The sequence below is a fragment of the Dermacentor variabilis genome, unplaced genomic scaffold (genome assembly GCF_050947875.1).
Source record: "Dermacentor variabilis isolate Ectoservices unplaced genomic scaffold, ASM5094787v1 scaffold_14, whole genome shotgun sequence".
NCBI classification, from domain to species: domain Eukaryota; kingdom Metazoa; phylum Arthropoda; class Arachnida; order Ixodida; family Ixodidae; genus Dermacentor; species Dermacentor variabilis.
In genome coordinates, this window is record NW_027460302.1 from 20,962,054 (window position 1) to 21,106,232 (window position 144,179).

The following is a 144,179-nucleotide window of genomic DNA, read 5'->3' on the forward strand; positions in this document are numbered from 1 at the left end:
CTGGTAATAAGGCAGCTTCATCACGAGCCAGCAGAGAAAGGGCATGACATCTCTTTTCAGTGGCTTTCAGGCCGCTGCGGTATCGTGGGCAACAAAACGCTGATGAAGCTGCCGGGAGGACGCACGAAAATGTTCTGAAGAAACCCATGCCGCTGCCAAGAACTGATGAAGCAATAACGCTGCGCATACTAGCGGGTGGTGAGACACGATCCATGTGGAACACGCCAGGTTTCCGTCATACTCGACTGCACCGACTGGACATATCTTTCCGCCTACGCATTATATTTGTACCATTCTAAATCGAGACAACTCTCCTTGGTCGTCTGTGGCTTCGAGTGTCTTTCAAGAGTGCATTTGCTTGCCGTGTCGGACGGCTGACAATGCTTTCTGTGATAGTTGTAATGGCGAGGAAATAACGAAACATATCCTCTGTTACTGTCCTCGCTACAGCTACCAGAGACAGTCGCTCGTGACGGCGTTGACACGCCTCGATGACCGGCCGCTTTCTGAGCAGACGATCTTGTAGTGCCGGCTGATGCGATCTTCACACCAGAAGGCGATGAAGGCGCTATTGAGGTTCCTCTGGTCAAGCGCCCTTCTTGAACGACTGTGGCATACTTATGGGGGCAGGGGTACTGTGTGAGTGTCAAACTAGTGGACATGTCCATTTCGCCTGCGGCTGAACTGCTGATTGGCTGGGCGTGATTGTCCACTTCGGACGCGCACCCAGCCCAGCCAATCAGAACTTCAGCCGTGGGCGAAATGGACATGTCCACTATACTAGCGGACAATTTTCTCTGGCAATGAAGGGAAAGCTACGGCGCGTGGCTACTGCACATGTGTTTCGGCGCCAGGGAGCCCACCAGTGTTTGACAGTGCTTTTGGTTGCTCGGAACAGACGCTGAGTAGACGCAGCTTCACGCGCGACGGTTTCGCGTTTGCCCAGACGTGGAAGCGAAAAGCCGCAATATAAGTGAAATTTTACATTCAGTCACGTGTTTTATATTGTTGAACTGTTGCTAATAAGGTGCTTATGTTTCCTCTTCCCCATCTGAACCTAACGTGGCTTAAAACACTGGACTCTTTTCAAAAGCATTCTCACTTGTGCGCGCTTTGCCTTGTTAGATACGGAGCAGTTTCCTGAGCCTACTTCGAGTTCCCCAGACCACATCGAATCGCACCACAGCTAACTAAGGAGCGCAGAAGCACGGATACCACATTCCTGAGGCGTGGCACGTGCAAACAAGTTAGCGGCCCCCACTTCGTGTGCCGCCGGTGGAGCTATTCACGGCTTGACTCTTCCCGAAAGTGAAGCGAGAGCCTGGAACTGTTGCGGATAATGTAGGTCCCAAGGTAAGACGGCTGTAATGCACCGTGAAGCCACGACCGCGTCGCCCCCATCCGGCTATTGTGACAGCGCATTGCAAGTCAGCAAGGCCGCAGGGAGATGTAAGCCCTCGGACAATTGGGGACCCAGCGGCGACTCTCTTCGCCGGGTATGACACCATCGTACGGGCGCCTACCATAGGCCGAAAATGACGGCACTTGAGCGGGCTCGCCGATTGGCCGAAAATGGCGTCATCTGAGCGGGCTCGCCCATTGGCCGAACGTGACGTGTCTTCGAGACACCGAAGGGCTTAAAAGACGCAGACCGGGAGCAGCAGGGAGCATTCCCTGATTCTTCTCTTTCGAGCTTCTTGCCACGGGCCGCAGCGTCCGAGTTGCTGCTGGCCCGTAATGACTCTACGACTGTTAATTGACTCTCACTGTAAATAATGTAAATAAACCTCCCAAGTTTTCATCCCGACGTCCTCCTCAACTCCTACAAGTGGTTGCTAGCGGTGGGATCGCCTCCAAATGCAATAACTGGTGGCAGCGCTGCGGATCAACCTTCGTCGAGTGAAATGCCGAGGAACTCGGAACAGCGAAAAAGAGCCTTCGTCTAAAGGAGTTGCGAGGAACCGGGAAGAGCGAAGAAGAGAGAGCCTTCGTCGAAAGAGGTCCTAAAAAACTGGGAGTAGCGAAGAAGAGCGAGCCTTCAACCGAGGGAGTCCTGAAGAACCGGGAACAGCGGACCAATGAACCAGATGACAGGTTGCTGCAACCGTAAGTGAGCGCTAGGTTTTTTCCCTTTCGATAGTTCTGGGAATTGGGAATTTGTTGCATTGTGTGTTTGCACAAATTAATTAAGGAAAACAGTTCTAACCACCAGTCTGGGCAGCTGCCATGGATCTTAGAAGGTTGACGAAGTTAGACTTGTTGTTGGTGTGCGACGATTTGGGAGTTGAGGCGGACGAACAGATGAAAACGCCAGCTATCAGGAAGGCGATTAAAGATAGTGGCAATGACGATAAAAGCATTGAGCTTGCTTGGGAGGTGATAAAAGAACCACGGGAGTGTGAGCGTCGTGAACGTGAGCGTGAGCGTCATGAACGTAAGAGTTAGCGTAAGCGTCAAGAATGCGAGAATGAACGTGAACATGAGAGTCACGAACGTAAGCAAAAGCACGAGAAAGAGATAGCAGCATTGGAAAAACACATACAATATTTTCAGCAATTAAAGGAGCAAAGACAACGGCTGTCTGAAAATTCTGTAGGCAGTACAGAGCACAAGAATGATAAAGTGTCTAGAGGATTTTCGCCAAAATCCGACGAGAAGAGTAGTGCCTGTGAGATTGGCTTCACATTTATAAGTGAAGGGAAAAGGCTAGCTGGTAACGATGCCTTAGTGGCAACAGAGGCTGTTAAAGGCCGCAGGGAGAGCGACGAGGTTCTGTGCCAACAGATGACTGTAGAGACAGCTAGGCCAGCTGCGAACAAATTGGCACAGTTACCGCGCGTGTGCGTCGCTTGTAACGTTGGCGAGGTTGCTAGCGAAGAAAAGGGTACTGCTGACCCGATAGACACGAGCACCCATGTCAAGTCAGATCTGCGTGTCGAAGTAAAGTGCGAGCTGGACGATGCAGTTGAGAGTAGTTCTCAGGATGGCGAGCTCCGCAGCTTAAGGGAAGACAACTGCATTGTTGAGGGATCGGTGCGGCTCTCCGCCAGTCTAGATAGCCTAGATAGGGATGATTCCGTTATTAATCATTTGGACTGTGCGCGTGAGACAGCGATCGATACCGACGGGCTGTGTGCCGATGCACAGCGTGAGCTGGGCCATGCAGTAGAGGGCAGTTCGCAAGAGTGCGAGTTGCATAACTCGAGTAAAGCCTGCTGCATTGTTCAAGAGTCGGTTGAGCTGTCCGCCAGTCGAAGCAGAGAGAGAGTTGATTTAAGTGAAAATCAATCAGACTGTGCGGGTAAGAGACCGATCGGGCCGATGAGATGTGTAACGGCCAGCACGAGGCGCCAGAGGGCGGCATAAAAAGTAATTTTAAGAGAAAGCGCCGCAACAAGAAGCGCCCTAAAGATCGGAATGCGGTGGCTAAAGTAGCGAAGCCAAAGCCGGCGACAGGCGCGAAAAGGCAGGGCGCCGAGAAAAGAAAGGTGCGGTCGTCACGGACGATGATGACGCATCAAACACGTTCGAGCCACCGGTCTAAAGGGGACCGAGAAGCATGTTCTGCACGGACGCGGACAAAGGGCACGGGGCAGTTAAATTCGTCGTCGTTCCGTCGTTCTTTTCGAAGCTCAGCGTGCAGTACGAGGAAGCGCAAGGTGGCAAGACGAGACCAGGTGGGGAGTAGCGACGCGGTCAATCGAGGTCATGAAGAAAGCGGGGCGCCAGGACGCAAAGTGGCATTAAACTGTAACGTCTTGGGGGAGCTGACAGTGAGTCAGCCCTTTTGTTCTTCCCCGGTAGCCAGAGTAGCTTTCGGACCGCGACCACCTCGAGTACGGCTCAAAGTATGAGTCAGACGTAAACGTTTGGCACGGGAGGCCAAGAGAGCTTCCGTAGAAGTGAAATGTGTTGTGTTTTCTTTAGCATTTGAAAATTTCGCGATTTGAGACAGTTTCTTTCAATAAGTAAGGTATGAGCTTTGTTTTGTTTGAGAAGCTCGGAGGTTTGAAAGATGCGTTTTATGTAAACCTGCAGTCTCGCGAGTTAGTTAATGAGTAGATTGGCTTTCTTTTTGTGCGTGTGCGTGAGTAACCTGAAGGACAAGGTTATCGTTGAGAGGCCTATCGTAGCGCGCGTGTGTTTTAGTTAACCTTCTTTTTTATGCGTTTTTTTATTTTCTAAGGTTAACCGCGTAGTTTTCAGTGAGTGCGTGATTTGCACTAAGAGTTCGTAGTTCCTTTAGCGCGTGTCCTGTGTGGACGGAAGGAAGCAGATTTATGACGGGGTTGCTCGTGTGTGTTGAGGGCAGCCGTATTCTGACTTCTTTAGTGAGCGTGCGTAGAACTAGTTATTAGCCGACGCATTTTTTAAAGGGTTCTACGGAGTGCGTAAGTTACGCAAGTGTAGTTGTTCGTTTAAGGTACGTGTCGTGTATGGACTAGAGAAAGACACGTGAGTAGGCGTAATGAAAAGTTTGCCTACGACGCAAGTACGCGTTCTGAATAGCGACCACAAAGCTAGAGCGCTTGTGATTACGTACTTGTGAAGTTGACCAGACTATTCAGTGGCGCCAATACGTGCGATAAGTACGCCACTGCGATAGGTTGGAAACATGCTGTTCGTGCAGTTAGGCCACTTAAGTTATGTTCGGCTGTTTTCATTGTTTGTTTGCAACGGCAACGATCGATTGTTTTGCTACAACAATGACACTCTCGTCTTGTCGGCATTCGGGGAGATATGGATAGCGGTTTGGAAGGGTGGTTGGAACTGCTTTGTCAAAATTGGGAAAATAAAAGAACAAGGTTCATCTTGACTCAGTAATAGCCTGGCGAGTCAGGGGTGAAGAGCCTGCGCTTACACGTGGTGCAGCGCTGTGTTGCTTTGTTTGTTTGACGTATGTTCTCCATGGCCCAGGATCCCAAACTTCGTCAAACGAGGCTCGACACCAGTACACTGCAGGTTCTTTCAGCGTTCCTCATGACCAGCGAATTGATTTCACCGGCCATTTCGAACTTCCGGGGCGAGGACGAGCTGTTAGATACGGGGCCGTTTCCTGAGCCTACTTCGAGTTCCCCAGACCACATCGAATCGCACCACAGCTAATTAAGGAGCGCAGAAGCACGGATACCACATTCCTGAGGTGTGGCACGTGCAAACAAGTAGCGGCCCCCACTTCGTGTGCCGCCGGTGGAGCTATTCACGGCTTGACCCTTCCCGAAAGTGAAGCGAGAGCCTGGAACTGTTGCGGGCAACGTGGGTCCCAAGGCAAGACGGCTGTAATGCACAGTGAAGCCACGACCGCGTCACCCCCATCCGGCTATTGTGACGGCGCATTGCATGTAGGCAAGGCAAGAACGCAGGGAGAAGTAAGCCCTCGGACAATTGGGGAACCAGCGGCGACTCTCTTCGCCGGGTATGACACCATTGTACGGGCGCCTACCATAGGCCGAAAATGACGACACTTGAGCGGGCTCGCCGATTGGCCGAAAATGGCGTCATCTGAGTGGGCTCGCCCATTGGCCGAACGTGACGTGTCTTCGAGACACCGAAGGGCTTAAAAGACGCAGACCGGGGGCAGCAGGGAGCATTCCTGGAGCATTCCCTGATTCTTCTCTTTTGAGCTTCTTGCCACGGGCCGCAGCGTCCGAGTTGCTGCTGGCCCGTAATGACTCTACGACTGTTAATTGACTCTCACTGTAAATAATGTAAATAAACCTCCCAAGCGTTTCATTCCGACGTCCTCCTCAACTCCTGCAGCCTCCATGACTTTTCCTTCATTGCCACAGAAGTTGTGCGCGAGTATAGGTGGACACTGACAGAATACTCCCTCTGCATTTCTTCGTCTGTTTGTATGTGTGTGTTGCTCTGCGCGTTCCGTCAATGCTTCGCTGGTCATGTCTTTAGCGGCGTGCTTCGCTGCGCGCCAACAGCGTTCGCTCCCGCGAGCACGCATGTGAGGCTCCTCGCGATGTGTTGTAAATAAAGAACCCGAAAAGAACAAGAAAGCTGGAAAAATATCTAAAACAGCGCATTAGCAGCCGTATACCACAGTGTGATTATTGGATTAAAAGTTGTTTCGTTCTATGCTGAGCCTATATAAAAGACAGTTGCGCACAATTACGGTAAAAAGACATCGAACTATATCCGAGCCTCCACGGCGTTTACTGCTATGTGCGGAGCGGAGTAAAGGGTTTTGCTCACAGCTCTAATATAGGGTAGAGCAGCGCGCTTATATATATACCGTATGTACACTTCGTCATTTTCACTCGGCCACTTCGAAAGCGGCCATTCAACGTGGAAGGACGACCTGCCTTTCACTTTCCGCACTATCGAGCGCGGCAGGCGACAGGTATGACAATTTGCACCCATGGGCTCAGCCACGCTATAATAAAAAGAACCGGTCAAGGTGCCACCGAGTACGCTTAAGCATAAGGAAGTGTCACCGGTTGCCGTCATATTGTAAGCAGCTTTCTTTCTCGTGCCTTTCTCTCGCTTACTTTGCTTTTATACCACGCGCCTACATAATAAAAGCCAGAAAGAGCACAATGTGGTAATATACGAACGCGGAAGAAAACGCGCACGTGAAGCCTGAGGAATGAAATAAACGAACGAAAAAAAAAAAGAGCGAGAGCCACCGCCGCCAACTATAGCACAGGCCTTGGCCTTCTCCCCGAGAAGTGGGCATCTGCTCAGACATCTGTTCCTTCGTGTGCTTTGTGGAGTGGACAAGGTTGCGCGACATGTGCTTCCTTCGCGGACTGCGCCACTGTTTCCTCCTTTTGCTTTCTATTTTTATGGGCACCTCCGTCTAGTGCCACGCGTTCGCCGCCTCCGTCTGCTCGCGCTCCGTTGTCGTCTGTAGCGGGTCAGTTTCGGGTTTCACTTTCACTTGGCTGGCGCACGCTCTGCGACGACCATACCTCGCCTCCTGTCAGCTTATCGTGGAGGCGGGTGCTGAGGGATGGCAGAGGGGTTGCAGCTATAGGCATTTAGAGATTCGTTGAGCCATTCAAGTGCGTGCACAACGCTTAACCGACCGCACAAGATAAGCGGTGTTGGGGAACACATGCGCGCTACTGAATAGCAAGCATTGATTGTGAAACCAATATAAAAGACCAGGTCTTAGTAGTTCTTCAAAGCAGTGTCATATGAGCATGAATGCTTATATATGCTCTGGACAGGCCGCCATTGGAATATGAACCTGTCAACGTTTAACGCTAGAATGTTATCTAGTGAGGCGGGTCTAGCAGTGCTATTGGAGGAATTAGAGGGCAGTAAATGGGATATAATAGGGATCAGTGAAGTTAGGAGGCCGAAAGAGCATATATAGTGCTAAAAAGCGGGCACGTCCTGTGCTACCGGGGCTTAGCGGAGAGACGAGAACTAGGAGTTCTATATTCTATAGACCTCTATAGCATTAACGAGAGGGTGGCAGGTCTTGTTGTGAAACTTAATAAAAGGTACGAAATGAAGGTTGTACAGGCATACGCCCCTACATCCACTCATGATGACCAGGAAGTCGAAAGCTTCTATGAAGACTTGGAATAGGCGATGGGTAGAGTGAAAACAAAATACACTATACTGATGGGAGACTTCAGTGCCAAGGTAGGCAAGAAGCAGGCTAGAGACAAGGCAGTGGGGGAATATGGCATAGGCACTAGGAATAGCAGGGGAGAGTTATAGGTAGAGTTTGCGAAACAGAATATAATATGCGGATAATGAATACCTTCTTCCGCAAGCGGGATAGCCGACAGTGGGCGTGGAGGAGCCCGAACGGCGAGACTAGAAATGAAATAGACTTCATACTCTGCGCTAACACTGGCATCATACAAGATGTGGACGTGCTCAGCAAGGTGCGCTGCAGTTACCATAGGATGGTAAGAACTCGAATTAGCCTAGACTTGAGGAGGGAACGGAAGAAACTGGTACATAAGAAGCCGATCAATGAGCTAGCGGTAAGAGGGAAAATAGAGGAATTCTAGATCAAGCTACAGAACAGGTATTCGGCGTTAACTCAGGAAGAGGACCTTAGTTTTGAAGCAATGAACGACAATTTTGTGGACATCATTAAGGAGTGGGAAATAGAAGTCGGTGGTAACTCCGTTAGACAGGATACCCGTAAGCTATCGCAGGAGACGAAAGATCTGATCGAGAAACGCCAATGTATGAAAACCTCTAACTCTACAGCTGGAATGGAACTGGCAGAACTTTCGAAGTTAATCAACACGCGTAAGACAGCTGGTGTAAGGAAGTATAATATGGATAAAATTGAACAGGCTCTCAGGAACGAGGGTAGCCTAAAAGCAGTGAAGAAGAAACTAGGAATTGGCAAGAATCTGATGTATGCGTTAAGAGACAAAGCCGGCAATATCATTACTAATATGGATGAGATAGTTAAAGTGGCTGAGGAGCTCTATAGAGACTCATACAGTACCGGTGGCACCTACGACGATAAGAAAAGAGAGAATAGTCTAGAGAAATTCGAAATCCCACAGGTAACGCCGGAAGATGTAAAGAAAGCCTTGGGAGCTATGCAAAGGGGGAAGGCAGCTGGGAGGATCAGGTAACAGCCGATTTGTTGAAGGATGGTGGGCAGATTGTTCTAGAGAAACTGGCCATCCTGTATACGCAATGCCTCATGACCTCGAGCGTACCGGAATCTTGGAAGAACGCTAACATATTCCTAATCCATAAGAAACAGGACGCCAAAGACTTGAAAAATTATATACCGATCAGCTTACTGTCAGTTGCCTACAAACTATTTACTAAGGTAATCACAAATAGAATCAGGAACACCTTAGACTTCTGTCAAGCAAAGGACCAGGCAGGATTCCGTAAAGGCTACTGAACAATAGACCATATTCACACTATCAATCAGGTGATACAGAAATGCGCGGAATATAACTAACCCTTATACATAGCTTTCATTGATTACAAGAAAGCATTTGATTCTGTCGAAACCTCAGCATTCATTGAGGCATTATGGAATCAGGGTGTAGACGAGCCGTATGTAAAAATACTGAAACATATTTATAGCGGCTCCACAGCCACCGTAGTCCTCCATAAAGAAAGCAACAAAATCCCAATAAAGAAAGGCGTCGGGCAGGGAGATACGATCTCTCCAATGCTATTCCCAGCGTTTTTACAGGAGGTATTCAGAGACCTGGTTTGGGAGGAATTGGGGATAAAAGTTAATGAAGAATACCTTAGTAACTTGCGATTCGCTGATGATATTGCCTTCCTTAGTAACTCAAGGGACCAATTGCAATCCATGCTCACTGACCTGGAGATGCAAAGCAGAAGATTGGGCCTAAAAATTAATCTCCAGAAAAATAAAGTAATGTTTAACACTCTCGGAAGAGAACAGCAATTTACAATAGGTAGCGAGGCATTGGAAGTGGTAAGGGAACACATCTACTTAGGGCAGGTAGTGACGGCGGATCCGGACCATGAGACGGAAATAATCAGAAGAATAAGAATGGGCTGGGGTGCGTTTGGCAGGGATTCTCAGATCATGAACAGCAGGTTGCTATGGAAAGAAGAATGATGGGTGTAACTTTAAGGGATAAGAGAAGAGCAGATTGGGTTAGAGAAGAAACGCGAGTTAATGACAACTTAGTTCAAATAAAGAAAAAGAAATAGGCATGGGCAGGACATGTAATGAGGAGGGAAGATAACCGATGATCATTAAGGGTTACGGACTGGATTCCAAGGGAAGGGAAGCGTAGCAGGGGGTGGCAGAAAGTTAGGTGGGCGGATGAGATTAAGAAGTTTGCAGGACGACATGGCCACAATTAGTATATGACCGGGGTTGTTGGAGAAGTATGGGAGAGGCGTTTGCTCTGCAGTGGGCGTAACCAGGCTGATGATGATGATGATGCTGTTAAATACTTGCCCCGAGTGGTCTAACGGTTTATTGTACGAACTGCGCGAACATTCGCAGCAGTTTCCTTGCGTTATCTGCGAAATAAAAGATCTGTTACTTGCACAGCGCGTCGACAGATCCCAACGCATGACCTGCATGATTGTATTGCAGTGTCGACGTGTACTTTCTTTCACGAAACATGGCGATCAAATAGGCTGATTGACGATTCCACGCAAGAGTGAATCATTCTCACTGGAAGTCTTACGAGTACCCGGCAGTGGAAAATAAGCGCACCCATATATCCTTTCGAGGAACCCGTATGGGTTTCCTTTGTAGCAATCGCTACTATTGGGAGGATGTCTCATTTCCCCTAATTAATTATTTCTCTCAACTTTGCGCGTTCCCGCAGAATTGTTACGTGCACCCATGTCTTCTTAGTGCCGGACAAAGTGCGCGCTTCGGATATGCCGTGACTCCATGTCAGAGAGTACGCCCCATAGGTTAACATGTGATGATGGAATGACAGAACTAAAGCTTTATTCAAATAAAGCACTTGAGGTGCCCGTCCAAAGGGCATCGTTATGTTTTATAGAAATTTACCACGAAAATGGTGAGCCTTTACTTGTGCTATGGTAACCTATGGTAAACCTAGGTGATGTGCAAAACGTCTGTGACGTGTTTCCGGGTCCTGTATTCGCTTCCACCGCATGCAGCCAGCAAAACCTTCATCTGCATCTGTTATCCAAAGGGCGGAGGAAATGTCGCGACATTGCTTCACTGCTAATCGCATCGCGAGCCACAGGTCATCCTGAGATGGTTTCGGCGGGATTTTTTTCCTACTGTGAACGACACACCGCACATTGAAGTTTTTTACTCAGTAACACTAATATTTCACTTATCGCTACTACAATGCTCCAATTTTAGCAAATTCTGCGTGTTAGCTCTGCATCGTTGCTATATTGCAGTAATTTTATTTATTTATTATTTATTTATTTATGAAATAAATAAATAACATATCTCGGTGTGTGCGTACGCGGGTACTTTTGATGTATCTAATTTTTTTGCTGTCATCGCTATGAAAGGGATAGCGCATTGGCGTTGCCATAAAGCATCACTTCTTTCCCTACGTAATACGACCGGGCGATGCGAGCATTCGGTACATTAAAACAAAAATGTACGTGATGTTGTTCCACATGTATCTGCCCCGGTTGTGCATGAATGCATCAGTGCACAGTGCATCAGCGCTCAGAATATATTTTTCACGCTCGCTTTCTTCCAAGGCCATGCACAACCGTGGTACATGAATGTTCTTTTTTTTTCCACTATATTAAACAGTCACGTTGCACATTTACTCGGGTTTGCTGCCACTTGTTCTTCTTCAACGCAGCTTCTGCGAGAAACACGGGCCGACAATTCCTGTGCGCACTGCTTTAATTTTTTCGTAACCATTTCTTTCTGCGCTGCATGAAACGTGAAGTATGAAAATGACGCTATCTTTCCGTGCATCTTCCACATTGGTGCACAGTGTTCCTGTGTAAACACTGCATATAATATGTACCGTGGTTGGTTTGGTGGCGACCACGAAAAGCTAGGGCAGCGCATGCAACAGCAGTGTGATGATCGTGATTTGCTTTATTCTGCGTTTTCTTAAAATGAATTTCTACATTGTACGTAGAGCAGGACTCTATTGTTGTATCTGCTCGTGCTTCTAATATTTTCAAATTTTGTGGCATAAATGTTTGCTGCTTTTATTTGACAACAGCGCATGAATTAGTTTCATTACGGTCACATAAATACGGATAGATTGCGCTTTTCTATTTAATTATGGGGTTTTACTTGACAGAACCACGATCTCATTATGAGGCACGCTGTCGTGGGCGACTCCGCAAATTTGAACCATTTGGGTTCTTCAATGTGCACCTAAATCTACACGGGCGTATTCGCCCAAATCGAAATGCGGCAGCCGGGATTCGATCCCTCCACCTCGCTTTCAGCAACACAACACCGCAGGCACCCCCAACGGATTTTACAGACTGCGCTGTGACCATGCATACAACACAGCAGCTTCTGCCCCAGTTTTATGTTTTATTCGTCTACTATTTTTCACTTCTGCCTTTGTTTCTTTGTCGGTACGTTCTTTTCACATAGTGCAATCGCTGTAGGTTATTTTTTATCATCGGAGCCGCGGGACATTCAGCTCACCAGCCACGACCTTGACGATCATCGCCAGCTGGTAAACAGAGCAGGGCAGGCGGCCAGGTCACGTGACTGCCTGGACTGAGGAGGCCGCCCGCATGGAAGGCGACCAGGGAACTCCGTCTGTTCGTAACGAAGTTGAGTCGTCATACTTGAGGTAGCCGGCCATTCGGTGGCCTGTTTTCCCAGCATTTAGCTGTTTATTAAGCAGCGGCCACCACGTAGCGCCCACCGACGCCGCAGTGCGCGGTCGCCAAGGCCGGCGCTCCGAGCCTCGGTGCGACAACCACCGTCGAGCACGTCCTCCTTCGTTGAGGGCGCCGAGTTCAGCACTGCGGCCAGGTGGGCGCTACGACGTGCGACGGCAGGCGGAATGGCTAGCCAGAACAAAATAATGAGGAAGGGTGCTGCGCCCTCGTCACAACAGTTGAGCTCCGCTTTCTGGCCCACCTTGTACGAAACACCATGCACCCCCCCCCCCCAACCCGTCCAACAAGCCAATCTAATCAACTAATACAGCCGCGTTTTGTTTTCTTCCCGCACGGCCTCACTGGAATTAGTTTACTTAGTTAGCGCCGTGCGAGGACTTACCTTCACTCGAACCGCCAGTGTGAACAGATGTGCACAACGAGGCTTCGAGTGCTCCTCTCTGCTAGCACGGCGACTCTCGAGTGGCCCGTCACTCGTGTTGGGCCCACTGTATATACACTGTGGACGATAGCTTGCCACTTCTTGCGGAATACCAGTTGCGCACGTGTTCAATAATTGGGGCCCTGCCGACGACCGCAGCCTGGAAAAACGCCATGAATGACATGTAACAGATTTTCTTTAGAAGGAAGGTTTATATCGACGCGAACTTTTTTTATTCTTGTTGAAATGCGCGTGAAACGTTGCGATGATCTCATTAGGCAAAGGGGGAATGATTGTGAATGAAATCTGGAGCATATAACTATCAACTGCAATTTATACCCACTGCCGTCGATGTGCAATTTTCACTGATTGCCTAAAAGTGCGCAGTGAGATTGATGAGCATTGTTTCGTAAGCAGAAATTTTTAAGGATTACTTTAACAGGACTGTCTAATTCTCCCAATTCTTCATTTTTATTGTTTACATATTTTGCAACGTCGTCCAAACTGTGCTTTCCATATTTGCTTCCTACCTTGGTTAACTTAAAGTTTCGTAGAAGTTTGGTTTGGAATTATTTGAAGGTAGGCTATTTTACAATATGACATTGCTTTAAAATTATTTATCGATGTATATTTTCAGCTTACGAGCAAGGAACACCACCTTGGTGTGTACAAAATTGTCAGTATGCATAAACAGACATGTTTGTGGGCGAATAGCTGATTTTATCAAGTTTTACATTTTAAATTTCGGAACCATAATTTATTCCCAAAATAATTTATTCTGCAAGTCCTCGGTGTGTGAACAATTATTGAACTGACAGCGATAGTTACTCCAGCCTTACGCACCACTAAGGTGGGTCACTCCGGCCTCCCCCCCCCCCCCTCCTCTCTGTTTTCTCTTCAAATTATATATTTACACCTAGCGGATTGCTGGAGGCCACCAAGAGCTGGTATTACTCGTTTTCTCCTGAGGTTTTTCCATTGTACCCCGAAGCTAAGATGGTCGTCAGTTTTATTTACGGTAAATTTCATGTTCAATGCCAGCTTTTTGTTGCTCAGACAGGCTGATGCTCCAAAAATTCATCGGCGTAGGATAGCTCATCTATTTTCTCGGCTTCCTTCTCCCGTTCTCGTCCTCCCAAGGACTGTCCTGTCCCAGATTCCTTCCCATGTGTAGATGGTTCTGTAAGATATCTGCTTCGTTTAAAAAAAATGTGCTGCGTATTCTTTTATCGATAAACAAATCACTGAGCTAGAGTACATGTCAAAATTTACCATCACTTAGAGAGCCAGTGTTGGAAATTCTAGGAGGGCCCAGCACTCGTATTTTGTTCTTGCATATTTTATGCACTATGAAGCCGGTCCTAGGCGATCTCGACGTCAGTAAGGGTTATACAGCCTAGCATGCCACTGGTGTTCTGTGTTTTTAAGCTTATGAGTGTTCATATAAAATACTATCCAAGAGCCTTCGAGTTCAGTGGGCACGGCGGACCGAGTATAGGCGTGTGGCCTAACATTCGTTTCCTGTGCTTCAAGCAGGCCAGTTATTATTACTCCACAATTATGAGCGATTTCCGCTGTCTATTGGCTCTGCCGTGCCCATGTCAGTGTATTTCTATTGTTTGTGAAATGTTTAGAGTGCGCAAGCTCTGCGGGACTGTTGAGTTGAATCCCGGTCCGAATACGGGAGATCCCAGTACAAAAGATCTACTAAGGCAGTTCGTTGCTGGCTAGCCCGAATAAAATTACAGACGAGGTTTCAGCTCTTTGGGTACAGCAGGCAAACATGGAAAAACTGATGTCTGATTTCACCTCCCAGTTTGCTGTCTTGGAAAGCCGTCCAGCAAAAATAGAGGGCATTGAAGAAACAATCAATACGCTTCAGGCGAAAGTCCTCAGTTTAAAGAACAGAAACAGGCGCTCCAACTTGCTGTAATAGAACTAAAGCAAAAAGTTGTTGATACATTTATTGAAAAGCTTAGTATCAACTGCGAATCAACTGGAAGAATTCACCGGATTGGAAAACCTGGAAAGCAAAGACCAGTTATGATATTCTTCCTAAACTACAAAAAGAAAAACAGGAAATTATGAAAAACGCTTACAAACTTAAAAGAACAGACTTATCCGTTCAAAACGATCACTCAAGCGAGACACTTCGCAAGAAAAATCTTCTCTGGGCCAAACGCGAGAAAAAACATGGAAATGAAATAATCCTGATAAACGATAAGCTGAAAGTGGGCAGTGAAATTTACGCTTGGCACGACACCACGTGTGCGAGGGTCCGTCGTCAGTCCAGTTCAGGCAGTCAGCTACGTCAGGCTGCCAGCGATAAGGAGCCACGCCTACTGAACCTTAATGCCGTCAGTATAGTGAAAAAAAGCGACCAACTTGAAGCTCTAATCTTAGATTATAATCCGCATATTGTAGTAATAACGGAGACATTGCTCAAAGATAAAATAAATAATGAAGACGTTTTTCCTCTGTCGTATAACGTGTTCCGTTGCGACAGTCAATAAAGGGGTGGTGGTGTTGCTGTGTTGGTGAAGCAAAGTATCCGAGCTTTTGTTTTTTATTGCATCGTATTGATCACGAGAGCATCTCCTAAAAACTGTGCTGCGGGGACCGGTTCTTGCTTTTCTTTGCGGTTTAGCGACCACCTGGATCACCAAAAACGTTTATTTCCCGACTTGGCTGATCACACGTCTAGTACATTCACAATAAAATAATTCTTGTTGGCGATTTCAACCTGCCTGGATTGGATTGGAATTGTCCTGTTTCTGTTTCTCCCCCGGCAAGTATTACATTTTTGATATTATGTTACAACATAACCTTCAACAGGCAGTCACAAAACCCACGCGTGTCCAGGATGCTTCCATACTTGAAGTGGTATTTAGCACCCGGTCGATTGAAAACTCTCGTGTCTCGGTAGAAAACGGCCTCTCAGATTAGAACATGGTGTATTTTTCATGCAACATCCAAAATCTTAAAAATTCGCCACCTACCAAGCCTACCTGTGTAAAAGACTTTTCGCGTGCAGGGACCAAACCGCGTTTGTTTAACTTGACCTATGCCTGAGCGATTTTAATGCGAATGATGTGTATATGTTAGGGGATAAGTTTAAAGAAATCTCCAAATACTGCATCAAATATTTTATTCCTATTCGAATAAAAAAACGCACAGAAGAAATCCCTGGATCACGCGTAAGGTCTTGCGTTGAAAACTAAAACTAAAGCGATTGAAACGTGCTCGTATCTGCCGAAACGCTTTAGCAGCTCCACGACTTGCTCTGCGTCAGGCTGCGAGCCATTCAAAACGTCCTTACGTTGAGCACACGCTGCTGATATTTATTCAAAACGCTTCGCAGAAGTTTTGGAGGCACTTCTTCAGGAAAACCACGGTTCCCTTGCACACGAGCCAGATGCTCTACCTCTACGCCATCGCTGCACTATCGAAGCAAACACACTGCTAAAAAGCGGGCACGTCTTGTGCTACCGGGCCTTAGCGACGAGACGAGAACTGGGAGTCGGATTCCTGATTAATAAGGATATAGCTGGTAACAAAGGAATTCTATAGCATTAACGAGAGGGTGGCAGATCTTGTAGTGAAACCTAATAAGAGGCACAAATTGAAGGTCGTACAGGTCTAAGCGCCTGCATCCAGTCATGATGACCAGGAAGTCGAAAGCTTCTATGAAGACGTGAAATACGCGATGGGTCAAGTCAAAACAAAATACACTACACAGATGGCCGAGTTCAATGCCAGGGTAAGGCAAGAAGTAGGCTGGAGACAAGTCAGTAGGCGAATATGGGACATGTTGTACCAATAGCCGGGGATAGTTGTAAGTAGAGTTTGCAGAACGGAATAACTTTCCGATAATAAATATTTCTTTCGCAAACGGGACAACCGAAAGTGAACGTGGATGAGCCTGAACGGCGAGACTATAAATGAAATAGACCTCATCTTCTGCGCTAATACTCGCATCATACAATATGTGGACATGCTCGGCAAGGTGCACTACAGCGACCATAGGATGGTAAGATCTCGAATTAGCCTAGGCCTGAAGAAAGAACGAAAGAAACTGGTACATAAGAAGCCGATAAGTGAGTTAGCGGTAACAGGGAAAATAGAGAAATTCCGGATCAAGCGACAGAACAGGTATTCGGCTTTAGCTCAGATAGAGGACTTTAGTGTTGAAGCAATGAACGACTATCTTATGGGCATTATTAAGGAGTGTGCAATAGCAGTCAGTGGTAACTTCGTTAGACAGAATAGCGGTTTATCTATCGCAAGAGCTGAAAGATCTGAATAAGAAACGGCAACGTATGGAAGCCTCTAACCCTGCAAGAATAGGACTGGATGAACTTTCTAAGTTCATCCAGTCCATTCACATAAGGAAGTACAAAATGGATAGAATTGAGCATGCTCTCAGGAATAATGGAAGCCTAAAAGCAGTGAAGAAGAAACGAGGAACAGGCAAGCATGAGATGTGTGCGTTAAGAGACAAATCCGGCAATGTCATTACTAATATGGATAAGGAGTTCTATAGAGAGTTATACAGTACAAGTGGCACCCAAGACGATAATGGAAGAGGGAATAGTCTAGAGGAATTTCACATCCCACATGTAATGCCATAAGGAGTAAAGAAAGCCTTGGGAGCTATGCAACGGGGGAAGGCAGCTGGGGAGATCAGATAAAAGCAAATTTGTTGAAGGATGGTGGGCAGAAGTTCTAGAAAAGCTGGCCACCCTGTATACACAATGCCTCGTGACCTCGAGCGTACCGGCATCTAGGAAGAACACCAACATAATCCTAATCCATAAGAAAGGGGACGCCAAAGAATTGAAAAATAATAGACCGATCAGCTTACTGTCTGTTGCCTACAAAGTATTTACTAAGGTAATCGCAAATAGAATCCGGAACACCCTAGACTTCTCTCAACCAAAGGAGCAGGCAGAATTTCGTAAAGACTACTCAGCAATAGACCATATTCACACTATCAATAAGGTGATAGAGGAATGTGCAGAAAATAACTAACCCTTATATATAGCTTTCAATGATTACGATAAAGCGTTTCATTCAGTCGAAACCTCAGCAGTCATGCAAGCATTACGGACTCAGGGTGTAGACGAGCCGTATGTAAAAATACTGAAATATGTCTATAGCGGCTCCACAGCCACTGTAGTCCTCCATAAAGAAAGCCACAAAATCCCAATAAAATAAGGCGTCAGGCAGGGAGATACGATCTCTCCAGTGCTCTTCACAGCGTGTTTACAGGAGGTATTCAGAGACCTGGATTGGGAAGAATTAGGGATAATAGTTAATGGCGAATACCTTAGTAACTTACGATTCCCTGATGATATTGTCTTGCTTAGTAACTCAGGGGACCAATCGCAATGCATGCCCACTGACATGGACAGGCAAAGCTGAAGGGTGGGTCTAAAAATTATTCTGCGGAAAACTAAAGTAATGTTTAACAGTCTAGTAAGAGAACAGCAGTTTACGATAGGTACCGAGGCACGGGAAGTGGTAAGGCAATACATCTACTTAGGCCAGGTTGTGACCGCGAATCCAGATCACGAGACTGAAATAACCAGAAGAATAAGAATGGGCTGGGGTGCGATTGGTACGCATTCTTTGATCATGAAAAGCAGGTTGCCATTATTCCTCAAGAGAAAAGTGTACAACAGCTGTGTCTTACCAGTACTCACCAACGGGGCAGAAACCTGGAGACTTACGTAAATGGTTCTACTTAAATTTAGGACGGCGTTATGAGCTATGAAAAGAAGAATGGCGGGTGTAACGTTAAGGGATAAGAAGAGCGTAGATTGGGCGAGGGAACAAACGCGAGTTATTGACCTCTTAGTTGAAATCAAGAAAAAGAAATGGGCATGGGCAGTGCATGTAATGAAAAGGGAAGGTAATCGATGGCCATTAAGGCTTACGGACTGGATTGCAAGAGAAGAGAAGCGCAGCAGGGGGCGGCAGAAAGTTAGGTGGACGAGTGAGATTAAGAAATTTGCAGGGACAACATGGCCAAAATTAGAACATGACCGGGGTAGTTGGAGAAGTATTGGAGAGGCCTTTGCCCTGCAGTGGCTGTAGTGAGGATGATGATGATGATGATGATGATGATGACGACCCCGATGATGATGATGATGATTCTGGAAAAACAACCCTGTCGACCAAAGTATGCGCAATGACGTTCTTGTCGCCGATAAAGCGAGCATTGCTGAACATTTGAATACATATTGTCACGTGGTGGTGACGTTGAAGAACACAGTAGCAATACTGTGAAAGACAAAACTAACTTTTATTGGGCGAACCTGTGCCCACAAAAACACGCTACACTTATAGCACAACGATAGTGGCGAACACGGTCGGCGATAGTCGAAATTCTGATCAGCGGGTCAAGCGCGTCGGCTTTTATACAGCCGTGGTCGAATGTTCCAGACTAATCGTTGGGACCCGCGTGCCTTCCACAAAGTTCTACACCATTCGCGTCACCCGATGAAATCAGATAACACAATGTTCGGCGACAATGTTCGGCGACAGATAGCATCGATAACTTTCCAGAAACTTCGGATACATGGAGGCGCGTCCCGCGCTGTGCGATTACATTTGTTAGGCGGCGAAACGTGGTCACCCGATAAATATAAGTGCACGTGTAAATATTTTTACAGTGTTTTTTTTTCGCAGTTGAACTCCCAAATACCGCATGCTGCTGCATCATGTCCTCCTGAACCAAGCATTGTATCTTCTGCAGGCGATTTATCCACGTTGTTGAATCTGAAAACAAAAGTGTCTCCTGGCCCTGACGGTATTCCAGATATGTTCTTGCAGCGTTATAATTAATTGATATCCGAATTTCTTCTCATAATTTTCCGTGCAAACCTATCAACTAGCAGTGTTTCTTCGGATTGTAGAGTTGCGCAGATTGTGCCAATACTTAAGAAAGATACCGCGTCATCTGTTACAAATTTTCGTGCAATATCACTTGCATCTTCTTCTGGTAAAGTCATTGAGCACATTGTAGCCACTTATATAACTACCTTTCTAATTGACAGATACCTTTTATTTCTATTTTAGTACGGATTTAGAAAGGGACTTTCAAAAGTCACCCAACTAACATATGTAGTTTATAGCTTTGCTGAAGCACTAAACAGGTCCGGGCAGATTGACGTTATGTTTCTAGATTTTAAGGAAGCGTTTGACCTTGTTCCACATGAAAAACTAATGTGTGTGCTTGATTCTATTGGGCTTCCTTCCTTCATAATTACTTGGGTGTATGCTTACCTTTCTAACCACTCACAGTTCGTCAGTATTAATTTTCATTGTTCCAGCTACCTCCTAGTCACTTCTGGCGTACCGCAGGGAAGTGTGCTGGGACCATTACACTTTTTGATGTGCACAAATGACATTGTTGATATGGATAATGAACCACTGCAAATTAGGCTTTTTGTCGATAATTCTGCATTGTTTAATGATATTAGGTACCCTGAAGATCAAGTCATTCTGAATTCTAACCTTCAGAACAATATTTCCTAGCGCAATCTATTGGCCATAAAGCTTAAATATGACAAAACAGTATTCATGAAAGTTACCAATAGAAAGAGTAGCCTTTCATTTTGTATAAACTTCGATCTCACCCGCTCGAGGAAGTTAATGAATACACTTACCTAGGTGTAACTTTGAATGAAAAGGTAGAGGGAATAGATAGGTCAATTCAGTTGCTGTCGGATCACTTTGATAAAATTCAGGAACGCTTGAGCAAGCAGGAAAGGGAAATAAAGAACATAAAAAAATCAAGATCGACAAACTTGAGAAGGAGGATACAGCTAAGGCTTGCCAGGCTTGAGATTGATTTTGATGACCTCGAGTAGCGCAGCCGACGTCTGAATGTTGAAATACATGGAATTCCTGAGACTGCAGGTGAAAATCTTTTAAATAAGGTAAATGATTTTGCGAAAACTTTGAATTTCATGGAACTTTTCGGCTGATATTTCCATTATTCACAGGATGGCATCAAGGCCAGGTAGAGAGCGTGGAGTAATCCTTCGCTTTGTCCACCATGACATTCGAGATACTTGGCTTGAAAAAAGAAAATCCTTGTGGCAGAAACAAGGTCATGTTTACATAACTGAGAATATGAACAAGCGTTCCCAGGCTCTCTTAGCAGCAGCGAAAACCTGGGCCAGGAGAGTTGGCTATGACTTTGCATGGCATTCAAATGGGAAGGTCTTGGTGCGTAGAAAGAGTGGAGAACGTGCGCAGGTCATCAGGTGTGGGGGTGACTTGTCAGCGTTGAGCAATTATATGTTTGTTTTTGAGCTGTTCCTTAGCTTTTTTTTAGCTGCTCTGTAAAATGGATGACCCAGGATATATCACCCTTTGTGAGTTAGTGAAGCGGTTTGAAAGTGTACAAAGCGGATTTCTTCGATGCTTGAAATGTACAATCAATGGGGGACAAAGTAAATGAACTCGAATGTGTGTTTAATTAAATGAAAGGTTGTTTTGATGTAATTATGCTAACAGAAACCTGGCAATCGGATATTTCAGAAGAATTTGAACTACATAATCTGAAGATGTTCTCTGTTTTTAGGCGAAGTCGTCGATGGGGTGGTGTCACTATGTTACTTGATAATTCTTTACCAGCCGTATTCCTTGAAAATTTTACTTTTGTTACTGCTCAATACGAGATGTTGTGCGTTCACTTTCAAGCTGTCATAGTTGCTGTAAGTTACCGGCCAACTGATGGTAACTTGTCTGATATTTTTTTTGCATTTTTAGATGTTTTCTTAACGTTTGTAAGTCAACACCAATACACAGTTATATTGAGTGGTGATTTCAATGTTGACATGGCGCATGACGGCACGAAAAAGGGTGACTTTGAAACTACTATTGTATGCAATGGTTGCGAAAACATTATAAATAGATCCACTAGAATTACTCTGTCTTCGGAGACTACCATAGACTTATGTATCGCTAACTGTGATCTGTCGTGTGTGACCTGTGCTGTCCTTACGTATCTTATTAGTGATCACATGACGATATGTTGCTCTGTAAAAACAGGTTCACCTATGTTAATTCAGAGTGACATTCCTTATAGTTATCAGCATGTCTCGCCAGCTGTTTTGGATGCCTTCCGTTCAGAGATTGGCACTTTGCATTGGTACAAAGTTTTTAACTCAAATGATGCGAATGGAGCCTATGACGCTTTTCTTAAAATTTTCTATTTGTAAATACAAAAAACACTTCCCTTGTAAACAACGGAATAAACGTAAAGGTTGTCATAAACCTTGGATGACGCGCGAACTCTGACCTAAAATTGACAAATACGACAGATTATTTCGGAAATTCATGCATACGCGCTACGAGGTGGTCCTAATTGCTTTCAAGCAGTTCCGAAATGCCATAAATGAAGAAACGATGAAATCAAAGGAGCTGTATTACATACAAGCATTTACTTTGTGCTCAAAACGAGCAGATGCTTTATGGAGTAAAATAAACTCTTTGATGGTCCACAATCCGAGAACAGAACAAATTGAGGTGCTCCATGACGGAAACTTGGTCAGTGGAGAGGATATGGCCAATGTTCTTAATGATTACTTCGTTTACAGGGACTTTAACGACAGATCACCCGCTGCTTGCCGAATTCTGGTTTCAGAAACTACAAACACGTTTTCCTTAGCAGGTACTATTGCCCGCACAGTATTCCTTGGCTTAAGAAAGAGTCGCAGCTGCGACGCAGATGGCATGCAAGTAAAACCAGCGAAATATGTTATTCATCAGACTAGTCCAGCACTAACGCACATATTTAATCTCCGTATTTCGACAGGGGTTTTTCCTTCCGAAATGCAAACGGCACGCGTAATATCTGTCTACAAAAAGGGGAACAAGCATAACTTTGCCAATTATAGACCGGTATCTCCCGTACTTTCTAAAGGTTTCGAAAAAATTATTTTTAGTCGCTTGTCCTGTTTTTGCACCAAATATGTCCTGACAAAATCAAAATATGGCTTCCAAAAACATAAGTCTACAGAACTCCCCCTACTCGATCAAAAAGAATACATCCTGCAACAGGTTGAACAAAAAATAAAGTTCTCGGAATTTTTGTGGATTTGACACAAGCATTTGACTACATTCACCACGGCATTTTATTTGAAAAATTAAACTATTATGGCATTCGTGTGCTCCCTCTCGCGTTACTTAAAAGCTGTCTGGCGCATAGATGTCAATTTGTTTCTAGAGATGCTTTCCTATCAGATAAGAAGAAATTTTCAGGTGTACCACAGCGGAGCATTCTTGTTCCTTACTGTTCACTTTATATATTAATCACATAGTCCATATATCCCCAGAGGCTAACTTTATTATCTATGCAGATGACACGAGTATATTTGTCACGTCAGCATCAGATCTTATTCATTCTAGTAAAGCTAATGACGTCTTAGTGAATTTAGATAACTGGACAAGTAACAATAAATTAAAAATAAATTCAACTAAAACAAAAGCCATAGTCTTTCATTCGAAAGGTCAACAAGTGACTTTCCAGAATAACCGTCTATTTAGAGGCTCAGATATAGAAATAGTGAAGTCAGTGAAAGTACTTGGGGTACATTTCTCCAGTTCTTTGCAATGGGATGACCACGTCAATAATATTCAAATAAAACTAAGTCGGATAACTGGAATATTAAGCCGCATTCGGTACCTTATGCCCAACTCGGTGAGGTTATTGATATACAAATCGCTGTTTAGTTCTTATCTTAACTACTGCTATTTCGTTTGGAGAACAACTACGGAAACAAACTTAAAGAAATTACTGTGAATACAGAAGGAAATGCTGAGGCTGATAGACAACGCTATAGTTCTAGCACCTAGCGACCCACTATTTAAAGAAGTATAGGATAATCGAAGTGAATGACCTATATCAATACAGACTACTAAGAGAGTACTGTCTTAGCTGCAAACGCTCAAACATTTTGTTCATGGAGATGGCGAATCTTTGCTTAAAGGAAAGGCCAATGAAACAAGAAATACAGACATGTGGAACGTTCCTTAGTTTCGTACTAATTATGGCTTTCAGATGCTTCGATGTACTCTTCCTCGAATTTTGAATAATTACTCTAGCAAAGGTATATATGTGCCTCATTTAAGTGTCACAGAATTAGCGGATCTTTTTGTTCCATAAAATATGTAGCAATTTATTTAAATGCAGAAGATTGCAGCAGTTTTCTTCATTGTATAAGCTACGTATAAACTATGTTTTCAGTTTTCCTTTATGTCTTGATTTTTACTTAAAACAATGTGTCACTTAAAAAAAAAACTGTGACGTTGTGACGTCCTTCAGCTGCTGCCATTGTTCACAAAGGGGGCGGAGGATCCCTCAAGCCGTCATTTGAACGGATCTTTCCTCCGCCTCCTGTTACACTGTGCTATGACGAAGCAAATAAATAAATAAACAAATAAATAAATACACAAATAAATCACTATAACCAATAATCTTAGTTGCCATAAACATATATATCAAACATATGGACGTCAGCTTTTAAGGAACTTTGCCTCCTCAGGCACAAATTAAAACCTGCCCCTACCAGTGCAAAGCTCTTAGCCTGCACCTTAATCACCAGATCTAAACCCGAATGCGCATGCACCGTCTGGGACCCTTACACAAAACACAGCATTGAGGCGTTGGAAATGATTCAGCAAAGATCTGTTGGATTTATCATTAAGAAATACTACTCTACTGACTGCTCTACTGACTCTCCCACCACTCCCTTGGCGCAGCATAAGATACAGGCACTGCAAATACGAAAAATTCATAGAATAAAGTTACTTTTCTTAATCAACCTACAACGCTAGAGTCAATCTTATTGAATAATCTTTCTTTGCGCGCGCAACAACTCTATGGAATTTACTACCGACTGATATACTAACCAGTATTGATGCCTTCTATAATATAGCTCATTGACAGTTGCAGATTTATTGTTACCTGTTCCTGCTGTGTGTCTTTTTGTATATTCGGTTTACTGCAATGTAATCTGCTGTACTTTTGCTGTTGTTATTGTCGTTGTCTTTTTGTTTTGCCTCTCATGCTAGGACCCATTTAGGGTCTGCAGTACGCTGTAAATAAAATTTAAAAAATTTGGACACGCTCTGTCAAGCACCGAGTCGTTGCGACAACGGCAGCAAGCAGGTGCTGCGTTCCGTTTTATCGGCGGCCGCGAGACATGCGTTTTGGCACACGTTATCGGTGCCGCACACCTGGGCCACTACGAGTGGCCGACACTCGAAGACGTGCTCAAACGGACGCCGTCGACTCTGTGCCACTGCTAATCGCCGAGATGCCACTCCATGTGCGGACGCATCCAACCCTCTCAGCTTTGGCCCGCGACCGCCAGTTGGCCGAGCACCGCGGGCGCGCAATCTCGATGGGATCCAGGTGCGTTTGTGCTCGCGGCAACGAAAAAGTAGCCGTTCGAATACGCTCCGCTGGCTATCGACCGAGTTTTCATGCTGCATGCACAGGCTTGCGAGTAGTACGGCCGTTATGCTCAAGTGTGCGTGACATTACTAAAAAAAATTGTGTTCGTGCTACTTTCGGGGAACTAGAAACGCATAATTTTGTACACATGGCGTGAAGTTGTTGCGTTCCGTGTATTGCGACGAAACGGCCCACCAACCTTGCGGTGAATAGGTGTTTACTCAATTTTCTCCTTGTACCAGTGCAACGGATAAGAAAGCCCGAAAAATGTCACTCACCTGACAAGTGGCGTCGAAAGAAACGTTTACCCCACGAGAAAACGATGCCTCTTCCGCAACACATTGCGACGCAGGCTACTCATCGTCTAGTTTGGTATGTATCACTAGCAATAGTGAACAGCGTGCGACGGCGTTAAAGAAAAAATTTAACATTCGTATCCGCTATGAAGGTCTCTGTTTTTCAACCTACATATACTCTTTATTTCACTGAGTTCCGAATTCTACGATTGGCCTTTATTTTCTTATAACGAAATCAACACGAAAGAGGCCTCCAGCAGAAGTACGAATCGCACCGTCAGAATTGCTGATTAAACCGGATAAAAATTAGACCGTGGTCACTTTGTATATTTACAACATGACGAAAAGTGCAGACGCCGGAGGCGCAGGCGGGGCTTCTGCGCTGCTGTTTTTTCTTCTTTGTCTTCTTTTTTAAAGGGGAAATTCGGTAACATAAAAATTACATGCTTAAAGACGTATAAAGATACCACAAATCCTGGCTTACCCGGAAAGACAGCTGAGTGAAATTAAAACAGTCCCGGCAACGATTAAGCATGCATAATCGACGACGCACCTGTCTTGCTATTGTCCCCTCGTCTTTCCGTTATCTAAAGAAAAACTAGAACGAACAATGGCAGCCTAAAGACGCCACTTGCTTTTTTTCTTGCGTACCTACTCCGAGGAGATGGCGCCATGCAGTAGCGCCTACTGCGATATCTCAGTGAGCATGGCAGAATAAGTCATCGCCGAAACATCACGCGCACTGAGGCAGCGGATGTACGGTTTCATAAACCTCACGCAGACCTCGTATGGCGCTTGCCGCCTTCACTTCAGTCAACTTTATTGTCTTAAAGACGCATTAATACTAAATAATAATAATAATAATAATAATAATAATAATAATAATAATAATAATAATAATAATAATAATAATAATAATAATAATAATAATAATAATAATAATAATAAACCTTTATTGCACATAACGTATACAGGGCAATGAAACGGGCCTGTCAAAGCCTCTAGTGGCTTGAGGGACTTGGCCCGGCAAAGTCGGCAGACGGACGTGCAGTAAAACATAAAATATGAACATAATCTAAACACAATATATCAACACAATACTAACATGAAATCAATAGTGACCAAGGTGCAAAAAGTTAGCAAAAGTAACATCAACAAGAAATGAAAAGTAAAGAGCAGGGAACAGTATTTTAACAATTCGTGCCTGATCATGAGCATTTTTCAGGCATATAGGAACCGTGTTACAATGAGTGAACCATGATTTTTAGCACATTTTTTTGATGTTGCGGAAAACATTTCCTCTGGTAAGTCATTAAAAATTTGTGGAACATAAATACAGCGCCTGGCTTCCCCATGCCTTGTTGAGGAGCGCGGCACCTTAAAACGAATGGAACTACGCAGGCTTCGGGAGGCTGTATGACGTGTTTTCAAATTGCTGTCCCAGAAATGTTGTACCACTACAGTCTGTAGAAAGAGTGTTCGAAAGCATGGAAGACCAAGGGCTGTGAAAATATTATCAGACACAGAGAAGGGGGCGTTATATGCTATGTTTCTTAGTATGTTTCTTAATAAAGTGTCAACTCTGTTTTGCCATCTGGCTGAGCAAAAAGCAAAAACAGTAATCCCATATCTGAGAATGCTGTACACCAGAGCATGCGCAATGTTTTTAGAGCGCAGCTCTTTGGCGTCCGTTCCTGGGTTTCGCGTCGTCGTCGGCGTTGTCGTCGGCCTCGTAACCAGCTCCGCCCCCCTTTCATCCCCCCAGCGCTAGCAGCGACCGACTGATACCGCTGGATGCCGCTGACGCCGCTAGAGAGTCAAGATAACGTGACTGCATAGAACACCGTCGCCGCCATGCAGAAAGAGGAGGAAAGGGTCCCCCCCCCCCTGTTCTTGTGTGGCGGATAGTGTGCTCTTCAGTTGCCGACGCGCCGGTTATTTCACGTAGGCCCCGGCACGTCGACGAATACGTGACCACCTTCCCACGGCTAGACCTGGTTCTTAGCGCTGCGGAAGCGAGGGTATCATATTGTTTGTGTCGGCATCGGCGGCGTTGTCCCTGAAACCAACTCCGCAGCTGGGGTTGACTCACTATCGGCGTCAGCGGCATCAGTCAGTCGCTGCTATCTCTTCCCTCCTCCCTTTATCGTGTTGTCCGCTTGCTGCGCGCGCTTCTGCCCCCATCGTTTGCCGCTGGGTGTACACGCAGCCCCCCTCCCCCCTCTTCCTGCGAGTCTCCGGTTGTCAAAGCGCCGGCTCGAACTTAATTCCTTTCTTCGCTCCTCCTCCAATGCAACCCCTGTGCGGTGGCAATCAGAGAGCCAGATCGGTGGCGGCGGATCTGTATATGTGCACCGCCCGAGCCGAAATTGCCGCTGCCGTTCGCCCTGTGCGGTGGCAATCAGAGAGCCAGGTCGGTGGCGGCGGATCTGTATATGTGCACCGCCCGAGCCGAAATTGCCGCTGCCGTTCGCCACTGCGAAATTATCTGCCAGTTCTTTCTGAGCCATGAGCGAGACGACCGATGGAAGTCCTCCGTCTGCTGCTGCTGCTGCTGCTGCTGCTGCTGCTAAACGAGCTGCCAGAGCAGAGGCCCAGCGCCGTCGCCGTCAGAATCCAGAGGTGCGTGCCGCCGAAGCAGAAGCTTACCTAGTGGAGTCTTTGTTAAAGGAATACGTGTGAAAAATAAAAAAAAAATTCTGTGATAGCGCATACATGTGTTGCTCGATTTCTTTGCCTCAATCTATCGAAAAGGTGAAACAGCTTATTTGCTGCGCTCAAATTTCGCATTAGGAAGTAACGTAATCGTCGGTAATTTTTTTTTATGTGAAAAGGAACAATGGATTTTATATGGAAAAACAACCAGGCCGCGCTCCAAAGCTTACCACAAACATGTGATAGCCAAGACATATCACTGTCGAAGAAGACTCCCAAGTATTTTACCGAATTCACATAGGCGACAGGCATGCACCGACAGGGATAACAGCCGTGAACATGTAGAAAAACGGGCGCAGCTATAGCTGTTAGTTTTGGTGGGGATCTGAAGCAAATGAGTTTCGTTTTAATTGGGTTAACCTCCAAGCAGTTATTAGTGAACCAAGTCATTGTTTTGTGTATATTATTCTGGAGATTAGTAATGGCCATGTTGTAAGAAAAGTGCTTGGAAAGCAAAACAGTGTCGTCAGCATATTGAAATAATAGACCTTTGGAAATAACGTGAGATAAGTCATTAACGAACAAATTGAACAGAAGAGGTGATAATATGGAGCCCTGTGGAACCCCGGCCTTCATTGGAAGTTGACTGCTTACATTTGTCATCCCGTCTAAAACAACCACTTGTGAACGACCGGACAGGTAATTCTTGAGCACATCATAAAACGGACCTCTGAAGCCTATGGAGTATAGTTTTTCTAATAAAATACCGTGATGAACTGTTTCAAAAGCGTTAGAAATGACTAAAAATAAAACACTAAACATATTTTGATCGAAAGCTGAATAAAGTTCATCGGAAAACTCTTCCAGAAGAGCTACAGTACCACGACCAGGAACGAAACCAAACTGGCGGGTTGACAAAATGGAAAATTTTTCAACAAAGGATGACATAGATCTCAAAAGCAATTTCTCGATTATGTGGGAAAGTATAGGCAAGATCGAGATGGGTCGATAGTTTTTCATGTCGTCTTTTTGTCCTCCTTTATATAGCGGTTTAACTAAAGCAGTTTTTAGTTCATCCGGGAAAAACGCAGTGCGCAGAAAACCATTTAACATGAAGATCAGCACATCAGACAATGTCTCGAAGTTTCTTTGGAGCAAATTTGCTGACAAACCGTCAATACCAGGAGGTTTATTCCGCTTGAAGCTAAAGATTATATCACGCAGTTCTTCTTTTGTAATGCTGGCTAGAAAAGCGGACGCAGAGTTTGAACCTTTCAACGTGTATTGGTATGCCTGACTGGAAGATGATTTCTCTGAGGCCAGCGCAAAAAAACGATTAAAACTATCCGCGACTTCAACGCAATCGCCCGGAAAGAAAGAAAGCGCGGAGGTACTTGCAGAATTTTTGCCATGAACGTGGTTTATCAATGACCACGTTTTAGCGGCATTCCTTGACGACTGGCGAAATCCTTGAGAAAAGTACTGGCACTTCGTGGACCTTAGCAGAGCCACCACCCTATAATAATAATAATAATAATAATAATACTAATAATAATAATAATAATAATAATAATAATAATAATAATAATAATAATAATAATAATAATAATAATAATAATAATAATAATAATCAGCCTGGTTACGCCCACTGCAGGAAGAGGTCTCTCCCATAATACTCCAACTACCTCGGTCATGTACTAATTGTGGCCATGTTGTGCCTGCAAACATCTCAATCTCATCCACCACCTAACTTTCTTCCGCCCCCTCCTACGCTTCCCTTCCCTTGGAATCCAGTCCGTAACCCTTAACCACCCTCGGTTATCTTCCTTTCCCAGTACTTGTCCTGCCCATACACATTTACTTTTCTTGATTTCAGCTAAGATGTCAATAACTCGCGTTTGTTCCCTCACCCAATCTGCTCTTTTCTTATCCCTTAACGTTACACCCATCATTCTTCGTTCCATATCTCGTTTCGTCGTCCTCAATTTAAGTAGATCCATTTTCGTAAGCCTGCAGGTTTCTGCCCCGTACGTGATTACTGGTAAGACACCGCTACTATACACTTTTCTCTTGAGGGATAACCGCAACCTGCTGTTCATTATCTGAGAATGCGGCCAAACCCACCCCAGGCCATTCTTATTCTTCCGATTATTTCATTCTAATAATCCGCATCCGCGGTCACTACCTGCCCTAAGTAGATGTACTCCCTTACCACTTCCAGTGCCTCGCTACCTATCGTAAACTGCTGTTCTCTTCCTAGACTGTTAACCATTACTTTAGTTTTCTTCTGATTAACTTATAGACCCACCGTTCTGCTTTGCCTCTCCAGGTCAGGGAGCATGCATTGCAGTTGGTCCCCAGAGTTACTAAGCAAGGCAATATCATCAGCGAATCGCAAGTTACTAAGGTATTCTCCATTAAGATTTATCCCCAATTCTTTCCAATCCAGGTCTCTGAATACCTCCTGCAAACACGCTGTGAATAGCATCGGAGAGATCAGATCTCCCTGCCTCACGCCTTTCTTTATTGGGATTTCGTTGCTTTCTTTATGGAGGACTACGATGGCTGTGGAGCCGCTATACATATCTTTCAGTATTTTTACGTACGGCTCGTCTAAACCCTGATTCCGTAATGCCTCCTTGACTGCTGAGGTTTCCACTGAATCAGACGCTTTCTAGTAATCAATGGAAGCTATATATAAGGGTTTGATATATTCCGCACATTTCTCTATTATATGATTCATAGTGTGAATATGGTCTATTACTCAGTAGCCTTTACGGAATCCTGCATGGTCCTTTGGTTGACAGAAGTCTAAGGTGTTCCTGGTTCTATTTGCGATTACCTTAGTAAATACTTTGTAGGCAACGGACAGTAAGCTGATCGGTCTACAATTTTTCAAGTCCATGCCGTCCCCTTTCTTACGAATTAGTATTATGTTAGGGTTCTTCCAAGATTCCGGTACGCTCGAAGTCATGAGGCATTGCGTTTACAATGTGGCCAGTTTTTCTAGAACAATCTGCCCACCATCCTTCAGCAAATCTGCTGTTGCCTGATCCTCCCCAGCTGCCTTCCCCATTTGCATACCTCCCAAGGCTTTCTTTACTACTTCTGGCGTTACCTGTGGGATTTCAAATTCCTCAAGAACATTCTCTCTTCCATTATCGCTGTGAGTGCCACTAGTACTGTATAAATCTTTACAGAACTCCTCGGCCGCTTGACCTACCTCATCCATATTAGTAACGATATTGCCGGCCTCTTAACGCATACATCTCAATCTTGCCTATTCGTAGTTTCTTCTTCAGTGCTTTTAGCCTTCTGCCGTTCCTGAGAGCATGCTTAATTCTGTCCATATTATACTTTCTTATATCATCTGTCTTAAGCTGGGTGAATAACTTAGAAAGTTCTGCCAGTTCTATTCTAGCTGTAGGGTTAGATGCTTTCATACATTGGCGTTTCTTGATCAGATCTTTCGTCTCCTGCGATAGTTTGCTGGTATCCTGCCTAACGGAGTTACCACCGACTTCCATTGCACACTCCTTAATGATGCCCACAAGATTGTCGTTCATTGCTTCAACACTAAGGTCCTCTTCCTGAGTTAAAGCTGAATACCTGTTCTGTAGCTTGATCTGGAATTCCTCTATTTTCCCTCTTACCGCTAACTCATTGATCGGCTTCTTATGTACCAGTTTCTTCCGTTCCCTCCTCAAGTCTAGGCTAATTGGAGTTCGTACAATCCTGCTATGATCACTGCTGCACACCTTGCTGAGTACGTCCACATCTTTAATGAGGCCAGGGTTAGCGCAGAGTATAAGGTCTATTTCATTTCTAGTCTCGCCATTCGGGCTCCTCCACGTCCACTTTCGGCTATCCCGTTTACGGAAGAAGGTATTCATTATCAGCATATTATTCTGCAAACTCTACTAATAACTCTCCCCTGCTATTCGTAGAGCCTATGCCGTATTCCCCCACTGACTTGTCTCCAGCCTGCTTCTTGCCTACCCTGGCATTGAATTCGCCCATCAGTATAGTGTATTTTCTTTTGGCTTTACCCATCGGCGATTCCACGTCTTCATAGAAGCTTTCGATTTCCTGATCATCATGACTGGATGTAGGGGCGTTAGACCTCTACGACCTTCAATTTGTACCTCTTAAGTTTCACAACAAGAACTACCACCCTCTCGTTAGCGCCATAGAATTCCTGCACGCTACCAGCCCTATGTCACCCTATGCATGCAGCGCTATGCATGTTACCATTCCATATTAATCGGCAATCCGACTCCTAGTCTTCGTCTCTCCCCTAAGCCCCGGTAGCACAGGACGTTCCCAATTTTTCCTAATTTTTCCTTCCTAACTTCACTGAGCCCTATTATATCCCATTTACTGGCCTCTAATTCCTCCAATAGCACTGCTAGACTTGCCTCAGTAGATAACGTTCTAGCGTTAAACGTTGCCAGGTTCTGATTCCAATGGCAGCCTGTCCGGAACCAGGGATCTTTAGCACCCTCTGCTGCATCGCAGTTCTGGCTGCCGCCTTGGTCAGTTGCTTCACAGCTGCTGGGGACTGAGGGCCAGGGTTTGATTGTTGTATTCATATAGGAAGTTGTGGCCCACTACTGTACCAGTGTTGCCAATCCTGCTCTGGTGAGGGAGTGCGTTGCCGGTTGTGCTCAACGGGATCCGGCCGCACTCCAGGCCTGTTCATGCAATTTTTTCGACACGCGGATTTTCTTTCCCGTGGGAAATTGCGAGGCACCGGGATTCGAACCACGGTCCTCTTCCACGCGAGGCGGATGCTCTACCTCTACGCCACCGCTGCACCCTTACTACATAACGTGTGAGCAAACCGAGAACAAGGTGAAACCATAAGCCTGCCCTCACCTTGTTCTCGTTTGGCTCATCTTGAACTTCTATCTCCCGCCTTCCCCATGTTTTCCCTTTATAACGTGTGGGAATAGCACGAGTGCATAATTTGCGCAATAAATAATTTAGCACAAAACACAACGAACGAAAACCCTAAGAGTATTGCGAGGTGCCCTCAAATGGTAGTGCATACTATAGTTCTGGTGGCGTCCACGTGTTCTTTCCTTTAGCGAGAGGCGTGCGCTGGTCAAACCACGATCGCCGCCGCTGCTTCCACAGACAGGCAGCTTCAGAGATAAAATCACAGTGGGTGAAGTCAAAGCGTTGTTTGGGCAAACTGTTCCAACTGTCTCCAGGATCCTGTTTACGGTTGAGATCCCAATTACAAATCGCAAATTCCCATTTCGTTAATAGGGGCACTGCAATTCTGTCCTCCATCTAGTTTGCAGGTGCGACGTGTTCGGGCAAAGCCGATAGATACTGCATTTGCGAGGTCTACGTATGGGTGGCGCGTCCTGCAAGAAGTCGTGGAGGAGCGTGGTTTTTTTCGACCGCCGTGTCCACCCTTGGGTCGCTCCATTGTGTCGTTCCGTCCTTGAGCCCATTACCACGCAAGTGTTGATCCGCGTGCTCCATGCCGGCAGAGTTCGGCGTGGGGGCGCCGAACTCTGCCGTGTGTTCTCGCCTGCCCCCCCCCTCCCCCGCCCGGTGACAAACGGGCAAGTACACGGAGAATATGGACACGAACATTTCGTTGATTTATTTATTTACTCATTTTATTTGATACATACTGCCGGCCCGTGTGTCAGGCCTTGGGCAGGAGTGGGTATGAAACAATGCAATCGTACAAAGATTCTCTTCGTCAACGGCATCTTAACGCTGGGCGTGGCAGCACTCGTTACTGCGTATAACAATGAGAACATTTAATACCGTAGCTAAATTATCGGAAACCATAAAGTGCGCACACCAAAGACGAAATGACAATCCCAGGTCGTTCCAGTTACGGGTTGTACGCGGGAAAAGAGAGAGAAAGAGAAAACTTTATTTGGTCCATTGAGGGTTTAGCGTTCGGTCTTCGTCTTCATCGCTGCAGACGCTTGACCTTCTTAGCAAGTTTGGACAAGTTTAGTCCAGGGCTCCACTGAGCCGCGTTGCTTCGCTTGCGTGATGCACCATTGCCCTTTGGGCGGCGACCTCGCAGCTGGTGAGCCGGCTCTGCCACTGCTCCGCACTCGGGGTTTTGTGTTGGTGGAATGTGTAGTTACATTTGCACTCCCAGGTTATTTGGTAAAGCGTGGGGGTTGACCCGCACAACGGGCATGTGTTCCTGAATTGTGTAGGATACATCTTGCTTAGTATATGTGTGTTAGAGAAGGTTCCCGTTTGCAGCCTCCACCAACTAGCTGCTTCTTGCTGTGTTAAGGCTTTATGTGGAGGGGAGTATCTAATTCTCTTGCCTCTGTGGTAGTTCAGTAACTCTGAATAGCCGATCTCCACGGTGAAGTGCTGTCCCACGGCGTGTGGCCGCTCGACTCTGTACGTGATCTCGCGAGCCAAGCTGTCTGCCCTTTCATTTCGTTCTATCCCCGTGTGTGCCGGAATCCAGATTAGTTTGTGGGTTGCGGTGTGTCTGAGGTGTTCTGCCTTGCAGAGGATAGCTAAGGCAGCTTGCAGATTCTACCCTTTGTGTAGTTCCTGCATGTCTCTTTTGAATCCGTTAAAATGACCATTGATTTGTCTTTTCGATAGCCCTCAGGCGCCGCCAGCGCTACAGCGACCTCCTCCGCTTCCACTATTCTGGCGCTAGGTGTAGTTGCGCAGATGATTAGCTTGCATGCTTTGTCAACCACTACCAAAGCTTTCACCGAGTGGACGGAATGAATTTCCCGTCAATGTCCTAGTTTCAAGTATACTTATTCATTCCTATAATTTATGATAATATAACCAATAGAAATGTTTTACCTCGATGCCGCCTTCTCTCTAAGCTCTCCAAATTGGCTGTCCCTAATAGGGCTGTAGGGGACATTTTTAAGCTATGGAAGTTACAAATAAATCTCGTGGATTTCTTCTATACTTTCTTTATATTTTGGATGTTACTTTTTATATGGAAGTCCCAAACTACAACGTCGTATTCGAGCACCGGTCGTACATAGGTTTCATATAGGCCAAGAATTTAATTTCTGTCGTTTATTTACCTAAGATTTGCGTAAATATCCTAAGCGTTGCATAGCTCTCTTAACTGTATAGGTCACGTGATCATTCCAGTGAAGATAATGAGTGGTTAGTAGCGCTAGGTACTTGTAACTTGACACTTCAGATAGGCTTGTATCACTGAAGAAGTAAGTGAACTTAAAAGTTTGACCCTTACGTGTTACTTGCATTTCCACTGTTTTGTTAATGTTAATGCTCATTGGCCGCGTCCAACACTATGTGTGCATGTAAGTTAACGCATTGTTTAATAATGCCTGATCTTCCGGAATGCGGTTTTCTTTATGAAGAATAAGGTCACCAGCGAAAAGCCGTGCTTCAACATGAAGATCCTTAACCAATCACTTATAAAAATCAACGATGACAAAGGGGCTGAGGGATTCCCGATTGCACAGGGGCACGTTTTGATGATGTACTGATAACGGCCACTGCCTCGAACCTGAAGGACAAGTAGGCTGCAAATTAAGAGAGTATTAAATCATTCGTAAGAATATGTCCTAATTTTGAGTGCTGTTTAGAATGAGACACGCGGTAGAAAGCTTTCTTGAAGTCTGAAAATATATCACGTTGACTGTACTTGTCGATAGCCAACGTAAGGTCATGGATAGTTTCGAGTAGCTCAGTAATGATAGACACACCCGGGCGAGAGCTGTGCTGACGATTGTCAGTTATGTCATTCTATTTAAGGAATGTCGACAGGTGTTCGGATTTGATATGATCAAGTGTTTCTGCACAAGTACAGAGCAAGGAAATAGGCCTATATGACCACACAAGGGACTTATCATCTATCTTTTGAGTGGGAGTGATGATAGTTTGTTTCCAATCGTGGGGTAGTTCAGCGATGGCAAGCAATTTTTAACTATTAGGCATAGGTATTTGAACACCATTCAGCATATCGGAAAAAAAATAGTAGGAATACCGTCAACAGAAGGCGGCATTTCGGTATCTAAGTTAATTAAGAGTGAAAAGACGCCATGTTTGCTCATGTAGTCGATGTTGCCGTCAAAACCAGAGAAGAATAGAACGCTGTTGTCGTCAGCGGCATGAACCGAGCAAAAGTAATCATTGAACGCATGAGCGATTTGCGGCTGATCAGTCGCAGCGATCCGCTTCAAAAGAAGATTGATGGATGTTTGCTGCCTGGGAGATAGATCACGCTAAAAGTTGTGCGGGGAGGAAGCAGGAAACCCTCTTAAACAGACTCTTTGGTAGCGGTGTTTCGCCTTTTCAGTGACGTCTTTCAAATTTACGCCTAACTGAGACACCGTATGAGTGGTAGACGGCGAAAGACGTAGCTGATGCGTTTTACGTGCCTTCTTTGCCTTGCGTCCTAGACAGACAACCTCCGGCATCATCCAAGGATTAGAAAGACGTTTCACGTGGCGTTTTGTCGGGGCAACATTATGATGCCTCGATTAACCAGATTTCTGAAGCGTTTCCACAAGGTGTCCACTGGGGCGTTATTTTAATATCTAGAAACGAAGTTTAAGGAGTAACTCTCCAGGGCAACTAAAACATAGATATCGCTAGCGCGTGCAAACAAAGTAACGAGCATTTTCTCACGTGCTTCTTTGAAGACAGCATTGAGTTTCATTGTCAGACACACCAATTAATGGTCAGATATTCTATCAGAATGCTTACATTTAGATCGTGAGAGAGCGTTGTTGAATTGGTAAGGAATAAATATAAAGTTGACAAACATCTACACCGAGCCCATGTAGGCATTTTAACTGTGACAGATCATGAAGTAGTAGGATGTCGACATGGAGTTCACCCAAAAGTGAAAATGCCTCAGAGTATTCATCTGACCAGTTCACATCTGTGAGATTAAGGTCACCAGCCAACAAGACGTAACTGTAATGATTCCTGTGCCCGCACAACAATTCGTTTAGACTTTCAGCGAAACTGTTCCCATAGGCTGGAGGGCAATAGAAGGCTCCGATTATTAAATGCGCATTGTGCAAGTAGACTTTCAAGATAACGCATTCAATTCCTGCAATATCAGCCTACTGGAACATAGTTAATCACTCATCGAAAATTGTTGCAACACCGCCGCCTCTGGAATCTTGGTCTTTTCAGTAAATTCCGTTCCCAGGAGGTGTAATTTCGAAATCGGCAATGCCCTGACGCAACCATGTCTCGGTGACAACTGTAAAGCGTGGTTTGTGCGCAATAATGATACTTTCAGTGTGGGCACTCTTGTTAACTATGCTTGGAGAGCTTCTATCAATAGGATGTTGTTATGAGGTTCGCGGGTCAGTGCGCCTAGTCGAGAGTGGGTCCTTCCATGAATACACGTACTCTTTGGATTTTGGAGCAGTACTATCCGAAGACGTCATTGCTAATTTTAATTCTGTCAATGACGAGCTTAACTTTGCCACCCCCTTTTTTTCTAATCTCCGCTGTGCTATCCCAAAGTTTCGTCCCAATTGACCTAGTGGAAGGAGAAGAGCCTTTCGATATGAATGTTTTTTTTTTTCCTTTAGCTTGAAGCAGTTTCTTAGCACATTCACCTTTTCTCGGTAGTCAATTAGCTTGAGTATTATTGGTAGTGGTTTAGTCGACTATTTCCTACCAAACCTGTGTGTCCGTTCAACCAAACATGCTTGAACATCGAGCGTGTTCATAAATAGGTCAGTAACCACATTATATGTCAGGGATGCCGTTCTCTCCTCTGTGCGCACAGGGATGCCAAACAGAATAAGATTATTTCTGCGGCTTCCGTCTTCTACGTCCACAACTTTTTCTCTTCAGGTCTTGTGTAGTTTTCTCTATACAACAAACCTTCGCCCCCACTTCTGTCGCTGTTGCCACAGATGCCTCGACTTTCTCATTTTTTTTTCGATAGTGTCGAATCTTTGATTCGTGCTCTTTTGGCCATCAATAACCAGTTTTAGCAAATGGTCGTTAGGGAGGCCTGGGTTGAGTTCAATATCATCACACAATATGAGCAGCGAAGTAAAAATGTGTTGCACGCACAAAGGCACGAAACAATGTGGGGGCGCATCAGCTGAACTAACCAACGATTACTCTTTTTTGGTCGTAGAACAAGTGTGACTGACTTGCGGGAAAATCAGCAGCGGGTTTAACACGATCCAGATGAGAGGCTCACCGGAATGATCCCTTAGCGACGGCCTTCTTATAAATAAAGGCGCTGAAGAACAGGAAATCTCAAGCGAGCCGATAGCCGGGCGTATCAAGTGAGCAGGCGCAGTCGATTGCAGTGTCAGCAACCGACCATGAAGCACTCCTGCCAACAGCGGCCGTCGTCCTCGGGAGCAAAATATGCCGGAAAATCAGCAGCGGATTTAGCATGATACGGGCGAGAGGCCAGCTGACGTGCCCGCTTAGAATGGCGCAACCACTTTCGGGAATCGCATGAATAAGGCTGTTGCGAGAGCTAAAATATAAGATTTCCAGCAAAAGAAATTGAGACAAGATTAATAGCTGAAATTTGCGAAACGAAGTCTTAACTGCTACAGATATGAAGTGAACAATCATTATTTAGTATAGTAAAGAAAAACGAGAATATTAAAAACTGAAAATAAATTGCATGCAATTCTTTGTGTCTCGCACAGAAGATGGCAGATGGCATTTCAAACGGTGTTGTTTAACTGCAGAGCGGTAGAACCAATAAATTAAAGGACCACCGCAAGTGTGAAGTTCAAGTAAAGGTTTCTAACGTTAATAATATGTCACATCATACTTTGGCGTTTCCTATCTGGCTGAATGTATTGAGGCTGATATTTTTCCTTAAAAGTGACGCCTAGGTCAATGAGCATATTACACAACTGCCCCTATTTTAGTCTTTATTACTCCCGCCCGGTTTATGGCCCCGTATTGTGTTCCGTCACCTCGTGAAGAACCACACAACCTTGCAACCAGTCAACCTCATTCCTCCCGGCAGAGCGCATTACCAGAGCTACGGAACATTGGTTCTCTCTACCGGTTACGTCAAGAAAACCCACTTGGAAATAATTAATGCGGCTGTTTTTCGTCAGTTGTACTAGTGGAACCACAGGCACCTGTGATCGAAAAAATTCCTTCTTTGTTTTTCGAGGTAACTGGAAGGCTAACCTTCCGGATGTACATACATCTACTAATAAAAGCGATGATCACGCCTTAGTGCATGTTCAACAGTCACCATGACATTCTGTGTTCATTGCATATGACAGTTATTGTGCATTTTTGAGTGATTCTTAATTTAGTTGGGTCACTGGGCCATTCAGCAAAAGCCTTGGAATGGCATCTCAAAGCTGTCTGCGGCTCACGCAGCTCCGGGCCGATTGACGCTCGAGCCGCCCATCGCCGCAAGCCGCACCGCACGCGTGCGGTGGCGCGAAATATTGCACGTTTGAAACACTTGTGCACAAATTTTGTTTTAGAATGTGTAAGGTATACAGTGTGCACACAGTGTAAATGGTAATTTGAGCACAAGTGCTGGATACGTGCAATTTTTCGCACGACCGCAAGCGTGCGGTGCGGCTGGCGCCGATGGGTGGCTCGAGCGTAAATCGGCCCTCACCGGCTGCTTCATCGAGGTTTCCGTCCCTTTTGGTTCTTCCGTTTGCGTATCGCTGATAATGGGTGGCACACCACGGTGGCACATGGATTTCTTCGACGTGGTATCCACGCATCATCTGTGATGTCACAAACCTGTCTACAGGTGGCGCGCGTCTATAGACACGTGAGCGGTCTAGCGGCGTGCCACCGTTTACGCTGCTGACTTGCATGAACCGCGCAGTTGCATGAACTGCGCATTGACGATTGTTGCTGGGTGTTCTTTGCTGCTTGTTGATCGTGCAGGAATGCTACCATGAGAAGTCACGTTGCCGTAGACCTGTCGATCATATCTTGCTCTTCCCGTGTTGCTCTCAAACACTTTTTCATGACTATTGCTTTTTCGCGTTGATAACATCATCTGCCTACTGTTGAGTGGTGGCGTCGAGCTTAAACATGGAACAACTGCGAAGGCGCCGTGGTCTTACACAGTCGTAATTTTTTTTCAGACGTTCGACAGCACTGCTGCTCGTTCTTCAAATGTTGCTGGACCCATTCAGGAGATTTTGGCTAGGTGGTATTTTCAAACACGGATAATGCTGTGCTTATTTAGGCGCTCTCTGAATGGCTAACATTCAGGCGGTGGTTCTAGATATTGCTTCGACAAAAAGCCCTATAGCACATGATTTGAAGCCCCCCAATCCCTCGATTCCACTCTTTAAGTTACAATTCGTGCACCTTCTCCACAGCTAGGAAAAGAACAGTTGCTCGGTGAAATAAGCGTACTTACGCGCACGGTTTGTTTATTGATCGAAAAAAAAGGCCAACTATGAAAACAATTCTGGTTGGGAAAATGTTATTTTACAGGACCCTGTAGAAACTATCGGCAAGACTTGTGAATCTCTTCATTTCCACATTAAAATGCGGCTCTGGAAAAATATGGGCACTGATTTCCTTCGAATTTAACGCTTCCATCGTTTTGGAAAACTTTGTGAAAATCACTCACCACGTGTAATTTTGAAGATATTAGATTTTAGTCACAAACTTGGCCTACTATGAAATGCACTTGAACAAGAGGAATGAGGGCTTGATATTTCCAAGGACTCTTCACCCAAGCTTACACCAATTAGGTGTAAATTTGGGAAGTATCATTTCAGTTTTGTATCAACAGATTCTCTGTTATGATTAGGTTTGGCCACAACTTTATAAATAATGTTTCGTACAACTGGAGTGAATGCTCACTTTCCATTTTTTTAATCGTTGCACCCATCTCGCAGCTGTGCCTTCTTAGTCACACAACCGCAGGAGAACTTTTCTTTTTGTAAAGCACAAAGCGATCTTATCTTTTTACGCATAAATACTGTATATAGAAGAGTAGGCGTGCTCACAAAGGAGCCCAGGAAGAACATTCCATGTATTTTCGGCACTCAACCTCTCTAGCGACGACACTGGTGACATTGTCTCAAGACATTTTAAAATCCTGCATGCAGCTGACGTTCGCAAGATGAACCTCAAGGCACTTTCAAAATGGCGCTATGCAGCTGCTAAAGATGTGGCGCGTTTACTCGCATAAAGCCTTTCTTACGTGAAAAACGGGTATGAAGTTGAAAAGTATATTATGCCGGAAAAATTAAACTTTTTAAAAATTTCGAGGACCTTTAAGCTTTGCCTTTAAGATTGAAACGCGACAGCATTCAAAGACGCCCGACTGCTTTTTATTCTTCCCGCGAACTGCAGCTTATGCAACGTTTTCCGAGAAGCGCTCGCGGCGAACGCACGAAGGCAAGCGTCCTGGTAGAAAGCGCCCTCTTGCAATCTCCTGTCATTGTTTCGCACTATTGATATTTAAGTCGGAGAAGAGCTAACGCAAAGATATACGCTGTCCGTGTTTCTTTATTAGAGCTTCTTGTGGGCTTCCATTACCAAAATTTCGACGAACAACATTGTAAAAAATGAAAGACAAGGTATGAGCAACTTTGGTGGGAGAAGAGTGGATGGGTATGCTTGGTTCGGAATTTGGTTCGCAATTCTTTTTGCCGGAGCGATGAGCGACGCGAAACGCCACACGCCGCATTCTCTGCGACACAGGGCCATTAACGCTTAAGCGTTAAATGTTTGCGCCCTTTGGTGTTGATCTTGTCCGACAACAATAATTCTTGCCTGTATTTCGCACCTTTCTATAATGTTGCGCGCCCGGTGCTTCCAGGTCACGAAGCGCACACGCGTTATGAACGAGGCATTGCATTCACTACAAGAAAGTACGCAGAGCTCTTTTCAAAAAAGGAAACGCAAGCAAAGCAGATGACGGTTATTGCAGTGAGGCATGGTAAGACCTGCCTTGGAAGGACGCTAACATAATCCTAATCCATAAGAAAGAGGACGCCAAAGACTTGAAAAATTATAGACCGATCAGCTTACTGTCAATTGCTTACAAACTATTTACTGAGGCAATCGCAAATAGAATCAGGAACATTTTAGACTTCTGTCAAGCAAAGGACGAGGCAGGATTCCGTAAAGGCTACTCAACAATAGACCATATTCACACTATCAATCAGGTGATAGAGAAATGTGCGGAATATAACTTTCATATATAGCTTTCATTAACTACGAGAAGGCGTTTGATTCTGTCGAAACCTCAGCAGTCGTGGAGGGATTACGGAAACAAGGCGTAGACGAGCCGTATGTAAAAATACTGACAGATATCTATAACGGCTCCACAGTCAACGTAGTCCTAGATAAAGAAAGCAACAAAATCCCAATAAAGAAAGGCGTCAGGCAGGTAGATACAATCTCTCCAATGCTATTCACAGCGTGCTTACAGGAGGTATTCAGAGACCTGGATTGGGAAGAATTGGGGATAAGAGTTAATGGAGAATACCTTAGTAACTTGCGATTCACTGATGATATTGCCTTGCTTAGTAACTCAGGGGACCAACTGCAATGCATGCTCACTCACCAAAGCAGAAGGGTGGGTGTAAAAATTAATCTGCAGAAAACTAAAGTAATGTTTAGCAGTCTCGGAAGAGAACAGCAATTTACAATAGGGAGTGAGGCACTGGAAGTGGTAAGGGAATACATCTACTTAGGGCAGGTAGTGACTGCGGATCCGGATCATGAGACTGAAATAATCAGAAGAATAAGAATGGGCTGGGGTGCGTTTGGCAGGCATTCTCAGATCATGAACAGCAGGTCGCCATTATCCCTCATGAGAAAAGTGTATAATAGCTGTGTCTTGCCAGTAGTCACCTACGGGGCAGAAACCAGGAGGCTTACGAAAAAGGTTATACTTAAATTGAGGACGACGCAACGAGCTATGGAAAGAAGAATGATGGGTGTAACGTTAAGGGATAAGGAAAGAGCAGATTGGGGTGAGGGAACAAACGCGAGTTTATGACATCTTAGTTGAAATCAAGCAAAAGAGATGGGGGGCATGGGCAGGACATGTAATGAGGAGGGAAGATAACCGATGCTCATTACGGCTTACAGACTGGATTCCAAGGGAAGGGAAGCGTAGCAGGGGGCGGCGAAATGTTAGGTGGGCGGATGAGATTAAGAAGTTTGCAGGGACGACATGGCCACAATTAGTACATGACCGGGGTTGTTGGAGAAGTATGGGAGAGGCCTTGGATCTTCAGTGGGCGTAAACAGGATGATGATGATGATGATGATGATGATGATGATGATGATGATGATGATGATGGTAAGACCGAAAAGATGCAAGGTGATCGAGAAAGGGAAGAAAGAAGGCGGGGATGTTAGCCAGAAATGCGTGTGGTTGGCTGCCTTGCTGTGGGGGACAGCAAGGGGGATATAAAGATGAGATAAAGAGAGGGTGAGGAGAAGACGAGGTGAGCCCGTTCGCACACTCGGAGGGCGTGGTCAAGTCCAAGGTGTTCATGTAGGCCATTCGCTCTCAAGAAAGACACAAGTGCCTTCCCAGCTTTGCCGCCCGATTAGCGATGCGGACAATCTTCAAGTAGCACTTGCATGGACAACGGCCGATCGCCCAGTCGTCGCAATTCGATACATGTTTGTCTTTGCGACTGAAATCGATGGCACAATAAATTTTTGATGTTCTCTTCGTCGCCGCAGCCGTAGCACGCTGCACTGTCGGTCATTCCAATCAAAGTAGTGTACGCCGTCTTGAAAGCCACTCCCAACCACAGCCGGTATAGAAGCGATGCCTCACGTCGGTGAAGCCCGGGTGAAGGTGCAAGTTCCAGCGAAGGGTTCAGTTCATACAACTTGGTGCGTCTTATCTTAACGAGGTTCCACTTTGTTATATAGAGGTTGCGTACCAGGGGACGAAGCTGCTTTGCAGCGTCAGTCCTGGAAAGAGGAATGGGAACACTTTGTTGTTCTTGATGGGAATCTCTGGCAGCTTTGTTTGCTTAATCATTTACACTGATACCGCAGTGGCCATGTAGTCACTGAAGAATAATTTCGTGGCCTTTCTCTTTGACATCGTGGTGAAGTTTGACAACAACGTACGCTAGCTGTTCGTGAGCTCCACGTCGGAGAACAGACTGCATGCTGCGTAAAGCCAGCCTAGAGTCGGAAAACACGGCCCACGTATCTCTGTGTCGATAAATTCAAGCGCGCCACGCAGAGCCGTGAGTTCTGCAGCCTTGGACGTCGTTACATGTGACGTCTTGAATTGCAGTGTTATTGCTCTCGTCGGTATAAGCACAGCACTGCCAGAACTGGTCGGTATATCAGTAGAGATCGTTACGTGGACACTGCATATGTGGTAGAACCGGAAATAGCTCAACTGGTTTAGTGGAGACGGTGGTAGATTTGACTTTTTTCTCAAGTCGTGGAATTCTTAGGTGTACTTCAGGATGGCACAAACATCATGTTAGAGACACCGGCCTAGCCGCAGGGGTGTATCCCGATGTAAGTGGTGCACGATGGACACTGACAGTTGTGCTAAATGACCTGTGGGGTCTCTCAACGGTTAGTGCCGCGAAGCCGTGGCAAGGGGTCAGGGCAATGTGCCTGACGTGTGCACGCATTGTCTCGACGGAGACGTGCGTGGTGATCAAATAATCTTGAGCAATGGCAATAATTCCAGCCGTTGACGCCCTGAGTGGTAATCTACGGCATACCCTCAGAGGTAGGGCCCGAATGCTCTCAGGTGTACGCAAATTAGTTTTCCAGGTGTTCGATATAACGGGTAGGCTGTACATGAGGAACCCTACAAACAACGCCCTGTAAAAGCAGCTGTAACAAGAATTGCGTGGACACCTCCCAGTTCTTTCCTGCAAGGAACCTGAACAGAAGACAAATAGCAAACTGTTGCTTTTTCACGTGGTTAACCTGAAGAGTACAGGACAGGCATCTGTCAGTCAAAACCCCCAAGAACCTGTGACTTCTCCTGGCCGATATCACTTGTCCATTGATTGATATGCCATATGCAGACATTGGCTACCGGTTAAATGCCACCACTGCAAACATTCCCCAAATCCCTTAAGTCCTTCTTTACGAAGGTAGCATGATGTTGCTGATGCCGCCTTCTGAAGCCGAGCGCAAAACTAAAGCCGTGTCACCCACGACGTCAATATACAGATGTCGTCGGCGTAGATAGAGAGTCGAATGGTGCTTGATAGGTTCTCGAGTAGCCTAATAAGAAGAGCAATGTTAAAAAGCGCAGCGCTTAGTACTTCATCATGAGGGTCTCCGCGGCTACTGTAATACCTGGGTGTCGGGCCAACTCCGGTGAGCACGTAGAATAATCACATATTCAGGTAACTGCGAACACAGAGATATATCGGGCCACCAAATCTCTAACGCTTTAGGATGGCTACGTGGGCGTCATTATCGTATTCCCCTTCAACGTCCAGAAAAAAGGCAACAGTCAAGGGTTTAGGGGCCTTCTGTTTTTCGATGTGCGTTAACAACTCGACAACGTTGTCTATAAATGAACGGCCGCGGCAGAATTCTGTCAACGTGTCTGGGTAAATTTCGTCATCATCATGTTCTTCATCTTAATCATCATCAGCCTGGCTACGCCCACTGGAGGGTAAAAGCCTCTCCCAACTTCTCCAACTACCCCGGTCATGTGCTAATTGTGGCCAAGTTGTCCCTGCAAACTTATGCTAATCCGCCCACCTAACTTAGTGCGGCCCCCTGCTACGCTTCCCTTCCCTTGGAATCCAATGCGTAACCCTTAACGACCATCGGTTATCTTCCTTTCTCATTACATGTCTTGCCCATGCCCATTTCTTTTTCTTGATTTCAACTAAGATGTCATTAACTCGCGTTTCTTCCTTCACCCAATCTGCTCTTTTCTTATCCCTTAACGTTACACCTATCATTCTTCTTTCCATAGCTCGTTGCGTCGTCCTCAATTTAAGTAGAACCATTTTCGTAAGCCTCCCAGTTTCTGCCCCGCACGTGAGTACTGTTAAAACACAGCTGTTATACACTTTTCTCTTGAGAGATAATGGCAACCTGCTGTTCATTACCTGAGAATGCGGCCAAACGCACTCCAACCCATTCCCATTCTTATGATTATTTCAATCTGATCATGCGGATCCGCGGTACCTACCTGCTCTAAGTAGATGTATTCCCTTACCACTTCCAGTGCCAAGCTACCTATCATAAACTGCTGTTCTCTTCTGAGACTGTTAAACATTACTTTAGTTTTCTGCAAATTAATTTTTAGACCCCCCCTTCTGTTTTTCAGGTCCGGTTCCGTGAGCAAGCATTGCAATTGGTCCCCTGAGTTACTAAGCAAGGCAATATCATCAGCAAATCGCATATTACTAAGGTATTCTCCATTAACTCTTATCCCCAATTCCTCCCAATCCAGGTCCCTGAATACCCCCGGTAAGACGCTGGGAATAACATTGGAGAGAGCGTATTTCCTTGCCTGAGGCCCTTCTTTATTGGGATTTCGTTGCTTTCTTTATGGAGAACTACGGTGGCTGTGGAGCCGCTATAGATATCTTTCAGTATTTTTACATACGGCTCGTCTACACCCTGATTCCGTAATGCCGGCATGATTGCTGAGGTTTCGGCTGAATCAAACGCGTTTTCGTAATCAATGCAAGCGATATATAAGGGTTAGTGATATTCCGCACGTTTCTCTATCATCTGATTGATAGTGTGAATATGGTCTATTGTTCAGTAGCCTTTACGAAATCCCACGCCGTATTTTGGTTGACAAAAGTCTGAGGTGTTCCTGATTCTATTTTTGATTGGTTTAGTAAACATTTTATGGCAACGGACAGTAAGCTGTTCAGTCTATAATTTTTGAAGTCTTTAGCGTCCCCTTTCTTATGGATTAAGATTATGTTGGCGTTCTTCTAAAATTTCGGTACGCTCAAGGTCATGAGGCAATGCGTATACAGCGGGGCCAGTTTTTGTAGAACAATCTGCCCACCATCTTTCAACAAATCTGCTGTTGCCTGATCCTCCCCAGCTGCCTTCCCCCTTTGCATAGCTCGCAAGGCTTTCTTTACATCTTCCGTCGTTACTTGTGGGATGACAAATACGTCTAGACTATTCCCTCTTCCATTATTCTCGTGGGTGCCACTGGTACTGTATAAATATGTGTAGTGCTCCTCAGCCACTGGAACTATCTTATCCATATTAACAATGACATTGCCCGCTTTGTCTCTTATCGCATACATCTGATTCTTGCCTATTCCTAGTTTCTTCTTCACTGCTTTTAGGCTTCCTCCGTTCCTTAGAGCATGCTATATTCTATCCATATTATACTCCCTTATGTCAGTTACCTTACGCTTGTTGATTAACTTGGAAAATTCTGTCAGTTCTATTCTAGCTGTGGGGTTAGACGCTTTCATACATTGGCGTTTCTTAATCATATCTTTCGTCTCCTGCGATAGCTTACCGGTATCCTGTTTAATGAATTTACACCCGACTTCTATTGCACACTGCTTAATGATGCCCATAAGACTGTCGCTCATTCTTCAACACTGAGGTCCTTTCCCTGAGTTAATGCGGAATACCTGTTCTGTCGTTTCAGCCAGAATTCCTCTATTTTCACTCTTACCGCTAACTCATTGATCTACTTCGTATGTACCGGTTTCTTCATGTTGAGAGCAGGATTCAGGGCAAGTTGGTAATCCATGACTCAAATGATATTGCGCAACAAAAAAACCGCATGGACTTAAAGAGGACGACACACCAAGCGCAGCATGTTCCCTCCTCAAGTCTAGGATAATTCGAGATCTTACCGTCCTATGGTCACTGCAGCGCACCTTGCCGAACACGCCCACATCTTGTATGATGCCATAGTTAGCGCAGAGTATGAAGTCTATTTCATTTGTAGTGTCGCCATTCGGGCTCCTCCACGTCCACATTCAATTATCCCGCTTGCGGAAGAGGTATTGCTTATCTGCAAATTGTTCCGTTCTGCAAACTCCACTAATAACTCTCCCCTGCTCTTCCTAGAAACTATGCCAAATTCCTCCTCTGACTTGTCTCCAGCCTGCTTCGTGCCTACCTTGGCATTGAAGTCGCCCATTGTTTTGACTTTACCCATCGCCAATTCAACATCTTCATAGAAGCTTTTGACTTGCTGGTCATCATGACTGGATGTAGGCGCGTAGACCTGTGCGACGTTCAATCTCTGATTAAGTTTCGCAGCAAGACCTGCCACCCTCGAGTTAATCCAAATAAATTCTTGTATGCTACCACTTATATCCTTAATAATGAGGAACCCGACTCCTAGTTCTCGACTCTTCGCTGAGCTCCGGTAGCACAGGACGTGCCCGCTTATTAGCACTGTATATGATTTATTTGTCGTCCTAACCCCACTGAGCCTTATTATATTTCATTTAATGCCCGCTTACTCCTCCAATAGCACTGCTAGACTCGCCTCACTCGATAACATTCTTGCGTTCAACGTTGCCAGGTTGAGATTCCAATGGCGGCCTTTCCGGATCCAGAGATTCTTAGCACCCTCTGCTGTATCAGAGGTCTGGCTGCCGCCGTGGTCAGTTGCTTCGCAGTTGCTTGGGCTTTAGGGCTGTGGTTTGATTGTTGTACTCATATAGTAGGCTGTGGCCAAGTACTAGACCAGGATGGCCAATCCTGCTCTGGTGAGGGAGTGCGTTACCGGTTCTGGTCGCCGGCATCAGGCCGCATCAGTACCCCTTCCTAGTGCTCTATGTAACACTCCGAACGAGTTAGAACGTCCGTTACATTACTTTTCCTACACAACTATTAAACACGATCGGACAGTATGACGCAATGATCAAAGGCGACCTGCCAACTTTCAGGAGCGGACTGGTGACTTGACTTGCATTCCTGGGGAGCCGTGCGAGACTGCCACGAGTCATTCTACAGGAGCAGGAGTGCCTTTCGAGATCGTTCATCAAGGTTACACAGGGCGCGGTACGTAACGCCATTTGGCCCTGGTACTGAGGAACGTCTGCATAAAGCAAGCGCAGCCTCTAGTTCATGAAAAAAGAAAGGGCACTCCATACGAGGATCACGTAAGAATGGTGAGTGGTCGGAAGTCTGTGCTCCAGTGTAACTTGCTTCACTGGTACTCCTCCTACTGAAGGATTCTGCCCCTTCAATCTCTCTGCATCTTAGTTAAAGAGCCGCGGAATTAAATGGGTGGCGCTGTCCAGGGGTTACGAGGAGGCCACGAACCGTTCTCCATATAAGAGACAAAGGTTTTCGGGGATTCAGACGTTAGCAGAACGGTATCTATAATTGCTAAGCTGGCTTTTTCATACGACGCTGTATTTTCTCTGTGTGCATGGGCAATCTGAAATCAGGAATTGACTCTGTGTGCCTATATCTTTGTTCCGCATGGCGGTGAGTGGCCCGAAGTTTCTCAAGCTCGATGTCGGATTCGGTGCGTGCGGAGTTTTTCAAAACTCAAATGTGAGGCTACCTGTAAGGCACCTTTTATTGCATCCCTTAGGCTGGGTGATATATCGACACGACAGCAGTCTTCCAGGATTGACTTGAATTTCGACCAGTCGATGCATTGGACGGCTTTGGAGAACTTGGAGTTGGTCAGCCTCTCATCGTGAGTTAAGTTGAGATGTGGTCACCAGTGGCGTAGCCAGAGATATCATTCCGAGGATGGGGGGGGGGGGAGCTCAGGTTGCAGCAAGTTCTACTCAACTACATTTCTAGCACAGTGGGCTCCTTTTCGAGCATGTCTGCTTCAAACTATATGAACCATTTGTGTCATATTGTGCAGTCAGTTGGTCGGTCTAGGTTCATCGATTTCTGCTTAAGGAAAGGACTTGTGCTAGCCGACGTCAGTTTTCTTTTTGGTCCTTTCTAGGCGGCAACAGGTCATGTTAAGCGCATTTGCAAGATTCTTCGCTACCGAATTTTTGTGCTTTGATTGCATTAGAGGAATGCTTCATGTCCCAACAGACAAGAAGGCAACACGAAAAGAGGGTCTGTTGGAGCCTGAAGACCATATCGTAATACCGGAATGCATCACTGAAGTCCTAGACAAAAGGCCAAAGTATGGCCATGAACCACGTAGACCAGCCCATGAATTATGGGCCTTAAATAGACGGATATCCAAGAAAGCCACAAATGAAGACCAGGAGAGATGCCTTTTGGAAGGTGTTGATGCCCTTGGTAGAGCTCCCAAAAAAGCGGGGTCCGACAAGTCCAGAGACCCTACAAGGACCGTCGCTACTTTGTTCAAAGAAAATAACCTCCAGCTTCTTCAGTCTGATAACGAAGGACGTTTTGTGGTTTTCTCAGGAGGTGTGTTCAGCCACAAGGCACAACAAGCTGTAGAAAAGAACTTTGTCCTAGTCAAAGAAAAGGCGACAAGAGTCAAGAAACAAGCTGTAGACCCTTGCACAAAATTTCATCTTTCGAAGTTAGTCAAGGCAATAAGTTTATGTAAAGGTGTTTCCTCAACACTGTTTTTCACAGCAAAATCTAATAAGGAAGGAATTCCGTACCGTGCTTTCGTAAGCGAGAAAGGTTCTTGGCAGCAGTTAGCCAGTTTCTTTTATAGAACTTGAAATCGTTGCAAGTGGCCCATCCTTTCATGATTAAGAGCTCTAGATATGCAATTCAATTCCTGAAAAAAAAAACGCCTCTACCGCACACGCCTTTTCTGTAGACGTAGTTGATTTGTTTTTCTCAGTGCCTCAACAGGAAATGTGCGCCTCTGTTCGGGATTGCATTGACCGCAAAGGCCCAGTACATTTTCAGAATCTAGTGTGCATGTCCATTGCCAATTTTAAGGTTTTCTTGGAATGTTATTTAAAGTTTACGTCTATTTCTTTTAACGACGAATTGTGTGTTCAACGGCAAGGAATATGCATTCGATCCTGCGTCGCTCCTTTGCTGTGTGACATTTTCTTAGCGTCATTTGACCGCGACCTGCACAGTTCCTTTGAAGTTACGTTCTACCTCAAGGAGGAGGAGCAGGAGAAACATTTATTTTAAAGAAAGAAAGGACAAGCAAGTGTCTTTCTGCTTGTGTGGGAGGCGCCCTTATTCCAGGGCTCCTGCGGCTCTTGCTGTCTCCCGGGCCCGCCGCACCAGTTGCTGCTTGTTACGAGGGTCCGAACTAGTGAGCACGGCCTTCCACTGCTCGGGTGTGGGGTTGGGTATTTGCGGGGCCGCCTTCACGTTGGGGCAGGGCCATGTGGTGTGATATAGGGAGGCGTAATCATTACAAAGAGACATTTGTATGAATATAGTGTAGGGTGTATTGCGTGTAGTCTGCTTAAATGGGGGTATGTGTTTTTTTTGTAGTTGTCTACATGTTACGGGCGTCTTCACGTGAGAGGGTCTTGTGTCGAGGTGGGTATTCTCGTCTGTTCATTCTTTGGTGTTGTAGTATGGCGTTGTATTGTAAAGGTAAGGGCTCAATGAATGCGGCCATATCCCTCTCTTGTGGCCCCCGGGAGGCATGAGCTCGGGCTACAGCGTGCGCACGCTGATTTCCACGGAGGAGCTCGTGTCCTGGAGTCCACACTATTTCAACGTTCGGGAATTGGGAGGCTTGCTTGAGGAGTCGGTGGGCGATTGAAGATATTCTGCCTCTAGCATAGCTACGGCAGCTGCCTGGGAGTCAGTAATAATTGTGACGTACTCGTTGGTCAGACTAGAGGTCATGGCCAAGGCGATGGCTGTCTCCTCCGCTACGAGGGCGCTGGCGGCGCGGACCGCCATCGAGACTACCTCTTGTAGGTTATAGTCGACAACGCTGGCTGTCTTGGCTGCTTTTTCGGGTACTGCGCGGCATCTGTGTATAGTGTGGTGATCGACGATCGGCATGATGTTCCGGGTGCATGCTTCTGGGGATAGGGGCTACCTTGATGTGCTCCCGAAAGTTGGGGGCCAGATGAATTGCTTGTTCGTGGCCTTTGCCGTGTGTGGGGTAGCCTATGCACGCTAGGATTGTTCTTCCAGTTGGTGTGAGGGCTAGTCGTTCTTGTTGGCTTGTGAGGTGGGCGTCTATAATTTCTCTTATATTATTATGGACTCCTAGGGCTTCAAGCTTGAGTGTCGCTGTTCCCGGTGGTAGGCCGAGCGCTTGCTTGTAGGCTTTTCGAAGAAGTACGTCTAATTGATCTTTCTCCTTGGGAGTGAGGGGCAAGTACGGGGCAGCGTAGGTAATGCGGCTGATTATCAGGGCCTGGACGAGCTGTATTATGTCGTCTTCTTTGAGTCCGTATTCTTTGGTGGTGATACGGCTGACCATTCGCATGATTTGGAAGGTGGTCTGCTTGAGACGTTGGATGGTGTATGCGGCTCCGCCGTCCTGTTGTATGTGGAGTCCGAGAATGCGGACGCGGTTTACTGTGGGTATTTCTTTGTCGTCGAGGGTGAGTGTGATGTGGGGTAGTTCATTGAGTTTTCTTCGTGACTTCTGTCGAACGACTAATATTTCTGACTTCTCGGGGGAGCACCGTAGACCACTTGTTTTTGCATATTGCTGGGCGACGTCGGTCGCTTGTTGAAGGGCGTCTTGTTTCTCTCCTTCGGAACCAGTGGTGGTCCAGATATCGATGTCATCCGCGTGTATTGCGTGCCTGATTCCTGGTATTGCGTTGAGTTTGTCAGGTAATTTCATCATAGCAATATTGGAAAGGGTGGGTGATATAATAGCACCTTGTGGGGTTCCTTTGTTGCGGGTCGGTAACGTCGGGGTTCTGAGTGAGCCAATGCTTATTGTGGCCGTGCGGTTGCTTAGAAAGGCGCGCATATAACTGTAAGTATTACGACCACAGTTCGTGAGGCTTAGGTTTGTAAGGATGGTATGGTGAGCCACATTGTCGAAAGCGCCTTTGAGATCGAGTGCTAAAATCGATCCGGTGTTGTGCGGTGAGATGTGTTCAAGGACTTGTTCCTTCAGCTGAAGAAGGATGTCGTGCGTAGAAAGGTGAGGCCCGAATCCCAACATTGTTTCAGGAAAGAGGTCGCTGGATTCTAGGTAAGGTTGAAGCCGGTTCAGAATGACATGTTCCAGAAGCTTGCCTAGGCATGAAGTCAGTGAGATTGGTCGCATATTTTCTAAGCTGGAGAGTTCGCCTGGCTTCGGAATGAGTATGATATCCGCGTGCTTCCAGTCTGCTGGTAGCGTACCCGCTTCCCAGTGATGAATAAAGAGGTCAGTAAGAGACTGAATGGTGCCATCATCCAGATTGCGCAGGAGCTTGTTATGTATTTTGTCCTTGCCTGGGGTGGTGTTTCGTGTGAGTGCATGGAGTACTTGTTGCACCTCGGTGATAGTGATCGGCTTGTCGAGGTCGTAATTGTCGCTCCCGCTGTAGGTTGGAGGTTGTCCTTCTGCGGGTTCGAAATCGTCTATGTACCGTGCCCGCAAATCCTCCAGGATTTCGTCATCAGAACCCGGATGGCTGTGGAGGAGACGTTGAATTGTTTGCTGGCTAATTGCCTTGCTTTGTGTGGGGTCAAGAAGATGGCGTACCAGCGACCATGTTTTGGCCCGTGCTAAGATTACCCTGCAACTTGTTGCATAGTTGTCGCCAGTTGTGACGGGTGAGCTCCCCAGCATAAAATTCCGCGGTTGCCGTAAGTTTCGCTATACGTAGTTTTAGTTTACGATTATGTGTTTGGCGCTTCCATCTCCTAACAAGGCCTCGACGTGCTTCCCAGAGGTGAAGAAGGTGCGGGTCTACGGTCGGTATGTCTGTGGTGAGTGTGATCTGTTTTGAATGTCTGGCTACGTCTTGTTGGAGCTCTCGTACCCACTGCTCGAGATCCGTAATACCCGTTGAGGAGTCATCCGCTCGCTCTTTGCGAAAAGCTGTCCAATCTGTGAGTGTTGTCTTTCTTATGGGGAGGCGTGCATGCGTAACGTTCAATGTGGTGGCAAGTATGCCGTGGTCACTGCCCAGAGTTTCCTCCGTGTTGTGCCAGGCAGCTTGTTGTATCCCTTTAGTGAAGGTGAGGTCAGGGCATGTATCTCGGGAGACGCTGTTTCCTAGACGTGTGGGGTATGCGGGGTCTGTGAGGATGGTGAGACGGTGCTGCTGTATCGTATACTGGACTGCAGTGCCTTTAGATGTGGCTGTCGTGTAGCCCCATGCCTGGTGAGCCGCATTGAAGTCGCCTACAATCAGCAGACTATTATTTTTCGCTATGCCAATCGCTTTAGTGATCAAGTAGTAGAAATTGGTCTGCTTCTGCTTGGGTGGGCTGTATATATTCAGCATGAAAAGGCTCTATCGGCCTCGTTGGAGGGGCACGATCTCAATTAGGTTATGATCGACGTCACTGCCGTCTATTCTGTGCTGTGCGGTTGTGAGCGTTTTAGCTGTAAGTGTGGCCACGCGGCTATCAGGCGTGGTGGTATGTGTGTTGTAGCCAGCTTCAGTTGGGTGTGTGCCTGTTTCCTGTAGTGCGATTACGCTTGGTGTCGTTTTGGCTTTACGTATGTCAAAAACTCAAAAACGTCGAGCTACCAGTATGGTTTCAACACGGTGCACAGCACGAGTGATTGAAGCAGCGCGCATCCGAGCGCTTTTTTTTTTCGGTGGGCTTCCCAGCGCGCGTCCACGCGCGCCACCCTTCCAAAACATCATCATCATCAGCCGGGTTACGCCACTGCAAGGCAAAGGCCTCTCCCATACTTCTCCAACAGCCCCGGTCATGTGCTAATTGTGCCATGTCGTCCCTGCAAACTTCTTAATCTCATCCGCCCACCTAACTTTCTGCCGCCCCCATCTACGCTTCCCTTCCCTTGGAATCCAGTCCGTAACTCTTAATGACCATCGGTTATCTTCACTCCTCATTAAATGTCCTGCCCATGCCCATTTCTTTTTCTTCATTTCAACGTTCCAACCTTCCAAAACGTTTCGCCACTAATCCGCTAGGGCAGGGCGCATGCGCCGTCGCGCCATGAAAGAGGCGGATTATGGTGTGAACCGAACCATGCCTAATGTTCACAAGCTCTGCCAGTTCATGCATGCGTATTCTCCATCCTTGTCTAATCAGCTCACCAACCTTTGCAGTTGTGTGGGGTAGATTGCACGGTGGCTTTGGCCCGGTCTTGGATCGTCTTTGCAGCTTTCACTTCTTTCACTGAACCGTTTGCTCCAACGCTTCACAGTGGCCAATGAAATACAATGTTCAAAGTATACGGCAGCCATACGGCGCCTAATTTCTTTTTGGGAAAGACCTTCAGCTGTTAAAAACATCACGACACCACGCTGTTCAACTTTTGGAGCGTCCATTATGTCACGCAACCATGTTCAATGCATGCAGTGTATAACAGCAATAAAGAACATTTATCCCCACACCTGCATGCCACTTTTGTAAATGAGAGATGCGTGTGTGCTACGCGCATGCCTCGCAGATAATGAACCGAACCATTATTGCTAAGGGTGGGTCGGCTCACTCTCATTTGACTCGCCCTCGTACATTAGAAATGTTAAGATACAATGGAATATACAAATTTGAAGATACCAGCTTGGTAAAGGGCAAATAACTGCCACTGGAAACAAACGTGTATGCAAGTATACAGAAAACCTCGTAACAAGATATTTATTATACGTCTAAATCTCCTATAAATCTAAATATTTAAGAAACATCACTGTGTATAATGCGTCAAACAAGGCAAATACACACGGCCGGCAATCACACATTCACAGATAAAGCAATGCTAAGGACCGCCCACCTTCCCTCCACTCCACCCCCCCCCCCCCCCTGTGTATCGCGCGCGACGAAAGGGGGCGCGCTTCCTCCCAGATTTTCTAACCTTGCTCACCCAAGACGGAGCCACCATCGTCGGCTCACACATGCCACCCTCCTAGCTTTCATTCGCACATGCAGCATGCGACGCGCAGTCGCATTTTCCTTGGTGGTCCTTGGACTCTATACGGAACATGAGTGCGACGCCGACGGCAGGAATGCGTCTGGAGTGTTCCCATAATTGCTATCGCAATAATATGGTAAGAGTATCCGGCAACTGAATCCTCCCGTGGCCTATTACTTTCAGCAAGAAAAGACGAAGTGACGAAATCAAACTTCCACCATTCTTCAGTTCGCTGCGCCTCAACAATCTTTCATTTTTTTTTTTGTCGAGCCGGAGCAATGAAATAAAAAAAATGCAAAGGAAAGCACGTTAGCCGCAATCGATTGCCTACTTTGGGCACCTAATGTGGCTACTGAAGGAATATCGAAGAAAAGTTGGTATCGAGAAGCTTTGTACACAAAGAACCATACACATACTGCTAGGTATCCTACAACGGCGAGACAAGACTTTCGGGAGAGGTTGCGCTCAAGCGAACGCGCTGCAATCCGTCGAGTCCCCACAGCGATGGCGGCGAGCGACCATTGTTTCTTTTACTCGTCTGCTATACAGAAAGCGTCCACAACTCTGCCAGGCGAAAATCTACTCGGCCAGACGAAAACGAACGCGCACCAAAGGGCGCCGCGCGGTGGTCGGGGCAACACGAAAAAAACGTATGCACTCTGGCGGGCGCTGGCAGCCCGCGGGTATCGAGAACAAGAAAATTGGAGAGCCTCAATCTGTCCTCGCGAATAAAAGTCAAAGTAGAAAAATAAATAGGAACATAGCTACCTTTGCTGGCTTTAGTGTCGTGGCAGGGTTGCTTTGGCGCAGGTGAAATGTTGATATCCTTTTCTGTGACACGATGGCACAAATGAACCACCACAAGGCTTCGTGTCATCGGACCTCGCTGCGTGCTTTGTCAACTTGTCTGATGGTGCATTTATTTGGCTTGTCTGCATCGTGCGATGTAGGACTTTAGAAAAGTTGATGCACCTTTGGGGTCGAATGTTTATAATAACAGTAACTCCACAAAGTTGCGGAATAGGAAATCTAAAGCACGACTTTGGAAATGTCACGGCACCTTTGGCATCAAAAGTTGATGAGAACTTTATACCCATAACGTTTTGAAATTGAAATCCATGCGCTCCGTAGATTCCGCGGCCTCCGCGAGATGCCGCGACGAGCCCATTTGCAATCAAAACGCTCTTGAAGCTTAGTGCTCCGAAGGGGCTCCTTGCGTTATCTGACTCCGGGTGTATGGGCGTTGCAGCAAAATCCACCCTGTGTTCGGCATGTTCGCGCTGAAATGTTTTTTTTTTCTAGCGCGTAGAAGCCATTCAAAGGAAAATCGAGAGTGATTTCCGGCACCGAGGGTTCTTTTGGGCGGTGGTGCATGACAGCACGAAAGAATTTCGGGGCACGAGGGGGGGGGGGAGCTGACGCTCCATAAACACCTCCCCCCCACCTGGCTTCGCCCCTGGTGGTAACTGCCCCGCGTTTCCAACTCCGTGAGCCATTGAACCCTTCTGTAAAAGGAGCGCGAAACAAAAGTGATGTCGAGGCAGCTACTATACGCTACTATTCGCTTTTCCTCGCAGATGGGGAGGGGGGGGGGGAGGCTTCCATCGTTTAACAAAGAAAGTTCTCGTTCAGGCGCAACTGTCACCAACGTTCCGCCCATCGAGTTGGAGCTACCCCAGCGATATTGGAGGGCAATGGCATCTACAGTGATCGCCCACGGCTGTTGAGTCGTCAAAATTTCCCGTTAGCGCTCACAGTTTAGGCGATTTGATGGTGATAAGTAGGCTCCTAGGATTGTGAAAGTGCGAAGGGCGCGAATTTTTTAAACATGTCGGTGCCAAATAGAAGAACTAAGTTGATGCGAATCAGAGTACTCACGCGACCACCTGAAAGCTGAATAAAGTTACTCTCAAACAGCACTTATCTTTGTAATAATAGCACAAGCTCTACACAAGCAGGAACTGGAGAGGACCTTTATTACAGTCACTATATGAGACCAAGACTTGCGAAACAAGTAGATCACGGAAATTCAGAGCCAGTGTCAATTCTGACATTGCTTATCTCTACTTGATTACTAGCCGCGTCACCACTTTCTGCATCGCTGTTTTTGTCGGCTTTCAGCTCGAAACCAGCCGTGTAGCTTCCATATCGACCCATGGCAAAGTGACCGGAAGAAAAAGAACGCCGACGTTAGCTAACCACGTGCAACTCGCAAACCTCCCAAAATGACGGAAATATTGCCGGTTGTGCTTTGGCTGCCGTGCGATGTCATTATCACCGAGTGAAGCAAACAGACGACAGTCGCTGCACCAATTTTCGACGGTGCGATAACGGCTTTTCATGGCCAACGTGGGGGAAGCGCTCATTATGCGAGAAAATATTATGCTCCTCCGTGAATGTCCCCTGTCACCTCTCACATGCTACCCCTTTAGGGCTTGCCCAACAAACATGAAATACGTGCTGTCCTGTCCCGAACACAAAAATCCTCCGCCGGTGCATTAACGCTTTGAAATAAGTATCTTTTTCCGGATAGATTGAACAGTTATATTTATTGTTGCAGTTCGTTTGACGCGGTAAATTTTTTTTTCATTTACACCTGGCAATGTCAACTGGCACGCAGTGCGCCCTAGCTAACACTTGACAGACGCATTGTGCCATCGAGTCAAGTGTTTAAGTACGTTATGGCGCTGTTTTTACCGTGCCTATATTTCTGAAGTGTTTTTGCGAACGGCGCAAAATTAAGCCCGCTATTCTGGGAGAAGAATATTGTCACCGAGAGAGAGAATAAACTGGTCCGGCCGTTTTCCTACACGGCGAGACAGGGAAGAGGGGATTAACCCCTGTTAGTTCCCCCCTCCGTCGAGATGAAATGGATTGAAAACATGGGGAAAATTATCGGCTATCTGCATACCATTTTTAATGCATGTAAATAAATCGCTGCCTCAGGAAAAACACATTATCAAACAATTGCTCCAAACCGTTATGTGGCCGTTATCCACCATGTTTCCGAGTGTCCTGAAAGGAATGTTCCTGACACCAAGTTGGCATATTGTAGAAATAGGAGCAATGTTAAAGGTGATGCCAGAAATTATTGCACTTACAACTTAATTAATTATGATGGCTGCAAATAATTACTGAATACTCAATATTTCTCGATGTTCATGGCGTTAAGCGAGATGTGAACGCTCCAATAAACGAGCCACCTCCTTCTATTTTCTAGAAAGGGGGAAAAATTATGGGTCATCTGCAAGCAAAATTGCTAGTTTGTGGTTCAATTACTGCGAAAAATTTAGCCCGCTGTCCTGGGAAGAGTCCAGCCGTCACCGATCCCTCATTTGCTGAAAATGTGGGCAACGCCATGACTGATGTGCACGCGAAGGTAAAGATGCGTGATGCGTAAAGTATTTATCACAAAATTATTATACAAGTTCTCGCGAGTGCTGAACGCGGGCAACATTGCAAACTGTTGCATCATATATAATGTTTCGAGGCGTGTGGTTTAATTACCGGGCGGCAGCGAAAATTTTCAACGCATCTTCTCGAAGAAAACAGCTTCGATGTAAATTTGGCGCTGATTCTGAAATATTCTTCAATTTTATGCTTTTCCTAATTTATCACGGCGCTGCGTTGCTCAGAGCTCGAAGTTGCGGATTCAATTTCGGTTAGGGCGAAATGCAAGAAGGTGGCTCGTGTGTGGTTTAGATGCACGTCAAGGAACTCCAGAGGGTCCAGGTGAGTCCCCCACTCTGGCGTGTCTCTCCCATCCCACCGTGGTTGTGGGCTGTAAAACTCCAGAATATGATAGAAGAATGTTTAGGCTTTTCGCCTCCTTTCTTTCTTTTTCTTTCCAGTTTGTTGTCTCTTGTGTAGAACGTCAACATTGCCGTTTCACGTTGCACTATTTCATCTATTGTTTTCTTCCCTTTTTATTTTGAGCTAAGCCTCGTTGAGCGAACTCTCCCGGACTTTGCTGAGCACGGCTGCTGCTCTTTTGCCGAACAGCTCACACACCGAGGAGACGAAATAATCAAGCAGCCGCCCACAAGTTGGATCGGCCGCAAGCACCGCCTGTGCTGCCGACGAATCCTTGTCACGGTTCCATACAGGGCGCATGCTTGCGCACCAGACAAGATACCTAAAGTGGAAATACTGTTCCGCATGCTAAATTTTAACTTGGCCTCGTCAGCCATATGGGTGGTTTTAGGATTGCACGTAATTTAAGTATGCCTGTCAGGCGTGAAAGAAAAGTGCTCGTGACCGTGCTCGAAAAACTGGACAATCGCCCCTTCACAGAAGAGAAAGTTCTAGGACACTGGTCCAGACGGGTTTCGGCACTCAAAGCCTTAAGGGCTTTGCTCAAGTTCTTAAGGACATGTGAATTGTGCGAACGCCTTTGACTATTGTTGCGCGTAACATCGCGTTACTGTGTGCATTTTTCTTGTTTTTTCTTCTCTCTTCTTTCTCCTTTTATTCCCTTTACCCCTTTCCGCAGCACAGTGTAGCCAGCCGGTATTTACACTGGCTAACCTCCCTGTCTTTCCTTCCCGTTTGTCTCTCTCTCTGTCAGGCGTGCGGATGCATTCTTAAAGTGAGACCCGCGTGGCTGGCAATAAAAAGAAATCCGAGGTCACCAAAGCACTTCTCAAGAGTTGTGAATGCGAATGCATTAATGCCCAATTTGATGCCACTGAGCGATCCCTCGAGTTATGAACTCCTCGCGAGCGAGCGCGTTGAGACGCTTGGCCAACGCCCCTTAGATAGCACGAGACCGGTGCACTTCGATTCGTGGCGACCATGCTACTAAGCCGCAGTGATTTTGACGTCATCGTTTTGTTACGCCGAGCTTCGCAGTGGCAATTCAGGTCTAAGTACCATGATGTCGTAAAGCACAGTGCACAGGCCTGCTATCTAGGACGCGCTGGTTCAGTCGAGGCACTCGGATTCTGACCATGGGGTCGCAGAATGGAAACCCGCCAACCTTTTTTTCTTTCCAGTTTATTCACTAGAAGTGCTGTTTGCCGAGCCAGTTGGTTAATGCGGACACTCGAGAAAACCTGCGAGAAAATTCAGACGCCAACACGACAGAAAAAAGAGAAACCTCAACGCTGGACTAGCAACTGACGTATATTTGAAAAAATGGATCAACCTTCGAACATCAAAACCACCGACGCATGCGCAATGCTCTTAGCTAGGTACAAGTTCTTTAAGTTCATGAACGCAGCATGTTACCCTGACTACCGCATCTTTAAATTCAGCCTTTTAAAAAAGCTATCTCTTTATCGCTCAGAGAGATAGAAAGAACACTGATGCATTTTCCTTTCTCTTGTATACTAATATAAAATGCGTCTAGTATTTATGTTTCGGTTTTTGTCCTGCCCTTGCCATGAATCGTCACATTTTTAAAAAGTGGTGCACAGTCACGCTGACGACAATGAAATGCCAGGTGACCAGCTCCTTGAGAACTGGTCAACGCACTATGCTCCCGCATCCGGTCATAGACGCATGGGCCTGTTTGGCCAATATAGATCCATATAGACCTTGGGGAACCTTGCTTAAGAAGCGAAGAAAAATGATGCAGTAGGATTGAAATTGTTTTTCACCGCAAGGACACATAAAATGAACTGCCCGCTCAGAACGATAGTAACCGAAGATAGATCATGGCAGAAGGTACTCGGTCAATACCTACAGAGCAAGCTCAACTTCCCGAACGCACGTGACCCGTTTTAAACTCGCAGCTTGATGGACTTGGTTGCAGTCCTACAAGAAGGACTGCCGGGCGCAACCAGTGCTGTGTCAATTGATATTGAAGAGGTATACTATCAGCGCCCCACGGCGAATTGTTCATTGCTTTTCCAGAATTGATTGATGGAACCGGTGTGGTCAAATTTGACTGGAGTGGATTGCAGCCAACTTTATTTGTGCCTGCAGTTGGGCGCTCGCGCGCGCCAAAGAGGGCCTACGTCATCTACGAAGTTGCTGTTACTCGGCGCGGGAAAGACCCGCGCCGAGTATGAGTGCGGTATCAACGTCGGAGCGTTTTTTCACTTGCTAACTATGTATTTATCTTGGACTATAGTTCTATTTAGAGATCGCCACTTTATCCAGAAATGAAACAACTAGGTTCCTCCGTGGCGCCTGTGTTGCGCAATAACCAGCTGACGACAATAGAGTGCTTCGGGCGTTCCGATATGTAGACGATTTTTTAAAATATTTTTGAGGTTATTGCCACCTCACTGCGTGAAAGCTGTGGCAGAAGAATGGACTTCAAACGGCGTTCTGACACTTGGAATTTTACTTTTGAACTTCCTAAGAAAAAACGTGTTAGCTTTTTAGACGTAACAATAACTTATTGCGATGACATACACGTTTGCTGGATTTGCTTACCTAGAACTGAGAAGGCTTTGCTTCCGTTTAGTAAAAACATTCTATGTTGGTTAAAGGAAGTATACCCACTTCTTATTTCCGGTGTGCGCGGCAGAAAAGCTGTTGTCACGCTTCCCAGTAAAGCCTTGACCGCCAAATGCAGAGGCTAGCGGCAGCGGGTATACATTAATAAGGGTAGCACCACGATCAAAAGAAGCAGCAGGAATTCTCAGGAATTTCTCAGCAGGAATTAATTTACCTAGATAGCTCGATACGGTAACAGATGCCCTGTATCCATGTGGCCTGGCGGTGCATTCATCGATTGACCATGTGATCGCCTGTGTCGCTTATATCCCTGATGTGTGTTTCAGTAAACTTACTTTGCGTCAGCGCTCGTCCTGTGTCCTTTCACTCCGTTGTCGTTTTGATCCCGCTGTTACAATTATGAAGGCAACTCGTTTTTCTGCACAAGTGCTGAAGTCGGTAGCTGAGAGCTTACGTATAAAGCTTAAAAGACAAAACAAAGTTAACCGAAAGTATGACAGAAACAAAGAAACAAAAAAAATTCATGTGATGCCTTATATTCATAATGTGTCGCACAATACCAAGGAAGTCGCTGGGTGACATGGTGTACAATTAGTTTTCCGCTCCGTGTAAGCTATCAGAACAGTGCACGTGCTTTGAAAATGGTGGAACAAAGAAGGAAGACTGCAAAACGACGCATGCGAATAGATACGTTAAGTGTGCGACCCGCGTTATCTACAAAATCCCGTTTAAGTGTGGTCATCTTTATATTCGCCAAACAGGTCGATGCGTCGATGACCGGATGCACGAGCGTTCTGCGTTGACCAGTTCTCAAAGAACTGGCCACCATGGCTTTTCATTCTCGTCACTGTCAGCGTGACTGTACAGAACTTTTCGAAAATGTGACGATTCATGGCAAGGGCAGGACAAAAACCGAAAGAGGAATACTAGAGGCATTTTATATCAGTACACAAGAGGAAGGAAAACGCATCGGTGTTCCTTCTATCTCTCTGAGCGATAGCTTTTCAAAAAGGCTGAATTTAAAGACGCGGTAGTTAGGGCACCATACATCAATTTAAAGAATCAGTACTTTGCTAAATGGCAATGCGCATGCGTCGGTGGTTTTAATATTCGAGGATTAATCGGTGTTTTCAAATGTGTCACTTGCTAGTCCAGCGTTGAGGCGTCTCCTTTTTCTGTCGTGTTTGCGTCTCAAATTTTTCGCTGGTTTTCTCAAGTGAATTTATTCTGTTTTTATACAACAATTTCTTCCTAGCTATTACCGAGGCGAAGTTAGAAAGCAGGCTGCGTGGCCAAGGAACGCGCTGACAACACAGCCTTGCAAGAGCAGGAGTGACGTGGCGTCGCGGCAACACCCTGTCCCCTCATGCAAGAGCTGTTGTGCCAACGAACCGGGTTCGCCCGCTTTGCTCCGTCGAGGCGGGCACCTAACGTGGCGTCGCAGGCAAGTTTCGCCGCTACACACGCCGGCTTTAGGGCTCAAAGGCCGTTTGATGGTATGGCATCAAAAGTAGACCACGCCTACACTTATTTCGCGCCCACTCAAACTGGCTGTCTTATATGCGACTGGCACGTGCGCCACGCCACTGCGCGAGAGCACATTCCCCAAGAAGCCCATGCGTGTACGACAGGGGGTCCATTTTTGCCACAGCAGGCGCCTGCTCATTGAAGCACGGGTCACGTTCGTCCCCTGCGAAGTGGCAGTCGAGTATGCGAACCCAGTGACATGTACAATAATAAGTCAATGTAAGCAAGTCAAGCAGACTGGCAGATGTCCTAACGACCGTCTGCTAGAGCATCACAATAACGCTTATAATGCTGTGCAAGGTCGTTTGGGCATTGATGTTACAAAGCATAGGACCCAATTTATTTGTGAAATTGTCGAGGCTGAAACGAAAAACATGCTTGGTGTCATGGGTGTTAGTGCACCCTCCGTTGCAACGTCGAAAACAGGAATTTCATTACTTGCCGGCTTTCATGGCAATTAATACGCACGTGTGTTTGAAACACGAGTGTTGATGTCCAGAAGCTCTTCCTTGCCTGGTATTTAATTGTAGATATTGAATTATTCCTGGAAATAAAACCAGTTGGAAGTCACAGCTATTTCATTCTGCCTGCCCTTTTCTTCCCTTGTTAGGTGCACTGTGAACGCTGTCGAAATACATCGTTAGCAACACTTGTTTATAGCATTTATTGAACCTCTTGACATAGCTTCCAAATGTGCGTTGTGTCTGCATAATTTAAAATGTGCGTTACATGCTACGAGATCTTTTTTTCTTGTTTTCTTAGCTGTAGATCACGTCTGCGCCCCAAATTTCACGCGCGTATTCTTTATTCCGCTTGAAGGCATGAGGCTTCCTCTATGCAACTTATTTGGTCCAGATAAAATGACGATATGGTACTTAAACCAACAATTAAATAGTTAAATAGCCTTCTTTGATGAAGGAAATAGCTTTTCGAATAGTTTATCTTAACTATTACCAAGTATAGGAAACGCTAATTTTAGTCGAACAGCACTTTCTCATGCAAATATTTACATGCAAGGAACTGAGGGTGAACATAGAACGCACAGTAAAAATATTGTTTTATTATTTTGAGAACAAGATGATACTGGCCATTCACAATCTCTGATGAGCAAGTATTTACTAAAACAAGTACGTGGCGACAACGCTTGGAACAAACTTCCAGTTGAATGGAAACATGAAATATTTATACAATGCGGAAAACCCAGTCGTTATAGTATAAAAATACACTTTATTGCTTTTACTAATCTGACCGTCAAGAGTAACATCGTTTACGAAAACAAATAATGTAGAATTTTCACAAAGCATGTGACAGTTTTTTTACAAAAATGAAATATGAAAGTAGACTGATTACAATGAAAAGATAAACTTTTGCTACCATTGAAATTAAACATGCGGAAGGTGATACTTGCTGCATTTATCAAGGGGTTACAGGCTGCCAAAAACAGAACCTACAAACGAGGCTTCATTCAAAACAAGATTTTGAATACAAAAAGACGTAAATTTGATTATACAACTTTAATAAAAAACATATTCCGAGGCTTCATCTAAGGAGCTTCTAATCATATTGCTCAGGTTGCCAAAATTGTAATGCGGAAACAATGTAATGAAAGTTTTCAGCAATGCTGCGTGATTTCTCGCCCTATGTTTCCGGCATGCAAATTTGTAATTCTACCACCGCGGTTACGTTGCTCTTCAAAGAATACCTGGCACCCGTTAAATGCAGGCATTTGCGAAAACAGCGTACTTTCGCGTTGTAGAACTGTGTACAAACATGAGAAACGTGAATGCAAAAGTATAGTAAGATGGTTCGTATTTGATAGCACACTGTGACGGCAATTATTTCATTTCAGGTGCCCCTCTGTGAGTAGCTACAAATGTGCTTCGCTTCCAATTCTGTGCGGAAAACTTGACGTCCACGTGAAACTGGTTAGCATCCGTTATTGAAAGGGCATGAAATCCGTACAGAAAAAGAAATTGGTTTTGTTTTTTCTGATAATTTGTGTTAGTGAATCCAGTGAAAAAGGAATGCTCGTGTTTTAACCATACTCGTGACGTTGCTGGCAATATCGTATCGCAAAAAGCAGTCCTAATATTGAGCCTGTGATTTCTTTTTAGATATTGGAGGAAAGGGACAGCCAATGTGACCACACACTATTTGCAAAGACTAGTCTGAAAACTACACCTGATTACTCAGTGGAACAACATAGGCGAATGACTGTTGAGCTCTTTTATTTTTGTATTTCATCAGATTCATTACATCTCGTACCTGTCCTTATCTCAGCACTACAGAAAGACCTGTCTACCACGCATAGGCATATGTCGCTCAACACGGGAGTGACTCAGCAACGTGCAGCAGACATCCAAATATCTTAGCCATTTTGTACAGACGCTTTGTAGAAAACGAGCAGAAAACCAGGAAATTATGAGAATGTTCAATGAAACTCTCACGCTCTTTTGCAGATAGCTTTGATCGTCGTGAAACGAATTTTTAAATATGTATGACATGCAGGGTAAAACCAGCACATCTGGCATAGGTTCTTTTGTCTTATGAAAGTGGGCAAGTACGCCAGATCTGCAAAAGATTCTTCTATTGTATACAAAACTATCATGCGTATGTTTAAGCAAGGAGTCCGAAACCTACACCTCCCTTGTACTTGCCATGGATATAATCAATATAAAGGATGATCATCGGTATTCTGGATCTATGCACTAAAATAGACTTAAACTATCCAGCTTTGTAACAATAACTCAGGTAGCTAATCTGTTTAAAAGGAAGTTGTCTGTGGCTTTTCTTCAGATGCCTTTTATTGTTTTAACTCGCAAAGTTCTTCTCAAAAGGACACGTCCTTCGCCAATAATTCCTTAACGGATAAAAACAACTAGTCCAAGCAACCATCATTGTTTCTTAACGGACATAACTGCAAAGCATAAGGCACCTACCTGAACTCCTTAACGCGTCCGGCAAGGTTTTATATGACAATTAACTGCAATAAACTTCCCCTCGTGGTTTTCCCACAGCATAACTCGACAGCGCAGTGAGCATGAAATAAAGTTTGGCCGAGGTAATTCAACGTAGTATGGTACTGACAATATATCATCATTCATTCTGATGTGTGGTGATATAAATGCTTATGTAACATGACAGCTTATCATAACAATAAAGGCTTGTTCTGGCAAGGCGCTCTTATCGAACACGACAGCCGCGCAGTGCATACGAGCTCATTCGACCGTGATTGGCATGAGAGAAGACAAAATATTACAATAAATGCGCACATTAGTGCGTGCTCTTTGTTTCATTTCTGCATTTTTTAACTGTCCGTTTTTCGGACCCTATCCTCTCGGGCGCACAGTGCGACGGCGCTCCAGCGCACAACCATCCGCCCTGAGTGCGCTAACGTGTCCGCTTCGCTGTTGCTTGAACTGGCTGCATAACGATGGACTGCCTTCCACGGACCAGGCGCAAAGGGCCCCGCAGGCTTGGCACGCGCAGCGCAGGTCCCTGTAGCTCGGCCACGTCACTCAGCTTATGTCACTCGCTCCGCAGACCACTGCGAAGCCAAGCTGCATTTTTTAGTGACCGTGACTTTGAATCTGACGTCACAATTTGACGAAATGCGCGAAACAAATTCCTGAGTGGTAAATATAATATCGAAGTTATCGAAATTGAATAATAGCGTTTTTGGTTGTCGCACTAGTTCTATTTTGCGCAGCTACACAGTGTCGTAACCGAAGGACTTCCTTCCTGGCAGCTCAACAGCGAGATTAATAAAACACGATAGGCGCATTCTTCCTCCGGTGAGGCTGAGCGGGTGCGCCTAAACACAGTGGACCTGAAAGATGGTTTGAGAAAACGGTTGAAAATCAACAACCAAAGGACATACATTTGCGGCGGCCATGTAGAGAGAAAGAGACGAAAAAGAAAGAAAAAGAAGGCTGATTAACAATAACAGGAAATGTGGCTTGCTACCATTCGCCAGGGGCCAGCGAAGAGAGCGGTCAAAAGGGATTAAAATAAATAGAGAGAGAGAGATTACAGTGAGACGATCACACCAGGCGATCACGTGCAGCAAATAAAGACCAAGTAATGCTAAAGCAGGTTGTGGAGGTTTGTAGTCGCGACTAACTGCAGCAGTGCTTTCAGAAATGAATTAATTGCAACCTTGTCTAGATAATGCTACGTTTAGCTGCTTTTTTCATTGTACATTTGCACGACTTCCACAGAACTAAGTTGCCACATTCATGACTACGGCGCAACAAAGAGCTGCGTAAAATAATGCCCTTCGAATGACTGACTGTACATCGTTGATAAGACACGAAACGGTGACCAACGTTTAGGGCCACACTGCCTGCCCAGCCGCAGAATTCGATCCCAAGGTTTGAATCGAAGTACAACTACTTCACGGAAATGGAAAATGTTCATCGGTTAAGAAACCGGCAGCTTACACAAAGCTACAGAGGTATTATCAAGACTTCCAGAACATTGACTAACGATATGTGCCTGTCTTTGCACAGTAGAAGCAAGAACAAATTATATTCTCCTAAGCACTGCAATACAACGCACCACACGCGAATTATAACTAACAGAACACCATTTTCACGCAATGCAGAAAAAATACTCATCTCCTTTCATGTTAAATGAACGAACCTGCCATATAGGCCTGTTGGTTCGCGAAATCGTTTCTAAATCACATTGCCTTTTAATACTCTGTATTCTATGTCAACTGTATATTATTTCTTCACAACATAATTAGTAAACACACTAACCGCATACATTCTGTCTCGAAGTTAGGTGTCGGCGTTCCTTTTCAAGAGATGATTCAGGCTAACATGTAAGTCCTATGGCTCACAGCATTGCTTGGCCAGAGATCTGTTGGTTTAGCCGGTCGTCTGAAGCTAACTATATGCAAAATATAAAATAATAACTGCGGACTGTATCCAGAATAAGTTAGTCTTCATTTTCAGCACCTAAAAAGCAGAATAATGTCATCACATCTCGCAAGCAACCGCTGTGTTTCACTTCCTAACACATCAAAAATTGTGGGAGAAAAACCACACATAACACTGGTACACGTTGGCAAAATCGTAGAGAATTCGAAGCAAATAAAAGAGGCCCCGTTGCACCCTTCTCATTTCTAGAAAGTCTGTTGAAAGTCACGCTTTCACCGCAGGCACATAACGTGATGGAGGTCTCATCACTACGGAGAAAAGTCCTACTATCAGTTACCTAAATAGTTATGCGGATTTAAATGCACGGTAACCGGAGACACACAAGGCCTTCTGAAACCCTCTAGATACAGTCTCGATAAACACAAACAGACAAAGTGTGTTTCACCGTGACCGCGTCATTGCAAATGGTTAACACATTCCATTTTGCTTTCTGAAAACAATGGCACAACGATGCTCTGTGTACACGCAGATTGGCGTAATGCATAATTTAAGGGACACATACAATAACGCCTTGTTCGGGGCATCATGAACACAGTTTTCGACGGAGGAGGGTGCGATGTATCGACAGACAGCGCTCAGAGCCTCCTTGTAGTGGCATCTGATGTTCGAAAGGAAGATGGAGCCAGTGAGCACCCACGTCTTTTCCGGTACGAAGAGGGTGGGGACCGACCAGCGCAGTGGCGCGGTAACGAAAGCTCGGAGTCTTCTGCAACGATAGAGATGGATTCCTGCACAGAACGCAGAAAAATATTCATTAAAGGGCGTCCATAAGACACTGGAAGAATTGAAATCTTTTATCATGCTATTAAAATGATGCAGTGTTCTCATGCACTGTCCTTATGGTACGCAAGATTTCCTCACAGTAAAAAAAAAAAAAAAGAAGCCGTACAGGAGAGACCATCTTGCACGCAGCGCAGTAATGTGTGTTGTCAGTGGGCATGTGTCCAGAATACCTACGGGGATGCCTACAGCAAGGGGCCCAGTTATACTAAGTAGTTCCCCATACAATGGCACAGATCTTGTTCCCCCTATACTGGTATGATTTATGTCTATGCTACAGGTGCTTCCCTAGCCTCTGGTTGTCTTTCGTGTATACAGTTTCATGAATACATCATGTGCCTGCTTTCCATAATATCCATGACTGGTTGTACGCTCACAGCTAAGCTTGAGTATAGTTAGGCTGCTGTCTACGCCACAGCAAATAATGCCAAACCAAAACACCTGAGAGCATAAGCGCGGCATACGAAACATTACAATGGTATGCCGCGTTTTCAGAGGAGGGCACTGTCTACACTGGTCATTATTTATACGAACGATTGTCACTTTTTTGTGCGCTGGCAAAGGATACTGTTCCAGCGATGCCCGCCGTTCTATGCTTCGCCGGAGATGGCAATGTGGAAATGACCTCCATTTTCTCTTGCACTCGCCGTGGTTGGTTAGTGGCAATTGGGTTGGGCTGCTAAGCACGAAGTCGCGGGATCGAATCCCGGGCACGGCGGCCGCATTACGATGAGGGCGAAATGCGAAAACATCCGTGTACTTAGATTTAGGTACACGTTAAAGAACCCCTGGTGGTCTAAATTTCCCGAGTCCCTCACTACGGCGTGCCTCATAATCAGAAAGTTCTTTTGGCACGTAAAACCCATTATTTAATTTAATTTAAATTTTGTCTTGCCGTAGCAAACTTCGCAATCGTGCCCTATAAGCGTGTAGCTTGGTTATAGGAATCGCTGTCTTCGATGCTACAATGGTCAGCACTTCTGCCTTCCTGTAGAAGTTAACCTGCGCTGATTACCAGTCAAAGACAAATGACGGCCATGAACGTGTTAACGAGCGGGCAACATTTGGCAACTCCGTAGACACAAATAGGTGTGTGCTGCGTGTGTATTCTGAATAATTCCAAGTTGCACGCTTGAGGTAATTACTAAGGGTGGACCTCCTATTGCGCATCGAACAAGCTCCGGTGTATCCAGGGCTACAAAACTATGTATTTAAATGCTATGTGCTACGAAATATAGCCCTTATGCCTCTACTGTTGTGAGCGCAGTAGGTGCACGAAATGGAACTAAGATATATATATAGCGTCCCAGCCAACGTAAGCTAAGCTGTAAAAATGAAATTTACCATGGTGCAAGATACAATTTTAAGCCCTACGGCGTTGCCCCGTAAGACCTCTTACAACGAAACACCGTAGGGTCTTAAAAATCGTGTCTATCGCCGTGATTTTGTTGCGAATATCATTCTCTGCCTACTTAAGCTGTCTTGGCCCTATCTATCTATCTATCTATCTATCTATCTATCTATCTATCTATCTATCTATCTATCTATCTATCTATCTATCTATCTATCTATCTATCTATCTATCTATCTATCTGTCTATCTATCTATCTTGCCATCACTTCAAGTAACATCATCCCATTGTCATCATGCCGTCGTTTTTATAACGCCTTCGTCGTACCATCGACGTCAATCTTTTTTCGTTACTGTATTATCAACCGAATGCCGTCATTCAATCGTGAGTATGCCTCCCATGTCATGTCTTCATCGTCAGAGAGTCGCTACCATGCATTGTCTGACCGCCATCGTAATGTAGTCGTGGCCGTACCATCATCACTCCAGCTTCGTTATCCGACTCTCATCATGCCGTCCCTACGGCATCGTCGCCATAGACGTTTCATGTTGCAGTAATCGTCATGCCATTGTAATCATACTCGTGGTCATACCATTGCCTTCATGCCGTTGTCATGTCATTGCCGTCACTGCATCATCGTCATACAGCCGTCGTCATGCATTCTTTGTGATACGTTCGTCGCAATGCCATTGCGGTTATTTTCATAATTGTAACTGCGACATTCGACTCTCGTCATGCCAACGTCGTCATACCGTTGTCATCATGTTATCGTCGTCCCACATTGTTTCACCATGTCATTCATATTTGAAACAGCGCAAAAAACACGGACAAGGGAGGACACAGGACGAGCGCTGACTGCCAACAACACCTTTATTGGAGCCTGCGCAAATATATACCACTTGCAACAGACATAAAGAGAGTGAAAGAAGGGGAGGGGTAGGCGAGTCATCGTTGGTCAACTACTGCTGCGCATGCGTCAATGACATTAAACAATATAAAAGAAACAATAACATGGTGGACACAGGCCAAACTGCTTAACTTCTGAGGAACTTAAGTTCTTTATCACAAAGTGCTATAGAAGGGGAACTAACACAGGTGGCTCCTAACTGACTCATTGAAAATGTCTCAAAGATTTCCCTGGCCATCTGTTTGCTGTACCTTTTTAACACACGTGTGTGGTCAAGGAGTGGAGTACAGCCACACTTGGCACAATGAACAGCCAGACTACTGCCACTCTTAATCTTGACACAGTGAGCATGCTCGAGCAAACGTTCATTGATACAGCGTACTGTTTGCCCTATGTAAGTGCAGCCGCAAGTGGTGGGAATGGAATACACTACATTGGGTACTGCAATGTAAAGGCTTGGCGACATGTTGCTTATTGCACGGTCCAGGTGTTCTCCGGCTTTCGTTTATTTTTTTGCACATCCTTCCCAACTTGTCAGACGCAGTGAACACGACCTTTATACCAGCCCGGCCTGCGGCTTTCCTGATGCGATGGGACACACCATGTATATACGGTATCGCAACAGTCTTGGTTAAGACATCTCCCGCTTCGCGCTGTTTCTTGGGGGAACGAGCCTCTTGCAATAAACTTCCGCCAAGGAAGACAGCAGTTGTTCAGGATAGCCACTTGTTTTAAGCCGCTGGACTTGATTGGAGAGGCTGCTGGACATCGAGTGGTAGCAAGAGCGAACGACCGCATTTCTAAGGGCCCCTAGGGCGATGGAGCGCTTCACCACATTAGAATGGTGGGAAGTGTAGGGGAGAAGGTGTTTTTTGGAACGCGGGGCATACATCCAACACGTGTGCCCTTCCTGGAGGTGTAGTGCAAGGTCTAGGAAGCGGATTTGGCCTTTTTCCGGCAGTTCTTTTGTGAACGTCAAACCTCGATACATGCACTTGAATTTTTCAAACACTTGGTCGACCAGGGTTGTGGCTTCATTAGGGTGGGCAAATAGGATCACCAGAAAATCGTCGACGTAGTGAAACACCTTAACATGAATTGTGCTGAGTTGCTCCTGGAGGAGTCTATCATAGTGCGCCAACAATAGATCACTCAGTATGGGCGCAATACGAGAGCCTATGCAAATCTCGTTCTTTTGCACATAGAACTTTTCATTATGCCGGATGACGGTAGATCTTAGGTAAACCTGCAGCATGTCCAGGAAATTGGCGACGCTGGTCCCAACCACATTCTGGAACCGGACTTCACCTATCGTTTCTATGCCTTCCTGCACGACGGCGAAGAGGTCATCTTGAGGTAGGGAATAATATAGGTCCTTGATGTCTATCGAGAATGCCTGTGCTCTATTGATGCTTGACTCCTTTAGGAACTGGTCCACCTCTGTCGAGTTGCGTACAAAGAACGGGTCATTTATTGGAAGCTGCCTGAGACCTTTCAGAAGGTAGGACCCTGGGCACTTTTGCCAAGTACCCACTTCCGAAACAATGACTCTGAAGGGATGGCCCATCTCGTGAGTTTTAACAGGAAAAAAGGCGGAAAGGCACATTCCTTTGGAGCGCTTGATCGCCTTAGACAACTTTTCTGGACAGGCTTCCTCATATCTGCCTACGGCGAACTTCTTGGTCTTGGAAGGGTTGAACCCATCGGCAACTTTGAAATTTTCTTTGAGTGCGCATTCTGCGGAAAGGTGAAATTGCAGGGAGTGGCATACAACAAAGCGGCCTTCCTTATCTGACACTAGCAACTTTAAGTCACTACTCCGCAGTGATTCGATGATGCTTGATACCTTCGGTCGGCTAGGACCGGAGGATCCCAAGGAAAGTGCATCAACACACTCCAGAATCACCCTTTCGCAGTCGGGGGAAGCGGCTTCACTCGCACTCGTTCTAACAAGTGATAGCGCTTCGACTTTGTCAATCTTAGGCGGAACGCAGAACTTAGGTCCCAAGCTCAAAACTTTTTCCACTTGGTGCGGAATAACTGCCGCCCCCAGTTTGGCAACTGGCTGGCCAGGTGGAGGCCCAGGAGGCTTACCAGTAACTCTGGGACGAATGGCACGCCAAAGAGCTTCTGTGAGAAGAGACACCACCTTCAGCTGTCGGCGGAAGTCTTGAGCGAGCCTGCTCGGGGACGAAATCCTTGAACACCCCAGTAGAAGCAGGTCCTTCAGGAGCCGAATCTGCCTCCAGGTCTCCGACCTCAAGAGGCGGCACAACCTGAGCGCTTGGTCCTCAGCTGGCAGGAAAGGGCCTAATAACAAGGCTACTTGCAGAGGCAGGAGCCTTGTTGAGTCCCAGAGTTACTGGTAAGCCTCCTGGGCCTCCGCCTGGCCAGCCAGTTGCCGAAGTGGGAGAGGTAGTTATTCCGCACCAAGTGGAAAAAATTTTGAGCTTGGGACCTAAGTTCTGTGTTCCGCGTAAGGTTGACAAAGTCGAAGCGTTATCACTTGTTAGAACGACTGCGAGTAGAGCCGCTTCCCCCGACTGCGAAAGGGTGATTCTGGAGTGTGTTGATGCACTTTCCTTGGGATCCTCCGGTCCTAGTCGACCGAAGGTATCAAGCATTATCGAATCACTGCTGAGTAGTGACTTAATGTTGCTAATGTCAGATAAAGAAAGCGGCTTTGTTGTATGCCACTCACTGCAATTTCACCTTTCCGCAGAATGCGCATTCAAAGAAAATTTCAAAGTTGCCGATGGGTTCAACCATTCCAAGACCAAGAAGTTTGCCGTAGGCAGATGTGAGGAAGCCGGTCTAGAAAAGTTGTCTAAGGCGATCAAGCGCTCCAAAGGAATGTGCCTTTCCGCCTTTTTTACTTTTTAAACTCGCGAGATGGGCCACCCCTTCAGAGTCATTGTTTCGGAAGTGGGTACTTGGCAAAAGTGCCTAGGGTCCTACCTTCTCAAAGGTCTCAGGCAGCTTCCAATAAATGACCCGTTTTTTGTACGCAACTCGACAGAGGTAGACCAGTTCCTAAAGGAGTCAAGCATCAATAGAGCACAGGCATTCTCGGTAGACATCACGGACCTATATTATTCCCTACCTCAAGATGACCTCTTCGCCGTCGTGCAGGAAGGCATAGAAACGATAGGTGAAGTCCGGTTCCAGAATGCGGTTGGCACCAGCGTCGCCAATTTCCTGGACCTGCTGCAGGTTTACCTAAGATCTACCGTCATCCAGCATAATGAAAAGTTCTATGTGCAAAAGAACGGGATTTGCATAGGCTCTCATATTGTGCCCATAATGAGTTATCTATTGTTGGCGCACTATGATAGACTCCTCCAGGAGCAACTCAGCACAATTCCTGTTAAGGTGTTTCACTACGTCGACGATTTTCTGGTGATCCTATCTGCCCACCCTAATGAAGCCACAACCCTGGTCGACCAAGTGTTTGAAAAATTCAAGTGCATGTCTCGAGGTTTGACGTTCACAAGAGAACTGCCGGAAAAAGGCCAAATCCGCTTCCTAGACCTTGCACTACACCTCCAGGAAGGGCACACGTGTTGGATGTATGCCCCGCGTTCCAAAAAACGCCTTCTCCCCTACACTTCCCACCATACTAATGTGGTGAAGCGCTCCATCGCCCTAGGGGCGCTTAGAAATGCGGTCGTTCGCTCTTGCTACCACTCGATGTCCAGCAGCCTCTCCAATCAAGTCCAGCGGCTTAAAACAAGTGGCTATCCTGAACAACTGCTGTCTTCCTTGGCGGAAGTTTTATTGCAAGAGGCTCGTTCCCCCATGAAACAGCGCGAAGCGGGAGATGTCTTAACCAAGACTGTTGCGATACCGTATATACATGGTGTGTCCCATCGCATCAAGAAAGCCGCAGGCCGGGCTGGTATAAAGGTCGTGTTCACTGCGCCTGACAAGTTGGGAAGGATGTGCAAAAAAATAAACGAGAGCCGGAGAACATCTGGACCGTGCAATAAGCAACATGTCGCCAAGCCTTTACATTGCAGTACCCAATGTAGTGTATTCCATTCCCACCACTTGCGGCTGCACTTACATAGGGCAAACAGTACGCTGTATCAATGAACGTTTGCGCGAGCATGCTCACTGTGTCAAGATTAAGAGTGGCAGTAGTCTGGCTGTTCATTGTGCCATGTGTGGCTGTACTCCACTCCTTGACCACACACGTGTGTTAAAAAGGTACAGCAATCAGATGGCCAGAGAAATCTTTGAGGCATTTTCAATGAGTCAGTTAGGAGCCACCTGTGTTATTTCCCCTTCTATTGCACTTTGTGATAAAGAACTTAAGTTCCTTAGAAGTTAAGCAGTTTGGCCTGTGTCCACCATGTTATTGTTTGTTTTATATTGTTTAATGTCATTGACGCATGCGCAGCAGTAGTTGACCGACGATGACTCGCCTACCCCTCCCCTTCTTTCACTCTCTTTATGTCTGTTGCAAATTGTATATATTTGTGCAGGCTCCAATAAAGGTGTTGTTGGCAGTCAGCGCTCGTCCTGTGTCCTCCCTTGTCCGTGTTTTTTGCGCTGTTTTAAATATGAATCATCCGTACCAACTAGCTCGCACCCAAACCCTTCTGATTCACCATGTCATTATTTCAGTACCGCCATCCCATTGTCTCCATGCTGTAGACATCATGTCACCTTCCTGGATCCATCATCATTCCTCGTTCGTTCTTCTATCGTAAGCATGCTGTCATTTTTCAATCGTGATTATGCCGCCGTTGTCATTCCATCGTCGTCATAGCATCCTCATCACACGGACGCTATATGCACCCGTGTCGCCGTCATGCCGTCTTGTTTGTGCCAACATCATCATTCCCGTTTCTTCCGGTTGTCGTCATACCGTAGCCGCCACACCACCATCGTCATCTCATTGTCTTCATGTTGTGGTGATATTGTCGCCACTATACCATCCTCATAATTTAAGAATCGACATCTAATTCTCGTCATGTCATCATCGTTATACGCCTTTATCGTTCGATCGCTTTCATTTGTTCTACGTCATTCCAACATCAGTGCGTCCACGTTATAATGTTGTGGTCATGCCTCGATACCTATTTGCGACCTAGGTCAGCGAGCACCATAGCAAAGCGGGAAGATATCGGAGAATTTTGCCTGTGACCGAGCAACGAAAATCTAAGAACTACTACACATGTGTTGAATAAACTTGACTCCAGGGATATGGTCTGGTGCTACGTGCCTCACTTGCTATTCACATTACCATCGAGAGTAATCGCTAGATGAGTTCTGCCATAATTTTTCTTGGTTGGGATTTTGCCGATCAGTGTATATCATAGGGATCCTGAAGCTATTGCGATCGTCGTTGTTATGTGGTAATGAGGGATGCAATAATGTTTTTACCACAAGTTGTCTTATCCCCATGCTTTCTTTACCCGACGTTTACAACTACGCTGGATCCAGCTTCGCAAGGCGGAATAGACTTGATTTTTTTTATTTGCTCAGCTTGGCTAACGTTAACTCGGACACAAGCACTTGACAGTGACCGGTTTCATACAGATGATTGCTGTATTTGTTCTGTGTACGCCGGTGAGACTACCTGTGTGATCTTTAGTATCACTGTCGTGGAAGCGTAGGGAAATATGCAAAAAAAAATTGTCAGACAACTGTAGTTGACCATACACATGATGCGAAACATTCATGCTTCATAGAGAATGATTGTATGAATACTGTTCTTGTAGGTTAGCGAATGGTTATTTAGAGATTAGACCAGTAGTGTTTATATCTATAAGACAATGTTTGTAATGGCCAGGCCACTGAAAGGAAACTAAAATCCAGTGACACATAGACAGTCGCATCTGGCAAGTAATTTTAGACTATCACCAGAATCTCTCCACGAGAACGACGATAAACCCGAGACGCCTACTCGTAAAAACTGGCTGGAGTTGAAGGAGGATGCTTCGCATTAAAATGAGTCGATGCTTAAAACACTCTCCTTCATTGCTTCCTGCGAACTTTCAACATCAAAACGCAGCAACAAAGCACTTCGAAAGGTATGCTGGACTTGGTTCGTATATCGTTTTATCACTAAGCAAAAGCTTATAGCTTCAAACTATTCAGCGACCGGACATAGTTATCTGTTTTGCAAGCAGCAAATATATGTGCCCATTTCGATTGCATACAAACCAGTAGAAATATGCGGCAACGCTGCGTACAACACTCATAGTTTCAGAGCGTTGGAATCACCCTTTCGTAAACAAATTGAGCCTACAAATTCACTTTTATTTTCTAGGCGTACTGGGTAGCCAGCTATGGCAGAGTAATAAAGACCTACTCAAAAGTACGCCGAAATTGGCATATTCGAACCCGTCATGTCGGTTATACCTACGCCCTGGACGTTTCGTAAGCACTGATTGTAGCAAGAATACCTCTAGCCTAAAATCTGTCAAGGAGACATAATATTGCGTCTTTTGTATGACCATAACTGTTTGCGAGACACTGCACAAGTTGCGATCATGTTTAGGCCTTGCGCAGATGTGAAAAGACTTACTTCAGTTGTGTTGAAATAAAACGTCATGGTACCGTCGTAATAAAGTGTCATCAAACGTCGCTGTACCACTGTTATGCGACCTGTAATACTCCTATCACAAACACCACATCAGTTAACAAAGTAACATGATGCACAAATGCTAGCGTTCCTCAGGTAAGGAAACCGAAAGCAGCGCCTCTTCCAACGACTTTTGCGAGGCATCTACTGCCACAATTACAGTTCACACATCTGAATAACAGCCGAAACTCATAGTCGAATGCCTTAAACTGAGCCTGCGGATACGGGAATAAAACACTGATTCACGGAAAGCAAACTTCTCATTTAGTAAAGCAATGAACGGGATAGTTGGTTGACGTTCATGATTGTATTGCGCTTAGTGTTGCACTGACGAAGATAAGGAACAAGACGCTGACTTACGTTGCGCAAACTACCAACGTTCTTTTTTTATATACTGTTAAAGAACACGCCTATATAGACAGCACGACGCTATGATGTTCAAGTAGTGTTTTCCGCTCCGCAAAAACTAAAACGTATGTGCAAGAGGGTGAACGCAGGATCCAAAGAAATAAAGCGAAGTGCTATATTCTGTCAGACTAAGCACGTGAAAAAGTACGTGGAATGCGCTAGTTCAGTGGTTTACCAAATCCCACTACACTGCGGGAAAGTGTATATTGGGCAAACCGGACGCTGTCTAAACGACAGGTTACTGGACCACAAGTACGCGCGAACTTCTGACAGCACCTAGCGACTTGGTTGCGCAATGCAAACAGCGCAAATGCCCTCCACCACTAGAAAGCACCACAGTCACTGGCACATCAAAAACAAAAACTGTGCGAGAAATGTGAAAGGCACTTGCGACAGCAAAAGAAAAAGAGAAGTGCGTAAGCACTCCGTCCTTCATGCTTATTGAAGCCGAGGTTGAGCTTGCCAGAGCGAACGGGTGCAAGTGAACGATGTTTTCCCGGCGAAACGCATCAGCAGGGGCTTATAAGGTTCCAGCCCCCCGTGCCACCCCCGAAATTTTTTCGTGCTATCATGTACCGCCGACCAAAACGACCTCCGGTGCTGGAAATCATTCTGGATTTTCTCTAGAATGTCTTTTTCACGCTCGGACAGAAATTTCAGCGCGCACATTGCAAACACGGGGTGAATTTCGCGGCAACGCCCACGCACCGGGAGTCACATAACGCCAAGGAGCACAACGTTTCAGGACATTTTGATGGCAAGTGGGCTCGTCGTGACATCTCCCGGAGGCCGCGGAATCTACAGAGCGGATGCATTCCAATGTCGAAACCTTAGGGGTATAAAGTACTGATAAACTTTTGATGCGAAAGGTGCCTTAACATTTCTAAAGTCGTGCTTTAAATTTTCCATTCCACAACATTCTGGGTTTAATGATGTTATAAACATTCGACCCCAAAGGTACATCAGCTTCTCTAAAGTCGTGCATCGGACCATACAACTAGACAAGCCATATCAATACACCATCGGACAATTTGACAAAGCATGCAGCGACGTCCTATGACACGAAGCCTTGTGGTGGTTCATTTTTGCCGTCATGTCATAGAAAAGAATATCAACATTTCACCTGAGCCAAAGCATCCCTTCCACGACACTGAAGCCAGTGTCGTTCTGATATAACACGTTCTTAATAAGACGTTCTTATTTATTTACTACTTTGACTGTTATTCGCGTGGACACATTATGGCTCTTCAATTTTCTTGTTCTCGATACCCGCGGGCTGCCAGGGCACGCCAGAGTGCATACATTTTTCTCGCGTAGCCCCGACCACCACGCGGCGCCCTTCGGTGCACGTTCGTTTTCGTCTGGCCGAGTGGATTTTCGCCTGGCAGAGTTGTGGACGTTTTCTGTATAGCAGACGAGTAAAAGAAACAATGGTCGCTCGCCGCCATCGCTGTGGTGACTCGACGGATTGCAGCGCGTTCGCTTGAGCGCAACCTCTCCGGAAAGTCTTGTCTAGCAGTTGTAGGATACCTAGCAGTATGCGTATGGTTCTGTGTGGACCAAGCGCCTCGATACCAAGTTTTCCCCGATATTCCTTCGGTAACAACATTAGGTGCCCAAAGTAGGCATTCGATTGCGCACAACGTGCTTTCCTTTGCATTTCTTTTATTTCATTGCTCAGGCTCCACAAAAGGAAGAAAAAGGATTGTTGAGGCGCAGCAAATTGCTTCATGGTGAAAGTTTGATTCCTTCCCTTCGTCTTTTTTTGCGGAAAGTTAAAGGCCAAGCGACGCTTCAGCTGCCGGACACTGTTAATATATAGTTGCGATAGCAATTATGTGAACACTCCAGACGCATTCCTGCCGTCGGCGTCGCACTCATGTTCCGTATAGAGTCCAAGGACCACCAAGGAAAATGCGACCGCGCGTCGCATGCTGCATGTGCGAATAAAAGCTAGGGGGGTGGCATGGGTGAGCCGACGATGGTGGCTCCGTCTTGGGTGAGCAAGGTTAGAAAATCTGGGAGGAAGCGCGCCCCCTTTCGTCGCGCGCGATACACAGGGGGGGGGGGGGGGCGGAGTGGAGGGAGGGTGGTCGGTCCTTAGCATTGCTTTATCTGTGAATGTGTGATTGCCGACCGTGTGTATTTGCCTTGTTTGACGCATTATACACAGTGAGGTTTCTTAAATATTTAGATTTATAGGAGATTTAGACGTATATTAAATATCTTGTTACGAAGTTTTCTGTATACTTGCATAGAAGTTTGTTTCCAGTGGCAGTTATTTGCCCTTTACCAAGATGTATCTTCACATTTGTATATTCCATTGTATGTTCACATTTCTAATGTACGAGGGTGAGTCAAATGACAGTGAGCCGACCCACCCTTCGCAATAATGGTTCGGTTCATTATCTGCGAGGCATGCGCGTAGCACACACGCATCTCTCATTTACAAAAGTGGCATGCAGGTGTGGGGATAAATGTTCTTTATTGCTGTTATACACTGCATGCGTTGAACATTGTTGCGTGACATAATAGACGCTCCAAAAGTTGAACAGCGTGGTGTCGTGATGTTTTTAACAGCTGAAGGTCTTTCCCAAAGAGAAATTAGGCACCGTATGGCTGCCGTATACTTTGAACATTGTATTTCATTGGCCACTGTGAAGCGTTGGAGCAAACGGTTCAGTAAAAGACGTGAAAGCTGCAAAGACGATCCAAGACCGGGCCAAAGCCACCGTGCAATCTACCCCACACAACTGCAAAGGTTGGTGAGCTGATTAGACAAGGACGGAGGATACCCATCCATGAACTGGTAGAGCTTGTGAACTTCAGCCACGGTTCGGTTCACACCATAATTCACGAACATCTCGGTTATCGGCTCTTGTGTGCGCAATGGATGCCCAAGATTTTGAACCACCGCCAGAAGACCGACAGGCTCGGCGCTGCCTTGACTCAACTGATCCGGTATCTTAATGAGGGTGACGACTTCTTGTCTGCAGTTGTTACGGTGGACGAATCAAGGTGTCCCTATTACGAGCATGAAACACGACGACAATGCTAACAATGGAAACATTCGAATTCACCACCCCCAAAGAAAGCAAAAGCCGACATTTCCACCAGGAAGGCGTTGACTTTTTTCTTTTTCGATCATGAGTCAATACTGATGGCATTTGCTAAACCTGGAGGCACTGGAGACTGGAGACTTGGAGAGAAATCTGGAGAGGTGTGAGACACACTGTACAGTTGGTAGTGAATATAAACTTCAACCTTCAAATATCAATAATTTCCGGTATTGTGAAGCGCGGCGTCGGCTGCGTGTCGCAATCAAGAACAAACGATTGGAAAATTGGCGAATGGGATCATCTTTCTCAACGACAAATCCGCCATACAGCCCAGACATGTCGCCTTCCGACTGCCACATTTTAAGGCAATTAAAAAAAACAGATCAAGGGAACCAAATTCGTGTCAGACGATGGCGTTAAGGATTCAGTTACAGACTTTTTGAAGATATATAGATAGAATAAACTTTCATGTCCAACGGAAAAGGGCAGCAAACCAAGGATCTTCATGAGACAGGAATCACGCGACCAGCGGGCAAATGTCAAAATGCTGATGGAGAATACTCGTATATTCGCGTCGGGTGACTCTCATTTGACTCGCCCTCGTATATTTTGCAGAACCTTCGTATATTTTGTGGTCTCTGTTGCGACTACAATTTCGGTGCAATTGCTCAAGATATACGACGCGTGGCAGCTGCTCCAGCGCAATACATTGGAACGCAGGACAGCGTCAGTGAGATTTTTTTCCTGGCCGTTGCATATGTACAAAAATGTAAACAAGGTTCTTGAATGACAGTTTCATTAAAATATTTGTCCTCAGCTTGTTCATTTCACGACCTTTCCATTTTGCATATCAGCGGCATGCACTTGTTTGCTGGTTTCGAATTGATACAGTTCTAAAGTTCGTGTGATATTTTCTTTACTTATTGAATGGGCAAGAACATGGAAGCATTGATATCGGTTATTTCTGGAACAATTTTTGGGACATACGAGTGTATTCTTTTATGAAAAGATACATAATTTGCTTGTCTTGAGAGTGCGTAGCGTTCAAAAATTTGTTTGGAGCTTCTTTGCCAATGGCAGAGCAGTTATTATTCATGTATTTGATCTCTCGACAAATTTCATGAGGAAGAGGCCCAGCTACAATGTGAGCCACCGAACGATATTTGTGGCTACCCCACTGCAACGTACGTTCCCGTCTTCTTTCTTATGTTTGTCAGTGCCATACTAAGCACAATACAATCATGAATCGTTTGATCATTTTCCGTGTAGACGTATGTAGCACCTTCATTTTCTTGTATGCAGCCCGTAATCGGAGAAGTGACAGGAAATTCCCAAGTAAACGCCACAACGGCGGGTTGAATTATTTGTCTTCGCACATGACGAGGAAGGCAACAGCAATTTTAAGCGAAAAAGGTTATATTACAAAAAATTAAATTACTATGATATGTTGGAAGCAGTCACAGCCGTACGAGCATCAGCCAAATTACTTTCGCATCAGCGAGCTCCCACAATCGCGCCGTAGCGCTTGAAGGTGCCCGCGCTTAATTCAGCTTTTTCATCACTCTACCATTAAAACTCAATGGATTATTTTTTTTTCTTGCGAACAGCCTTCAGAGCTGGTGCTGATAATACATCCAGCCCCGTCCTTCGAACGTCAGACCCCATTGTTCACTGGGTTATTAGGTTGGTAATTGTTCGTGGGCACAGGCCGTTCAAGCGTAAGGGGGATCTCGCAGCATGTTCAGTATTTGACGATACAGGCAACGGAGCGGGAGCCGCTCCATCTGCACAAATATGGTGATCACGTGCAAGACAATTGTTTCTGTTCATAGATATTGACTTAGGCAACGCATTTCTGTATTGCCTACCATGGCTCTTGAGAATAACACCCCCGGCAGTCAGGAGCACAACCGCAATAATTCGACGGACTACACGGCGACTAATCCGCTGTACAAACCGGTCGCGCTAAGCAGAAGCGACCCTTTAGGCACATAAGATTAATTCTTTGGGTCACAAAACAAGGCATGTCTCACTAGTAAAGGCACCCTGGTTAAGTCAGTATCGTAGTGAAAAATGACGAAGACAGACGTCGAGGTAGACGCGACACATTGCGAATGCAGCTAACATGAAGCAACGCACGATACAATAGTGGCGTATCTTTACGTTCATGCATGATCATCACAGCATGCAGCCTGGCACAAGAATTAAGTTTCTAGCGCTGAGAGTCGGCTAAGGATTTGGGCTACAAGCATGAAGGCATTTGTCATCTGCAACTCGAATGCCCACGACATGATACGGAAAAAACACCATTTGCAACGAAGTTTGATGAGAACAGTCCGCAGGCCTTCGAGATTTAAGAAAATCCTAGGCCCATGGCCAACAGATATATTGCAAAGGCAAGCGCTGGTGGCCTTCCGGATATTTCGGGAAGTAATATTATTAGAAATTATTGATTACAGTTTGTATCCCTTTGTAGTTTGTATGATATTTGTGTGCCCGAGTTTCCTTGAATTTCTGTAAGTTGAGTTTACGCTTCGGCGTGTCTTATGGGACCTCTGCTGCGATTTCTCGTTTTACATTGATGTGAGACAAATTTATGCTCCAGTGTACTTTATTTTATGGACTCTTTTAAGTCAACGTACGTCTCCTGAGTGTCTGACCTTTTTCATTCTTGTTGCTTTGCTCTTATTGAATGTCAGCTTGTTAGTTAATTTTAGTACAGATTTGTTCTATGCGAAAAGCAGCAGCCAGCACTACCCAAGGGCTCCAGAATCTCCTAAATATTGCTACGGGGATGTTGGGAGTATAGAAGATTGTATGTACAATATATATACAACATGAGTCAGAGTACATAATATGGCTGACCACCAACAACTTGCAGTAGCCAGCGTCCCACGATATTCTTCTTCCTCTCTTCCTTCATCCTTCCGTAACAGGTGAGGCGAGCACAAGTGCGGTGGGGCGGTGCTCGGAGCATTGGCGAGTTGAAGCACTTCTAACTGAAGAACGCCGGTCGCGCAGTCGGTGAGAGCAGAATGAGCGGATAAAAAGTCAAAGCCAAGGATAACGTCGTGAGGGCAGTTGCACATCTCAGCAAAGAGAACAGAAGTCGGGTGGCCGGCTATACTTGAACGTTCAGTACACATTCCATAAACAAATTGCACGCCGCCATCGGCCATACGAAGCATTCGGGCATCTTCTCGGGTGAGGACCTTTTTTAAACGTCTACGTAGGCTAGAACTCATCACAGATACGTGGGCTCTAGTGTCGACGAGTTCTTAGACAGGTACGCTGTCTATTTTAACGTCAATTACAGTTCTCCTTATGGGCACAGACAGAGGATTTGCTGCAGTAGTCGGCAATGCAGCACCACCTCCGAGGGCTGCATTTCCTAGTTTTCCGAAAGGGTGCGGCCAGAATCCACAGGGGACGAAAAACGACGTGGCTGCGGCGAACGGGAAGATGGGCGACGCGTTTGCGGTGAACGAGACTGGTGTCCGCGCGGCGATGGTGAGCGGTTGTACCGCGTGTTCCTAGCAGAGTGGTCGGCGCTGTTAGGCTCGGCGGTGGGCGAAACATTGCGGGCATTTCCATCAAATCGGCTCAGGTTGGTCGGCGTGCGAGGTGTTGAAGGCCATGGGTTGCGATAGTATCGGGCGACGTGGCCAATGCGGCGACAGGTGAAACATATCGGCTGGTCGTCCGCGGTTCTTCACTCAGTCAGGTTGCGATACCGCGGAGAGAAGTGTCAGGGTGGAGCGAAGATAGTAGAAGGGCGTTCGTTAGCTCTGGGATTGGCGACAGCACACACAGAATGTAAACCAATGTTTTCAAGTTCCTGACGAACGATGGCTTCTACGAGCGGAACTGAAAATGTGGTAGCATCAGGGCTACGCGAACAGGAAGCTAGGGGCACCATGGCATCGAGTTCACGTCGAACGATTCGCACCACGTCCTCTGATGGTGACGCATGCTGCTGTGGTTGTTGATCTTCACACGCCGACGTTGCGGCAGTATTGAAGTCTGGCCAACGGTTGGAAGACGCGTCGGCTATTGGCCTGCTCGAATTTTCGGCACTCTTTAATGATTGCATCAACTGTAAAGCAGCTTTTGCACATGAGCAGATTAAACGCGTCGTCAGCAGTGCCCTTAATTACGTGCCCGACGTTCTCAGCTTCCGCCATGTCGTGATCGGCCTTACGACAAAGTGCAAGCTCGTCCTAGATGTACGAGACATAGGACTCCGTGGGGCATTGGGCACGGGAGGCCAGTTCCTGCTTTGCGGCAATTTTACGGCCGGCTGGTTTGCCAAAGAAGTCGGTCAATTTCTATGTGCATAGGTCACAGCTGCTTAGCTCCACTTCGTGGTTTTCGTACCACACCTTTGCCGTGCCTCTTAGGTAAAACAACAGGTTAGCTAGTATAGCCGTAGGCTGCCATCTGTTGATTCCACTCACGCGTTTGTACATGGCCACCCACTCTTCAACGTCGGCGCCATCGGTCCCGCAGAAAGTTCCAGGATCCTTGAGTTGCACAACGATAAGCGAAGGTGACAGCGACGTAGCATGCGTCGGTGACGGTGACGCGAGGCGGCAACGACGTTGATCACGAGTGCTCACCGTCATTCATGGTGCGGACGGTGATGCGACGTCCACTGCGGAGCTCCGTTTTCAACCGTGGTACCCCGCAGCTCTTACCAATATATTACGGGATGTTGGGAGCATAGAAGATTGTATTTACAATATATATACAAAATGAGTCAGAGTAGTTAAGATGGCCGACCAACAACACGCAGCAGCCAGCGTCCCACGTTCTTCTTCCTTTCATCATTGCGTAACAACATCATTTTTTTACAAAATACTGAGGTACAACGCAGAAGCAAGAAAGCGCACAGCTGACCGTCACTTCCATACGCTGCAACAGTCAGTGCGCGCCAAACGTGAGACACGGCATTGCGCATTGGCCGGAAAAAAAGAGCGCTTGAAATAAAAACTCAGTGTCTTGCTTGCTTCGAGGTCCAGCATTAGAAGCAAAAATCTATCGTATGTGCAACGAGACCCTAAGAAATGTTGCATATTCGAGGAGTCAGCTATGCCAAGGGAAGATAAATAGTGTATAGATTAACTACCTCCAGATTCCTTTCCCTTTACCCAGCTACATTTAAAAAAAAACAAAGAATTGTAAATATTAGAGTAGACTGAAAAGAAGCGCTTACTACTGCCTTCGGAATGCGCACAGTACATATCTGTTATCATTGTTAATGTACAAGAAAAAATACAGGAGTTAAGAAAAGAAAGTTCAAAAGAGTAAAAAAAATGTGTCGTAGCCAAAAAGAAAGGTAGAGGGGGAGCACGACAAATGTCAAGGCGCGCATTGCATATCCACGTTCTTTTGAGCTATGAAGGAGCTACTTGATGTCGCACTCATTTCACACCATTCTCACTCTTTTTATTTCACTCGGTCACAGACATCGCGTGCACTATATCAAAGCGAAGCTTTATATCACTAGGCAAAACGAAAATCCTTCTGTCTGCGCCTGTGTAGATAAAGCTATCATCGCCAGCTCGAGCGTCTTCTTCTACAGCTGACTCCGTTGCCGCTCGCCATTCCGGTGTAGAGTTTCATTTCTCTGCTGTCGTCGTAATGGGGAGACCGCATTTAGGGGGTGTGAGCCATTGCTGAAGTGGGTATGAGCCACTCATTGTCTTACGTGACGGACAGATATAATTTTGAAGCAATTTAATTTTGAAGAATCGCAAGCATTAATGGCGGGCGGATGCTGCTAACTCCGCCGCCGAGCAAACTCCATACATCTAACGCAAGCGACAACGGCGGGCATACCGTCACTGACATCGTTCGCTCCATCGCAGCCGACCGTTCCCTCAGTAATAAACACAAAGACGTAGCCAATAATTGAGAAAGACGTTAATGAACCATCCCGATTAGCCCATGATAAACACCGGGACCGCCAGTTACAGCTTCGCTGGTTAACGATCTCCACGGAGTGTTTGGGCGGTAATGAAATACAGAACGCTGCTAAAGGCGCCGAAACATGCATGACAGCGGTCAGCCGTGCGACTCCTTGAAGAGGGTGCACAGAGCTGTGTGCGCAGTAGCGATGCAAAGCTTTCCACAGTGTTTTCGACAGTAAAGTCTTAAGAAACTATCGGAAGTACAAAACTATCGATAGCATCATCGATAACGCACAGTCGATATGTAAAATAACGCGACAAACCGTGAGTAAAAGCCGCAACGTATATTTTCCGTATCCGCGTTCCCAATCGCATCAACTGTTCATTAGTGGTTGTCAGTTACTCTAGTATTCGTTGTAATTTACTAATCAAGCAACGCCAAACTATCGGCCGCACTCTGAGCAGCGAGCGAGTTATTGCAATACAGTCATTAATTTCATAGGCAAGTATCGTAATAATATCGGTAGTGCGATCTATATTATTATTGTCAATAGTATTGTTTTTTTTACATCATGGGTAGTATCACAAAACAATGGATATATTTCGTGGCAACGAAAGCTCTGCACTGCTAGTGCGCCCAGGAGCACGGCCGCTCCGCTTCGAGGAGTCTACCCCGGCCACGAGGTGCTCCCGACGCGACCCCTCGGCGGCTCTTAATGCGCTGGGGGAGAGGGATAAAGTGGCCGCTAATCGCTGGTCCAGCAGAGACAACGGCGGACGCCCTCATCTTCGCTGCCGGAAGACAGCACCGGAAACGAGGAGGAGTGGGACGGACGGTCTCGAGCTGTTTTCGTTTTTCACTAAATGCGTGCATCGCTGTATACGCTACAACTGGCTCGCGGTTTCTCAGCGTCAAAGCGCTGTAAGGGCGAAAATAAGTAGCTGAAACTCCGTCCGTTCATAGTTTTCTGGGCCTTTGTGGGCTCTGCTATTTTTTTTCTTGTTAGTTTGTTGAGCGCGTGGTCTCGCCTGCTTGCTACTTTCGTTTCGTCTGGTGCAAGTCGATCAACTATATCATGGCGCTGCTTGATCCAAACTACCTTTTATTTTTCTGCTTGGGGGCACCGTGCTATTCTAGTAGGCAGGCAAAAACGACCAGTAAAAGAACATATCTGCTGTTGTGTCGTGTTTCCTTCTTCTTTCTGCACTTTAAGAGGTGTAGAGACATATGGAAATAATTTTCCTGTCGTCTTTCCTGTCGTCCTGTCGGTTTCTCTGTCTGTGTTCCTGTTATTTGCGCTAGTCTTTTCATTAATGATGACATACCAACTAGCCCAGCTTTCTGCCTTGATGAAAATAAGTTGTTTGTTGATATTGCCAAATCATATCATAATGAAAATTGGTTATATTACGATGATTAGAAACAATAAATAAATAAACTGAGCCCTGGTCATTGTACTACACTATCGGCTCCGGCAAGTGATACAACACGCGGAGGACTACATATGTCAGCACACCCACCTGTCAGTAGTAGCACTGCTAGCCCTCGAAAACAAACAGCGGTGACTCAAACGGGACATGAGCCACACGCGGATCGTTTCTTACGGGCCAACTCTTTCGTTAGCCACTGCTTTCGGGAAGAGTGTTGTTCTACAGCGAGTTCTCCATGAAACGAAGACCGCACCGCGTGGCTTTCCCTCTCGGCGAAGATGACCGGCGCAGCGGCACCCCCGCAGGCACCGGCTCGGTCCAGTGAGCGTGGGAACCGAGGGACGCCGGCGCCCGCTTGTCGCGCGCTCGGCGGGCCGTGACGTCGCCGCGCCCGCGTAATCACGCCGCACTCCGCTGCTCGGTTCGCACGCGTGTAAAATGGCGCGCGGAAACTGTCGCGCCACCGATGCCCCGGCCGCGTATTTTGAATTACTCGTAGATAGAGCGGGGCGTGCCACTTTTGACGGAGCTCGACGTTCCTGCGCAGGCGCGAGTAAGAGCGGGCGCGAGAGAGAAAATCTGGGGGCTTTTGCTCCTTGAATATATGACTCAGCCTAGGCACTACGGAGGAGGTTTCTTAGAGCGCGTTGTATTCGTTTGTCCCCTAGACATGTCGGCATTGCGGAGTTCGGTCGAGTTGGTTTATACGCTCCGCCGCTGGCTGCCCGCGCTGTGAGGCAGTGGGCGCGGACGCCGCTTGGTGATCGCTGTGTCTGAAGGGACAATGTTCTGACTGGTGTTTTATAAGTCGCGGGTCGCTTTTTTCGCCGCGACGATAGATCGGATTTTTTACAAGCACTGCTCCAGGAGGGCACATGTAACCGGCAACGGAGGCCTCAAGAGAGCACCTGAGGTTATATTAAAGCAGGCGGCGCAGGATCTCCGGGGCACCCTTTGATATCCCCGTTGCCGCTTTGGTGTCCTGGAGGCGCCGCCAATAATGCGAAATAATGACATGTTATTTTAGTTAGCAAAAAACATGATCGATTAAATATGATTGCGTCGAGCCGCCAACTTTTCAGCACAACCGCGCGCCGCGACTTCTGCCGGCACGCCTAGGGACAAGCACATACGCCGCGCGCCAAGAAACTCCTCCGTAGTACCTAGGCAGAGTCGTATTTTCAAGGAGCAAAACTCCCCACATTTCCTCTCTCGCACCCGCTCTCACTCGCGCATGCGCGTAAATGTCCGTCGTCTCCGCAAGTTGCACGCCCCGCTGTACCTACGAGCAGTTGGAAATACGCTCCCCGGTCGCGTACCCGGTCGCGTACTTCCGAGTAGGTACAGCGGCGCGTGGCACTTGCGGAAACGACGGACGTCTGCGCGCATGCGCGAGTGAGAGCGGGTGCGAGAGAGGAAATGTGGGGAGTTTTGCTCCTTGAAAATACGACTCTGCCTAGGTACTACGGAGGAGCTTCTTGGCGCGCGGCGTATGTGCTTGTCCCTAGGCGTGCCGGCAGAAGTCGCGGGGCGCGGTTGTGCTGAACTTAGCATCGGAAGTTGGCGGCTCGACGCAATTATATTTATTCAATCGTGTTTTATTTGACTAATTAAAACGAGGTGTCATTATTTCGCATTATTGGCGGCGCGTCCAGGACACCAAAGCGGCAACGGGGACATCAAATCTGGAACCCGCACTGGTCCATGGGTTGAGGCTTGCCGAGTCCTGCGCGTGTGAGTATAAGATGGTCTGTCCGCTGTCGCGGACAACCAATTTTTTATGCCAACTCCCCCTGGCAGGCTTCGGCCCCCACGGGCCGCCCTGCTTCCAGCTTTGAACTCCCCGCTACGGCTTGGATGCTCTGGAGATCCTGCGCTGCCTCCTTCCATACAATCTCAGGTGCTCTCCCGAGGCCTCCGTTTGCCGGTTACGTGTGCCTTCCTGGGGTAGTGCTTGTAAAAAATGCAATCCGCGACTAAAGAAAGCGACTCGCGATCTATGCAGCGCCAGTCAGAGACACAACGACCACCACGTGGGGTGCCCACTGCCTCGCCGCAGCCAGCGGCGCCTGCGCGGCTGGCTTTCTTAGGCTTAGTAATTCATCTGAATAGAGATAAGCGACATCATTAGCGGGAGTGGGTGAGCTAGAAATTTATGGGTGAGCTAGAAAAAAAATTGTTTGCTAACACGGGCGTTAAAACCTGTGTATTACAAGCGTTACATTCCCATGTTTTTATGATTTGGTCGCATGTGAACAAGAGCTGCTGTCCTTCATTTCTGATTTTAACAATGCCCATCCATCCATATCATTTTCTCACACGTATTCAGCATCTACGATTCACTTCCTTGACGTCAGCGTTTCAATGCTAAATGATAAACTATCTACTGCCCTGTACAAAAAACCCATAAACTGATATCAATATTTCCACTTCGATAGTAACCACGTTAAACATCGTAAGACTAGCATTCCGTATAGTCATGCCTTACGTTTAAAAAGAATCTGCTCTGAACAATCTGGGTTTCCAAAAAATTGCCGAACCCTAAAGAACGCTTTATTCAAACGAAATTATGTACCACAACTAATCGATGACGCAATAAGATGCTCACCCCCTCACCCCAGGAAAATCTTGTCCTAACCCATTCTGCGCCAGTCCGCTCGTTTCAGATGTTCTAAAGAAGCACCAAAATATCCGTATGCAAAGGCAACGCCTCAAAGACATCTTCGCTGAACCGCGTAAACTAGTATATCGTAGAGCTACAAATATTCAAGATATACTATCACCATCATAATTTAAGAATGACTGCCCTGACGCCATCGGAAGCCATCCTTGCTGAAAATCGCGATGTAAAGTATGCCCCTTAATATGTACATCGCAGCAGGTAACTGGTACGGCTTCAAACTATCACTTAAAAATCAAAGGAAATTTCAACTGCGATACTAAAAACGTAATATATATGCTAAAATGTACACTTCGCAAGAAACAGTACATTGGACAAACACAAGGGCCCTTTAGATTGTTCTTAAAGAATCACAAATCCCACGCTAATACGTTGCGCAACCTGCCCATTTCAACACACGTACTGATTTTATAAGATCAAAGTCACGTTGCTTGAATCGGGATTTCATTCAAATTATGCTACAGAAGCCAGTGAACCCTTCCTTATCGATAAGTTTGATAGCATCGCGTCTGGTTTAAATGAAAGCAAAGGAAAATTGAGTTGCCTGTCCAGATAGCCTGTCACATCTTCCCTCGTTTCCCTTCTTTTTTACCACTATCTTTCCCTTTTACTACCACGTCACTATTCCTCGTTTTTGTTTTTATTTCTTCATTTGTTATTCTTGATTGGTGACATAGCACCTACACGGTGACGTTGTTGCTGTCACCTGATAATTCTATTGAATTTAATGTTTCGTGCACATCTTCAAATAATGTGTTTGCAAACGCAATCTGTTTAGACAGATATCAACTGTTCTTTAGAACTACTGACACACAATCTGTTCGCGCTGTTTCTGTTTTTTCTGTACACATATCTTCATCTGGTTGATATGCGCATGTAGATACACCGTACTTACGCCATACATTGTATTCTGATAGAGGCCGGACCCCGGCCGAAACGTCAATAAATCGCGTCATACGCGCATCTATTTCACTGTGTATATTTGCCCGGACCCAGAAACGCTTTCTTATGATACATACATATATACATATATATATATATATATATATATATATATATATATATATATATATATATATATATATATATATATATATATATATATATATATATATATTGTAGTGAAGAGGAATGCCCGGCGCCGCACCCACATCACCAGTCGCCCGTATGTATAAATACGGACGAGCTTTAGATCATACTGTTCAAACGGTGTGCACCAATAAAATATTTCTTCCCATTGATGCTTCAATGATATCCTATGTAAATGCACAATACGTCATCTGGTAGCCTAGCAATCATGTAGATAGCACCTCCTATAAACAGCCACGCTTTTTTGTAAAAACCGCCCCTACGCGAGACGTAACATGCACGTGAGTTCAAGACGTTGACGTTTGGATCGGTTATAGACGTTGAATAGACGTCCGTGGTTCACAGGGTAGGTAACAATGTTAATCTTATAAAATTTTTACGTTTATACTCTAGACCGCTCCAAATCTATGCCGAGATGCAAACACCAAATCAGGTAGACGCACGGTGCGAAACATCTACCGAACGACGTCCCCAGCTCTCTAGGAAATAATAGGGATGATCGGTGTGTCTTGCCACTGTTAAGGAATCCCTACCCAGGTGTCATAGCGGCACATGAACGTTCTGGAGGATTGGACAAGAAATACGCACACTCCCAGTGCCACGTACCAAGGGGGTAATTAAACGAAGAGAAAGTAAAACAATCTATTGAAATTAAAATATACTATTCCATGAACAAGGCAGTGTGCCTTTAAGATAATATATTCGCCGAAAATATTTGTAGTGGTTTTATGTGGGTTATCTTTTTTATTATTATTAAGAGCTGGAATGCACTTACTGTCATTACTTTGTCAGTCAGCATACAGGGCATGTGTCCGAGTTAACCTTAGGCAAGCTGTTAAAAAAAAGCAGAGGTCTGACGATCGAATACCGTAAGTCATAAAGTCGTATCTTGCGTCGTGTTCTTTTTAAAATCTATCCTTGGGTGCAGCTCTAGGCGTCCGTTTCTCCCGCGAGCGTCGGCGTCGTACCTCGAAGATCGAATCCCGGCCACGGCGGCCGCATTTCGATGGGGCGAAATGCGAAAACACCCGTGTGCTTAGATTTAGGTGCACGTTAAAGTACCCCAGGTGGTCAAAATTTCCGGAGTCCTCCACTACGGCGTGCCTCATAATCAGAAAGTGGTTTTGGCACGTAAAACCCCAAATATTATTATCGTACCTCGAAAGCGAGCGAACGAGCACAGCGATAGACGAGAGCGAACGGTGTTGAGAGTGAGCGGGTGATGAAAGATAGTGAGAGCGAAGGTACCGCGAGGAGGGCTTTAAAGCGGAGGGGGAGTGTACGGCGAAAGCGTGATAAAAAAAAGCATAATGCCGCACGAGACGCACTATGGCGACGATGGCTACGAGGTGGCATCAGCGTAGCGCCCATCGTTATGGTCCCTCGATGCGCTCACTCGCCTCGGCTCCGTTCGCGAGGGCGCGCGCATCGAGGTAATTTACGCGTCGTCAGTTCACGAAAGCGCTGCGTGAGAGGAGGTCTGACTGCGGCGGCTGCTGTGATCCGCGCCACGCGGCAGTCGCGCCACACTTCTCTCCGTTTCGAACGTACCGCACGATGACAGATTGTCTGCGAGCGCCCATATACCGCGGAATGAAAGCACGTAAACAGCTGCGTTCACATTTCGCCTTAGGGAGTATCGTAATCGTCGGTGAATTTGTTCCAACAGCTTGGCTAACGGGACCTGGGACACCATACCATATAAAAGCCCAAAAACAAGAAAGGGGCTGACAGATGGAGTAGCACACTCTGGTATAAAGTTTGTAAACAGGGATAAGGTGCCTCAGAAAGGCTGGCCAACGTTTCGATAGGAGGACCTATCTTCGTCAAAGGCGGCCTCGTCATCCTCGGCGTGTTAGTTTTAAATGGTTAGTGCAGTGACATCACGTGCGGGTGTTGTCGCTGGCGGCTGGTTTTAAAGAGAGAGATTACCAGAGGAAACAAGGGCTGTCGTCCGACGTCTGGGAGCTTCATTCCCAAGACGGGGGGACAATTGCGTGAGAGTGGGCACGCGGGGAGAGAAGAAAAGAAATAGAAGACGAAAAAAAGAAAAAAAAGGAAAAAGAAGGGGGGTGGGGGAAGTCAGGGCGGCATCAAGACAGACAAAAAAAGGGGGGGGGAGAGTGAAAGAAAAAGAAAGAGAAAAATGAATTTTTTTAAGAAATACGGGGGCTTGGGAGCGTGTTGGGGATGCGGAAGGTTAGGAGGTATTCAGGGGGAGTCGTTCGCGGCATGTTTTTGAGGCATTAGAACGGCCGGTCAAGTTGTCAGTGCGCGAGTAACACAAAAGACAAAAAAAAGAAAAACAGACACACACAAAAAAAAATCATCAGTTGAAAGTGGCTTGAGTAGCATACAGCAATACGTCGAGTAATATTGAAATAGTTAAGATGGCGACGAGGAGTCTGCGGCACAATGTATGGGGTGACTGAAAGGCAGCGGCATGGTCTTTCAAGGGGCACTGCCCCAGTAGCTCATCGTAGGTGTCGTTACGGCGGCATCCAGAAATGGCGATACTCTGGGTTGAGGCGATGAAAAAGGCATATTGACTTCGGAATGTGTTGATGAGGGGGTTTCAAACAAAAATAGATTGAAAAAAAGGGGGGAAGGGAGAGGGGGAGGGGGGACCGAAACCGGAATAACAAACAGGAGGGTGACGCGCGCAGAAGCGGGCGGGGGCAAGTGTACATGGAAGAAGGGGGTCGTACAGTTGGTATAGACGTAAAAACCTGAAAGAGTACATGAAATTGAGTAGTGGGCAGGAAAAAATTGTTCGAAATGGTAGAGTAGGTGAGGTTAAGAATTAAGGTTAACTGGTGGCCTAATGTGTTTTGTGTCTTGGTTGATGATGTGAGAATTTCAGATTTAAGTTACCGCTTTTAAAGATTCTAAGTTGCCGCGTGCCAAATTAAGTCCTGTCGGATGTAGGCAATTAAACTTGTGTATGAGGTATGATTCCGTATACTTCCTTTCACGAGGGGAACGGAAATTTGTTTGTGGTATATAGAGCATTGCTTTGTCAAATATATGACCATGTTCATTAAAGTGGCTGGCTACTGCTTTGGGTAAATTGTGTTTTGTGTCCGTGCGGTGACCATTGCGTCTTGTATTAATTTGTTGCCCAGTCTCACCTATGTATTGTTTGCTACAAGCGGCGCATTTTAGACAGTAGACTACGTTGCTTGATGAGCAGGTGAAAGCCGAAGTTACCTTGTGTGTGTAATTTGACGCTGTACTTTTTACTGTAGTAGTAGATTGAATGTGTTTGCATGTAGAGCACCTGGGGCGGCCACAGGGATTGGTTCCAAACTTCCTCTTTTTCTGTAGTTTGGCGTGCACAAGAACATCTTTAATATTAGTGTTGCATCTGTAGGCTACTCTGGGAGAGTCGGGAAAAATCTTAAGTTTCTGGTTGCTGGTGAGAATTGGGTAGTATTTACTTAGGATGTTATTCACGTTTGGGTGTGCGTTTGAGAACTTAGTAGTAAGAAGAGGCGTTGTTGTTCTTGTGATCCTCGGGCGAGGCTTGAGGACCTCGGCTCGATCAAGTTTGGTTGCAGCGATGTAGGCTGTTTGAAGGTCACTGTTTGGGTGGTTCCTGTTTGATTGCGTTTCTTTAAGGTGATCGAGTCTATCTAGGTAGTCTTGGTTTTCAACGCAAATGCGACGTAGTCGTGTGGCTTGGCCTTTAAAGATGCCTTGTTTGCAATGTCTGGGATAGTGGCTTGTATATTCTAGGTACTGTTGTTTGTCGAAAGGTTTCCTATACAGCGTTGTCTTTAGCTCACCATTGTCAATGTATATTGTTGTTTCCAGAAAGTTTATGCGCTCAGTTGAGGATTCTGATGTGAATTTTATTGTTGGGTGAACAGAATTTACAAAGGCTACATATTTATCTAGACTGTCTTGACCATGTCCCCAGATTATGAGTATGTCATCTATGTATCGTAGGTATGTGTGGGGCTTGGTAGTGCAGCGCGATAGGAAATCTGTTTCTAGAATCCCCATAAATATGTTAGCGTAGGTTGGTACAAAAGGCGTACCCATGCTTGTACCATGTATCTGTAGGTAGTAACTCTCTTCAAATTCGAAGTAGTTATGTGTTAGAACTAATTCAAGGAGAGAAAAGTAGACTTCAGTAAAGTGTTGTGCATTGTGTTTAGACAGCGTTTGTTTTATCGAAGATAAACCATCAGGGATTGGAATGTTGGTGTACAGCGCCGTGACGTCTAGTGTTGCGAGAATTGTATTGTGGGGTAGTGTGTCTTTAGTATTAATGTCCTCTATAATTCTCAGCAGATGGGGCGTATCTTGTACAAATGACGAAAGTGCTTTAATTTGGCAAGTCACCAAGGTAGTGGTTAAGGAATGTGGAGATGCTCTCTGTCGAGGTGTTGTTGTTTGATACTATCGGACGGCCTGGGATAATAGCAGTGTATAGTTCAGCGCATGGAATTTTATGAATTCTCGGAAGGAGGTCAAAACGCCCGGCAGCTTTGTTGCTTGGTTTCAGAAATTTGTATTCTGACGGTGTTATCAATTCATCAGCCAAAAGTGATTTCAGCCTGTTGGTAATTGTCACTGTGTAGGACAATGTCGGATCGTTATCTAGTTTGCGGTAATGTTCTGGGTTGTTTAGTTGTCTGTAAGCCTCGTGCTTGTATTTTTCTATTGGCCAAATAACTATACTTCCACCCTTATCTGCTTCCTCAATAACAATGTCATTCCGGCAACTCAGATTTGAAATGATATGACTCTCCGACGCAGTTATGTTTTTAGGTCGCTTAGATGTCTTTGATTGGCTTATAATTTCTTTAGTGACAGTTTTAAGGTATATGTCAAGTTCTATGGCTTGTTCTGGTTCGGGAGTCCAAGTGGATTGGGCTCTAAGTGGTGTCGTCCCGGTGTCTGGTGTGTCTGCAAAAAAGTGTCGGATGCGCATTCGTCGGGAGAATTCTGAGAGGTCCTTGTCAAGCCTCGAATTCATTTATTGTGTTGTTCGTGGGGCAAAAGTTTAGGCCCTTGCTGAGTACGTCTATTTCTTTTTGACTTAATGTTTTTTGAAATGTCTATAACATTGGAGCGGTTTTGTTCTGTCGAAGTTTCCTTCCTGTCTGGTACTTCTAAACTCGAGGTCCCTCTTGTCTGCGTGTGGTGGCTGTTTGGCTGGAAGGTTGTTTTTTGATTAAAATTAGCTTTTTTCCTTTGTTTTTGAACCAATTTTCTAGATTGTTTTTCGTCGTAATGTTCTAAATCTCTCTTCTCATCTGCTGTCAGGGTTATGTTCCGAAGTCTGTGGCTAAAAGTCTCGATTTGCTCTTCGCAGTGTTCTTTGAGGATATTCAAAAGTGAAAGTGAGGCATTATGTAATGTTGTTTGCCAGTTTGCACGATGCTGTGGTGGGAGTGTTCCTAGAGCTGGTACAGCCTTGAGTGTTAAACCTTTAGGAATTATATTTTTCTCTGTGCAGATTGTGTAGGTTTTCAGATGGGAGGTGTAGCTCACATGTTTTTTGGTAAGTTTTCTAGCCTGTAGGAATTCGGTGCTTCGTGGCATTGAAGAGTTATTGATTTGCGATGTCTGTTATTTACTTGTCTTTTTGCGGGCAGATTTGCGTGGGGTGTTTTGCTGTTCGGCCGGTTTGTTATCGTATGCCTGGCTTAATTCGATCTCAGTCTCTGTTTGAGCTTGTGTGTGTGCAGGCAGGCGTGTGGGTGTGTGTGTGTAGACTTCGGTGGTGGGTTTTCTGTTGTCTGTTGCCATTGTGTCTGTTCGCACTGTGGTTGATGTCATTTTTGGTGTTGTGTGTGCCTTGTGGTTCTTTTCACATTCCGCTGTCTGTGTTCCAACAGTTCTTGAGGTGACCGTTTCACTTGTGCAGTGGCTTGCTTCACATTCCACTGTCTGTGTTCCCTGTGTTCTCGAAGTGACTGTCGCAGTTGTGTTGTTCGCGGTGGCACGCCCCGCAGAGTTGGTGGGGGTGGTATTTGAGGTGGAATTTAAAAGAGTTTTTCTGTACTTGTCCTTAATAAAGGACTTGATGTGTTGGGAAAGTAGCTTTATTCCACTGCGGTTTAAGTGGAAGCCGTCCCAAGCTAGGTGTTCGTGTGGTGCTTCGTGTATTTCTGCGTGATGCATGGTGTCAACATCCTTATGGATGTGTTCTAAGTTGAAAATTAATGAGTTGAGCTTGTTAATCTCCTCATTGTGCTTCATGAGTGCATTAGTTTGGTAGATTAGTGGGCGGTGTTTGTTTTGTAGGCGGGGAGCGACAGTCGTTATGGTTATATGTGCGTTTGGGCGAGCGGCTTGAATGGTTCTTATTACGTCGCTCATGGACTCTATCGTGTCCGCGGCGCTTTGTGTTCTTAGGTTGTTTGTGACTACATTGATAATAAAGTGTGTGGCGTCAACTGGCGTATCACAAACTAGCGGTAGAATATCTGATGTTTGTGCCCCACTAAGGTGTCTTATGTATGGCGCGTGTGGGCCTGGTGGAAAATGTTCCTTCAGGTATCTGTACTGACTGTTTCCAAGGACTGCTACATGGACAAAGGATAACAAGGGGCACTTACCCTGTTCCGTCATCGTCAGCTGGCATAGAAGGCCAAAAACAGAAAAGGGGCTGACAGATGGAGTAGCACACTGTGGTATAAAGTTTGTAAACAGGGATAAGGTTTGCGACTACTTGCATTCGATGCTGATATATATATATATATATATATATATATATATATATATATATATATATATATATATATATATATATATATATATATACCCACAGATACGTCTATGCAGAGATGCCAACTGACCACGCCCAACCAGCGATTGATGTAAAAGAACATTTTGCCTTAAAGTTAACATGCAAATCACTGAAGCGCACCAACCATGAGCTCCACTAGGATTGACTACATATGAAATGCACACGCATAGTAACGGCATCTCTGCGTACAACGGATGAATGAAATAGTGCACGGGCAACCCAAAGGATCTGCAATATAGACACGATTTGTTTCTCTAATTACATCGATGGCAGAAGGGAAGAGTGAATGACCACTATTTCGTTGCTTTCCTCGACACGCGGCTGGAACGATAGGTCTTGAGTAGAATCGCAGAAGCATCAATGCTATTTCTGATGCCGCAATGCGATGTACATCGACGTTTCTTATTCACGAAAGCTCAATGCCGCACATATGGCGCTTTGACCCACTTTTAAATTTAGGAGCGTGACTCACATTCGGGGCATTTTATTAAGCTTCCACGAATGAACAATAAAGAATTTTAAAAAAAACGAACAGAAAACGAACGTTTCCTGTATGCACCACGAGGTAACACAATATAACGAGATGGAGCTCTACAAAACTAAACAAAGAAATGGTGCAAGCGGACTACGACCCGCGTCCCTCCGTCCTCCTGGCTGAAACTGCTTTCAATTGTGGACTAGACGCACCTTAAACGCGTCGACCGCGAGCGAGCGGATTTTCTATTGTACCGGTTGCTGTGAAATACGCACGTGCTGTTTCTTCTCCGGATCGACTGCTCAGCAACGTTTCACTGTGAAGCGAGGGTGACCTAACACAGGGTAGCAAAGAACACATAAGTAAACACGAGAAAAGGATAATATTGCGCCCAGGCTGAACAAAAAAAAAAGAGAAACCTCCCCAAAACATAAGTGATAACAACGAGAACAAAACGGTGGTCTTCGAAGCCGCCAAGTGAGCTACGCCACAACCGTTCGCAAAAGGGATCGAAACCCCGTCATCGTAAGGCGGGAGGGGCGAACAAAATGAAATAAAATAACGTAAAATAAAGCATAAAGAGTAGTGAAATTCAAAATGAACTGTAAGTGCGCCACAATGCCAGCCGCAAGGCCACCGAATAAAGAGACCCGAAGGATCATCCCTGCCATCCAAATCCGCTCCCAAGAAGGGATAGGCGCAGTCGTCTTCTTGGCCTGGAGTTGAAGCGCACAAAACGAATCTGAATTCGCGGTGTGGCAAGACTGGCTTCGAAGGGTCTCACGCCCACCTAGGCGGGACCCCGATTCCGAGCCCTCCTGCTCTTCCTCTACTCCGCGAACCCGCGCACGCACGCAGCGCCCTCTCGACGGCAGCTTTGGTCGAGTCTCCTCTGAAAGCGACCGCTTCGCAGAGCCTGGCGCAACCAAAATTGAAACGGCGAGAACAGACACAATATCGCCTGCGGCACAGTCACCAGTCTTATCAGTCTCCCCACTCAGAGCCTTTCTCTGCGCTCGCACGAACCTCGACACCCCGCCTTGCCTGAGCAGTGTGCTTCTACATTGCTCGGTATTTATTTATTTATTTTTTCTGCCTACCGCCACAGCAGCCACAAAAGGAGCCACACCAACTCCTTGAATGGTAACCAATACGAAACCGAACTTAACCATCACGAAGAGAGAACCCGCGCGCACTCGTACACACATTGATACCTGGCTGGTCTGATTCTCTGTGTTTCGTATCTTTTCCTTTTTCTCCCCCGAGGGCTGCAGAGGCGGGCGTTACGCGTGCAGTTTCTTCGTGGCTGTGCAAGCGAAATCCGTGAATACGGGGGCGATTTTGAAGGAGGGCTGGAAGAGGCGAGAAGGATTGCACGGGGGGCTTTCTTTTTTCCTGAATGAACGTTCCCGGCCGAGTGGCAATACACACTGCTGAAAGGAAATGTACACAGGTTCGGTCCAGGTTATGTTCAAACGAATTCAGCGACCAGGAGACGAGGCTCCATTGTTCTCGGTGCTTCCACGAGGATGCGTGATTGAGCCCGAACAGAAGGCGGGGTGGCGTCACGTTCTGTTCCTTCCCGGGTGGACGCAAATGAGCGACGCCGCACAAGCGGGCCGGACCCGAGTGGAAGAAGCGAAGCGCGTAGAAGAGCCTTCGATCTCGAAATCATGATTAAGAATGCCCGTAGAGAGAATCCTTGAAAAAAAAACTTTCAGGGACGGAGCAAGGTGAACAAAACCGTTGTTGTAAAAATAAAAACGTTTTCAACAGTCCAGAATGGTATTGAGAAGACCCCTAGGCGTTAAACTGATTGGAAACAAAGCGGCGCGATACGTTACCGCAAATGTACTCGAGAGCCCGGCTTCTACTCGGAGTGACAATGCAACGGCTCCAACCAGAAAACGTTAGATTCGGTGGTGGAGTGGCTTGCGTAGAAAAGAGAGAGAGAAAAAAAAGAACAACGCTGCATTAACTCGCAGTAGGGCTGAAGGGGAAAGAAGGGAGGGCTCGCGATACCGTCGAGTGGAAACAAGTCCCCTGATTCACGCTGGATGCAGTGCTGTTGGTCAGCAGAACCGCGAACGGGAAGGGACGAATAGTCGCTGTCTTATTTGCCTCTTTTTTTATCGTTATTATCGCAGAATATCGAACAAAGCACAACGCTGCCAAATTTCAGCAAGCAACTGCAATAATGCTTTCAATTCGAAATGCCCCCACATGAAACATGCATGCTATGCAGTCGTTTCAAAGCCAAGACGCCAAAGCGACGCTGCAGAGGCCATACCGAGTTTCTTGCCATCACAGCGAAGCCTTAATAACGAGTTTCGAAGCCGCTCTTCCTCTCAATGAGGAAACTATTTTGCATGGATAAAACTGATCTCGAATGTCTTTATCGCAGTTGCGTTTACCAGCGCATGTGCCAAGGGTGTCGGAGCAATTTGCGGATCTTGGAACTTTGCACGGGCGGCACAGATGTGGTGTATTTTAGTTTAATGATGCAAGTTGCACTGGCAATAGCAGTTGTAAAGTGATAGCATGACTAAAAAGCGGCTCTAATATTTATGCCGCTGCATTGTTAAGCTTATCCTTCAACCATCCCATTATCTTTCATTCTAGAGACTAATGAGCAAAAGCAAAAACATTTTTGGCACCAACTCCTACTTGATGATGTCGCTTGCGTATGCACTTCAGTGCGTTTGTGCATTCTTAAACGCGATGAAACGCAAGAATGGGACCACCTCGAGGATAGTCCTTTACGTTCGACGATTCTCTGCTTCGTACTTCTTTTGCAATATTTCGTACATTCCTCTATGAAACTTGTCGCATCAGGATGTCGGTAATACTTTCCTGTTACGTATTTGTAGCAAGAGCTATGTTCTCGGATCCTAGCAAACATTTGTATATCGTGCACATACGCCTTTCGCTTAATGAAAGTATCACTCATATAGTTGATAAACTTCGCGTCACAGATGGTACATCCTGTGGTGTCAACTTCCGAAGCGAGCTTTCCCTGAATCGGAACTCTTGTTTACTGAGCGACATGCGTTCGCTGTGCTGCTGCCCAGTGAAGTCATACTTTCGATGCTAATGTGAAGACATGTGACGCCAGTATTTCGGTAAGCGAAAATCGGCGCAACACAAAAGACAGGTGGCTATAAGCGTTCGTGCGTGACTTATACAACACGGGGGCCGGAGCAAAAAAAAAAAAATTACCTCCTTCGAGTTTGCTCGTGGTGTTGAAGCAAATGCGTCTAGACTTTCGCATGTCACCAATCAGGACGCGAACCGAGACGATGCAAAGTACCTTCTCCACGCCGGAAAATCTTTAGCGCTGCCCAGGTTTCACCTTGACAGCCTGAAAAATAGCGATGCTGGACACTAAAACCGGCGACGCCATACGAGGCCACAGCTAGCCCACTACGCACTCGCGGAGCACGTGTGCGTTTGGACGCCACTGTGAGGTCACGCAATGAGTGAGGACCAGTGCTGTCTGTGCAAGACTTCGTGACGACCAAAGAGACAAGCAGCGGTGCCATGGCCTCAATTCTGTTATCACGCTTGCAGTACCTGAAACTTTTGTAACTGAAAACGGTTCCATTTTACGATAGTCCTTTACATCACCGAACTATGCTGCACGAGAGAACGCTAGTTCAGGTCGGCTAATCCATTTTCTTCATAAGGAAGTAAAATAACGAAGCGAACATACGCGTAGAATGGTACAGCAAAGCCTGCATATGGAATAGCGCGTTATGCGTTTATACAATAATGACGCCATCTTCGTACGGAAAACCACTCAAGGCGTGCCTGAAACTCTAAAAAAAAAGAAGAAACGTCAGAACAAGAAAAGCGCACGGCAATAACAAATTCATCGGGCCGGCATCCATGAACAAATTTCTTTCCCCCAAGTTTTCGGACACAGCTGCAAACAAACGCATCGAATTGTCGGCGAGTAAGTGAGAAGGAATTACTTGGTGCCTCTTTCGCGCACATCCAGCGTCATTACTCAGCTGTGCCCTCTCCTCGACAGCACCCCTTACTCAAGCCTCACGCTTGCAGCGGGAGACGTTCCACCTGATGATGCCTTCGTGCCGTAAATAGCTTTCGGGTGCACACAAACTGCACACGCTTGACGGCGCCGAACCCAGTTGATGAGGTCAAGGCTGCGTGGACGTCGCTTGGCCACCACGCGTTGCCGGCCACGCGTGTCGAGACGATGACATCCACTGCTCGCGGGACGACGAGACCATCGCCTCGTCCCCACGAGGGTCGCCAGTTGTCGCGAGGCGCGCATAATGGCCCCAGCTTGCGGGAAGATCGTTAATTTCCTTGCCGGCGAATATTGATGCGGCCTTCCTATGATCACTTTCGAGCTCGTTTGCGCGATTGCAACCTGCTGCTGTTCTTAAAGAGCACTCTTTCTTGATTGTACGGCACTGCAGACAAGTATGCCTAGGTGTACTGCACTACCTATCGATGTTCTACGGTATATTACTTGCTTTAATAGCAGAAAAGTGAATGGTTACACCACCCCTTTCATTAGACCTTATTATTTACTTCGCCCTTTTCCCTTCATATACCTTTATTCTCCCCCATCTACTGTCTTCGTCCGATATGCCGCAAATAGTATTTATCGAAATGTACGCAGCCTAAACGCAATGTGTTTCAATAAGTACCCCTTTTTTGTTCAGTACCCCGTCGGCACCAATTTTCCACCATGAACATAGCTGGCGCAATTGAATAGACCAACGTTACAGAACACACGACTCTTGCTAATGCAGCAAGCTTTCTTACTCGCTTGATGTAGCTGTTTGGCCCACCAGACGAGTGGTGACCCATAACTCCTTACAAATTGTTGTCCTGTTTTGGACGATGCCCATCCAGATACGCACTGGCCATATCAGAACTGCCGCTATCTAGGGATTGCTAACCATCGAGGATATTTTTTAAAATTTACTTGATAATTTCTTTGCCCTAAAATTCTTACATTCCTACATTTAAAATTCTGCATTCTTACATTTAAAAGCCGACGATACTGGTTCACATTGTGTTATACGCATTTTAATCGCTCTGGAGTACGAAGGAACGGACAAAGTCTTACCTGTTACGAGGCAGAAAGAAGTTCTGTGTATAATAAGACATAAAAATGCAACGCCTTCTCTCGGTTTCTTAGGCTTTCCATGGCGGCCAATACCAGAGTAGCTCCTAGAAGGAGGCTGTAATAAATATGTATCTTTCGCTTCTACGTAATGTTCACTACACGACAGAAATGACGGCTTCGTAAGTCTCCCTCCAAGCCATAAGGTCATCCCACAAACGTCCTGCCGACATATCAAGTGACGGTTCTCCGTACATTGAACGTCTTTTTACTTGTGCTTCGAAAGAGTTCACCGATCAGCCCAAATGAAGCTGCGCAGGCAGTGGTCATCGTGTCATTTGTCCACGAAAGCACAGGGCCCCATACAGCTCCTCGAGAACAAAACATAAATAACACGGCAATAAATGCGCATCCATTGCACGTGCTTAAGCCGGTCTCGTCACCTACCCCTTTCATTACCGTGCGGCTCCGAAAGCGGCCGTTGTCGTTCACGCGTCGCTGAAAGGCTTAATCGGTGCATCCGGCGCATACCGGCCCCATAAATGTCCAGCGCGCTTTACCGCAGCAGTATTCCCCGTCGTCGCCGCCTGCGCCACATTGCTTATGCGGTTCCACGTAATGGATAACATGACACTCTGTCACCTATACCGCGCACATGACAGCGCATATGCACACGCACCATCCTCGAAACAAGATAGTAGCTGCGAGTTGTGCTTCCAAGTGATGCTTCAAATTTGCTATCGTAGCGAGTTGCATCGGTTGCGGCGAAGAAAGCTGTTATACAAACCCAACGCATGAATGCTCGGATCAACTCCGTTGCTACCTTTTTCTCGTCGCATGCAGCAAATCCTTAAGCAGACTGTGTTCACCGATGGTGCCAGAGTTTGTCCTATGCGCGGAGAAATTATTATATGGGCTGACAGGACCAACTAGCAAAAAGTGCCACCAATATCACATTCCCAGAAGAAGTAAACGACAACTTATGCAGCCCAATTTTAGCGCTTGCAATGGAAGAAAACTAGAAAGAAATACCGATAAGGTGTCGCATCAAAGACAACATTAATATCGAACAATCCAAGCACCCATTTCATTGCCTGGAAAAATGCGTGTGCTGTAACACTTTCGTCGCTTGCGAAGAAATCAACTGCTGGAAATTTCAGAGGACACCCTTCTTCACGTGAAGACTGCCTCAAGACTACTGCCACGTGAACGATGAGAAGCATCTGCCGGCTTGAGCGATTCCTCTGGCTCTGAAGTAATTGTTTGCAACATCAGCACAATGTAGCACCAAACACCGTCATTTTCACAATAAATTCTGGTTTTCGATACTCGCAACGCCAAACCCATCATTCGCTACAACACTGTCCGATTTCATGTCTCAAAATAAAAGCGTACACGCCACCGCTCTCCGATCTGTTTCGCCCACATGACCCTGCACGAAAAAGTGGCGTCCAAAACATCGCTTCCGCGACGTGTTTCCAGCTCTCAAATGGGTTCCGGTCTACGTTGTAAGTAAAGATATAGCATTTGGGGTCTTGTTCTGTTACTAAGACAGATCCATTGCTTGACATAAAAATTGTAACAGCGCAACCACATGCAACCACGAAGTACCAAGGACGAGACACAAGCGCTGACAACTAAATTTTATTGACGGAATACGGATACCTTATATAAGGGGAAAGGCAGAAGTGAAGGGGGGAAGGGAGCGATACAATCGGGGAAAATGACATTGCACATCGATGAACGAACGTGCCGGCAGACAACGGAATCAGGCGCAGGAAAACAAGAAAATTAGAAAAAACTAGAAAAAAAATTTAAAAAGTGGAAAAAAGCGATGGATACGAAGATACAATCAATCAGTAAACGGTCGCTTCCAAAAACTGAAGCTCTGCAGCAAAAAGCGATACAAAGGGGGTGCTTACGCACTTGCTGCCATATTCCTGTATGTGAAACGCTTCCAAACTGACCCGCGCCGTCGCGTCTGCACTCTCACCGAGAATCTTCGTCTCTCCCAATCGAGCCTCGCAACCTGTGCATGCATTTAAGTGCGCAACCAAATGTGCGTACTTGTCCTTTAAGTTACTTAAATTTCGGGCATGTTCCCTCAGTCGTTCATTAATGCAGCGGCCGGTTTGGCCGACATAAGCCTTTCCACACTCCAAGGGAATGGCGTATACCACTCCTGTGGAACACTTGATGAATGGCTTCTCGTGTTTTAGCTGACACCCTCTTTTTTTCGAGTTGCAGATGCGCGGGCATAACTGTGCCAGCTTGTTGGGTGCCGAAAAAACAACGGACACCCCATGCCTGTTGGCTACCTTCTTGAGACTGTGCGAAGTCTTGTGCAGGTACGGCACAACCAAAGGCTTGTCGGTCTTCCGACGGTCATCTTTTCTTCGTGTTCCTAGTTTTAGCTTCTGAAGGAGGGTCTCAGATACAGCAATCAAGACCGAATAGGGGAACCCCGCTGCCAAAAGTCGGCTGGCCTGACTCTCAAAGCTTTTCTGCATTAGGTGCGGGCACAACTTCTGAAGAGACGATTCCAAACAGTGTGACGCTATAGCTCTCTTTACAGTTTTATGAGCTGAATCATACGGTAACAGATCTATTTTTGCGCCAGGGAAATAGGCCCAGCAAACGTGCTTTTCATGAAAGGTTAGTCTAAGGTCTAAAAACTGTAAAACATCTGCGTCAGGTAGTTCATGGGTAAAATTGAGCCCAATTCCATGCTTGTCACATGCGTTTAAAACTTCACCTACTGTAGAGAGGCAGGTGAAGGCCATCTGCTTCTTTAAAAGGACTAAAAAAATCATCGACGTACATAAAAGCCTTTAAAACAAGCCCCCCCCCCCCCCGAAAAAAAAGACCTATCTAAACGTTTATCTACTTTTGCTAAAAAATATATCACAAAGAATTGGGGCCACGCAGGACCGAACGAATGTGCCGGCAGACAACAGAATCAGGCGCAGGAAAACAAGAAAACTAGAAAAAGCTCGAAAAAAAATTAAAAAGTAGTATTCTCGGTAAGAGTGCAGACACGACGGCGCGGGTCAGTTTGGAAGCGTTTCACATGCAGAAATATGGCAGCAAGTGCGTAAGCACCCCCTCTGTATCGCTTTTTGCTGCAGAGCTTCAGTTTTTGGAAGCGACCGTTTACTGATTGATTGTATCTTACTATCTATCGCCCTTTTGTTCTGCTTTTTTATTTTATTTTTTTTCTAGTATTCTTGTTTTCCTGCGCCTGATTCTGTTGCCTGCCGGCACGTTCGTTCATCGATGCGCAATGTCATTTTCCCCGATTGTATCACTCCCTTCCCCCCCTCACTTCTGCCTTTCCCCTTATATAAGGTATCCGTATTCCGTCAATAAAATTTAGTTGACAGTCAGCGCTTGTGTCTCGTCCTTGGTACTTTGTGGTTGCATGTGTTTGCGCTGTTACAATTTATATGTCAAATATGCACCAACTCGCCCAGAAATAAGATTTAATGAAGATCCATTGCTGGTGCATGGGCGCATTTGAAGACCCCATTTTAAGGACGAATGTTGCGCGGTAGCTCAGTGTTTAGCGAGTTCTACTCCCAGGTGTACAACACAAGGTCATCCGGCGGGCTCAAGGCATTCCTCGACTAACAGGAGCCCCGGACTTAGGAGAGCTTGTTTTAATGAAAGCTCTCTCTTTCTTTCTGTGAACACTGCCACTAAGGGCGGCATCGCTGGTCGCTACACTGCGTTAGCGGTGGCGGACAGCATTTCGTTTCTCTTCGCATTGTGGTGATGCTCACAATAAAGAATTGCCTCGACGACGACGGCATGACAGCGTATTGGAAGAACCAACAAACGCAGCCTCCAGATTTCGACTACTATCACAGATAACGTGGGGTGCTGTCAAGCCTGAACGGAAAATAAAGTCGGTATCAGCAGTTTCACGTGACAGCGAGTCTTGACATTGTAAATGCACTCGTAACGGTAACATATCAGGATTTTCTTTTCATCGTTGCACGAGAATATGCTACAAATGAAATCGGCGATTGCAACACGAATTGTTTCATGTTCACGCATTTTCTGCAAAGCCAGAACCTAATGTGTGGGTAAATGAGGTTGCATGTTCTTCAACTGCGATGACACCAGAATCACCACGCCGACGTCTTGCCGAAGCTCGTTATTTTACTCAAACTACTCGTAATTTTCTACGCGTCGGTCACCACCTATTTTTGTAAACGCAGAGCCTTTTCTTTCTTCTCTACTGCAGCTCCACGGTGGTACATAAGACGAAAATCAGTATGCTTATGTGGATTGTTTTTCTCAGTTCTGCCACGCAAAGTTCACAATAATGAGATTGTCCCGCTGTGAATGAATGCCCATTTATTTTATCGCTATATAGGACCTAAGGACGGGAAAGGCATGCGAAAGCGTAAAAACTTGCGCAAACACAACGGCGGTCAGCGATCCGGCGTGACCAGCTCGCTTGCGAACGCCCTCGGAACTTTTCCTGGCTTATAACGATGGTCACCCTAAATTCATTTGGTGCACGGGCGCACATTTCTTTCTTTCTTTCTTTCTTGTTTCACGGATTGTCTCCGTGTAGGGGGCAGAGGTAAAGGCAAAATGCCTGACAGAGCCTCTGCGCCCCTACAGTTCAAGGCAGCATGACATATCATTCACACACATATTTGTCGAACCTATCTTTAACACACAGCACACAGCAACGAAAAATTCAATTATTCAGGACACATGTGTCGAAAGCATTACTTTTGCTTCAGCAGGATAGATTTCGAAAAAGCAGAAGATACATATGCAATAAGTATTATATAACAATAAAATTGGCTTACACCAGAAGTCAACAAAGAAAAAAAAACCATAGAATCATTTACTCGAAAATAAATAGCACATACAGTAAGTAGATCAGTACATTGAAACATTTCAGAAAAAAATAAACGAAGGTTTAGACTGATACACAATGTAAATGCCGAAACAATGGCAAACATGATTTACAAGCGCTGAGAAAAATCTAACATAACTGAGGTTACATGTGTTATCAGGGATGAGCACAAGTTACTCAAAATGAAAATGCAATGTCACTGCCCACTAATAGGTTTTTACAGTCATTTTTGAAACTGTGGAAGGATTGTGTGTATTGTACGTTAAAGTGATCACTGTTTAATATATTAATCGTTTGATAATTCAATGTTTGCTTTCCGTAATTAGTTCTTGTGGCGGGCTTTACATAGTGTGGTTTACGTATTGGGTATGAGGTGCAACTGTCGACAGGTATTGTGTGCAGCCTATATTTATATATCCACTGGAGTAGTTTGAAATAATAAACTTGATCTGCTTTAAGCATGCTATATTTAATGAAGAACGGTTTTGTTCGGAGTCCTCGTTTGTCACCCACATAGTTTTCACACATTCTCAATATTTTCTTTTGTACAATGATTAGTTTGTTGTAGTTTGAAGCTGTCGTAGTTCCCCAGACTAAAATGCCATAACTGAGTTTTGAATAGAAAAGTGAGTAATTTAATAGAAAAGTGAGTTATTCCGAGTCATTTTACACACACCGCATAAGGTACACTACCACTGGCCCGTTATTGTAATGTTATTGAACGTGGGAGTATGAGAATTATTGAGGATATACTCTGCGCCTACAACAACGCAGCATAGCCATGCCCTTGCCGCACCGCTAGGGAGCTAACGCGGACTACTTGCGTGCAAAGCCTCCCGTGTCGTCTGCCAGCGTTACATTATCGCTGCCCCAGGAACCTCTGAGCAGGTAAGCCTTGCCCTTGTATGAGCTGCACTCGCCAGGGTTAGACAGCCCTGCTGGAGCTCCGCGTTCAGACACACTTGATCCGCGAGTATTTTGAAGCGCCCCCAAATGCACTGGAAACACGAAAATTTGTGACTCCCCGGTTTTGAAATGCTATTTGTGCTCGTATATCGAGCGTGCGTTTAATTTCTCGTTTTATTTTTCTGAATGCAGCAAAAGCTGAATGACGAGTTCAGACGAAGAAAAAGGAAATCCGACTAAGCGACAAAACGAGAGCTCCCTAAACTGGTATTATTTTTTTTTTGTCGCCATGAGGGAATGGATATAAGGTGCCCTAAAACGTGGTAGAACAGCCGTCTTCATCGTGCAGTTTCAAGGCATTGCAGGAATCATCCAGTGTTGCCCCTAATGCAGTTCAACAATACACAGTCCTTCTCCATCAAATTTTTCCTGCTATATGGGATCATAGCAACGCTAGCTAACGTGTTGCAGTCAGTGAAAAGATTAACGCTATGATGTAATTTTAGGCGGCTCCGGGCTACATGACGCGCACTGAAATACGCAAGAGATGGATAGGGAACGTGTAATTCTTGAGAAACCAAAACTTTTCTCCGTTCTAAATCAAGACGTGTTACGAGCCTGACACGTCACAGGTGAGCATTATCGAGCGATCGCTAATGGCATTCGCCGGGAGCTGCTGTTTAGTTTCATTGAGCCTGAAAAGTGACAGCGCATGAAGGCGGAAAACAGCCGCCATGCGACTCGCCGAGCGTCAAAGAGCGAGCGACACGGTGCGCCCTGTCAGATCCGCGAAACAGTCACGCTCACACGTACGGATGCGCCGATGCGGACATTGTATTGAAGTGTTACTTTCTTATTCGCAGAACTCACTAGAATGTGTTGCCTCATCTTATACCGGCGCCAAGGGTATGAGCCAGGCGATGAAAACGACGTTCAAGTAGGGTAGGAAAACAGAGACGACGTCGCGTTGAATGCTCTTATAAAGTGCTTCGTACGTCCTCTACACCGGCTTTACCGTTTCCTACTAGGCCGTGACAATATAACGCACAACATATCAAACAAATCAGCCTTTGTCTGCACGTCGTGCATGCAAACAAAACAAAAACATGAAAAACGGAAGTAGATATGGCCTGAAACGTAGCAAGTGTAAAACTGTTCCTAGTGAGTACTTACCTAAAAACTTGTAAAATTTTAGCTTATGAAAACAAGGATCGGACTGTTTTTGGCCCCGCCTAAGCGATGAGAAACGGTTGTTAGACATTTTACTAAATGCTCAGTGTCTTGTTAGGACCTCGTTTTGTCAGCTGGAGTTTACATATCCGGTATGACTCAAGGAGGCTCAGTGTAGAAAGTGCAAAGCCGAAAAATGTGTTTCATACACGCTTGTATGTTCTTGTCGAAACACATTTCAGGCTTTACAACGAGGGTGGATACATTTTCTCTCGTTCAATTTCCTTCATATAACGTGTCAAATTTTCGGCGGCGCTGTGTAGATTCCGTTAAAGGCAAAGAATTTCCACGCACACCACTAGCATCATTTCTCTCGTAGGACAATATCAGTACACGTGACCAATATTTCAATAATTGCTTGACAAAGATTCTACAACAGAATACTGAACAGCGAAGAAAGACATGTGAAAAATAGCTGACTGCTCTTATTGCCTCCACAGGGTTCTCAAAGCAGCTGGAGAACCGGTAAGCGTGGCGCGCACGAACACGATGCAACGGCCCCGACACTCGCCCAATCCAGTGAGAACCAAGCAGCTTCGAATTGGGAATAAAATATTTTCCTCCGTGGGTTCCAGTGGGAGAACTGATTAACTGGCGACAACGAGACGCTAGAAAGGCTAGTGAAAATCGTACGTTGCCATTCGGCAAGTTCCCCGAGATGACCGCGTGTAGATCGCCTGATGTAGAGTATAAGGCGTTGTTATTATTATTTTGGTGTGAGGAGAAATCATTGCGTAATTTTTATGCATGCATCGGTTTCATGGAAAGCGATGTCTATTAATTATTCTGCTCAGTGTATTGCGTTTTATGCCATGCGAGTAGTCAAAAGTAAGCATGAGGCTGAGCTCACCTTTGACTGTAGCCTCCTCCGGTGGCACCTTCACACTTTTGTCAGTCTTTTGGAAGAATGTTAATACTGGTGCTGAACGAACGCAGAACACAACCGCTCATGAAAATGAACATTCAACGAGTGTCTATGGCACACAAACAATCGAACGGTGCTTTCCCGGCAGTCCCACTAAGAAGTGTAGCCAAACCAGTGCGCCAGTTCCAGGAAGTGATGATTGTTCTCGTCTCCACCGGCATCGTTGGAAGCTTCCAATTCATCCACTAGGCTCATCGGCGTCACCGACCTCGCGGCACAGCTAAGTGACTCGCTTGAACCCGCTCCGCAGTGCCCAGTGACGCTCGTGTCTGGACTAGGACTAGGGCCCGGGTCCGAGGGCATCGGGGACGCCAGGGACGAAGCTGGTCTGAGGTTCTCCCGGGCCGCTTCCCCCAGCAACTCCTTGAGCTTCGTGATGTAGTCGACGGCCGAGCGCAGCGTCTCCACTTTGCTCAGCTTCTTGGACGCCACGGGCCAGTCGGGCAGGTGGGAGCGCAGAGACGCGAATCCCATGTTGACCAGGTGCACGCGCTTGCGCTCGCGCTCGTTGCGTCGCGCCACGGCCGCCGAGTAGGGACTGGCGTGCAGCGGCGGCAGCCTGCGCGCGGCGGCAGCCTTGCACCGCTGGTGCGAGCCGAAAGCGCCAGCAGGAGGCGGCGACGACACCACAGCGGGGTCCCTCGCGAGCCCGCTGTCAGGACCCAGGGGTCCCATGTCGCGTTTCCAGTGCAGATCACGTCACTTGTCTTTGGCTGATGGTCTGCTGGACGTGCTGACCTCCACCGTCTGTCCCAGCATCGACCACTTGTCCGTCAGTGGTGATAACACGGGACCCCTGTTTCACCTTGTGGTTCCCAACTTTTCGAATGCCTTCACTTGCTTCTGCGGCAGGGATCCATACTGGAGAATCTTCTACACCGTAACGATGCCAGTCGTCTCCGGAAAGCCCCGATAATCAAGTCCTTCTCACTTAGCTTCCGCCGACCCAGTCTCCGCTGCCGTCTGACGCCTCCCTGGGGGAGTAGGGAGCCGTCGTCACCTCGTTGCACCAACGGTCGCCTGCCCGATCCCGCGATCGTGCGGAGCAACAAACCGCTCTCGTTCGGCGACGATACGCGAATGCCCCCGCTGTGTGCCCGGTGTTCACGTAAAAGGCCAGGTGAGGGTAGCGTGGAAAGGAGGCTTTTCTAAGGGGTGGGAGGGAAGCCCCCTTTCTCCCTCTGAGCCGCTGTCCCGCTTGGTCTCCGCCCGTGTGGAGAACGTGCACTCGCGCGCGCGACTTCTGTACCCCTCGCGCCGGGCTGTCGCTTCCGTTCTGCACCGCTTGTTTCTTTTTTGGACTCGTTCACTAGGGGCTCGTGAATGGGGACGGCGCTGCCATCGGACTTCCATCGGGTGTGCGTGTTCGGATGGGGCGGAGCCAGCGGGGCGCTCACGCCAGTGCGCGACCGGGGGCCGAGTGTCACGGTTCGGCTGGAGCGTCGCGTGGCTGGCGTCGAGGACCCCACGTAGTTGCTTGCTTGAAGACTCGTGTGCATTAGTCGGCGGCACAGGCGTTTTTCTGTTGGGCAGGTTAGGTCACTGGTTCGACGCCAACTGCGGCGTCCGCATTCCGGCGAGGCAGCAGGAAAAAATTTTCGTCTACCATGATTACGGTGCAATTGGCCAAATCCCACGTCATCGAAATTACATCAAAGAATTTACTGCGACGTACTCTTAGCTAGGGAACTTCGCTAGTTAAACCGCGTGTATATATATATATATATATATATATATGATTCACGTTTGCTTCTCGCGGAGCCTTCTCAGACTTGGTATGCAACGCGCGGCAACGTAGTTCAAGTTTCCTCTGCATGGAACACACAGCTAGTTTGCCTCTCTATGTAGATCAGCTTTATTTTTTTGTTTATAGCTGCTGTTATGCGGCGCGTGTAACAATAATTCTCGTCGTTGGCACTCAGGTAACACAAAAATCTGTGTCTCATCAACTTGCATTCCTCTTCAAGAAGCTGTTGATGCTATTAATGGAGCCAGAATTACGGGAATGTGACCAACTTCGGTACTCAACGTAATGCGTTAAACAGATTGTGTGCTATAAGAGCGATGGCCCAGCGCATAGGCATAGGAGAAGCTTTCAGCGGTGGGAGAGGAACAGACTATGACAGCAGACATGCACTGCGCATAGTGTTGGCGAGGCCGACGCATGACACGTGCAACTGCAGAGTGTCGGATGACGGCCTCATTACAGCAGTATTTGATAAGACACTCCAATGGTGACGGCCTCATTACAGCGGTATTTGACAAGACACTCCAATGGTGAAGACGTTGCCGTCCGCACGTGAACCTGGATCCTGGATACCGACACCTTCAAAACCACCATTCATGAAACGCCACGTTGAATATCTCTTGGTATCTTGCACAACTTGTTTATCATATTGACCCACTCCTTTCTGTAATGCCCTCTGGTCTTGAAAGTATTTTAAATAAATAAATAAATAAATCAATAAATAAATAAATAAAACAGTCTTAACACCGTCTTCCCGGCTAACGCAAGTGATGACTGGTAATTTATTGTAATGAACGCGTGCCCTCATCAGAGTGCTGCGGCATATTGAACTGCAGGGCTCCTTTAATTAAGGTTTCATGAACATGCGCTGTTTATCATGTTCTTTGAAACAACCTTGTTGGCACTTTTTAGCGTTTCAGTCTTTCGTAACCTTTTACATTGTTTTGTGTGCAAGAATGCGCGCACGGGAATATTTCATTATGAAAGTAGTCATATACAAATAAAAAAAAAACTTGGAGGACGCTTAAATGGACACTAAAGGTTACCATGAAGTCAAATTAAAATGATAAAGCAATGCTCTAGAAGGTCTAGCTAAGCCGCCAACATAATCGCGAACAGAGCTTTAGTAACCGAGAAATTGAGGTAAATGCATGACACGATTTGAGACCTCCCCCAGCGACATTCTGGTACTAGCCCGATGACGAAGGTACTCCTCATCATAATTTGTCACTAGTACTCAACTACTCGTATTAAAAAGATCATTTCATTAGGTTATAAGACGGAAGAAAATGCTACTGGTCTACTTCTATTCGATTCTAAGAAAAAATAACATTTGAACGTTCCCCTTCAGTAGTATGGGTGGTCGAATGGTTTCGTTTTCGCTCGACTCTGGGCAGCGCGCGCTTTGGAGTTTCAGTTGTTTCGTTATCGCGTCGTGCTGCGCTGGTTCTGCTGGCTCGCGAAACTTGCATTTGGAACAAGCAGCGAGAATGCCACGTCCATGTGATGTCGTGGGATGCGCGAAGGCTCATCGGAACTTGGCCAACGGCACTTGCAGCGGCGAATCCAACGTTACTTATCACTGTGTATCATGCTGACCGCAAGTAAGACGGGGACAGAGGGAGAGAACACATAAACAGCACGGGCGGTAAACTAAATGATCGAGCCAGGGAACATGAACAAAAGTTAACGAAAGATGAATTGGCGCACTTACCTGCGCACTGCAATGCCTGTCGCTGTGTACCTCTTTTTGAGGAGATGAAGATTCTGGGGAGAAGCCATGACCAGACTGCACGTGAACTGATGGAGGCTTATCACACAAAAAAGAAAGGCCAAGACTGTGTTAGCGATACCTCCATTAGGTTGTTTCAATAGGAAATAGATTTTTTTGATAATTGGTTGCCACGCTAAGCTGATGCGTATTCTTGTTTGCTGCGATCTGCGCATGTTCTATTTGCCTATATATGCCCACGGGCTGCTGTGAATAAAACAGTTGAAAGTTTACCGCCCGTGCTGTTTATGTGTTCTCTCCCTCTGTCCCCGTCTTATTTGCGGTCAATATGATATGCAGTAAACACCAACTAGGCCAAAGTGAAGTTCTTCTGAAGCACTTATCACTGTGTGCCAACGAGTGAACCTCTCCGTTCGAAGTGGTTAAGTGCTGTACCTCTGCCAAAGCGCGTCGGCAAAGAGCCGAAAAATTGCATAGTGAGCTCGCTGCACTTTTGTCCACAGGATTACGAGTTCAACGCCGATTTACTGAACTCATATGGAGTGCCTTTCAGAGCAATGCTTTCCCGTAGCGCTGTTCCGTCGGTCTTCGCTGCATTCTGCGAAGCCCAAGAACAACTGCAGGTCGAAGACGGGGCGGTGAGTGCGGCATTTGGTTTTCAGGAAGGAAAGGCTACAAATGTGCGAATATGTACAGCCATGACATACAGTTGCCGTCGTAGTAGTACCCAACGACGCCGGCAGCGAGAGTACTCAGCAGAAGGTCACGTTCATCAGTGCTTAAATCACTGAAGTCGAGCCCAGCATCGCGAGCCAGTGTGTCGTTGTCAGGGTTGGCCATTGCAACGAGGGTCAAAGTTGGCGTCATAAAATAAAGAACCAGCTTATCGTCGCGCGCTTTCTCTTCCGCTAGCCACCACAGTTCCGCTTTCGCGCTGCTGTCGGCTCTGTCTTGTCCGCGCGTTTACGTTTTGCGCAGAAAGGCGTAGCGCCGACTGTGGGCTCCGTTTTACTAACCGACGGCGCAACGTCACTATTAGACCATGACGTCACCACTCCTCGATCGGAGGGCGGGCGATTTGAACTGCGCAAGAGCTACGCGGACACTTCAGAACGCATTTTCTTCTAAAATAAGTCTCTTCTTCGCATGACACAAGCGTTTCGAGGCTTCTGGGATGGTATTTCAACAGTCCACGTTGGCTTAATATTAACCTTTAGTTTCCCTTTAAGATTCTCCTTTAAGAGTGGAACGCGGTAGCATTCAAAAGTTCCTGACAGCTTCTCACGCTTCCCGGCAACTGCAGCTTATGTAACCGTAATGTTTACCGGGAAGCGGTGGCGGCGAACCCTATGGCTGAAGGTGAGTTTTCTGGTAAAAACGCCACCTCTTGCATGGGTCGATCGCGGACGCAGCGCACAGCTGCGCGAAATAAAAAAAAAAAGAAAATTTACATAATTTCCAGGTTTCTGTTATTGTTTCGGACTATTAATATTGAAGTCTGAGATTATTCAACATAGAAAGCCTTCCGTTGTCGGTGTTTTGTTTCATTACATTTGTTTGTGGGCTGTAATTCTCAAAATTCTGCGGAATAACTTTGTGAAGAATGTAAGACAACATATATGGTGTTGGGCTGCTGAGCACGAGGTCGCGGTATCGAATCCCGGCCAAGGCGGCCGCATTTCCATGGTGGCGAAACGCGAAAGCACCCATGTACTTAGATTTAGGTGCACGTTAAAGAACCCCAGGTGGTGAAAATTTCTGGAATCGTCCACTACAGCGTGCCTCATAATCAGAAAGTGGTTTTGGCACGTAAAACCCCATACTTTAATATAAGACACGATATCAGCAAATTTAGTGGTAGAATGTTGTGGCAATATAACGGGCATGTACCGCATGTGTTTATAGCAAGGCGTGGCGTGTACAGATACCAGAATGTATACGGAAATGTTCGCTCATGGAGAACTCCGCCGACGTCTACAGTGACACCGGATTTTCTGGGGAGCTTACCGCTTTCGCGTTAGCAGGCTTAACCGTAAGCACAAAAATCAGACCGAAAAGATGACGAGACAAGCTGGAATATCAACTTAATTTATCATGCAATAAGGACACACACAATCTTATATAGCTTTATTCAAAAAATAATGCTATGATATGATGTCAAACGCGTGGCGAAGAAAGTACGCGTGACTCGACGGGTAGTGCGGTCGCTTGACGCAGCCCGAGCGATCGGACGAATATCCAACAACGAAAAAAAAAAGCGCAGATGGCGGCAGGCAAGGACATGGTTCCCAAAGCGAGGAGTATTCCTCAGCTAATTAAAGTAATCAAGCAACTTATTATACGCTGATAAAAACGGCCACCCCGCTATTGCAACTTGCGAACGTCGTTTTCGGTACTTTGTGTGCCCTCGCTCTGAATGCGCGCAGTCCTGGCAAGGTGTGTTTATTTTTCAAAATGTTAAGGAGAGCAAGCGAGTCAATGAAAGTTTGAAAACCAGGCCTGCTTTCCATAAAACTAGATATCGTAGCCAAGGCGCCCAGCCACGTTCCCGTGATTAAATCGCAAAACATCACGTCAAATCTGGCAAACTAGAGCCTATAGAGCTTTTTACCAAAAGCACAAAGTTTTCCCGTTTCTCAATTGCAAGTAGCTCATGGTTGTCAAGGTGGTAAGGTGGGGTAGTTCGTTGCTACATCTTACACTCATGTTAGCAGCGCCAGCTTGAAGACAGGCATACAGACTAAACACTGACAGCCACTTTAGCGTATACGTTAAAGCCTGCACGCTCACGAGACATTCACTGCATTACTCTGACACTCATTCGAACGCGTTAGTCCATTATTTTTCCTCTCCAACAAAAGGTCGCAGGTTCTAATTCCTTAATTCATCATCATCATCAGCCTGGTTACGCCCACTGCAGGACAAAGGCCTCTCCCATACTTCTCCTACAACCCCGGTCATGTACTAATTGTGGCCATGTCGTCCCTGCAAATTTCTTAATCTCGTCCGCCCACCTAACTTTCTGCCGCCCCCTGCTACGCTTCCCTTCCCTTGGAATCCAGACCGACGACCCTTAGTGACCATCGTGACGTGTTGGCGTCCCGACTTGGAAGTGACTGTGTAGGGATATTCTTGTAGTCGGAGGGCCCAGTGACCGTGCCGGCCAGTAGGATCCTTGAGCGACGAAAGCCAACAGAGCGCACGATGGTCTGCGATTACTGAGCAGGGCTTGCCATATAAATATGGGCGGAACTTTGAAACAGCCCAGACGAGAGCAAGACATTCGCGCTCGGTAATTGAATAGTTGCGCTCTGCAGTTGTCAGGAGCCGGCTAGCGTAGGCTATAACGCGTTCGTGTCCGTGTTGGCGTTGTGATAAGACGGCGCCGATCCCATAACCACTGCCATGGGTTCGGACCTCTGTAGGTGCGGACGGGTCAAATTGGGCCAAGATCGATGCAGTGGTGAGAACCGTGATAAAGAGTGAAAATGCGGCAGCTTGAGGGGAACCCCACGTAAAAGGCACGTCTTTCTTCAGAAGTTCAGTGAGTGGTCGAGCGATTGCTGCGAAATGTTTCACTGACCATCGGAAGTAAGAGCAGAGTCCCACAAAACTCCGGGCGTCTTTGACAGACTGAGGTACAGGAAAAGCCGTTACTGCTCGAGCCTTCTCCGGGTGGGGTTGTACTCCGGAAGCATCGGTGAGGTGGCACTGTAATCTGCCGGCGCCCGATGGCACTTTGATGAGTTTAATTGAAGCCCAGCCTAGCGGAAGACGTGAAGGATATCTGGGACGCGCTCAAGGTGCGTCTCAAATGTAGGAGAAAACACAAAGACGTGGTACACGTAACATCGGCAAGTTTACCATTTGGAACCTTGAAGCGGAGAGTTATCATCCGTTCAAAGGTGGCGGGGGCATTGGATAAACCAAACGGCATAACCTTGAATTGGTAGAGGCCATCTGGAGTGACGAAAGTGGTCTTTTCGTGGTCTTGTTCATCGACGCAAATCTGCGAATAACGAATCGAAGGTCGATGGAAGAAACGTATTTAGCACCGTGAAGACAATCAATAGCGTCGTCGATTAGTGGTAAAGGGCAAACATCCTTTTTAGTGATTCGGTTCAGATGGCGCTAATCAACGCAGAAGCGCCATGTCCCATCTTTGTTTTTGACGAGCATGACGGGCGAAGCCCAAGGACACGACCAGGGCTCAACAATGCCTCTGGCGAGCATCTTGTGTACTTCGTGGTGAAAAACTTGTCGCTCTGCCGTGGACACGCGATACGGTCGGCGGTGAATGGGAACAGCATCACCAGTGTTTGTCCGATGCTTAACAAGAGACATCTGACCAAGTGATCGATTGTCAGTGTCAAATATGTCGTGGTAGGAAAGCAAAAGGCGATATAGGGCGGCTGATTGGTAAGGTGTGAGGTCCGGAGCTACCATGGGACGTAATGGGCCGTCGAGGTTAAAAGCATCCGGCGGGTAATCAGGCGTATTTGGAGACGCTTCGGCTGCAAAAGCAGTGACGTGGTCGTCTGTCACTGACCAGAGCGTCGCCGCCACTATGCCTTCAGGTAACACTTGCTTCGTCAAGCCAAAATTAGTAACAGGGAGACACATCCCATTAGCGGCAAGGGTTACAACGGAGTGCGGCAGAGATGTCGCGCGCCAGGAGGAGATCACGAATAGGTGTGACGACATCGTCGCCATCAGGCACGGTTGCCGTTGAGGCGAATTCGACGAAGGTTAGTTTTTTGGGAGGTAAGCGAACAAACGTTGTAGTGCATAGGGTGCTCGGTTGTTCGGGGTGAACGTCTGAAAGAGGAGGAAGCTCGAGGCACAGCGTACTGGTGGAACAGTCGATGAGGGCGGAATGCATCGTGAGAAAGGCGAGCCCGAAGATTAGGTCATGAGGGTAACTGGTCAGCACGGTGTACAGGACTGGAACTTGGCGGCCACAAATTCCCATGCGAGCAGTGCACATACCCCTGACGGCAACAGTGGCGCCATCGGCGATGCGTACGGCTTGAGTGATGGCAGGCGTAAAAACTTTTTTGAGGCGACGACATCGGTTAGCGCTCATTATGGAGACTTGGGCTCCAGTATCAATTATTGCCGTCAACGGAACGCCATCTACGTCTACTTCAATTAAGTTCGTGTTAGTGAGGAGCGTCAACGGAGGCTTTGGATAGGACGAACGTGATGCAGCGCTACCTCCAAGGGCTACATGGTCTACTTTTCCGCCCGTCGGTTTGGCGAGGAAAAGCGGCGAGGTTGGGGTGACGGGGAGCGACGGCGTTGAGGCGACGGCATTCGCACGGAGGAGCGGCTGTCAGGGGCATCAGAAGTAGGGTACAGACGGCGAGGTGAATAACGGCGAGCGTCAGCGTATGGTCGAGGAGCAGGGAATGAGCTCCAGTACGGCGGCAGGCAGTGCGGCAGTGGCGGGATACATGACCAACGCGGTGGCAGCAAAAGCAGATCGGTTTGTCGTCTGGGATTTGCCATTCAGCAGGAATGAGTGGTCTGGGAGCGAAATACCGGTCATTACAGATTAGGTGAGGGAACAAACGCGAGTTAATGACATCTTAGTTGAAATCAAGAAAAAGAAACGGGCATGGGCAGGACATGTAATGAGGAGGGAAGATAACCGATGGTCATTAAGAGTTACGGACTGGATTCCGAGGGAGGGGAAGCGTAGCAGGGGCGGCAGAAAGTTAGGTGGGCGGATGAGATTAAGAAGTTTGCAGGGACGACATGGCCACAATTAGTACATGACCGGGGTTGTTGGAGAAGTATGGGAGAGGCCTTTGCCCTGCAGTGGGCGTAACCATGCTGCTGCTGATGATGATGACAGGTTGTGGACTTGGGAGTAGGTGCCGAATCAGGTTCGGAGACAGAGCAGGCGGTAGGAATGCCAAGGTTTGCAATTCCTTGCCTCACAACTGCTTGAATAACGGAAATAGAGGGGGCCGCTTGGTCAAACGTACCGTCAAGGAGTCGTGCATGAAGGGGGGCCGGACTCGCCGCTTCAATCTCACGGTGAACGGTACGTGTGACGTCCTCCTGAAATGGTCGTGTGGTGGTAAGAGCGGAGCAAGAGGACGTTACAGGGGTGTTTGAGAACCGGGAGAACTGTGGGCCGACGCGGCGGCTTTTGGCTACCTCGAAGTGGCGGCATTCTTTGGCCATGGCGTCGATGGTAGAAACGTTGTTATAGAGGAGTAAATTGAAGGCGTCTTCCGCGATGCCCACCTTGTCAATCTCGGTCATGTTCTCATCGACTTTCCGGCAAAGGGCGAGCACTTCCTGTATCACTTCCTGTATGTAAGAGAGATACGATTCGGTCGACTGCAAGACACGGGTGGCAAGCTCTTTTCGCGCAGCCTGCTGGCGACCTGACAGGTTGCCAAATAGGTTGCGAAGCCGCTTTTTGAAGATGTCCCAACTGGAGAGCTCGATCTCATGGGTGCGAAACCAGACAGGCCATGTCCCGTCCAGATAAAAGATCACATTTCCAAGCATGATGGTAGGGTTTCAGTGCACACTAAACATTTTACACCATTACGGGTGTTAAGAGGGGTGCTTTCTGCATTTACACCCATGTCCACACCCTTTAAGCACCCTGTTCGGTCAAAACACCCTATCACAAGGGTGTATACCACACATAAGGTGCGACTTTGCTAGAAGATGGGTGGTAAATCGACGACTGAAGGGTGTTGAACGCATTTATGCATAAATCTAAGTAACGTCTAGACGTCCACGCATTGAGCAATGTGTGTGCGTATTGCATTTTTAATGCGAAAGTATGTTATGGCCCTTCAGGTAGGAAAGATGGCGTTCTCCGCAACAACAATCCATACGGGACCTAGAAGCCAAAAACTCCATCCTGCGCCGCTGGAGAACGCACAGACTTCATCGCCGGCTTCGTAAGAAAATTGCGGAGCTCAATCGTACAATTGAAACTCATTCCATCGAACTCTCCAAACAACAATGGAATGAAATGTGCTCCTCGGTTGATGGGCAGATGAGAACGGGGGGTAAATGGAACCTGCTCAAACACTTACTCGACAATTCGCAAACCAAAAGCAATCAGAGACTAGCCATCGATCGCATAGTTCATAATCAAAAGGCGGCGGGCGTATTTGAACACGTCCTCTTGCAAGAGTTGGCCGAAAAGTATCTTCCGCTGGGCCACTCCTGTGACGGGGATTATCCTTGTTATCAGGGGGGAGCGGTGGGGGAGCTCGACGCCCCCTTCACGGAATCCGAAATCTGAAAGGTGCTGCAAACGCTCAACGGTCGCTCTGCACCGGGCCCGAATGGAATCTCCAATAAGCTCCTCCGGAACTTGGACGAACAATCAGTTGCGCTGCTCACCGGGGAGGTCAATAAAATTTGGGAAACGGGCCTAGTCCCCGACTCCTGGAAGACAGCCTCAATGGTGCTCATCCCGAAACCAGGCAAACCTCTTGCGCCGGAGAACATGCGGCCCATCTCGCTCACGTCCTGCGTGGGTAAGGTGGCCGAACATGTCATTCACAACCGTATATCTAGGCATATAGAAAATAATGAGTTATTCCCTCACAACATGGTCGGCTTTCGGCCGGCACTCCCCACGCAGGACGTCATGTTACTCATAAAGAGGCAAATCATCGATGTCGACACTAGAGACACTCGGGGCATCCTTGCTCTAGACTTGTCCAAGGCTTTTGATAACATCTCGCACCGGTTCGTACTAGGCGCCATCTCAGATCTGGGCCTGGGGCCACGATTCCATGCGTACGTTAGCTCCTTCCTCAGGGATCGCAAGGCCACTGTCAAAATAGGGCCAATCAAATCGAAGGAATTTACATTGGGAGCGAGAGGCACCCCGCAAGGGGCGGTCATCTCTCCCCTACTGTTTAACATCGCCATGAAGGGCCTCTCGGACAGACTGGCCACAGTAAGAGGAATGGGTCACGCCCTCTACGCGGATGATATTACCGTGTGGTGCATGGGAGGGTCTGACGCTGCAGTTGAGAGTGCGCTCCAAGAGGCGCTCGACATCACAGAACACTTCCTACTAGACACGGGCCTGAGTCTGTCACCAACCAAGTCCGAACTTTCATTGTTTAGGCCCACCTGAGGGGGGTTAGGTGCTCCACACCCTTAGATCAAGTTCCCATAGCTCTCTATACGAGGGACGGACAACAAATTCACAGAGCGGATACCATCAGGGTCCTCGGACTCTTGCTGGAATCTCGCGGGGGCAACTCACAGACCATAGCCCACATTACTTCGAAGACGGAGAATATGCTTCGGCTTATCCTCAGGGTCTCGAACCGCAGAGGGGGTTTAAGCGAGAGCAATCTACTCAGACTCTACCACGCGTTTCTGATGAGCCACGTTAACTATGTAGCCTCCGCGTTGCGCTGGTCTAAACGGGATGAGGCCAAAATCGACGCCCTTGTGCGCAAAAGCATCAAGCGCGTGCTGGGTTTACCACTCACTACCAGCACCGCGCGTCTCATGCAACTAGGCATGCACAACACCCTATCAGAGGTGATCGAGGCCCAACGAGTGGCTCAAATAATTCGACTATCATCATCGCGAGCGGGGAGACGCATCCTCGAATCCGTTGGATGCGGTCACCAGGAAATCACGGAGCGCAACGTGACCCTACACCCATGGTCCGAGATACGTTCAAGGTAGATCCCATGCCACGTAACGTCCACCCTCAATACAATGTAGGGCGCCAGGTAGCCAGGGCTCGTTCCCTGTTAAAAGCGGCTGCTGCCACTCCGAATCTGGCATGTTTCGTTGACGCCGCCCAGTACGAGTGCTCTGATCACTATGCCGTAGTTTCGGTTGACTCCAATGGCACTCTGATTAATTCAGCATCCGTGCGGAAGGTTTCTTCAACAGTAGCCGAGCAGGTTGCTATAGCTATAGCACTGAAGGACCCTCTATGTTCCAATATTTTTGCAGACTCCAGATCGGCAGCTCGAGCTTTCGCCTCCGGCTCAATCTCAAAGGAGGCGGCGGCCATCCTCGGCAGCGAGGGGGCTGCTGGTTTTCATAGCATCAAGTGGTTCCCGGCCCATATGGGAATCAGTGTACACTCTGAGCTTGTTAACGCCAATGAGTTGGCCCATGACTGTGCGCGAGGTCTTACACACCGCGACGGTTCTGGTGGACTCACGGGCGGCGAATTAGGGCTGCACAGGGATTCGCTTCTCACCTTCCATGAAATCTTGACACATTATCAACTTGCTCGGCGGGCCTTTCCGCTACCACACCCTAAACTTAATAGACCACAATCGTCGGCGTTTCGCATGCTTCAAACGCGGTCATTTCCCTCCAGGGGCAGATTCAGTCACTTCGCGCCTAATGTAGAACCCCACTGTCCAGATTGTGGGGAGGCGTACTGCTCCTTGTCCCATATGCTCTGGCAATGCCCTGCGTTACGCAGCTCATCGCTAACCACTCTAACCGACTGGGAGGCAGCCCTTAAGAGCGGCGACCTCTCAGAGCAACTACGGGCTGTTCAGAGGGCCTGCGACAGGGCGGAGGACCACGATATTCCGACCCCGACGTGAGTGCGGCCCGCGACGGCTACGGGGACTCCCTGAAAAGGGAGGTAGCCTAACGCCGGTTCCTCAGGACCATTAATAAAGTTCTTTGTCTGTCTGTCTGTCTGTCCCTTGAAAGCACTCAGAAAGCATTCAGAACAGCGCGGCCCTTTTATTCTCTGAAATTATTCACGTCATTCTAGCGTCACGCCCATGAAAAGAACACTGGGTCAACCTGACCTTTTGTTACCTCGTAGGTACCTTCGTCTCTGTATTTTTCATAGAATATGGTACTTTAACCCTTCTTTTAAAGAAAATATTTTCACCACACCAAGTTATATCTCGTCTCGCATCGACTATCAACACAAAATTGATGTGCAATTCTTCCTTTTTGCCGAGAACAGCCACTGAATGGAACCGCCTTCCCGCCTCCACAGTCTCAATTTGTGACACCACTAATTCAACATCGCTGTTCAAAGTGTCTTATAGTTTGATTTTCTATTCTTGCCCTGCACTGCAAATATTGTATACTTTCACCCCTTCTTTCTGTTGTGTCTACTAGGCCTTGAAAGTATTATAATAAAGGAATAAAATGCGACGTCATCAGCGTCTTTTATGACGTCAGTAGTGATAGGGAAGGTAGTAAATAGAACAACGTTAATTATGAGCAATTATGGCTAAATAATGTGAATTAGGGTGGAATAAATTCGGTTAAGGTTCGTACAAACTGTAGCAAGGTGGATTACGGCAGGTGAAAGTAGAATTGTGAAGGACACGCGACAACGTATGACGTATCACGGTCACGTGATAATTGCAAGTGTACATCCATGAAGTCATTAAGTTTTCACATTCCTAAGTGACTGTCGATGTTTTTCTAGGATTCTGATGTTTCTGGTATGACGGCCAATCCAAAATGTATCATCGAGAAAATGTACGCACTTTCACTTACAATTTAGTTATCACTATATTTTGTGCTCACAGTTATATTATCATGCAATGAAACACTTCTAAGACAAACTGCAGTAGCAGAATGAATACGCGCGAGCAGCTTGCACAATTCTGCACGAATATTTCGGTGCCCTTAAAAGCCCAACAAAAAGTGGCGAAATTAAGGAAGCTGTCGGGATACATTGCTGAACAAACAGGAACGTGCTGTTAGACGAGCCTCTGCTGTACAATGGCATACACGTACAATTTTCTGGATGAAGCAATAACGAAGACATTTATAGCGGCGAGATCACGCTGGAAGTTCCCAAATCCGGATCTCCACGTACCTTGCCTAAGTTATTCAGACTTTTACTAAGCTACTGGTCTGCTTTCTAAGCGCATCCTCGGACACAGTTTGTAAGGCTCAGCCTATATATTAGGGGCTGGTGTCGTCAAAGCTGTAATTGCTTATCCACAGCCTACGCTCTTACAAACGCGTTCTTCAGTCGCCTCATGAATGCTTACGCGTCGTTGTCGCACGACCAAGATGTGAGGGTCTTTATCGAGCCAGGATATCGCTGTAACTACGCTGTGAGCTCGCAAGGTTGCTTCGTTCGGACGCAGCGAATAATCTAACCGCACCAGCCGATCGTCTCGCGCACGGTCCCGATTTGTGTACTGTACCCTCAGTCATGGAGCAGAGACTGCGCCCCCCCCCCCCCAAAAAAAAAAATGCTCGGCACAAAACGTAGTAGCAACTACCCGCCTCACCGCTCTAGTTGGAGACCACAATGAAGCAGCTGCAAACAGGGGGCCATGCGAGCAAGCAAACCTGTCAGAATAAACGTTCAACTTGCGCGGCCGCCCCCTGCCCAATGAAAAGCGACCGGAAGTGACGGGACGACGCTGTACCGTCACTTCGGTGCGCGGCAGGGCGGGGAGGCGGAAGCTACGCCATTATTGCATTCTCTAGCTACATGAAATGCGTTCGCGTCTCGCGCTCGGCGAAATAATTTTAAACGTGTGATTAGTTGTGTGCGCGGTGTAGAAAAACATGTGGACCGTGCTTTGTGTATTACTCGTGCTCCACTTCAAAGCAAAGCGTTCGTACGCACTGGAAGGTGGATCCACGGACGCTGAGACGAGCAGTTGCAACGTGCCCTGTGTCGGCGGTCGGTACTGCCATAATGGAAATTTTCAGGCAAGTGCCCATTCATTTGGTATTTATTTGGTGGGTGACGTGTTTTTGTTCGCTCTAGGAGTATCTTACTGTGATATCGTAGCATAATTCACTAATGTAAGAGCGAGAGCAGCTGCACTCCTAGCAGGGCAAGTTAACTACCACGATCGCGCCCCGTGTTACATCGGGCGTGGTGCGCCTGCATAGTTACGCTTTCTTTCTCACCGCTTGAACGTTCATAGATGTGATTCTTTTGTGCGTTCGGCGCGGCTTCTTGTAATACGGTCGCTCGCACTTAAGTTAAATGTTGTCGACCACTTTTGCGTCGCGTAGAAAAAGGACGACTGACTTTGCCACCTTTCGAAAGAACTGGCGCGGTATTGGTTCCCCTTGATGCGGTCGCGTGCTGCTGTTGCTTGCCGGGCGCCTTGAACATGTTTTCGGCTTGCTTTGTCTGTGTGTGTGCGCGCGCTCCGCTCGGCTCGATTCGTATGTGTGCGTGCGCTCAGATCAGCTTGCTTTGTGTGTGTGTGTGTGTGTGTGTGTGTGTGTGTGTGCGTGCGTGCGTGCGTGCGTGCGCGCGCGCGCGTACATGCCGGTTTGTATCGGCCGGCGTGCTTGCGTGTGTCTAGTGCGTATGTGTTTTGTGAGCGTGTTTCTGTGTGGGTCGCTGTGTCTGCGTGCGCGTGTTAGCGTGTCTGCCTGCATGTACCTGTGCTTGTTTGTGTTTATCAATGTGCGCGTGCGTGCTTTTGTGTCTGCGCTTTGAGAGTGCGTATATTTGTGTGCGCGCGAGTGCGTTTTGTGTGCGTGCGTATGTATTGCATAAGGCCGGTAGAGTTTTACTCGCAATAAAACTCTTCCAATTTGGTGCAGCGAGTGTTGCCGCCTGAAAGCCGAGTTTGGTTTCAAGCCAACCTGGACAACTGCTGTATGAGGCTCCGTTTCTCAGGAGGATCCGTGGGAAGGCGTCAGGTATACGCTTCCTCCTTTTTCCCTCCTCTGCCCTGATGAATCGATATCCCTGATTGTTATTCTAAAGGGAACGTTACATCCAGAGCATAAGTAAATGATTAAGAAATCTGGTAGTGTGTTTCGCCATTACACTAATTCTGATCTTAAAGACGTGAATTTCCCATTAGCCCACATTTCCTTTGATGCAGACAACCGCTGAAATTGTGAACAGCAGGTTATTCGAGACGTTCTGCGTATATAGCAATTGTCTTCAGGAGCTTTAATGAATTTTGAAAAATTGAAGTGTTGTTGTGCTTTAGAGGTATCATATGCAAGCTTTAGATCTCTCCGGGTAGTTTGTATGCCCTTCGAGAGCTGTCGCCTATAGCCCTATTGAAATTCGTAACTACAGATTGGAGCACTGGGGAAGCTAGAAGGCTTGTCCTGGCTCTCGAGAAAGTGTTTCAGCTGGAAGTCTAGGTTGAAGAGTTTGGGGTTGGTCACACGAAGGCTTTTTTATGCCTTAGCAGTAGGAGTGTCAAAGGATAAAAAATGCAGTGTGTCAAGCGTGGGAAGCTGCTTATGTGGTAGAGGCTTGTGTGTGTGTGTGTGTGTGTGTGTGCGTGCGTGCGTGCGTGCGTGCGCGCGCGCGCGTGCATGCATGCGTGCGTGTGTGAATTCGCTCCTCATAGGGAGTGTGTGTGCAAGTGAGCTACTTCCTTACTGGTGCTATTTGCCAAAAATTCGCAAGAAAACACAATAATCAATATATCTTGAAATAATAAGCTATGCAAAGCATGCTGGCACAGTAGCGACAGCGGAATATGAGCATACAAACATGCAGCTGTGCGACAATCTTAATGCATGACTGCAACATCTGGAAGGAAGCTTGCTTCTTTTTCAGTAAGCAGCACAAAGTCCATATTTCTTGCGTTTCTCGTGCAAACCAGAACGAGGCTCATTGCCAGTGATCTTGTCTTTCATTCTAATAGCATTTGTTTATCTTGAACTTAGAGCGTTGTTTCTCGCAGGTCATGCAGATGATAGCAGCAATTTCACAATGCCCAGCCTTGGTGCCCTCCATCAAGAGCAAGCCACTTGCGTTCGCCGTCAGGCAGTTGGTTGATGTCTTCTAGGAAGCAGTTGGGAAGACAACATTGTAAGTAGATATTGGTGTGTAGTTTAATATAGTAAGTCAAGTTATAATTTAAAACTCTGAGGCTCCTTGGCGGCCTAAGCTTGAGATCATGTGCAGTTGTGTGTGTTTTTAAAATATTGCCGATTGTAGTGCATACTGCAGGTATGTCTGCTGACCCAAAGCATAGACTTGCATTTTCTTGATAGCCTTTCATAATGAGGATTTTCTTTGTGCAAGAATATTCACAGACTGGGGAATTCCAGCATGATATTCTTTATTGTTTATTCAGTGCTAATTTCGTATGACCTTCCTGCTAGCAATGTTTTTGCAGGTAAGGAATATTTCTTTACTCTATGCAATGAGCTTGTTATTTGCTCGTTGCATTACTCTTCTACCTTTAATTTATTCCCCTATAATTCTCAAAACCTTAAAATTTGAGCTGTTTTTATTTCAAATACAATATCAAATTGCGCCGGATTGCAATCCAGACTGCAAGGGATTTGAAGAAATTACAAGAAACTAGGGCCTCTCTAGGGTAATTATTAAAAACATTTCCGCAGGCATTGCGCCTATTTCTTGTACTGAGCTAGCTGCTCATGAAAATAACAAGCATATGTCATTTCACACAGTTTTGCAGGATATAGCAGACCTATCATTGTCCCTAAGCACAGCCTTTCCTCATTTGCATCATGAAAATCTGCCTCATGCTTAATTTGGGACAAATCTTGAAAAATGAATGTTTCATAATTTTGAAACTACACAAAGTATTGGTTGGGGCTTGGCAGTTTTCAGACCACTTGACCATGTTGAACCTAGCCATTACAAGACGAGTAAAAAAAACATGCACACGAGGACTCATTCAATCAAATGCAATGCTGTGGTCATTTTCCATGTGGCAAAAGGTACTTTTAGGTGGGAGAGGGCGGGTAGCCAATTTACAACCATTGCGACTCATGCGGGTAGTGGCAACACAGGATGAGAAATGGTTGTGGCTCTGAGGTTCACTGAATATGTGAACACTTATGTACAATCCCTCCCCCCCCCCCCCAAGTGAGGGGTAACCGTGCAATATATTTTGGGCGGTAAAGATGATTTTTTTAGGATACAAGAAATTTCAGGCTCTAGTTGAGAGGCTACACAAAGAAGGACCATGTATGTATTCGCAGAATGACATAAACTGCCTAGGAGGGGTATCACAGTTTAAAGCATGAAGTAGAAAGTGGGAGCATGACGAAGGATCATAAGTTTATTTAAACTTATGATCTTTGGGGATACTACTTGTCACCGTATTGCCAAGCTAACCCATCGAAAGAAAGGGGCCTGCTCTAAGGCAAATAGTTAACACATGCTAAATTTTCAAGGAAAGTATGCCGAAATGTCAATTCTTACTAAATTAGTAAATAAGAACTACTCAATAAATTTAAGGATACAGAAAGGGCCTAGTAAACTGCATTGGAGAGTTGGAGATTGTTGGGCTGGATGCATGTATTTCAGGGCAAATGAGAATGCCAGTGGGGGTTCCCTCATTTTCATTTTGGGTGCGCTCTCTGTAAAACCACTCTTTGTCTCCTAGTGTAATAATGTTGTGTAAAAACAGGCATTTTTTAATGTCCTGTGCATGTCATTCTTTATGTGCCATATCCCGTAAGGTTCTCAGCTGCAGTACTTATAAAGTGTAATGCAGAGATATATTGCAGATTTCATTTCAATTTTATATTAAGGTGACATACACACTCTTGGACAAATGTCTGTTGTTGAGAGATGTCATTGGTAGTGTCTTTAAATTTTATTCACTCTTATTTTCTATGGTGAAAAGGCTACTGTAAATTTATTTGCTTTTGCTGCTGTATGTGCCTTGTATTCACAGTCACATAGTGGTTTAGTGTTCACAGTAAATGCAATTCATAAATTTGCAAAATAGAAATTTCTCCTACCTTTCACCTATCTTGCCCAATTGCCTGAGCTGTTCATTGTTCCCAGTCACATTAATTAAGTTTGTTACTTTCAGGAGCTTGTTGCCTTATCAAATTTTCTACAGTGTACATGTGTAATTCCACAGACTTAACTCTCATGATTCTCTTATTTTGCTAATGCAGGATGCAAGATTCCAGCAATGCCATGCGCTGCATTAATTGGTCAAGATGCTCAGAGAATGGAGTCCCTGCACCTGAACATTTCTTTTTCTTTTTGAAAGCTAAACGTCATTTGCTGCATCAATTGCATTTTTGCAGCTAAGATGTGCACTATATTTTTTCTAATTTTGAATCAATTAATATTCACTGTTCAGTATAAAAAATTACATACAGTGTGAAGGACAAGGACTGCGAGAGATGACATACAATGCGCTGACTTCCAACAATATCTTATAGCGTTGCCACATCGTGTCTTTATACACAAGAGGGGTCATGCGCAGAAAATGAAAGGCAGTCACAAGGGGTGTTCTAAAAGCAAGTCATTGTACTAAGAACATGGTCACTTGAAAAAAAAATCACAATTTCTATCTGTGGAGATACAAGACTTCACTAGGAGTCAGCGTTATAGAGGGGGCACTAATGCACACACTACCCAGTTTTCTGGTGAAATCAGCTTCAATATTGTACCGGGTGAGCTGTGTCTTGCTAGAACTTGCGTATTTTCAAAGGGCATGCAGCGGCAGTCCCGGCAATGAATGCCCAAGTGGCCTTGAACAGTGTTATGGACGTTATAGTGCACTCTTAAACAATCATTTAGGCACCTGCCTGTCCGCCCAACGTATTTACTGCCTCAAAACGGGAATATGGTATACCACATTCGTTGCACATATCGCAAAACGTTTTCTGTGCCCGACAGAGCAAGTACTCTGACGCGATATAGGCGCGCACGCTTACAGAGCTTTGCCAGCTTTTCCGGGGCTGAGAAAAGGACTGGGATTCCTGGAGGTTGCCGAATCTTTTTAGCCTATCGGAGACATCATGCACATACGGTAGCACTGCGAACCTGTGTCTTGCAACCGGCTGGTTCCTTGACTAAGTGCGCTCATCACGTTTTGTGCCTTTTAGAAGCTGTTCCGCTATGGCTGAAATTAAGGCCAAAGGGTAGCCAACCCAAGAAAGGCGATCAACCTGTGCAACAAGACTATCTTGCATTTCATGTGGGCAAGATTTATTGAGGCTGTTAACGAGGCAAAACTTTACAATACCTCGTTTAACAAGCTTTGAATGTGCAGAGTTAAAGGGCAAGAGTGACTTCTCGGTTGAAAGCACTGGCACACCTGTTTGTTTGCAAGGCACTGCCTGAGATCTAGAAAGCGCAAAGAATCATCAATGGGGACCTCATGCCTTAGTTGTAGAGGCTTTCTTAAACATCTCCAAGACTCCCGAAGCAGCACGCTCGAAAGCGTGATCAGTGCAATCAATAAATACCAGGTAGTCATTCACAAACCTGCACACTTTGACAGGAGTGCCATCTAGGTGACCTTCGATAATGAAATGATGAGCTAGATAAATGACACTTAGTGGCGGCACCAGGCATAATCCTACACAATATAAAAAAATGTTTGTATAGGATCATGCCTGGCGCCGCCACTATGTGATATTTATCTAGCTCATCATGATTCCAATATTGAAGGTCACCTAGATGCGTCTCCTTTCAAATTGTGCAGGTTTGTGATTGACTACCTGGTATTTATTGACTGCACTGATCACGCTTTCGAGCCTGCTGCTTCAGGAGTCTTGGAGATGTTTAAGAAAGCTTCTACAGCTAACGCACGAGGTCTCCATTGTGATTCCTCGCGCTTTGTAGATCTCAGGCTGGTGCTTCGAACCGAGAAGTAAGAAGTCACTCTTGCCCTTTAACTCTGCACACTCAAAGCTCGTTAAATATATTAAAAGTTTTGCCTATTTAACAGCCTCAATAAATCTTGCTCACACGAGATGCAACATATTCTTGCTGCACAGGTTGATCGCCTTTCTAGGGTTGACTACCCTTTGGCCTTAATTTCAGCCATAGGGGCACAAACCGTGATGAGCCCGCTCAGTAAAGGAACCAGCCGGTAGAAAGACACAGGTTCGCAGTGCCATTGTATGTGCATGATGTCTCCGATAGGCAAAAAAGATTCGGCAACCTCCAGGAATCAGTCCTTTTCTCAACCCCGGAAAAGCTGGCAAAGCTCTGTAAGTGTGTACACTCGCCCAAATCGCGTCAGAGTTCTTGCTCTGTCGGGCACAGAAAACGTTTTGCGATATGTGCAACGAATTTGGTTTACCATATTCCCCTGTTTTGAGGCAGTAAATACGTTGGACGGACAGGGAGGTGCCTAAATGATCGTTTAAGAGAGAACTATAACGTCCATAACACCGTTCAAGGCCACTTGGGCATCCATTGCCCCGTGACTGTGCCTGCGTGCCCCTCTTTGGAGATACAGAAGTTTTAGCGAGACAGCTCACAGGTCATCCAGGAAATTATAGAAGCAAATTTCACCAGAAAGCTAGGTAGTGTGTGCGTTAGTGCCCCCTCTATCACGCTGTCCCTAGTGACGTCTTGTATCTCAAGAGATAGAAATTATGTTTTTTTTTTCAGGTGACCACGTCCTTAGTAGAATGACTTGCTGTCAGACGCCCCTCGTGACTCATTTTGTACGCATGCCCGCTCTTGCATACATACACACAATGTGGCAACGCAATAAAATATTGGAAGTCAGCGCAGTCTATGTCGTCTCTCGCAGTCCTTGTAATTCACGCTGTACGTAATTTTTTCTCATTAATTGCCAACTATCCCAAGAAAGCACCTTTTTCAGTATATTTATAATGTTTGATACAACCATTTGCTGGCAAATGTTACCAGTGTGATATTTAACTTGAACTTTTGCATCACTGCCTGTGCCTGTGTTCTTTTGGTAACCAGAGTATGGCTAATTTATTAAGCCATATTTGCTAATTTGCATACTCACATGCTAGAGCAAGCCCTAATCTTGTATTACTGCATCTAAGGGCAAATAATTTAGAAATTCATTATGTATTTTAAAACTGCCCACCTTTCGTGCTCAGCAAAATCGTTTTATCAAAAGTGGTTTGCTTTTATCAGGCCTTCTACTGCACTTTGCACCCACACAATGGTAAATGTAGAATATTCACTCTTGATTTATAGTAAGAAAAGAACCTATTTTCAAACAACATATTGTATATGTACCAATGCCTTCGGGTTACAAGGCAAAAATTTATAGAAACTGGAATTGTAGTTAGAAAATATGCTACACAGGCACCTTTAGCACAGACAACTCTCGTTTCACAAACGAGGGCAAACTATGTAGGCACTAAAAAATTCGACATATTTTCCATGCTTAAGTAATCTTGTTGGAAAGAGAAATTAGCACTAATGCTGCTGGCTTAAACCTCAATTAAAGCACGTCTATGCTTGGAAAGTATTGTTTCAGTCCGAAAAATGTTGGCCAGTTATGCTTACATCGACTTTCCAAACTTTTCTTAATGCTTTGCGATTACATTAGTGTACAAAATAACAGGTGTCTTCTGCATTTGCTCTGCATTTCAATTACTTCCCTAATTCATCTTTGCAATATCATTTTTTTCAAGGCATCAAAACTTGAATTTTCGTTCATTGAGCCTAATACTGAAAATTTATTCCTTTATGTGGCCCAAAACACTGCGAGGTCAACTCAGGCTCTTTGAGTGCCGCTATACATAGTTTCTTCTCTAATAACAGATTTGATCAATACATATATCTTAGGTACCTTTGTGGGAAATGTACATGTTTTTGTACTTACCGATATGTTTGGTGATTGTGCATGTTTATATTTCATGTGATTTATGTATATCTTCTACTCTGTATTGCAGTATGCAATAAATATATTTACATTTTTCTTAAATATGCATCATATATCGTACCAGTCTGTGTTGCACGTTATGTGGACCTGGAAATCGTCATAACCGTTGGTGTTGATGTACATGCTCAAAAGTGACATTTGCTAGTTTGTATTTGTGCAGCGAAGACAGGTTTTCCAATATACACTGTGAATTACTAATATGTAATGTGATCCACACGTATATGTGTGTGTGTGCCCTTCGAAGCTTCAAGGCCGGCTGTTCGACGGTGCGTTTGCTAGCCGAACTTGAACCTTCTGGCGCACGCTAGAGTTACGCGTGGATCGCTGTGCATAGTAGTAATTGAAGGCGTGTACTGCCGAACCTGCCTTCCATACACACTAGAAATAAAAGGGTGTACGCCCTCCCTACACCCACATAGATGGGTGTTCATATGGACTTGCACCCTACACCCTAAATTTATTTTGCTGACACCCTTCCTCTAGGGTGCTATAATTGCACCCCAACTGTAGGGTGTAGACAACAGCACCCTTAGGGTGTTGGTCTGGCGACGAACTGATTTACACCCTTAAGGGTGTTTAAATGTTTAGTGTGTGGTAGCTTCGGCTAACACGCTCATACATACTGAGCCAGTCGTCCAAGTCAACGCCATTTTGGGCGGAGAATGTCTCAGAATCACGGAGACTAGGAACCGTAACGTACGTCGTGGTTGGCGCCGCAGGTGTAGGTGGTGACGGAGTGGTTCCAACGGAAGCCATGGCTTAGAAGACGACGGTGGGGCTGCTTCGTAGCTCCGCGGCGAGGACAGGAAAGTTCCACCTCAACCACAATGTTACGCGAAGGACGTCAGTAAGACGCGAAACTATTTACAGGTTATACTTACAACAGTGGTTGCAGCGATGACCGGTTAGATTCACAGCGCGAGCCCAGTTTGTTCTTCCTCCTCTTTTGTCGAGTGATAGCGGCCACGCGCCTCGTTCACACAATTCAATGTCACACGTGTGTAGAAATATTGATCAATATCTTGTATAGGGGACGCCAATGTCAACCATACGATTATACACCAAGGAAAAAGACCATATGGGAAAAAAGAAATGATTACCACTTAAAGCTTGCTAAGCTTTCATTCAAATGCTGCAGCTCTTTTTGTTTCAGCGCTACTGGCGCAGTGCTGACACATTTGTCGTGGTCGTTGTGAAAAGTTATTAAGGCGAAACCATTAAGCGGCGCCTATCTCCGATCATCTGGAAAACGGGGCGTGTGGTACAGGAGGTCACGTGAGTTTGCCTCGCGCTGACACGCGCTCTTGCCACTGCTCTCGCGTCCATCATCGTATTGTTCTGCACCTGGCTCCGATGCTGTTTATTATGCCAAAAAAGGCAAAGTTAATTAAGATAGAGTTAATTTTGCACTCGAACCCACGATCCTCAGTTGGAGTGGAACATTTGCGCTGATGTGGAAGCCGAATCCATGACCTTTGGTGGGACAAAAGAATAAAATTAACGCATTGGAATGAGAATGTCAAGTACTTTAATGAATGTCTCTTAAGGGCGCAAGGTTCTGCCTTCACCTTTTTTAGCATATGCTATAGTGACTGAGAATGATTTTTTCAAGCGCTCACTTTAAACTGCCAGCCTAAATTACTTTATCATACCGTGAGAAATTTCCTATCCGGCAGTCGGGAAATGACGCGACATCGTCTTTCAATGGCTGCCAAGCCACTTCGGTGTCGTACCAAATGGCCAAGCAGTTGCAGCATCCTGATTTGCCCATGACGGCGTCCATTGGTTTGCTATCGAGATGTCAGTAGCGAGTGCAACGGGAACGCTCGTTGCGTGTACACTGGCCCAATGGAATTCGCTTATTTGGTGCGAACGAGCGCCTTCTTTTCCACTGTATTCTCTGCTTTACACTGGCATCGAGTCACATCACTCATCTGTCGCCCATGGCCTGGAGTATACGTCGTCACCAGTGCCTTCTTCGCCTGAACGACCAGATGACCCGAAAAGGAAGTTTGTGGGTGCATGGAGACGACGGCGCATCTTCTCGTTTCAGTCCACAAATAACAGCACTCTGCACCATGCTCGATAAGCTTGGTAAGCGCACCCTTAAGCAAAAAAAAATATTGGGCAACTGGTGAGAGCCTACGTAAGCCTGAGATGCTCTGAAAGCGCTCGTGTGTTATTTTATAAGCATGGGCACTAAATGAAAAACTGCAGTTGTGGTTGGTGGCCTTCCTCGTGCTCGTTACCCTCCTACCTTCCCGTATTTTCTCCTCATCTTTTCTACACGCTTTCCTTTGTCACAAGTGCGAAATAACCAAGCGCTGAGTTACTCTTGTTACCTTATGAACCTTCATATTTTTTTTATCTCTCCCTCGTTTGGTATTTCATAACAGACTTCTTAGGTGCGATAACGTTCTGTAATCTCCCACCTTTTTTTCCCCATTTTGTTCTTTCTCTCCGCAAAATTTTGGATTAGCCGGTCCTTTCTCTGGCACAGTTTAAATGCTTGGCTGTTGATAAGGACTGCCTTCTTTCCGTCACGGACGCGGGGGCCGACCACTGTACGGCGGCCAAGCCGAGTAGTTCGTGACATAATTGGCCCGACCGAGGTAAACGGCTCAGTCACCAGAGGTGCTTACAACTAAGGAAGTTTGAATCCTCTAGCCATTCTTCTTCACCAACTCGCTGCGACAAGTTCCAAACACTTGAGAATTATCAAAAATATCTCATTCTCAGGCACGAGATTGTATTTTAAGAAATTGATTTGTAGGAAATGCACGGGAGTCAGACTAGCTTTTACTACAAGAGCCATCCGACCTATGTGTAGATAGCGTGAGAAAAGTTTCAAGCGAAGGCTGACATTTTTGCAGATTCAAGAAACACTCCATTTCTTCTTGCCGCTTTCAACACCACGGATAAAGGGAATTGCATTTGCACACATAAATAGCAAATGTTCTGTGATGCTCGTTAAAAAAGACAATGTAGCGCTACTATACACAAACACAATGAGAAAACACGCACAGTCACATGCGCTGACGTCTTTGTTGGGACGGCAGCGAGCGACACCTGTTTGCAGGTCTTGCGTATGTGTCATCGACGTATCAAATTTTTACAACATATTAACACCAATATGCCTGCGATTATACTTTAATTCGTATATGTTCTTTCCGCACTCCTATAACATGCTCGAAATTTTCCTATTTCTTTCTTTCAATGCTTCCTATACAGAATAATTAGGGTACCCACTGCCATTCTGTATAATGCCCGCACCTGCCCATAACGTCTTCCATAATCAATCAGCGAATCTAAATAAATATTACGAGCTCCGGTGAATCGCTCATCAGCATCATCATCATCATCGTCAGCTGGTCACGCCCTCTGCAGGGCAAAGGCCTCTCCCATACTTCTCAAACTACCCCGGTCATGTACTAATTGTGGCCATATTGTCCCTGCAAACTTCTTAATCTCCTGAAGCAAGGTTTGGGTACGGGCAAGTTGGTATTCCATGGTATCAATCGTCACTTACAGCGCATACATAGACGAGGGACAAAAAGGAGGACTAAGACAAGCGCTGACTTCCAATAGATTTTAGTATCTCATCCGCACACCTAACTTTCTGCCGCCCCCTGCTACGCTTCCCGTCCCTTGGAATCCAGACCGTAACCCTTAAGAGGAAGCTTTAGCTCAAGTGCTCCTATCTAAATACATGTAAAAGGAGAATTCGTTTTTCTCGGCAACCACTGCACCAAATTTGACGAGGTTTGTTGCATTTAAAAGACAAACTTAAAATCTAGTGACTGTTTGTTTCGAATTTTTGAGTTAGATTGTCAATTTTTTATTAAAAATTGGCAAAAATCGGAAATTTTCAAAAAACGAAACTATCAAGTTTACAACTCTGTAACTCAACAACGAAAAATGATAATACAATTCTGTGAATTGCATCTAATAGTACATCTAAAGCGGACAAAATTGATATGTTACACATGAATATAAAAAAAATTTAATAATAGAGAAATACAACTTTTCCAAACCGTTGTAACCAACGTAACAAATTCACGTAAGATGTAAAATGACATATTGAATTTGTCCGCTTTGAATGATCTAATGGATGCCGTTTGCAGAACCGCGATATCGGTTCTTGATGCAGAGCTATGAATTTATAAACTTCGTGCTTCTATTTTTTTCAAACGGTCAAATACTTGAAAATCGTTTTAAGAAAATTCAAGCCCTAAATCGAAATTCCGCTTCCAACAGTCACTAGAATTTAACTTTCTCTTTCAAATGCGACAAATTTCATCAAGATCGGTCCAGGGGTTATCTCATAAAAACGTTTTTGCGTTTTACATGTATTTGAATAGGCCGCGTCGGAGTTGAGCCCGAGCTAAAGCTTCCTCTTAATGACCATCGGTTATCTTCCCTCCTCATTACATGTACGGCCCATATCCATTTCTTTTTCTTGATTTCAACTAAGATGTCATTAACTTGAGTTTGTCCCCTCACCCAATCTGCTCTTTTTGGTCTCTTAACGTTACACCTATCATTCTTCTTTCCATAGCTCGTTGCGTCGTCAGCAATTTCAGTCGAACCCTTTTCGTAAGCCTGCAGCTTTCTTCCCCGTACGTGAGTACTGGTAAGACACAGCTGTTGTACACTTTTCTCTTGAGGGATAATGGCAACCTGCTGTTCATGATCTGAGAATGCCTCCCAAACGCATCCCAGCCCATTCGAATTCATCTGATTATTTCAGTCTCATGATCCGGATCCGCGGTCACAACCTGCCCTAAGTAGATGTATTTCCTTACGACTTCCAGTGCCTCGCTACCTATCGTAAACTGCTGTTATCTTCCTGGACTGTTAACCATTACTTTAGTTTTCTGCATATTAATTTATAGACCCACCGTTCTGCTTTGCCTCTCCAGGTCAGGGAGCAGGCATTGCAGTTGGTCCCCTGAGTTACTAAGCAAGGCAATAACATCAGTGAATCGCAAGTTACTAAGGTATTCTCCATTAACTCTTATCCCCAATTCTTCCCAATACAGGCCTCTGAATACTTCCTGCAAACACGCTGTGAATAGCATTGGAGAGATCGCATCTCCCTGCCTGACGCCTTTATTGGGATTTCGTTGCTTTCTTAATATAGGACTACGGTGGCAGGGGAGCCGCTATAGATGTCTTTCAGTATCTTTACATACGGTTCGTCTACACCCTGAATCCGTAATGCCTCCATGACTGCTGAGGTTTCGAGTGAATCAAACGCTTTCTCGTAATCAATGAAAGCTATTTATATAGTTTCGTTATATTCCGCACATTTCTTTACCACCTGATTGATAGTGTGAATATGGTCTACTGCTGAATAGCCTTTACGAAATCCTGCCTGCTCCTTTGGTTGGCAGAAGTCTTATGTGTTCCTGATTCTATTTGCGATTACCTTAGTAAATACTTTGTAGGCAACGGCCCGTAAGCTGATCCGTCTCTAATTTTTGAAGTCTTTGGCGTCCCCTTTTTTATGGATTAACATTATGTTGGCATTGTTCCAAGATTCCGGTACGGTCGAAGTCATGAGGCATTGCGTATAAAGGGTGGTCAGTTTTTCTAGAACTATCTGCCCACCCTCCTTCAATAAATCTGCTTTTACCTTATCTTCCCCAGCTGCCTTCCGCCTTTGCATAGTTCCCAAGGCTTTTTCTACTTCTTCTGGAATTACAGTGGGATGTCAAATTCCTCTAGGCCTTCTATTCCTCTATTCCCTCTTCCATTATCGTCCTGGGTGCCACTGGTACTGTATAAATCTCTAGAGAACTCCTGAGCCACTTGAACTGTCTTATCCATATTGGTAATGACAGTTTCGGCTTCGTCTCTTAACGCATACATCACATGCTTACATATTGCTAGTTTCTTCTTCACTGCTTTTCGGCTTCCTCTATTCCTGAGAGCATGCTGAATTCCATCCATATTTTACTTCCTTATGTCAGCTATATTACGCTTGTTGATTAAATTATAAAGTTCAGCCAGTTCTATTCTAGCTGTAGGGTTAGAGGCTTCGATACATTGGCGTTTCTTAATCAGATCTTTTGTCTCCTGCGATAGCTTACCGGTATCCTGTCTAACGAAGTTACCACCGACTGCTATTGCACACTCTTAATAATGCCCATAAGATTGTCGTTCATTGCTTCAACACTACGGTCTTCTTTCTGAGTTAAAGCCGAATGCCTGTTCTGTAGCTTGATCCGGAATTCCTCTATTTTCCCTCTTACCGCTAGCTCACTTATCGGCTTCTTATCTACCAGTTTCTATCTAACGAAAGAAACTGGTAGATAACGTACTAGCGTTAGATAGCGCTAGTAGGTTATCTAGATAACGTACTAGATAATGTACTAGCGTTAAACGTTGCCAGGTTCAGATTCCAATGGCGGCCTGACGCGTGATTCTGAATGGCGAATCAGTAAGAGGAGTCTAAAAACAAAAATGTGCGTGAATGGTTTCTCCTTAAGATGAATCAGCATGGGGGCTACAATGTAAATTGATAAAAACGGAGAAATTGTTTTCTCGTCAACCACTGCACCAAATCTGATAATATTTGTTGCACTTGAAAGTAATTGTAAATTCTAGTGACCATAGAAAATTGATTTTTCAGGGATAATTCATGTGTTTTCATCTATGCTTCGTGCAGAATAATTGTTTATAATGGTAAATTTGAAAAACTGAGCTATCAAGCTTGCAATTGCGTAACTCAGCAAGAAAAAGACAAAACCACAATTCTGTAAACGACACTTAACAATACGTATATAAAGCGCACAAAATTGTTGTATTATACGCCTTTCCGAAATAAACCACAAATTTCTGAGTAGTACTTTTGTAGCAACTTCTTAAATATCATCAGTATTTTACATAAGCTCTACATTATTATATCAAGCTTGTCTGCTTTTAGAGCGTTTTAGCTTATCTGTAAGCAATTACTGTTTGCTGAATGCTCGGTTCCGGTGAAGTGTGCCATAGGGACAACGCCACCATCTTGTGGCACGGAGTTCAGTAACCGCACAAGGCCAATAATGTAGCGGCCTGCCATATTTATTTATTTATTTTTAACACACATTCAAGGCCAGTAGGCGCTGCAGAAAGGATTGGTACATACACATAAAATTAATGCAGCACAAACAATAAAGAAATTGTTAGATGACATTGAGAACCGCACTCTTGAACCTCGATGCGTCTGTAATAGTGGCGACCGATGCGGGAACGTGGTTCCAGTGAATGCACGTACGATGAAAGAGCGAGTAATAGTACGCATTCGTACGACAAGATGGCACGAAAATGTTATGAAGGTGATCGCTGCGGGATAAAAAGTAAGGAGGAGGTGTTAAAATTTTTATTTTAATACGAGGTTGTGGTAAATCTTCTGGAAAAGGCAGAGGCGACTGTATGCGCGACGTACTGAAAGATCCGGTGTGTTAAGGATTTGCTTCACGAGTGTTACGCCAGCATGACGAGAGTGATTACATAGAATAAAGCGGCACACGCGATTCTGAATGACTTCGATGGAGAGCGTTAGTAATGCTTGAGGGGGATCCCAGATTGCCGAAGCATATTTTAATTTTAAGCGAACAAGTGTTTTGCGGAGCGTCAACTTTAAAGATGCAGGAACGGCGTAAAAGTTTCTGCGCAGATAGCCTAGCGTGCAACTAGCGTTAGAGCTTATATGTTCAACGTGCTCTGTTCAACATTGATCCTCAGTGATATAAAGGCCGAGATACTTGTAGAACTTAACTTGACAGAGTGGGGCGCTATTCAGAAAATACATGCGT

At 46.1% G+C, this 144,179-nt stretch overlaps 1 protein-coding gene and 1 long non-coding RNA gene across 3 annotated transcripts; one reads left to right on the forward strand and one right to left on the reverse strand.

The window, feature by feature from the left end:
- Positions 1 to 64,927: 64,927 nt before the first annotated feature.
- LOC142567833 (achaete-scute homolog 2-like) lies at positions 64,928 to 114,384 on the reverse strand. Of its 2 annotated transcripts, XM_075677986.1 has the most exons (3): positions 113,247 to 114,384; positions 69,330 to 69,555; positions 64,928 to 67,428 (listed from the first exon to the last, which is right to left on the reverse strand). In XM_075677986.1, the coding sequence occupies exon 1, from the start codon at positions 113,994 to 113,996 to the stop codon at positions 113,415 to 113,417; it is 582 nt and encodes a 193-aa protein (XP_075534101.1). In that variant the 5' UTR covers positions 113,997 to 114,384; the 3' UTR covers positions 64,928 to 67,428; positions 69,330 to 69,555; positions 113,247 to 113,414. The 2 variants fall into 2 exon arrangements, with proteins under 2 accessions (XP_075534101.1, XP_075534100.1); XM_075677985.1 differs by having other exon boundaries at positions 64,928 to 69,555.
- Positions 114,385 to 129,104: 14,720 nt separating this feature from the next.
- LOC142567810 (uncharacterized) lies at positions 129,105 to 132,958 on the forward strand. The gene is made up of 3 exons (XR_012825240.1): positions 129,105 to 129,439; positions 130,450 to 130,577; positions 132,653 to 132,958. It is a non-coding gene; the product is annotated as an uncharacterized LOC142567810 (long non-coding RNA).
- The last annotated feature ends 11,221 nt before the right edge of the window (positions 132,959 to 144,179 follow it).

Bases quoted from the DNA above. Each gene is read 5' to 3' on its own strand.
- LOC142567833 (XM_075677986.1), bottom strand. From the start codon at position 113,996: ATGGGACCCCTGGGTCCTGACAGCGGGCTCGCGAGGGACCCCGCTGTG.